The sequence below is a fragment of the Ovis aries genome, chromosome 8 (assembly GCF_016772045.2).
Source record: "Ovis aries strain OAR_USU_Benz2616 breed Rambouillet chromosome 8, ARS-UI_Ramb_v3.0, whole genome shotgun sequence".
In the NCBI taxonomy this organism is placed as follows: Eukaryota; Metazoa; Chordata; class Mammalia; order Artiodactyla; family Bovidae; genus Ovis; species Ovis aries.
Window position 1 is genome coordinate 11,019,723 of NC_056061.1, and position 144,179 is coordinate 11,163,901.

Here is a 144,179-nt window from a genome sequence, read left to right on the forward strand (position 1 = left end):
CTGTCCATGGAAAACTTTGTAATCTGGCTCATTTTATACTGTAAAATGTCAAAATTATTGTCAACACCAGCCCTACAAAGCTGGTTTCATGAGTAGTGACTGAAATGATCCTTTAAATACGTGCTGTTTTCTTACTGGTCTCATAAAATATATGAATGTGTGAATATAAATTTATTTCCTATTTTGATACTTTTTAAAAGATTACATTAAGCAAAATAAAACTTCCCTAGCCATTCTATAGAAGAAACCATCATGTGGACTAAGGATGCTATCTGCTGTGTCAGTAAGCAAAGGGTGCAGCAGCCGTTAGTGATTGCAGTCCCCCCTGATGCTGAGCCCTGAGGGAACTCAGGATGGAAACAAGAAACGTCTCCCCGCCCCCACTCCGCCTGCATCCAGCAGTCATCAGAGTGCAGCCACATCCAGCAGTGTAGCTTGAGGAAACTCAGGATGAGAAAACACAGGATACTGTCCCAGATAGCTGAGGTGCATATCAGAGGCATGATTTCAGTGAGCCCAGACTCTTGCACCTTCCCATGCATATAAAACAGTGCTAAATTCCTAAACTTGAGATATCTGGTTTTCTCTAATTAACAGGAATCTTTTGACATTCCAACTACCTGTCCTTTGTTGTGAGAACACCCATATATCCTGACTTCCTGCTTGCCTCCCCAGAACAGTTTTCTCAGCATTATCTGAGATGCTGTTTCCTAGACTTGAAGTCCTAAGAATGTCTGCCAAATAAAACATTGCTCTCAGCTTTTAGGTTATGCATTTTTTCAGTTGACAATCCCTAGGTTACCATGCATGGGTGGACTCTCAGTCACTTCAGTCGTGTCCGACTGTGCGACCCCATGGACTGTAGCCCGACAGCCTCCACTGTCCATGGGATTCTCCAGGCAAGAATTCAGGAGTGGGTTGCCATACCCTCCTCCATGGAATCTTCCTGACCCAGGGATCAAACCTTCATCTCCCATCTCCTGCACTGCAGGTGAATTCTTTACAGCTGAGCCACCAGGGAAGCCCAGAGATGGCACTGCACAACCTACTAATATATATTTTTATATATAAATACATATATATATATTTTGTGTGTGCTGTTCTCTGTTATCTACCCTCCTCACCTACCTGACAGCTTTTCTTGGTCTGTCTTTGTTTGCCTGGACAGAGTCAAAGCCTGTGTTCCTGGGGCACTAGTATTTGTGGGGTTTTCTCTTTTTATTGGGAGCTATTTTGTCTTTTTAGCACTGTCTGTCTTCAGGCTATATTGAGGGTTTGGTTTTGTGTAGACATTTCATAAATGGGTAGTTATTTCACATCATTTGGGGTAGAAGATTTTGGCAGAGTGTTTATTGCACTGCCCCTGTTAGGAAATGCTCTGTGTGTTTTTGGATTCAGTTAAAACTTAAGTCATGGTCTCGGCTCAACAAAGATGTTTTTACTGCTCCAAAAATACAGTGTATATCACTGATCTTTGAGCACAGTTATTGCAACAATTGCTAATTTTTGTGGATGCTTACTACACATTGGGAAGAGCCCTAGTCACTTTCTGTTTTTACTTACTTCTGAAGATAATTCTGCAAGTAGGTTTTATAATCTTGTTTTAACAGTATCTAAACTGAGACATGGAGGAAATTAGGAAAATTGCCCACGTTCACCCTGGAAAACAATAGAGCTGAGATTTAAACTACCTCTTTACTCCAATGCCCATATTATTCAAACCAGTTTATCAGACTTGTTTTTCCAACAGTTGGTAGGTAGATTTAGTCTACGGGTGAGTCCTGGTGATAGGGACAGAGTAAAGAAACAAAGGGGGCTTCCCAGGTGGCGCTAGTGGTAAAGAACCTGCCTGTCAATGCAGGAGACATAAGAGACACAGGTTCGATCTCTGGGTCAGGAAGGTCCCCTGGAGGAGGGCATGGCAACCCACTGTAGTATTCTTGCCGGGAGAATCCCATGGACAGAGGAGCCTGGCAGGCTACAGTCCATAGGGTGGCAAAGAGTCAGACATGACTGAAGCGAATTAGCACGCACGCATGCACAAACGAATGGAGTAAGTATTTAAATAGTTAATCACACTAGGGGATTCTAATTTACGAAAAAGTGTGGGAGACTCCTGTTAAGTTAATGATCACTCAAGACAGCAGGTTTGCTTAGACACGAAGACAAGCAGGCTTGCTTAGCAACAAAACCATTCAATGGCTTCATGAGACATGCCCCAAAACACTCAAACAATGGTGGCCTGAGACCCATATCCTGCCCAGTGAGCTCTATAAGTTAATGAGTTCTAGGACATGCTCCTTTGTATGCACTAAAAACAAAAATATACGAAAAAGGTGGCATTATACTAAAACCTGAGATGATTTACCATTTTTAGCATATGTTACTGATCTTGGTAGCTTCAGCCTGCAGGGGCTTGAAATGGGGCTTCAAGTCCCCACTGGAGATTGAGAGCCAGTGGTGGCAAGGAGAGTGCTGAATCCTAGCCACTAAACTGATGGTCAGTGACAAGACGCTGGCTCTTTGGCTTTGCAGAAAAAGAATTTTCACAAAGATGAAAAGCAGTGAAACAAATACAGTATTTATTCAGTTCAGTTCAGTTCAGTTGCTCAGTCACATCCCACTCTTTGTGATACCCTGCACTGCAGCACGCTAGGCCTCCCTGTCCATCACCAACTCCCAGAGCCTAACCAAATTCATGTCCATTGAGTCAGTGATGCCATCCAACCAACTCATCCTCTGTCGTTCCCTTCTCCTGCCTTCAATTTTCCCCAGCATCGGGGTCTTTTCCAATGAGTCAGTTCTTCTCATCAGGTGGCCAAAGTATTGGAGTTTCAGCTTCAGCATCAGTCCTTCCAAAGAACACTTAGGACTGATCTCCTTTAGGATGGACTGGTTGGATCTCCTTGCAGTCCAAGGGACTCTCAAGAGTCTTCTCCAACAGTATAGTTCAAAAGCATCAATTTGTCGGCCCTCAGCTTTCTTTATAGTCCAATTCTCATACCCATACTCGACTACTGGAAAAACCATAGTCTTGACTAGATGGACCTTTGTTGGCAAAGTAATGTCTCTGCTTTTCAATATGCTATCTAGGTTGGTCATAACTTTCCTTCCAGACAGTAAGCATCTTTTAATTTCATGGCTGAAATCACCATCTGCAGTGATTTTGGAGCCTCCAAAATAAAGGCTGCCAATGTTTCCACTATTTCCCCATCTATTTCCCATGAAGTGATGGGACCAGATGCCATGATCTTCGTTTTCTGAATGTTGAGCTTTAAGCCAACTTTTTCACTCTCCTCTTTCACTTTCATCAGGAGGCTTTTTAGTTCTTCTTCACTTTCTGCCATAAGGGTGGTGTCATCTGCATATCTGAGGTTATTGATATTTCTCCCAGCAATCTTGATTCCAGCTTGTGCTTCATCCAGCCCAGCATTCCTCATGATGTACTCAGCATATAAGTTAAATAAGTAAGGTGACAATGTACAGCCTTGATGTACTCGTTTTCCTATTTGGAACCAGTCTGTTGTTCCATGTCCAGTTCTAACTATTGCTTCCTGACCTGCATACAGATTTTTCAAGAGGCAGGTCAGGTGGTCTGGTATTCCCATCTCTTTCCGAATTTTCCACAGTTTATTGTGATCCCCACAGTCAAAGGCGTTGGCATAGTTAATAAAGCAGAAATAGATGTTTTTCTGGAACTCTCCTGCTTTTTTGATGAGCTAGTGGATGTTGGCAATTTGATCTCTGGGTTCCTCTGCCTTTTCTAAATCCAGCTTGAACATCTGGAAGTTCACAGTTCATGTATTGTTGAAGCCTGGCTTGGAGAATTTTGAGCATTACTTTACTAGCATGTGAGATGAGTGCAATTGTGCAGTAGTTTGAGCATTCTTTGGCATGGCCTTTCTTTCAGATTGGAATGAAAATTGACCTTTTCCAGTCCTGTGGCCACTGCTACACTTTCCAAATTTGCTGGCATATTGAGTGCAGCACTTTCACAGCATCATCTTTTAAGATTTGAGAGAGCTCAACTGGAATTCCATCACGTCCACTAGCTTTGTTCATAGTGATGCTTCCTAAAGCCCGCTTGACTTCACATTCCAGGATGTCTGGCTCTAGGTGAGTGATCACACCATCGTGATTATCTGGGTCATGAAGCTCTTTTTTTGTACAATTCTTCTGTGTATTCTTGCCACCTCTTCTTAGTATCTTCTGCTTCTGTTAGGTTCATACCACTTCTGTTCTTTATTGAGCCCATCTTTGCATGAAATGTTCCCTTGGTATCTCTAATTTTCTTAAACAGAGTATTCATTAGGAGGAAAAAAAGAGTACAGTACTCAGAGACAGACTCAGAGAGTAGTGCCCTTGTGGTAGTTGGAATCACCTTCATGGGGCATTTCTTCCAGGTTTCCTTTGATGAATCACCTTGCTTGTCTGATTCTAAGTCTGGTTTATCTGAGGATCCTTTGATGTGTGCGTACTCATCTCTTAGCCAAACCTATGGGTAGGTTGATATTACTTACTGTGAGATGACACCCTTTCCCTTTTTGACCTCCAAGGAAACCTTCTGCTCACGTGTATGTCGGGAAGGTCTCCTTGACTTCAAGAATGAGGAACGTGCGGTCTTTTATCTCTTATCTGTGCAAGGCCCAGCCTTCTCCATCATGCTTCTTTTATGGAGTTTCTGCTATTATGCATTTTCTGTCCACAAGGGAGAAACTCCTCAGCCTGGGCCCATCTATCTTCTGCCTCATAGCGACCTTTTGCTCATTTCCACTGGCTTGACCATATAGGGAGAAGAAAACTCCCCCACCAGGCGTGGAGGAGGGACTGCTGATGTTAACTAAAGAAGAAGGTGGTCTTCTCCTCCTCCCTACTTTTGCTTTGATTATAAAACTGTAGCCCACTAAGTTCTTGGAGAGCAGCAACCCCTTGCCCACAGGCTCGCAGGCCTCACAAGTTTCCTGTTCTAATAAACCGCTTCTTATCTATCCCTTTGCCTCTCACTGAATTCTTCCTGCACTGAGACATAAAGAACCCGAGCTCCTTGGAGCCCCCCAAAAGCAACCTACATTGTTTCTTCACTCTGTCTCTATCATTGGAAAACACTTTTTTTTAATGACGTATTTGTGATTTTTTAATGACATATTTGTGATTTTTTAATTTACTTTTTGTTGTCATTGTTGACAGGCACACACAGTTTTATTTATTTATTTACTTCATTCATGTATTTGGTTTTGGCTGTACTGGGTCTTCGTTGCTGCAAGTGGGTTTTCTCTAGTTGCAGTACATGGGCCTCTCATTGCCACAGTTTCTCTCCTTGCAGAGCACAGGCTCCAGGCACGCAGCTTCAGGAGGTGCAGCTTGCTGGTTCTGGGGTATGCGGGCTTCAGTAGCTGCAGCACAGGGACCCTAGAGAACGTGCTCAGTAGCTGTGCTGCACGGACTCAGTTGCCCCACAGCATGGGGAATCTTCCTGGACTAGGGATCAAACCTGTGTCCCGCGTACTGGCAAGTGGAATCCTATCCACTGCACCACAAGGGAAGCCCTGGAAAACTTTTAATGAAAGCTTCATGCTCTAAAAGTCACCACAGCTAGCCAGTGTCATCTGTCTCCTCAGAGAGCAATCTTGACAACTTCGATCCTAAAGGATTTATTAGCAAGTGTTGACTCATTAGAAAAGACTCTGATGCTGGGAGGGATTGGGGGCAGGAGGAGAAGGGGATGACCGAGGATGAGATGGCTGGATGGCATCACTGACTCAATGGACGTGAGTCTGAGTGAACTCCGGGAGTTGGTGATGGACAGGGAGGCCTGGCATGCTGCGATTCATGGGGACGCAGAGAGTCGGACACGACTCAGTGACTGAACTGAACTGAACTGTGGACCAAAGGAAAGGAAAATTGCCTAATTGCTGTAAACTTGTCATTCGTGAAAACACACACACAAAACCCTCACAAATTAATTCTATATTCTATTTGTCAGTTCTGTTTTATGAGTTTTAAAACTTTGTCAGTATTTTGGTTTAAAATGTTCTGGACTTTGGTTATAAATCAGTAAGACATATTGGTCTAAATTTCATGATATTGGGTTACATAGGATAACAACAGAAGAGTCATCCAAGTTTATTGTCTGTTTATTTATTTCTCGGTGATTTATGATAGCTTAATACAATCTTCTTTAGATCTTGAACATTTTAAGTATTAATAGCTTCAAAAATCAAGAATTATTAATTGAGCAAGATAATGATAGCATTAATTTGAACTTGAAGATGGGAATGCACGGACAAAGTCTTAACACATGAGCATAAGTCAAAGACACCAGAAACAAGAAAAATGTATAATTGTGACAGCGTTAGATTTTGATATTACTGTTGCTCAGCAAGTTAGAATTGTTCATTTTGATTCATTAATCATCCCAGAAATGTTGGATTAAAGATGGCAAGAACTGCTTCAAAAAACTCCAGAAGTAGCGTCTTTGCAGCCTGTGTCTTCATTAAAATTTTCCATATAGCTAAAGATAGTGAACCTGGAAAGGATATAAAATAATTACAAGTAAATTAAAATGTATACTCATTTGCTTAAATGTTTATTTTAAATAAAATTCTATGCTTTTAGATATAAGTATATGTGTACATTACATGATAGTTATATACATAAATCTTTAAATTTGAAATTAATTGACCAGATTTTCACATAAAAAATCAATAAGAAATATAAGCAATTAACCAGAAAACTGAGAAAAGAACACATATTCAAGAAATTGTAAATTCATATATGAGCGAAGTAGCACTTTCTACATTACACACACATTTTGGAAATTGCTATATGATAGTAGGTTGGAGAAAAAAGGAAACAACTCACTTATAACAAAAATGTAAACTTCTGAAAAATTTTTGAACACCATTTGGCAATATATGACCTACCAACTTGAATACATTTCCTTTATACATATTTTTTGGTAAAATAACAAATTATGGCAAGAAACGCATACATAAAGTGCCACTGTTAAAGTATTTCCTGTTATATAGCTTATAACAGAAAACAATGTCCACAGTTATGATGTATTCATTAACAGTACATATAATTTTAAACTGAATGGGTTAGATAGGTCTGTCCTGATACTGCAAAACCTCCATGTAGATTTTCCAGTAAAAAGTGTGTGCAGAGCAGTGAGTATAATTTCATTTGTACTAGCAGCATGGATCTTATTTATTCAACTATTTGCACTGTTTTAACTATATTTCAAATTCTATAAATTTATACCAAGGACTGATTTTTTGAAATTGGGTGATGAACCAAGCATTCAGTTGAGTCTATCTTCCCCTTTCCCCTTGTCTTTCGCCTCCCTTCTCCCCTTAGCTATCTGTAGTCTCCTCAGACAACCACTTTGCCTTCTTGCATTTCTTTTTCTTTAGGATGATTTTCTTGACTGCCTCCTCTACAGTGTTACAAGCCTCAGTTCATAGTTCTTCAGGCACTCTGTCTACCAGATCTAATCCCTTGAATCTATTTGTCACCTCCACTGTATAATCATAAGGGATATGATTTAGGTCATATCACCTGAATGGCCTAGTGGTTTTCCCTATTTTCTTCAATTTAACACTGAATTTTGCAATAAGGAGCTCATGATCTGAACCACAGTCAGCTCCAGGTCTTATTTTTGCTGACTGTACAGTTTCTCCATCTTTGACTGCAAAGAACATAATCAATCCGATTTTGGTACTGATCATCTGGTGATGTCCATGAGTAAAGTCATCTCTCTTGGTTTTTTGGGAAAAGGTGTTTGCTATGATCAGCATTTTCTCTTGACAAAACTCTGTTAACCTTTGTTCTGCTTCATTTTGTACTCTAAGGCCAAACTTGCCTGTTACTCCAGTATAACAGATACTCCAGTTATCTCCTGACTTTGTACTTTTGCATTTCCAGTCTCCAGTGATGAAAAGGACATCCTTTTTTGTTTGTTTGTTTGTTTTAGTCCTAGAAGGCAGGTCTTCATAAAATCAGTAAACCAGCTTCTTGGGAATCAGTGATTGGGGCATAGATTTGGATTACTCTGATGGTGCTTAGGAAATGAACTGAGAACATTGTGTCGTTTTTGAGGTTGGACCCAAGTACTGCATTTCCAGTTCTATGGTTGACCATGAGGGCTACTCCATTTCTTCTAAAGGATTCTTACCCACAGTAGTATATATAATGGTCATCTGAATTAAATTCACTCATTCACATCCAATTTAGTTCACTGATTCCTATGATATCAATGTTCAGTCTTGCCATCTCCTGTTGACCACATACAATTTACCTTAATTCATGGACCTAACATTCCAGGTTCCTACGCAATATTGTTCTTTATAGTATCGGACATTACTTTCACCACCAGACACATCCACAACTGAACGTCGTTTCTGCTTTGGCCCAACCACTTCATACTTCCTGGAGCTATTAGTAATTGCCTTCCACTCTTCTGCAGTAGCATATTGGACATCTTCCTACCTGGGGGACTCATCTTCCAGTGTCATATGTTTTTGCTTTTTCATGCTGTTCATAGGGCTCTTGCGGCAAGAATATTTGAGTGGGTTGCCATTTCCTCCTCCAGTGGACCATGTTTTATCAGAACTCTTCACTATGACCCATCTGTCTTGGGTAGCCCTGCCTGACATGGCTCTTAGCTTCACTGAGTTATAGAAGCCCCTTCACCATGGCAAGGCTGTGATCCAGGAAGGGGAAAATATGTGTAGTCAGGGATTAAAAGCTGATGCCATTGCAGAGAGACAGGTGGTTGAGAATTTCACATAATTAAAAAAATGTTTAAAACTACATGACAATTCTTAGAATTGATTACATTCTTTATCAGTGAAATGTTCACGAACTAATTGGAAGTCTGAAAAGTCTGCTGTTACTTATTTATGCAGTGAATTTAACTCAGATTCCTTGTGAAGAGCATCATAAAGTATCTCTGGAGACTAAAAGTTACTTAAATGATATTTTGAGAGGATTTTTGTGAATGGAAATATTTGCCTCTATTTAATTAATTTAAATGCTCACTTTTGAATATCACTAGTTGTATTTTACTAATGCTTTGCTTTTTAACGTATCTGCTTTCCCTATTCTCTGCTCATTTGGAGATCCCAAGGCCTTTGGTGCTGTTACTGAATTTTGACTGTCAGTGGGAATGTGAGGCACTGACAACAGTGGATAGAGAGTAGTAAACACCTTGTTACGTGCTATCTAAACAATTATGATATCAAGGTCTGTTTCTTAATCATTAGTTTTCCATATTTAATCTCCAATTTTTTTTTCTGGTGAAAGCCACTCAAAACCACATATTAAATTCAAAGCTAAATTTTGGTAAAATCAAATCTTGTCAAAATATTGCCGTATAGGCTTTCCCAGCTTTCAGGGACCTTCGATTCTTGATTCAGTTCTTTACCCTTTAATCTTAGCAAGGAAGAGCCAGTTTATATGATCCAGGCCTAGAATACAATTATGCTATGTGATAATTTGACAGAGATGGGTGGGCAGATCCTAAAACATCTGCATCTCCTTTCATGGAGTAGGTTTGTCACACAAAACTGTTCCTAGGCAGCAATTTCATTCCTTCCCCCTGCTTGCATCCAAATATGGGATAATGTGACTAGGTCATACCAGTAGAGTATGAGATGAAGTGAAGGAAGTGTCAAGACTTTCTCCAATACAGTATCATTCTGTTGGTGAGCTGTGAATCATGTAGAGGTTGAGGGTTGGAAGAGCTAGAGATGAAAGCATCTTCAGTCAGCATTGTATGAAGGAAAGCTGCCACTGACTGAGAACATTGCCCTGGAACCATTATTGGAGGATGCAAGAAGAGACTTCAGTTGCAGAAGCCCCTAAAAGGTTTGGGTTTGTTATTCTACCTAATGCAAATAAGATTTCAGAAACATATAGTTTAACGTTTACTTTGCTTTTATATCTTTTAAATCTTTCAGATTCATTTTGTTGTTGTTGTTTTAAAAATACTAATATTGGGGGACTTCTGTGGCAGTCCAGTGGTTAAGACTTTGCCTTCCAATGAACGGAGTGTGGGTTTGATCCCCAGTCAGGGAGGTAGGATCCCATATGCTTCATAGCCAAAACATAAAATAGAAACAACATTGTAACACATTCAATAAAGACTTTAAAAATGGTCTGCTCAAAAAAAAAAAAAAAGCTTTAATTTTTTTTAGTTTTTAAAAGTACTAATATCTTAATTACATTTTAAGTTTGGTACACTGCATAAGTGCATGTCTGGAAAACGGGGATGATGTAGTAATTCAAACTTGCAATTACAGATTTCTTTTTTTCACTCTGCTAAGAAACTCTGCAACTGAGGGGCTAAAGCAGAATACTTCTGCCCTGACTAGTAAGGCTGCTGGGAGGGAACTTACGTAAATCAGTTTGCTGGTTTTGTCATGGTAAGTTTTTCTTTTTTTCTAAATTTAAGAGTGACATTAAGCCTTTAAAAAAAATACTGTTTAACAACAACAGAAAGAATATATCTGGGTTTGTAGATGAAAGAAGTGCACGGGATAGTCTGGTAGCTTCATGGGTCAGTAAGGACCTGTATGGTCAGGGCCCGTAAGATGATGCTCTCTTTCTGTCTGGGCATTGCTTGCCCTGCTCCGCACTGCCTTACCCTGTTTACATGCATGATTGCCGCCCCTTCCTAAGCTGAGAGTTTCAACAGTAACTACACGCATGATCAGCCCAACCCTCAGTTAATGACTGCTGTAGGCCTCGGGCCAGAATGGTTCTGGTTTCTTTAAGAGCATGTGTTATGACAACACATCTCTCTGATCATCCTGATTTCTTCCTTGCTCTATTCAATGCGATATTGACTAAAGGTATTGTTTATAAGCCTTTACCTGTCGCGCTATCCACTTCATGAAGAAGCTTTAGACCAAGCAGGACTATGTTCTGAAGGTCAGTAAAGTCGCTGATGAAGGGAGCTCTGTCCCCATCCACAAGCACTCTTGGTGGCAGGGCCTTCTGGAACTCAGATACCGTACTAAAGATCGTGGGAAAGCTGGCTGCAGCTAGGTAGTCCAAAACCACGCACCAATCTTTCCCAAAATCTGCTTCTGGTTTAGAATAATAGTCTAACCTAAAAGACAAGCGGAAACATGGTACAGTTAGCATTTGTTACCCAGAACGGCACCCTCGTCATTTTCTTAAAAAGATCACCTTCTGTTCACAAACTAAGAATGTAATTTTTAGTTTTAGAATGTGATGGCTTGAGTGCCTGCCTTAGATGATATAGGTAACTAATTCCCAAAGATTAAATATAATATTTAATAAGAAGACTGATATTAGGAAATAAAAAGGTATAGATAAGACCAAAAATTATTGGCCATATTAAGTAGAGGTAACTTGGGATCCATGCTTACCTGTCTTCAAAAATTTTGTAACCGTCTTTCAAGCTTGAGACATGTGCCTCCCACAAGTACTTCAGTAAGTCCTCGAAGCTGCTAGAAGGTGACTGCAAATGCTAAAGCAGGGGGAAGAAATGTAGAGCTAGAACAATTCTTCTTTCTACAATTTCACTTTGTCCACGTTTCCAATTTAGCAACAGTCTACATCACAGGTGAATTTGGTTTCTATGGATTAATTTTCACAAGCCATGAGTGACAATCTGTAAAGCCTGTAATAATGATTAGGAGCAGATTAAGAGTAATATTGCATGTATCTATAAGAGATGAACTGCATTCCCCCCCCCAAAGTCAGTATCATTTTCAATTTTTTATTGAAGGATAATTATCTTACAGAATTTTGTTGTTTTCTATCAGACCCCAAGAGAACTTTATTTTTTATCAGCTGTTTTTCTGCTGCCATAGTTGAAATTACCACGAAAGTTTAAGAAAAGGTGGAAATTACAAGAATATATAACTTAATAAAATCTTTAAAAATGAACTAATAGTCTATGGAACTAGTAAAGATCTCTTTTTGCATTGATTTTGGTCCATGACTATGCTTAACCAATGTATTTTCGTTTGGTCATTGAATATGTGGTTTTGATTGTCACATAATAGTTTAGTTATACCTATTTGTGACCACTTATCGAATCATTTGAAAGAAGTTAACTAACGATTCTAAAACCAACCCCATAATCATATTTCTCCCAAGTGTTATTGCTCACTTGATCTGAAGGTTCAGTTTACCAGAATAATCTTTTCATTCAGTATATGTGCTCGCATTTATGTATGGCTTGTTCAGAGTGAGATGAGTGGATAGACTTGCTGTTAACGCTCTGTTGCTGTTAATGCTGTGTTGGTTCAAAGGATGTAAATGACATGTAATGCCTTGATGTCATGGAATGAAAATGAAAGAAAGTGAAAATGGTAGTCGCTCAGTCGTGTTCAACTCTTTGCAGCACCATGGACTGCAGCCTGCCAGGCTCCTCTGTCCATGGGATTCTCCAGGCAAGAATACTGGAGTGGGTAGCCATTCTCTTCTCCAGGGGATCTTCCTGACCCAGGGACAGAACCCATGTCTCTTGCATCGCAGGCAGATTCTTTACTGTGAGCCACAAGGGAAGCCCATAAAGTAATGATATTAATATAACTTGCATAAAAACTTCTATTTTTATACCATCTAATACACACAAAAACTTAAACAAAACATCACACATATATGTGGAATCTAGAAAAATGGCACTGATGAACCTATTTACAAGGCAGGAATAGAGGTGCAGGTGTAGAGAATGGGCTTGTAGACACAGCAGAGGATGGAGAAAGGGGGACAAATTGAGAGAACAACATTGGCATTATTCCCTATCGGGTGTGAACGTGCGTAGTTAGTGGGAAACTGCTGTACCGTGCAAGGAGCTCAGCTCAGTGGTCTGTAATGATCTGGAAGAGTGGAATCGGGGAGGGGAGGCTCAAGAGGAAGAGGATGTGTGCATAGCAAGTGCCTGTGTGTGAATGCTCACTTGTGTCCTTCTCTTTGTGATGCCAGGGACTGTAGCCCGCCAGGCTATGATAGAGGCTCCTTTGTCCATTGAATTCCCCAGGCAGTAACACTGGAGTGGGTTGCCATTTCCTCCTCCAGGGGATCTTCCCAACCCAGGGACTGAACCCATGTCTCCTGTGTCTCCTGCATTGCAGTTAGATTCTTTACTCTGAGCCACCAGGAAAGCCTGTGTATGTATATATGAATGTGTGTATGTGTGTGTGTGTGTGTGTGTGTGTGTGTGTGCATGTGCACATATGGCTGATTCACAGTGTTGTGCAGCAGAAACTAACAGAACATTGTAAAGTAATTATATTCCAATAAAAAAAGAAATTCTCTTACCACCTCCTGAGAGATTAAATAATAAAACTTGAAAAAGGCACCTTGTAAAGGGCATTCCACTTCCTCATCGTCAAAGGAAAGGAGGACTGACAGCTAGAAACACTAAGACAAAACTTTGTCTGGTCCTTGGGTGGTGGCAAAAGCAGCACTTGATCTGATGATATCCCCATTATGCCAGAATCCACCGCAGCAAGGAAGGGCAGTGCACACAGAAAGTAATTCATATCTGTCAAAGAAGACACCTATCATTACCACAAGCGCCGACAAATATGATAGAGGATATTTTTAAGTAATCTGTAAGCCTTTAAGCAAAAAGTCACAGATCCAGAAACATGAAAAAAAAAGTCACCGCAAAATATTGAAAATCTCCCTAAGGATCATATGCATAACTCTATCGCATTTCTGTTAATAACCCTACAATTAGAAATGAAGATGGGCTAAAATAGTTTAGCGCTGCTGCTGCTGCTGCCGCTCAGTGGTGTCTGACTCTGTGACCTTTTGGACTGTAGCCGGCCAGGCTCCTCTGTCTGTGGGATTTCCCAGGCAAGAATCCATTGCCTTCTTCAGAGGATCTTCCTAACCCAGGGATCAAACCCATGCCTCCTGCTGTCTCTTGCACTGCAGACACACTCTTTACCCACTGAGCCATCAGGGAAGCAAATAGTTGTCTACAACATTTTAACACACAAAAAGTAATTTTAATGAATTTGGTATCATTCATTTTTTCAAAGCATTATGTAAAAATGGAAGAAAGATATCTACTTGTGCGTAGAATGATACACTTCTGAGGGTTTACCGTGAAATGTGACTTTTTCTACATTATCTTCATATGCTTGTAGTGTGGATATTTTGTATTTTATGTTTAATGTACAACCATGACATTGTGAAGGGCTTGTCTCACATTAAGTCTTTGAAGCAAAAATGTTGGCTAAGTGTTGGCAACAAATCTTTGGATAACTAAATTAACACAATTAAGATTTTTAAATTGTTCTCTAAATAGAACTTATACCAACAAATTTAGACATACCGATATCGTTGACTGTAAAACTTGCTGTACTGATTACCACTGGTGATGCAGAACACTTTTCATCATAGGCATGCATTTTGAATGCAGTCCTCCGCCCCAGGGTAGCAGGCTGATGTTCCAAACTATTGGAGTCTATGTGAGAAAAAGGAAGCCTAAATTCTAGATGTGTGGCCATGACAATTTCTGAGTCTTTGGAAAGACTCAATTAGATCATACAAGAAAAACAAGTAAAGATGTATACGGTGCATGTCACTCTGCTGCTGCTGCTGCTGCTAAGTCGCTTCAGTCGTGTCCGACTCTGTGCGACCCCATAGACGGCGGCCCACCAGGCTCCTCCGTCCCTGGGATTCTCCAAGGCAAGAACGCTGGAGTGGGTTGCCATTTCCTTCTCCAGCATGTCACTCTAAGAAAGTGAAATTAACTGTGACTTTGTTTCTAATTAGTGGGAAATATCGCAAAGAAATTGTGTGTAAATTAATTTCACCACTAACACACAAGGTAAAATTAAAGAATTAGAAAATACCTTCTGATTATTTGACTATTAAACATCTGACAGAAGCCTTACATTACTAACTGAGAGAATGATTTGTCATGCATTAATCTCTGACATTTTTACAGGTTTTCTAGTTAAATATATTTGGTCTGAGCAAAATGAAGAAAGAAAAAAGTATTATTTTCGTGTTCTCTCCTTTTTCATCCTTCCTGGTCCTGGAGACTTCTCTGATTGGTGGGACCTCCATCTATCACCAGTGCTGGTCATTCAAAACCCATTGTCCTTTGCAGTCCCTTGTTTCAGTCCCTGGGTAAAATCTGTCCTAAGGAATCGTTATTGAAATTGTGGCCATTAAATCCTAGAATGTGACATAAAGGCCACGAGATACCTGATGAAGCGGATTCATTTTTATGGAGCAATAGTGCTGTTTTTGTTTTGTGTCCGTCCCTAAGATTTTAACTTGAATATTTTCTTTGGGGGAAGGTTATTAACCTATTTTGCTATTAAATGAACATACCAGCCCACCAACTGTCTACAGAGATGCACAAATGATCTCCAGATTCATAGCCACAGTCTGTCGTTCGGGTGGGATCAACCAATCTGCCTAGAAGAGAGAGGATGCACAGGTTATTTATTATGCACATTTTGAAACTTGTTATAATCATCCCTTGCCTAATTCATTTTGTTTGCAAAGAAGCACAAACATTTATCTTCTCATGGCTTGTGTTTCTCTTCCTATCACTCTTTACCTTCATTTCCCATCTCAGGACCGATTTCTTTTCTTTCATCGAACATCACAACAACATTCCACTTTAGAATTATCTGTTTTGAATATTATTTGCTTTTGTATTTATTCTTTTTCCTAACCTGATTGTTATTGAACAATGATCATTAAAGAACTTGCTAATGCTATTCACCTGCATGAATATGAGAAGTGTGAACTTTCCTGATTGTTCCTCAGACTGCAAGGCACACACACACAAATACACACACACACACGCACACTGCACCCAATCACATACACTTGTGCCATGCTATTGTCCTTTACCTTACTTTTCCGTACTATTGAGATAAGAGTCGAATGTGTGCTGGTGGACCTAAATTGATATTTTTGAAAATTAGGTAGCTGTTTTCAATGTGCAGCCACTCCTGAGAACCACTGTTTTGTTCATACTTTTATTCCCTAGTAGATTTCATTTCTTTTTTCCCCAATGAAATTCATTCACATTTCAAATTTCAATTCAGATCCATTTTTTTTTCTGATTACTCCATCTGACTCCACCGTGTCCCTTTGTTTTGCACTTAAACTTTTAACCAAGAGTTGTTATTTATTGCTCATTGTTTCCTTTCTGATATCTTTTCTGTTTTAATTGTGTTGTAAGCTCTTGGATGGCAAGGAAACTGTCTGAAACACTCCCACCCCACAGCTGCTTTTAGAAAACGCTGGAGACATATAAGCCCATTATTAGGTAAGTTTAGTCAGTCTTGATCATAATATGTAAGTGTAATGAAAGAATAAGAAAAACATTAATCTACCAGCCCATTCAGCCTTCATCTACTACTGCCCCTAGGCCCTTGAGACTGGCATGCCTCCCATAGTGCTAATGATTTCTCCTAGATCTCCATCTTTTTGACTCTGGGAAAAGCCTGATAAAGAACCGGTTTGAGTCTCAAGACATCACCTGACAAAGGTGGGTGAACAGCCACCTTCAGTAGCTCCACCATGTGACTCCTCCTTAGATCTCAGATAAACTATAATCTTCTCCCTATATATATATATTTTTCATCAGAACAGAACAAATTTCCTTATCGGTAGTGTTATAGTATGGAGTGAAAGAGACACCACTCTCTTTCATAAGACTTTCTGTCAGCCAAACATCTTATAATTCAGGAATCTTTGGCCCAAACAAATCTGCCTACTAAACACTAGAATGTACTTTATTTTTTGAAAAGAATTGATCTTTTGCAGAGAAACATCCTCATGAACAAGGTCCCTTTCTTGCCTCTCTCCATCTGCATGTATAGGTAATCATAGTTAGAACTTTAAGAAATTCAAAGTAATTGGACATCATCTGTTTTAATGCATATCTTCTTGACTGTTTTGTTCATCACAGGGCTTAGAATAGAATCTGGCATCTAGTAAGAGTTTAAGTAGAATGCCCATATGTTGGAAATGAAGTCTTTTTGTGTTTGGCAACTATGCTCTATGCCCCACTGCGGTTTCAAATCAAAGCAGGCAACCCAGATAGATTTATGGAGGAGAAAAAGTAGAAAACTAATGGTTATGAGGGGAAAAGAGGAAAAAGAGAGAAATTGATTTTCAAAACTTGGTTTATACAGAGTTCCATTTCCCGATTACCACATGGTTAGATAGGAAAAATCATATGAGTAAAAACAAATCATTCTTACCTGTTATAAACTGCCAGCTATGCTGCAAAGGTAATCCCCATAAAAAATTTTGTTCGTTATCTGGTGCGAATTTTTCAAAATAACTGGCTGTCTTGTTCAGGAGGATTTTGTACATGCCCATTCTCTTAGGGTATACCCAGGGATCAATAATGTACTTTCCATTCTCCATACTGTAGTCACTGAACTGACCAGGACTCTCATTCCACAGTGGGGGATACTGATCTGAGAGACTGAAAACTTCTGCTGAAGAAACAAAAATGCAACCAGCGAGCACACAGGCCCAAGGAGCAAGAAGAGACGGCATGCTGGAGCTGGGGTCTGAGATTATGGCAGGGCTTTTGTTGGAAAGTGCAGAAAGACGTCATGGTATTTCCTCGTATCAGAGCGTATCACCTTTGTTCATTTCCTTGAGATGGTAGGAAAGTCTTACCAAGGAAAATAGGCTGTTCCTCAGATACACAGAACAAACTAATGGACACTAGAAGAGAGAGGGGAGAAGAGTGGGGGGCATTAAACTTGCATGAAATAAATAATCAGCAATATTACATAGCACAATTTATAAATACACATACAAATATGGGCTTCCCCTGTGGCTCAATGGTAAAGAATCCGCCTGCAGTGCAAGAGCCCCAGGAGATGTGGGTTCAATCCCTGGGTTGGGTTAGCCCTCCTGCCTTGCATTCTTGCCCTTTTCCCATGTTTACACAGTTTCTAATCTTACCTTCTCCCAGTGTCCTAAGAACAGCAGTTTGTTGCCATGCTATTCCCATATGCAGAGATGAGGGCTTCTCATAAAGGAACAAGAAATGCTGCTTCTTAAAGGGCCAGAAGGGGCCAGAAGGAGTTTTGGCCCCCTCCTCCAGGAGCACTCCTGCCCACACCCTGCTTGCGTCATAGAAGAAATTTTCTCAGATCTACTGAGATACTGTCTCCTGGGTTCAGAGTGCTCAACATTCCCACCAAAGAAAATAACTCTCTACTTGCAGGTTGTGACCATATTTTTCAGTCGATAGCCCTCTTGCCTTGCATTCTTGCCCTTTCCCCATGTTTACACACTTTCTAATCTTACCTTGCTTCTATCACCAGTCAACCCACAGCTGGGTATTGTTTTTGCTTTGGCTCCATCCCTTCATTCTTTCTGGAGTTATTTCTCCACTGATCTCCAGTAGCATACTGGGCACCTAATGACCTGGGGAGTTCCTCTCTCAGTATACTATCATTTTGCCTTTTCATACTGTTCATGGGGTTCTCAAGGCAAGAACACTGAAGTGGTTTGCCATTCCCTTCTCCAGGGGACCATATTCTGTCAGACCTCTCCACCATGACCCGCCCGTCTTGGGTGCCCCCACAGGCATGGCTTACTTTCATTGAGTTAGATAAGGCTGTGGTCCTAGTGTGATTAGATTGACTAGTTTTCTGTGATTATGGTTTCAGTGTGTCTGCCCTCTGATGCCTCTTGCAACACCTACCATCTTACTTAGGTTTCTCTTACCTTGGACGTGGGGTATCTCTTCACTGCCACCCCTCCTGACCTTGAATGTAGAGTAGCTCCTCTAGGCCCTCCTGTGCCCACGCAGCCTAGGAACCTAGAATGTCAGGTCCATGAATCAAGGCAAATTGGAAGTGGTCAAACAGGAGATGGCAAGAGTGAATGTTGACATTCTAGGAATCAGCGAATCAAAATGGACTGGAATGGGTGAATTTAACTCAGATGACCATTATATCTACTACTGCGGGCAGGAATCCCTCAGAAGAAATGGAGTAGCCATGGTCAACAAAAGAGTCCGAAATGCAGTACTTGGATGCAATCTCAAAAATGACAGAATGATCTCTGTTCGTCTCCAAGGCAAACCACTCAATATCACAGTAAAAGTCTATGCCCCAACCAGTAACGCTGAAGAAGCTAAAGTCTAACAGTTCTATGAAGACCTCCAAGACCGTTTAGAACTAACACCCAAAAAGGATGTCCTTTTCATTATAGGGGACTGGAATGCAAAAGTAGGAAGTCAAGAAACACCTGGAGTAACAGGCAAATTTGGCCTTGGAGTACAGAATGAAGCAGGGCAAAGACTAACAGAGTTTTGCCAAGAGAATGCACTGGTCATAGCAAACACCCTCTTCCAACAACACAAGAGAAGACTCTACACATGGACATCACCAGATGGTCACCACCGAAATCAGACTGATTATATTCTTTGCAGCCAAAGATGGAGAAGCTCTATACAGTCAGCAAAAACAAGACCAGGAGCTGACTGTGGCTCAGATCATGAACTCCTTATTGCCAAATTCAGACTCAAATTGAAGAAAGTAGGGAAAACCACTAGACCATTCAGGTATGACCTAAATCAAATCCCTTATGATTATACAGTGGAAGTGAGAAATAGATTTAAGGGCCTAGATCTGATAAATAGGGTGCCTGATGAACTATGGACTGAGGTTCATGACATTGTACAGGAGACAGGGATCAAGACCATCCCCATGGGAAAGAAATGCAAAAAAGCAAAATGGCTGTCTGGGGAGGCCTTACAAATAGCTGTGAAAAGAAGAGAAGGGAAAAGCAAAGGAGAAAAGAAAAGATATAAGCATCTGAATACAGAGTTTCAAAGAATAGCAAGAAGAGATAAGAAAGCCTTCCTCAGCGATCAATGCAAAGAAATAGAGGAAAACAGCAGAATGGGAAAGACTAGAGATCTCTTCAAGAAAATTAGAGATACCAAGGGAACATTTCATGCAAAGATGGGCTCGATAAAGGACAGAAATGGTATGGACCTAACAGAAGCAGAAGATATTAAGAAGAGGTGGCAAGAATACATGGAAGAACTGTACAAAAAAGATCTTCACGACCCAGATAATCACGATGATATGATCACTAATCTAGAGCCAGACATCTTGGAATGTGAAGTCAAGTGGGCCTTAGAAAACATTACTACGAACAAAGCTATTGGAAGTGATAGAATTCCAGTGGAGCTCTTTCAAATCCTGAAAGATGATGCTGTGAAAGTGCTGCACTCAATATGCCAGCCAATTTGGAAAACTCAGCATTGGCCACAGGACTGGAAAAGGTCAGTTTTCATTTTCAAAGAAAGGCAATGGAAAAGAATGCTCAAACTACCGCACAATTGCACTCATCTCACACACTAGTAAAGTAATGCTCAAAATTCTCCAAGGCAGGCTTCAGCAATACATGAACCGTGAACTCCCAGATGTTCAAGCTGGTTTTCGAAAAGGCAGAGGAACCAGAGGTCAAATTGCCAACATCCGCTGGATCATGGAAAAAGCAAGAGAGTTCCAGAAAAACATCTATTTCTGCTTTCTTGACTATGCCAAAGCCTTTGACTGTATGGATCAGAATAAACTGTGGAAAATTCTGAAAGAGATGGGAATACCAGACCACCTGACCTGTCTCTTGAGAAACCTATATGCAGGTCGGGAAACAACAGTTAGAACTGGACATGGAACAACAGACTGGTTCCAAATAGGAAGAGGAGTGCATCAAGGCTGTATATTGTCACCCTGCTTTTCATAAAGGAACAGGAGCAAAGGGACCAGACGGAGTTTTGGCTCCCTCCTCTAGTAACATGACTGCCTACCACCTGGTTGCGTCATGGAAGAAATTTTCTCAAGACTCTTTGTGGTCTTCTCTGTAAGAAACATTAAACAATATTATTTCTTGCTGTCGTGCATGGCAGATGAATGGAAAGAGGAACCTGAAAGGTGGCTTCCAGGTATTTGACTTGGCCTGAGATACATGTGGGTACAGTCCCCAAGGTTACAGTCATGGAGGAAAGGTTTAACTCTTTGAGACTCATCCTTGGAATGGCAGCCTCCTCCCCCTTTCCCCTTGAACTTAAGTCTTTCTCCAGCTTCACTGTCTTTTGCCTTGAGATAACTACAATAACTCAGAATTCAATGCAACTCATCTTTGCATAAAGGTGGATTCATACTTTTATTGACATTATACTGTATATTGTCACACTGCTTATGATGTATGAGTACATCATACAAAATGCCAGGCTGGATGAAACATAAGCTGGAATCAATGTTGCCAGGAGACATACCAATAACCTCAGATATGCAGATGACACCACCCTTATGGCAGAAAGCGAAGAAGAACTAAAGAGTCTCTTGATGAAAGTGAAAGAGGAGAGTGAAAAAGTTGGCTTAAACCTCAACGTTCAGAAAACTAAGATCATGGCATCTGGTCCTGCCTCGGTTCTATCTCGTCACAACAAAGATTTGGAGTGATGGACATTAAAGCCCTCGGCATGTCACAGCTCTGAACTGAACTGACTGAACAAGCTGGAGTAACAGGTCTGTTTTTACCTAAGGCAAGGATAGAATTGTTGTAGTCAGGCATTCCGGGTGCAAATGGTGGAGTGCAGTTTATTACACTGGCGGCCCAAGGCAGAGTCTCCTCTTAGCCAAGGATCCTGATCAGTTTTTGTCAAAAGCTTATATACCCTAAGTGTAGGTACCCAAACCCACCTCCCCAAATTACCTGAAACTAGTCTGAACATAGGAAAAGAAAGATACAATCTAAGTTAACCCATGATTCGTATGCCTTAAGCCTAGGTAGTTAACAGTGGACAGTTATCAGTAGGCCTGTGGTCATACCCCAATAAGCATAATAGAATTTACGATTTTATTCGGTTACACAGACACTTAGGATATTCTTTTAGGTGATGGAGAGTCTTGGTACGAGCTCTGAGGCTCTTCCTTCTGGGGGGTCTGATTTTCCAGTTGGTATGTCGTTTCCATAGATACTGGGCATAGAGCTCAAAGTCCACAGTCCAGCCCAAGATGGAGCCCTGCTTTTAAGATGAAGCCTGTTCTGTCTGCTTCCTCCTTCAGAATATTTCCACCTATCATGAAATCTAGTTTCCTGAAGAGAAGAAAATATCATGTTCAGGTTGAGCTGTTTTCTCAGGATTTATTTTCTTTTCCCCTTGTGCAGCAAACACAGACACTAAAATCTTCTGAAAGGAAAGAGGGGTGTCTATTTTAACATTTAACCACCGGGGGCTATAAATTAAAAGGACTACAGAAGAGAAAAATAAAACATTTTTGGGCTAGGATTTAGTTTTCCAGCAATCTTGAATTGACAGGTAGCATATCTGCCTCATTTCCCCTCCCAGGAGCCAGTGGATCATGATAGTAAGATATGAATAGTAAGACATAAATATAAATACTTGAGATGAATGAGTTTTAAATTTTAGAACAGGAAGGAACATGAAAAAGTCATATAATCCAAAACACTGATTTTATTGGCTTAAGAAACTGAGGTCCAGTCCAGAGACATTGATTTGCCCCAAATCACATGTTGCATCAAAAATAGAAATAGGCCTTTCTGCAGGGGAGGAATGGAGATGCAGATGTGCGTCAAGTCTTCATATCAAGATCTGAATGACCTCACCAAGTAACTGGAGGGTCATAAATATTAGCCTGATTCCAGTGTTATAGAGCATGGTATGGTGAATTCTCTAAAGATATCCTGTGGTGAATTCTCTAAAGATATCCTAAAATTTCTTCTTACACATCTAGTGCTCCAGGAACAAATTTATTGATTACTTGCACCATGAAATATCATTTCTGTAATAGAAGTTTAAGTTTATATTTAAAAAAGTATCAACCGATGCTGAATTAAATATAATCTTAAAATAGTCAAGAGGTCAGTGTTTTTGTATAAGCTTTCCCTTTCCTAGAAATTGTACTGTAGTATATAGAAATAATGAATTCTAGAATCATCCTGTTGTAAGTTTCACGTTTATAAAAGAAAGCAGCATGACTGATTGTATCAAAATAGTTGGCGGCACCAGAGTGGTCGCAAAGCGTCACGATGTGGCTGTTGAACAAGACGGTATTCAATAGGTTATAAAGCGCCATCTCGTGGTCGTCTGGAGAGTTTAGCATTCAGGATCACGCTGTCCAACCAGCTCTGTTCCCTGCATGAGGCTCCCTCTTTCCTCTTCTCGAAGCAAACTGTAGAGCAGCGCCTACTCCGTCCTGTCCTTTCGGGATGAAAGGCCCCTAGGACTTGTATATACCTTTTACTTAATTCATTGTAGCAATAATTTGTTTCCCAGAAACAAGACTGTCTCCTGCAAACCTTGAAGTCTGGCTCATTTTATATTGCATTTGAGAATAAATGGCTATTTTCCGAAAGAGGATTTATTCCAGGTTTTCTTTTTTTTTTTTCAATTCAAAGTTATTGTCAACATCAGCACTAAGAAACTGGTCTAGTAAATATTAGTTGAAATGACCCTTTAGATGTGCACTGTTTTGTGATGGGCCCATAAAATACACAGATTTCTGAATGTAAATCTATGTTTCTGGCTTATGATACCTTATTTAAAATAGACAAAACTTCCTCAGTTATTAATATCACAGTGAAATGTGAATAAAATTAAATTATCTAGATGACCGCTAGATGGTGCTATATAACCTACTGAATATCTTCTTGTGACCACCCCACCCCCACCCCACCTCGCCCCCCGCCCCCCATGGACTGCAGCCCTCCAGGCCTTCCTGTCCCTCACCATCTCCCAGAGTTTGCCCAAGTTCATTTCCACTGAATTGGTGATGCCATCCAATCATCTTATCCTCTGTTGCCCTCTTCTGCCTTCAATCTTTCCCAGCTTCAGGGTCTTTTCCAATGAGTGGGCTCTTTGCATCAGGTGGCCAAATTATTGGAGCTTCGGCTTCAGCATCAGTCTTTCCAATGAATACTCAGGGTTGATGTCCTTTAGGATTGACTGGCTTGATCTCCTTGCTGTCCAAGGGACCCTCAAGAGTCTTCTCCAGCACCGCAGTTCGAATACCATCTACCATCTTGTTTTTACTGCTCTCTGTTTCAGGCTTGTTCCAGATGGCTTTTTAATGATTGCAGGTCCAATTTGAATTAATATTTATTAATGACACGTATAGATAGTGATCAAATAGTATTGCTATTAGTTGAATGATCTGGGACCAGTCAGCTAGCCTCCTTGTGCCTCAGTTTCCTCATCTATGAGATGAGCAGAAGGCTCCTTGCTCATGTAGGACCCCACGACATGGCCTCTTGGCCTTGGCAGAATACACCAAGGGTGAGCCTGTGACCTAAAAGCAGTGACTCCAAATCCTTCTCTGCGCTTTTTTTCAAAATAGAATTGGGAAAGCCAGCCAGGGCTTCCCTGAAGTGGGAGGATCACAACGTGGGATGCAAGTACCGGAGAAGAAGGGCAGGAGCTGGCCTGAAGTAGGAAAAACTGCCATTGAAAAAGCAGAGACCCAGAGATAAGAGGCCGAGAGAGTCCTGCAGGGACCACGTCCCAAGGGTCGATGAGTCCAGTTGTTTTCTCACATTTGGCAACAGGATGTCCCTCCAATAAATACTCTTTTTTCGCCCCAGCTAGTTTGACTTGAGTTATCATCACTTTAACCAAAAGAATTCTTACTAATCCAGGGATTCACTCATTCTGTTCATTCAAGAATATAGCCAAGCAATTTAAGTCTCTACCCCATAATCCCTGCAAGTCTACCTCCCTTCGTATTTAATAATACCAAAGAGGAAACAGCACAAAGACAGCAAAAGACAAAATAAGGGGAAAGAGTTTCAAGCTTGTGACTCATCAGAAGTAAGCTGAACCTTGAAAGGAAGTGCCTCCTCAGAAATGCTAAGCACTTTATAAATGGTTGTTACTTCTTACAACCATCACTTCAGTTCTAAAAATCTGGATGGCTCAGCCTTCCTAAACATTCTCCTGCTGGGCAGTTCATTATTTTTTGGATGGTAGTAAGTGGCATAACTTTATTCTGGTCCTGATTCTACTCTTTAAAACTAATGGGATAAGCATATATTTCCCAGTACTTATATTCTCAGAACCTCAAGACAAAAGGAAACAGCAGAAGATAGCACAGTTCTAGTGCAGAATCTCAAGGCAATAAACCAGCGTAGATCTTGACCTCTCTTTCTCTCTTGCTCTCCCTTTTTCTCCTGCTTTCTCTGTCTCAGTAGAAACACGTAGAATCTTGAGTTCTGTTATGCTATGTGCTGCCTATGAAAGCAGAATCCTAAGAGTTTGGGGGATAGGGACATGGAGAATCTGGCGACCCCTCTATTGTTCCATGGCTCTTTTAGGAACACGCTCTAAATTAACCTGGAGAAGTAGAGAATCAATCCTCTCCTGATTAGTATGCAGGTCAAATACAGCTGTCTGATGTGTGGAGGGGCAGTATAAAACATAAAAAATAAAAACATGCTTTATAGTCTTTTATGACTATAAAAAAGTTCATTTTCATTCATCTTCTACATCATTGCAATGAAGAGCATTATGGGAACAGAATGAATTTTTTAAAAAATCTCAATAAATCATTACTCTTCCCCCATAATAGCAGTGTCATCTCTTCCAAACCTTCCCACCTTCTTTCTTGTTGAAAGTGGCCCAACAGTTTCCAGCTCTCTAAGATCACAGTATTATTTAGAATATCTGTGAAATGTCACTTCTCTCCACCCACGGTCGTTAATTCAACCAATTCACATTTGTCCCTTTGGAATTTATTACTTTTCCTCCATTTCCGTAACTGTTTTTCCCGATTCAAAGAGCCAACTCATCTGAAAAGTCCCTGATGCTGGGAAAGATTGAAGGCAGAAGGAGAAGAGGGCATCAGAGGATGAGATGGTTGGGTGGCATCACTGATGCAATGGACATGAACTTGAGCCAACTTCAAGAGATGATAAGGGGCAGGGAGGCCTGGCATGCTGCAGTCCATGGGGTCGCAGAGAGCTGGACATGACTGGGTGACTGAACAAAAACTTAACTGTTTTCCTAAACCGGATTCCAATGATCTCAGATTGGATTAGACAAATCTGTGTTTTACTCTCTTCGTCTTCCTTGGATTTATCCTTTCTGACCATGGGCAACCTCTCTCTACTCTCTTCTGCAAGTATCCTTAGTGTGTCTCTGCTGCTTTTTCGATCAAAGCAAAACTGTTTTGACATCTGAAATCTTCGTGAATACTTTTTTACTTACAAGGTTTTTTTTTTTTTAATCTATTCAAAAAGTAAAAGCATTTTTGAGTGCTTACAAAGATCTTTTGTCCTGGGTCCTAGAGCTAGAGAAGTGAAAAAAAACGAAAGCTCTACCGTCTTGCAGATTCGAAAGTGGGGAAGCAGACAGGAAAAATTCAATTTATGTGGAGTATGTTAAGTGGAGATAAGTGCTATGAAGGTGCCAAAAAGTATGGTAAGGAGGGTGGAAATTGTTGACTGGGCGCAAGCTTGTATAAAGAAATCAGAATACTGTGACACTCAGAGTAGGTGACATTTGAAAACAGACGAGAGGAGGTGTGGAGGTGCGTGAGGCAAACGGCAATCTTAGGGCAGAGAGTTCTTAGCAGAAGGGAAACAGTGTTTCAAAACTCCCTAGTCCTGAGTGTGCAGGAAGCATTTGAGGAAAAAGCCAGACCAGGGCGTAAGGGTACAGCAAGGTGGAGACAGTAAGGGAGCCTCCTTGAACCATATGCGAACCAGGGGCTGTGCCCTGGGAGAGCTGGCAAGCTGCTTTACGGGTTGAGCAGAAGAGCAGTGTGTTCTGGCTTGAAACGATCACTCTAGTCTCCATGCGGACATTGCTACATAGGAGAGAGAGGAAGAGCAGGCGCAGGGCCATCCTCTCAGGGAAGTGGTCATTTTCCTTTGGACTGTGTGTTGGTCACTCAGTCGTGTCTGACTCTCGTCAATGCTATGGGCTGTAGCCCACCAGGCTACTCCGTCCATGGGATTCTCCTCACAAGAATACTGGAGTGGGTTGCCATTCCCTTCTCCAGGGGCTCTTCCTGACCCAGGGATGGAACCCGGGTCTCCTGCATTGCAGGTGGATTCTTTACCATCTGAGCCACCAGGAAAGCCCTTGGGCTGTGGTAGTAGCAGTGAAAGTAGTGAGAAATGAATCTATTTGGAAATTATTTTGTATTCACAGCTGATAAGACTACCTGAATGCTTAAGGAGGTGTGCAGGGAGAAAGAAAGGAGTGAAGAATTTTGAATTAACTAACCAGAAAGTTGGAGTTATTATTAACTGGTCTTGAGAGTCCCTTGGACTGCAAGGAGATCCAACCAGTCCATTCTGAAGATCAGCCCTGGGATTTCTTTGGAAGGAACGATGCTAAAGCTGAAACTCCAGGACTTTGGCCACCTCAGGCGAAGAGTTGACTCATTGGAAAAGACTCTGATGCTGGGCGGGATTGGGGGCAGGAGGAGAAGGGGGCGACAGAGGATGAGATGCCTGGATGGCATCACTGACTCGATGGACGTGAGTCTGAGTGAACTCCAGGAGTTGGTGATGGACAGGGAGGCCTGGCGTGCTGCGATTCATGGGGTCGCAAAGAGTCAGACATGACTGAGTGACTGAACTGAACTGAACTGAACTGGAAAACTACTGAAGATACCTGACTACTCGTTAACAGAAAGATTCTACATCTTTCATTTCAAACTCTTCATGACCCCATGGACTATAGTCCGCCAGGCTCCTCTGTCTAATGGATTTTCCAGGCAAGAATACTGGAGTGGACTGCCATTCCCTTCTCCAGGGGATCTCTCACCCAGGGATCCAACACAGGTCTCCTGTGTCTCCTTCATTGCAGGCAGTTCTTCACCCACTGAGCCACTGAGGAAGCCTTTCTTTGCCTTAGGCTGTAGCTTTCATTTCCTTTGCTTAAATCCCCCTTCTCTTTTGCAATATCCCCATTCAATTGAGAATATTTATGAAGTACTTATAATTTGCAAAACCCTGTTCTAAAAACTGGGAAGGATCTAAAATAAGTAAGATGTGGCCCCACATATCCCAAACAATCTATATGAGAAGAATATTACATGCATTTGTGACAATAAAGCAATATAATACAAATGTGCATATTTTTATGGCTAAATAATCATTTGTGAGCAAAGAATAGTGAATGGTACAGAAACAGTGGAAATGTAACTGTGAAAAGACATGGCCCCTGTTCTTTAAAAGTTCGATGAACATCCAATGTAAATAAAAGGAAAGAATGACACAGAATTAAGGCAGAAATAGATCACTGTCAACCAGGGGGATTCAATAAATGGGTCAAACCTGTAATTTTTTTCAAGGCCAGCTTGAATTTTATCCTTCCATGAGATTTTCCCTGACTAAATTACCCTCTGGTAAGTTTCCTTAACACCTACATAAAGTCAGCACTCGGATTTTTGCTTAGGTTTATATTTTCTCAAAAGTATCCATTAGTTATACTATGGAACATAAACATGAGAGCAGGAACTTCATCTTATTTAATTTCCTTTAAACTTTATAAACACTAAATATTGTTAAAAAATTAGAAAATATACAAATTACTCATACTATAAAAAAAATCTTATGTTACTGTAAAATGCTTTTGGAAGAGGAGTGTGGAAGGGTAGGAGAGTCTTCCCAAAAGTCCAGAAAACTTCCTTTTTTGAATGTGTATGTATGTGTGTGTGTGTGTGTGTGTATTGCATCCCAAATAGGAATACATTAAATGCTGAAAGAATTAGTCAAATGCTTGTCCCCTAATTTTAGTTCGGAGACTTTACATCAGGCGACGGTACTATTTCCACATATTCTGAACAATTGCTGTCAATCATAATGTGTGATTTTCCTTTTATCAGGCAGTGCATGTTACTTTAACTTCCTTTTTCATATTTCTGATTTAAAGCACTATCCCTTTGTGATAAAGATGAAAAGAAACAATGTATGGAAATACTATCAAGTTTGAAACATTCTGTAAAGGTAGCTTGTTTTTTAAACTTTTAATATCTGCTTTTATGCTAGTTCTGTCCATTCTTGGCAAGATGATTTTGGTCAAAATGGGGAATTTCACATAGAATGGCTGACACTAGCTTGTTGTTTTGCTAACCTTTTTTTCACATTTCACAGGTATATGTTAATGCGATGTGTGTGTGTGTTCTTTAAACAAAATACTCTTTAGGTTGTCTCAGATCCTCAGTGACACTCATAGTATGAAGTTTTCGCCATTTAAAAGTGCTGAAGTTGATAAAACACAGTGAAAGAAGTCACTGCACAATGCTATTTTCACTTTGTCACATGAAATAAAAAAGAAAAAGCAAAAAAAAAAAAAAAAACAGCCAAGGAAAAATCATTCAACTGAAGAAACTTGGTTCGCACACATAGTCTAGCTCAAAATCCATAAAATGTAGTGACTGTAATGGATAGTTTCAAGGAAGGTTTTTTCACTTGTGGAACAATTTTATATTCTTCATTTCTAAAAGAAATTCAAAAGGCTTTCATATTCTTCATTTCTATAAAAAAGAAAAATAGTGTATGAAAAACAATTGATATTTACAATATCATTCAGCTACATGGCAGAGACAAAAATCAACTAATTATAGTTTTCATACATAGCAACAAATAATTGAAAATATAGTTGAGATATACTGCTTACAACTGAAACAAATATTTTGGATTACCTGAAAATAAGGCCAAAACACAAATGCAAGATTATAACCACAACACAAAAGAAAACATTGTTAAGGAACATTTAAAATAATTCAAATCAATGGGTAGATTACATTCCCATGCAAAAATACTCTAATATTACAAAGATATGAATTTTCCCAAGTAGATGTATAAAGTTAGATAATCAGTGCAGGATTTCCAGAAAGCATGATAAAAACTAAACTTCACATGAGAAAAAAAAGGACATAAGGAAACAGAGAAGATTTAAATGAATAAAAGGGGACATGCCCTATCAGATGTCAATGTGGTCTATGAATTTTTTATAATTAAAAGTAGCATATGTCAGCACAGGAATAGATCAATGAAAAGAGTAATGCAGAAAAGACACCATTATTATTGGAATATGGAATACTATTAAAAAAACAGTATGATTATTAACAGCATGTGCTCTGAAGCTAGCATGGCTTGGTTCAAGTCTGAGTCTGACACTAAATTGTCACTTTGGGAAAATTATTTACTCTCACTGAACTTTGATAACCTAATGTATAAAATGGAGATAATAACAGTACCTACCTATTTTTAGGATTAAATTTTTAAATAATATAAATACTTGAAAAGTTGTACTGGCTTTCTAGGTGGCTGACTGGGTAAAGAATCCACCTACAATTCAGGAGACACCAGAGATGAGGGTCCGATCCCCAGGTTAGGAAGATTCCCTGGAGAAGGGAATGGCAACTCACTCTAGTATTCTTGCCTGAAGAATCCCAGGGACAGAGGAGCCTGGCGGGCTACAGTCCATGGGGTCACAAAGAGTCGGACACAACTGAAGCATCCTCATTAGCAATCAAAAGATATTATTTATAATTATAATCATCTCAGTAAGACAAAGAACAACTACTGCTATTGATTTTAAGCCAGTGGAGAAAGGATAACTGGTTACTTGCTGAAACCACACTTAAATTACTATGGCACATCGTTCATAAAAATAATTTCCAGATTTATTCAAAGCAGCTAATTTTTAAATTTCTAAAAATTATATTGAATTAAAACTATGCATGAAAACATATTATAACTTTGTAATGGGAAGACCTTTCTAAGCCCAAGTCTGCTGCTGCTGCTGCTAAGTAGCTTCAGTCGTGTCCGACTCTGTGCGACCCCATGGACAGCAGCCCACCAGGCTCCTCTGTCCCTGGGATTCTCCAGGCAAGAATACTGGAGTGGGTTGCCATTTCCTCCTCCAATGCATGAAAGTGAAAAGTGAAAGTGAAGTCGCTCAGTCATGTCCAACTCCTAGCGACCCCATGGACTGCAGCCTACCAGGCTCCTCTGTCCATGGGATTTTCCAGGCAAGAGTACTGGAGTGGGATGCCATCACCTTCTCTGAAGCCAAAGTCTAACAGCTATAATTATTGAAAAATGCATATGTGCTTTCCGTACCACCAAGGCAGAAGCTCATACAGCATTGTTCTGGATTCCCATCATAAATTAAAGGGAAACTTTCACAATGTCCGAAGTCCTTGATGTCCTGCAAATGAAGGAGAAGGATGCCCTCAAATACCTTGCCGCAGGAACCCACTTAGGTGGCCCCAACCTTGACTTCCAGATGGAATGGTGCATCTGCCAAAGGAAAGCTCATGGCATGTACATCATAAGTATGACGAGAACCTGGGAGAAGCTGCTGTTGGCAGCGCATCATTGGTGCCATTGAAAACCCAACTGATGTCAGTGTCACTTTCTCCAGGAATCCTGGCCAGTCGGCTGTGCTGGAGCCCACTGCTGCCACTGGAGCCACTCCTATTGCTGGCCGCTTTACTTCTGGGAACTCCACTAACCAGATCCAGGCAGCCTTCCGGGGACCAAGACTTCTGGTGGTTACTGATCCCAGGGCTGGCCACTGGCCTCATACAGAAGCCTCTTACATGAACTCGTTTAGCATTGCTCTGTGTAACACAGACTCTCCCCTGTGCTGTGTGGACATCACCATTCTGTGCAACAAGGGAGCTCACTCAGTGGGTCTGATGTAGGGGAAGTTCTGCACCTGCGTGGCACCATCTCCTGTGAACACCCATTGAAGGTCATATCTGATCTCTGCTTCTACAAAAATCCTGGAGAGACTGACAAAGAAAAGCAGGAGGCAACTGAGAAGCCTGTGACCAGGGAGGAATTTCCAGGTGACTGGACTGCTCTAGCTCCAAAGTTCACTGCTTCCTAAGCTAAGGTGATGGGCTGGTCTGAAGGTGTGTGGGTGCTTTCTGTGTCTATTCAGCTGTTCCCTACTCAAGCCTGTCAATGAAGACTGGTCTGCAGCTCCAACTGCTCAGACCACTGACTAGGTAGGAACAACCCTGGAGTAGTCTTAAGTTGTTCTTCCACAAACTCAAAATGGAAATAGGTTGACAGATAATAAAGTTTCTTTAAAAAAAAAAAAAAGAAAGAAAGAATAAGAAAAATATATCCACATATTAATTAAGAATTTTGTGCAAAACACCACAAAATCAGAGGGCAAAAGACAGTCTGGAGAAAATATTTACAAATAGAATATAGAAAAAGCTGTTCTAAGGTTTCACAGTGAAGTATGGGTTCAGCTCAGTTCAGTTCAGTCCCTTAGTCGTGTCCGACTCCTTGTGACCCCATGAATCACAGCACGCCAGGCCTCCCTGTCCATCACCAACTCCTGGAGTTCACCCAAACTCATGTGCATCGAGTCGGTGATGCCATCCAGCTATCTCATCCTCTGTCGTCCCCTTCTCCTCCTGCCCCCAATCCCTCCCAGCATCAGGGTCTTTTCCAATGAGTCAGCTCTTTGCATGAGGTAGCCAAAGTATTGGAGTTTCAGCCTCAGCATCAGTCCTTCCAATGAATACCCAGGACTGATCTGCTTTAGAATGGACTGGTTGGATCTCTTTGCAGTTCAAGGGCCTCTTAAGTCTTCTCCAACACCACAGTTCAAAGGCATCAATTCTTTGGCGCTCAACTTTCTTCACAGTCCAACTCTCACATCCATACATGACCACTGGAAAAACCATAGCCTCAACCAGATGGACCTTTGTTGGCAAAGTAATATCTCTGCTTTTTAATATGCTATCTAGGTTGGTCATAACTTTCCTTCCAAGGAGTAAGTGTCTTTTAATTCCATGGCTGCAATCACCATCTGCAGTGATTTTGGAGCCCCTCAAAATAAAGTCTGACACTGTTTCCACTGTTTCCCCATGTATTTCCCATGAAGTGATGGGACCAGATGCCATAATCTTAGTTTTCTGAATGTTGAGCTTTAAGTATGGGTGGCTGGAGAAGGCAATGGCACCCCACTCCAATACTCTTGCCTGGAAAACCCCTGGACAGAGGAACCTGGAAGGTTGCAGTCCATGGGGTCACTGAGGGTCAGACACGACTGAGCAACTTCACTTTCACTTTTCACTTTCATGCATTGGAGAAGGAAATGGCAACCCACTCCAGTACTCTTGCCTGGAGAGCCGTCTATGGAGTCGCACAGAGTTGGACACGACTTAGCAGCAGCTAAGTCACTTCAGTGATGTCCGACTCTGTGCGACCCCATAGACTCTATCCTAAATTACTTTAGGATGCCTACTATACCCACAATGAAGTGAAGTGAAGTGAAGTCGCTCAGTCGTGTCCAACTCTTTGTGACCCCATGGACTGTAGCCTACAAGGCTCCTCTGTCCGTGGAAATTTCCAGGCAAGAGTACTGGAGTGGGTTGCCATTTCCTTCTCCAGGGGATCTTCCCAGTCTAGGGATCAAACTTGGGTCTCCCACATTGCAGGCAGACGCTTTACCATCTGAGCCACCAGGGATGAAGGAGGATTTAGGGTAGGAAGATAAAAAAATTCTTAAAGCGCTGATATATAAAAATTGACAATTCTGAGCTATTAAACTAGTAAGATTAGGGAAAATTTAATAACTTAATTAAATTTATGTATATGGAATGTATATAGAATTTAAATGTATATAGAATTTATGTAATAATTACTAGACTTGTTAAAAATCTTCACCAAGATTATGAGTGAAAATGAAATGGTATTAAAATCAGATGCTTGATAATATTTTGGCTATAATGAGTGGCTAGACATTGAATTATCAAGAGTTGATATTCATGAACATTTACAGAAGTAGCACAACAGAAGTTTGGGATGCAATACACAGTTGCAAACTTACACAACAGCAAAAAACAAGAGTAAATAAAATACCTGTGGTAGAGTAGCAATTTCTGCAATTCACAAGTAGCAGCCTTATCCAGTATATAAATTAACCATCAGTTTTGGGTCCTCATGTTAAGTTATAACATGTGTTCACTTGGTCCAGGAGATTGTAGAACAGACCTTACTGAGATGGCTGAAATTAGGCTAAATCAAAGTATAATGTGGTTTGTAACCTGCTTAGAGATTAAAAAGATAAATCATGATGTTTACAACCCAAAGAGTCTATGATTCATAAACTATTATCTGAAATGTAATTCAGATAACATGTTTTTTTTTACAGCATACATATGTCAGTAGTGATCAAGACAATGGCACATATTCAAGCTAAATTATTCTCCAAAAACAGAGGATGGATCTGAAAACATCAGCTTTTCTCTGTCACTAGCAAATAAAATAGCAAGTCAGATAAATTTCCAATTCAAAAGTTCCTTTTATGGCACATTTACATCAGTAAAGAAGCATCTTAAATACTGCTTGCACTTAATTTTTATTATTAGCTTTAAACCCTGAATTGCATAATACTATATTATAAAATGACATGTTTAAGCACATTGGCTGTTTGATTTAAGATGCATGATAATCAATTCTTGATTTTTATTAGATGTTTTTAAAGTTACTAATTGCATTGAAATAAATAATATCGACTAAGGAAGAACTGAAATATAGATACCTAAACAGAGTACAAATTCTTAAAGAAGCAGGATGAGGTAGATTTTGTGTCCACAGACTATGTTTGTAATATCATTATTTGATTTGTAAAGATTAATCTGAAAAATGTTTTTATCCATTTTAAATCAATCTTGGTATTTCTTAAGGAAATCAAGCAAATTCCAAATAAATTGTGATTACATTTTACCTTGCTGTTTTCCCTTTATTTTTGGTATGTTAGTCAAAGTCTGAACTATTCATGGTAGATATCATAGACATCCCATTTCCACCTTCCAGAGGTATTTAAAGGATTATATGGAAATCATCCCATTTCTCATCAACATGCTTGAGCCTACCCAAACAGTAACTATTTCTTGATTTTTCTTTGCAGACCCAGCACCTTGGACAGTGCCAAGCATAAACCAGGCATTGATCTATTTTGGAGCAGATAAACAGATTTTGTGCTGATGCTATATTTGTCTTATATATTGCTGGAGATACTAATCACCAGGGCTTGAGCATCTTTATGTTTCACTGTAATGATACTGCTTGCATGCAAACCAGTCCTAAAATGTGTTATTTCGTTTTTAATGCAAGGTGTTACACTTGGAAAACAAAATGTTACACTAAAATTCATGTCAATATAAAAATTATTATTTCCAGATATCGATCCTCTTCTACATGCAAAACCAGAATATTAATGTTAGAGAAATTTAAAATAAAAATACTCTGTAAAGCAGCGCTTTTCATTCTCATCTTCAAGTTCACCAAGGAATTCCTAAGGGTAAGAAAGAGAACTTCCTACTTCCCTCCACCCACTTCACCCCACCAAAACAAACAAAAAAAGGAAGGAAAAAGAGAATTTTCCAGTCTTATTTTTAAATACTGTTATTGTGCATTGTCAAGACATATATTCAGAAGTCCCTCCCCCCGCTCCTTTAAACTCGTATCTTATAGTAAATACACTCTTGATGATTCTTGTTACCCACATGCACTACTATGAAGATTATGGACCACGGTAATTGTTCCTTGTGTTCACAGTGGACCCTGGAACTTAATAAAGGAAAGAAGAAAATGGAGCGAAGGCAAACCCGTCTGTAAGGGATCGCTGCAAACCGGTTTTTATTCGGTTTGTACTAAATGAGTCGAGGCGTAACAAGAACCCTTTGTCTGCGGGACGACGTATCTGGTGACCATTATCTCCTCGTGGAGACGACGTCTGAAGACTCCGCCCGGGCTGGGGGTGGGGAGGGTGCACCGCGTGGAGAGCTCAACCGAGACTTAAAGTGAGGGAACAAAGAGACCTCCCAGCTGCCGCCCGCCAGCGCCGCGCAGCTGCATCGAGAGATGCGGATCACACCCGGAAGGCTCTTGGAATCCGCCTCCCCGAGACCAGAGCTCAAGTAAATAATTGATGGCGATTGATCCGGCCCAGAACAAAGCTCTGCGGAAAACCAGCGCATCCGATTCCGAGTGGCTTTGGAAGCTTCTGCCAAGGAAGGGGTATGCGAGTGCAGCGGGACCTCTGAGCGCCGCTCCGGGTCTTCCATCTCGGGCGTGGCTCCGGCCCTTTTTTGTCTGCCTGCCACCCGCCCCTCCGCCTTCTCTTCCCTTTTGAAAATAGCCTCTCTTTGGTTACTTCTGCCCTGTCCTCCCTTGCAATCCCGCCTCCTCCCCTGCCCCGGCCGGTGAGGTCAGCTCATGAATATCAGTACACTTCCCGGGGAGCGTCTGGCACGGCGTGGTACCTCGCGGGTTCGCCGGCTCCGAGCCGCAGCTCCAGCACGGCCGCTGACGCCGAAGGAGTCATTCGCTCTCCCGGCCGCTGAGTCTCCGCGTTCACGCCATTGTTTGGAGAAAGCGAGTGGGTGTGGAACTGGTGCGAACCGGCCCAGAGTGAAAGTGCTCAGCCAGTCGGTCGCATATACAACACGGCGAAGTGAAACTTTCCTCGTCTCCTGAAGACACAGTAATAAATCCTGAAGTCCCCTGAAGATCAGAAGGAAAGAGCTGTCGATTGACTTCAAAAAGCATCGCCTCTGCTAAGAAGTGAGCAGTTCTGGATTTTCTAAAGGGATGGGGATGAGATATGGGGTTGGATGGGTCAGTGGGCAGATAAAGCTTGAGAGTAAAATTGTTGGTCTAGGCCGTTGCTGGGGTGCTTGCTTGGCGATTTTCGTAAGGGAAGCCTCCAAGAGAGACAGCATCTTGTCACTTTGTGAGAACCACGTGACAGCAGCCAGGTACCTTTGATTGTGGGAGTCGAGTTCCTGGAACTCGAACTTCCTAACCTGGGTTAGAACTATATGGGGGTGAATTAAGCCTTCTCTGGTGGCTTTCAGCTTCGGAGTGGTTATGCCTAATTCAAAATAAAAATAAGGTTGCTTTGGCAGTATAACTTATCTGGGTGATCCGCCTTAGTGTGACCTGCCAAATAGCTAGACCAGATATTCTGGGAGCACGTTGCTCTGGGAGAAGGTGTAGAAAATAAGTTGATGGACGACTGTTCCTTCACCCTCCCACCATCTCTTCTTTGTTCAGTGTTATTTTCCAAACCGAGTTGGAAGGAGATTCCTAAAAAAGAATGGGAAATGGAGGAGCCTTCCCAGTAATATTTCTTTATAAATTGAGGTATTACTACACATTGACTAAGTTATGGTACTTAGACAATATCAGGAATAATGCTAGTACAGTAACTAACAAATATCTTCTCTCATAATAGGAGCTTTTTAAAAAAAAAACAACAACAGAACTTTCTGCCTAGTCATGCCCTTTTCAGTGCTTTAGAGAGAAATTATATTTCTAAGGAAAAAGCACCTAATTGAATAGCTGAGCAAGCTGAATCAGTAGGGAGAAGAACCAGGAGGCAATGGGTTTTGAGTTGCTGTTTTCCAGATTTTAAAAGCCAGTAATGGATTTATCTTGAAAAAAAAAAAAAAACAAACAAACACTGTAGGAGTTAATTGTACCACAGTGAGGATGCACCAGGCTTCTTGCGTGTAGGGTCATTCTGTCTTAATTTGACTTCATGGAAAGGACTGGGCACTTTAAAAGTGTAACTTTGCCTGTTAGGTGCCATCTGAGAAGATGCTTAATAATGAAAATGCTTTCTATCTAGCAATTACCCTTAAAACTAAAACGATTCACAAAACAATGAAATTTGGATAGGTGTAGAAAAGTTACCACTTGTAATTTAAGAAATTTTGCACATTCACAATAAATTATTCAAAAAGTATTTTTAATTTATTTCTCAAAGCTAAACATAAATAAAAGAAAAAATTCCTTTATGGTTGCTAATGATGAAAACATATAGATGATTTTAATGCCATATTTTCTTGAAACTGAATTTGATTTGAAGCCATTCATTATTTCTATTTTCTTTCAGTTCTTGTCTTAAGGAAGGAAAATGGGTGCATTTCTCTAATTAAAAGCAACAATAAGGGTTAGATCAGTTTGAGAAGAGTATTTATCCATAACAAATTTTCTCTGGGAAAACCTTTTTCATCTAATTGACATTTGAGAATATTAGTTAAAACTTTCTCCACAAAACCAGGATTTGAAATGCAGATATGATAGTGAAGAAACCAAAGTTGAAAAATCAGGGTATTGACAATTCTAGCATATGGACATCTTTCCCTTCTGAAGCTTCTTCTTGACCTTATCTTCTTAAAAAGAAGAAGAAGAAGAAACAAAAAACATCCTTCCATCAATTCCTTTTGACTCCATGCTTGCCATAGCCTGCTACCGTGAGAATGTTAGGTTCAGCAGCTTTCAGATCTTCGTTTTACCGCGGTAGAGTGGGGTGGTGATAGCGCCTCCCCGGGCGAAATGAGAATTGACAATTCTGCATCCTATTTGTAAAGTCAAGGCTTCTATAAAGCGCCTTTCAAATCTCATTTTCTAGGGCTTCTCCTGTTGAGGGGAATCAGCCTTTGCTCTGTAACAACGCAGATATGCTGTGTGCTCTCCTTCTTTTGTTTCCGTCTCAGATTAGAAAGGAAGGTTGGTGGCAGTGAAGAGGGGAGCGAATGATCTGGTGATGGACTATTGTAAATCACGCCCCTTAGATTCTTCCTAGACCGCCATGAGTCAGCCACCGACTGGGGGCGCTGCCCCTGTCACAGCCGCGGCTCCTGCCGCTACCGGTGCCACTGAGGCTCGCTTGCACCCGGAGGGCAGCAGCAGAAAGCAGCAGCGTGCTCAGTCACCCGCTAGACTGAGGGACAATTCTGTCCGACAGGCAACCTCGACCACCCGGGCCCCAGCAGGGGCTGGCACTAAACTCAATTCTAGTCGACAGCAGCAGCTGCAGCAGCAGCAGGGCAACAAGACCGGGAGCCGCTCAGCGCCTCCGGCCAGCGCCCGGGGAAGCGGAGGCGGAGCGGAGAAGGCCGCGCCCCCGGCGCCCAAGGGGGCGGCCTCGGGAGCTGTCCAGCCTGTAGCTGGTGCTGAAGCAGCCCTAGTGGCGACGGTGGCCCCGGTGGGTGTCAGGAGGCCTGGCCTGTCCGAGGAGCCGCTCCGGGAGCTAGAGCCCGCGTCCTCTAAACTCGGGGAACCCCCTCCGCTAGGGGAAGGAGGAGGAGGGGGTGGGGAAGGAGGAGGAGCCGTCAGTGGCTCCGGGGAAAGGGAGGGGGGCGCTCCGCTGCCACCGCCGCCGCCCAGGGGCTGGCGAGGGAAAAGCGTCCGCGCTCAGCAGAGGGGCGGCAGCGGCGGGGAGGGGGCCTCCCCTTCGCTATCCTCCTCCTCCTCTGCGGGCAAAACCCCAGGCCCCGGCAGCAGAAATTCCGGGCTTGGCGTGGTGGCGGGTGGCGGCGGTGCTGGAGGGAGCTACTGGAAGGAAGGATGTCTGCAGTCTGAGCTCATCCAATTCCATCTGAAGAAAGAGCGGGCAGCGGCGGCGGCCGCGGCTCAGATGCACGCTAAGAACGGCGGCGGCGGCAGCAGCAGCCACCGCAGCTCTCCGGTCGCCGGCGCCCCTGCTGTTTGTGAGCCCCTGGCGGTCCCTCCCGCCTCCCCAATGGCGGCGGCGGCAGAGGGCCCCCAACAGAGCGCAGAGGGCAGCGCGAGCGGCGGGGGCATGCAGGCGGCTGCGCCCCCTTCGTCGCAGCCGCACCCGCAGCAGCTCCAGGAGCAGGAAGAAATGCAGGAGGAGATGGAGAAGCTGAGGGAGGAGAACGAGACTCTCAAGGTGAGTTGGGGCGGGAGGCGGGGGGAGGACCGGTTGGGGGAGGGGAGGCGTGGGCCTCGGAGGATTAGGGCGTGTCCTGGCAAAGTGAGAGGCGGCTAACCCTCTCTCACTTAAAGAAGAAGGGAAGGGGGACAGGAAACGAGAGGAGGGGGTTCCTAGGCCCTTTCCGGATCTCAGAGGGCTCGAGATCAGTAGCGTTAGGTTTTTATTTGGCTCCAAATCTGGGCCTTCGTTTCTCTGGTTATTATGGTTTGTCTCACTTTTTCATGGAGAGTACTCGAGTTAGGAGAGCGAGGGAAGGCCAAGGGCCCGTTTCCTTAGTTTCTTGTCGTTCGTTCAGCTCCGTGTCATCCCTGTCCCATGGAGAGGGGCCGCTAAAGCTGAGGATTTGGAGTTGGAATGGGGTGTATGTGCTGTGTGTCCGAGGGGTGGGATGGGGTGGTGGGGCGAGGCCAGTTTTGATCCGCGGCCTGTCCCCGCCTCAGAACGAGATCGATGAGCTGAGGACCGAGATGGACGAAATGAGGGACACTTTCTTCGAGGAGGACGCCTGTCAACTGCAGGAAATGCGCCACGAGTTGGAGAGAGCCAACAAAAACTGCCGGATCCTGCAGTACCGCCTCCGCAAAGCAGAGCGCAAGCGGCTCCGCTACGCGCAGACGGGCGAGATCGACGGCGAGCTGCTGCGCAGCCTGGAGCAAGACCTCAAGGTCTGCGGCGGGCGCGGGGGACGGGGCGGGGGTGGGGACGCGGATCCAGGGCTTTTTGCGTCGAAAGGCCTTCAGTTGGGAGAGGCCAAGAGCTTTAGGGAAGCGGGAGTTTTCGCAGCCCCTATGACAGCAATTCAAGGTCCGAGAAGGGGAGGAGGAGGAACGGACAGGTGGATGTGAGAGTCCTGTGTGTACGAAAGGTCTTCCGGAGGGCGAGCTCGGGGTACTCTCCTGGGAAGGAACCGTGATTCTTACCGAGGTGGGAGGAGGGCGCCTCCCTCCCCAGCGGAGCATGGGTGTGGCAGAGTGCCGGCTCGGGCCTGGATCTGGCTTCCAGAGAGCCTCCTCCGAGTGCAGGCCGAGTGGATGGATTCAGGCACCAGGAGCAGCGCGGTGAAGACTCCTCCGGGGGAGGTGAAGCCCAGAATAGGGGCAGCTCCCAGGAAGATACTAGAGTGGAGATTTCTCTCTGAAAGCCGCCACCCCTCCCCGGCATCCCCGCCTTCTTCCAGAAGTCCTTACTCTGTGTACTTAACCATTTCAACCACTCCCAGAAAGGAACACTGTCTCAAGTGTGGTTCCTTTAGCAAAAGTAATGGGAGAGTGAGCTAAATGAAAGAACCTTGTTCTTAGTGAAGTAGCTCCTTCAGAATCTCTGCCAGTGGAGAAATTTCAGCTTGGAAACGAGAGTGTGGGGCAGGTGCTGTCTGTTCATTGGGTTTGACTGTAGGCAGATTCATGGACAATGCAAATCAGATGTTATCTTGACTGTCTTGGACAACAAATGAAATGCTATTTTAATTGTATTAATTTCATCAAGATATCAAAACTGAATGTAATTATCTTTTTTTTAAGCTATGGGAAAACATTTTATGCAAGTTGTATTATTTCTTTTTCCTTTTTCTGACATTTGTGGAATGTCGGTCGTGCACCAGGCAGTATGGCAAGCCTTTTTCCGTATATTATTATTTCACTTAGTTCTCAAGGGTAAAAAAAAAAAAACAAAACTGTAAGGTAGAGATTATTAATAACGTCATTTCATAGGTGACGAGATGACCCCTTTACAGAAGTTAAGCGCCCAGCCCCTAGCCCTGGAACTTGGCTAGTAAGAGGTCAGCCTGGCTCCCTAACCTAGTCCAGGTTCACTGTCTGTGTCCTAAGTCACTGAACCAAACTACTTCACTTTTGTTCCAAACCCTAAAATTTCTGAGGTAATCTTTAAACAGGAGGCAAAAATGCACACACTAATTTTTTTTAACTTAATCTCAAAGATTAAAATGTTTCATAAAACTAAACACCTAGAATGATAGGGTCAAAATTCAAGCCCCAGACTCTACTTGGAAAAATTTTATTTTCAAGTGTTTTAAAATAAGTGATAATGGGGGCACCTGGAATGAGAGGAGATTTGTGAAATTTCTCTACAGATAGTAAAACACGATTGAACATTTATAACCATGATATCATGTAGACATTAAGGGAACAGAGTGTAGAACCAGACTACCTGGTTGCTTGTTAGCTCTGTTACCTTGAGCATATTACTTTACCTCGATAAGCCTCAGTTTTCCTCATCTATAAAATAGGAATAGTACTCAAACCTATTCTGTGGGATTGCTGTGTGGTTAAATGGTTTATATGTGTGAATGGTTCATATGCAAAGCATCTGGAAGGATGCCTGGCATATGGTGGATACTATATACGTATTGGCTCTAATACTTTTAATGTAACTAGTCCATTTATTGAATTGCGTTTAATTATATTTTACTGGTAAAAACACTTTAATTTAGGTTGCAAAGGATGTATCTGTGAGACTTCACCATGAACTGGAAAATGTGGAAGAAAAGCGAACGACGACAGAGGATGAAAATGAGAAACTGAGGCAACAGCTTATAGAAGTTGAGATAGCAAAGCAAGCATTACAGAATGAACTGGAAAAAATGAAGGAGGTTAGTAACTGATTATCTCATGGCATGTTGTGTATATTTAGCTCTCCATAGAGAGAGCCAAAGACCAATATGACTGTTGATTCCATTTTTATGATTGTAGGACAGTTTGTGGTTCTCACCCAATATAGTAACAGATACAAGCTTTCATACTAATAAATAAGTAGCAAAGAAGTAATTCTGACCTCTGCCCTGCTTCTCACTTGACATACATGAACCGTGACTGATGCTTTCTTTGTGTGTGTCATCTAAATGGATGTTAGTGAAATAAATTACACAGCTATGCCAAACACAAAGGGTATCACAAGTATGAAGGATTGAGCCTTCAGTTAGTTGAGGGCGAAGGGCTAATCCTGTGAGATTTCTACAGAGTTCGTAGAACCACAGACTTTTAGGATGAAAAAGACCATCAAGGCCATTCAATCTGATCTAATTGTTGCTTGACTCCTCCTTATAACGCAACCCCCAAATGGCCTAATACGTAGAGGACCACCAGCACCTAGCCCTTAAGATCTTCTCTGGTGGTTTAGTTGCTAAGTCGTGTCCAACCCTTGTAACCTCATGGACTGTAGCCTGCTAGGCAACTCTGTCCATGGGATTTTCCAGGCAGGAATACTGGAGTGGGTTTCCATTTCCTAATTTTGTCACAGCATAACTCTGTTTAAGATTTTCTTTCGAGTTGAAATTTATTTACTAGTAAGTTTAATACATTTATCTTAGTCCTTCTCGTTTAAGTAGAAGAATCAGAGTTCTCTTCCACATTAGCTGCTAGAATATTCCTAGCAAGTTTCCCCTGAATCTTCTCAAAGAACAAAATCATTAATAAGAAAAAAACTAGAGAGTAAAAGAAACAGAAAAGATGTATCAAGAAATAATTAGCTTTGTGGTAAGTAACAATTTGAAATAAAATAGTATTCTTCCTTGAAAGCTTCCTGAAAACATATGGTGCAACTTGTGAAAAGCATTACTGAAAATTAACAAATACATATGTGGTTCTCTGAACATGTAAATGAAAATCCTGGTCTTTCCATAGACTAATTGAGATATTGCACTTTCCATTGCTGTGCTTATCTCGAAGTGGTATAAAAATGTAACTACACCCAGGTAAGTGTGTTATTCGCTCAGCTGAGTCTGGCTCTTTGTGACCCCGTGGACGGTGACCCGTTGGGCTCCTCTGTCTGTGGAATTCTCTGAGTGGAAATGCTGAAGTGGGTGGTCATCCCCTTCTCCAGGCGATCTTCCTGACCCAGGGATCGAACCTGGGTCTCCCTCATTGCAGGCAGATTCTTTACCATCTGAGCCACCAGGGAGGCCCTGAGGGACCCAGGGTGAAGGAAAAACTGACATTCTTTTAACAATGTGCTGCTCATTCCCTAGATGTGTTCAGTGAAATTCCTTTGGAATGTACATGGTGTGTAGTATCTTCCCAATAACACTTCTCATTTAGCTTTTACTATAATTTCTTTTAGAAACAGAGGATGGATGGCAAAGATTAAATAACATAGAACCTCCTTTCCAAATAAAACCAAGACTTTAAGAAAAGCCCAAGTCTGTTTCAGGATTAAAACCCTTAAATTTTTCCTGCTCTGATATCATTCAAAGTGAGTTTTATTGGTGAGTGAATAGCTTCCATAAGGCAACCATTTTCCACACAGATCACCAACTCCCAATTTCCTTAGCAGTGACCTCCGCTTGCCTCCAAATTTAACTGTACATGTCTAACCTCAAGGGCAGCTTCTCCAGCAAAACCCAGGTTGTCCTTATTTTGCTTTCTAAAGCAATGTATGTACTGTAACTGGTTCATGATGACAGTGATTATTATATTAATAAAGCTATTGTTCCCTGGGGGAAATAAATGCAACTACAATGTAACAATGAAAATATCAGTAGTCAAGAATATGTGGCAGGAATTTGTAGGAAACTGTTTCAGTGGGATAAACTATTTTATGGTCAAAGTTTCTACTTATTTTACGTTCTCATGTAAATACTTTTAACATGATAAATTAGAGCAAAATCATTGTATTGATACGTGATTTTTAGCTAACACCTGAGGGTGGCTTTGTGCTACAGTAGAGAGACTGGGAGCCACAGGGCTGTCTTCACCAATAACTAATTGGGTGACTTAAAAGTTCTCCAACTTCTATTTGCCTCAGTGCATTCAGTTGTAAAATGTTATTTTCAGTGATTTCAGTGAGTCTCAGCACCTTCTGCGGTGATCATGCCTTTTATTGTGAAATCTGGGACATTGCCATTTAATATTTTTTTCTAAATTTGAGAGATCAAATATTAACATAGGTATAAAGATGTTTCTTCGATAATAATATACAGTTGAAGTTTGTGAAAAATGGAAAGTTTGATTGCCAGGAAAATGGAAAGCTTGATTTCCTTACTTTTTAAATTAAAGAAGTAGCTGGGTCTGTCATAACAGAATACTGCAGAGTGGCTTAAATATAGACATTTATTTTCTAAATAAATAGGTCTCAAAATCAAGGTGTTAGCAGGGCTGGTTTCTTCTGAGGGCTGTGAAGGAAGGATCTATTCCAGGCCTCTCTCCTTGGCTCATAAATTGGATCTTCACGTAGACATGGCATTCACTTTGTCTGTGATCAAATTTCCCCTTCATATAAGACACCAGTCAGAATAGATTAGGACCTATTGCAATGACTTTTTTAAGGCTTGATTGTCTCAGTAAAGACCCTCTCCAAATAAGGTCAATTTCTGAGATACTTGCTTGGGCTAGGATTTCAACATGTAAATTGGGGCAAGGGGTACAATCCAGCCCATAGAGTAGCTATTTAATATCTTCTTAGTGACAAGCAAAAAGAAAGCTCATTGTTACATATATAAGGCTTCATTCCTTATTCAGACCTCACTTGCATTCTTCTGTATTCTTTATCTAGGCAATTAAAAATTTTCAAGTCAAAACAAACTTCACTAATTACAAGGGAGGCAAAAGAAATGCCTTGTGATTTGGTATTATATGAATGTTTTTCAAGTGACTATCTGAAAAGTTGGGTTTAAGAATGGCATAAGAGCGTTGTGATTTTCATCCTGTGTCTGGGAAAGGGGAAGATTCCTGTAAACTGGCCATTAGCCAGAGAGATGGGACCTCTTCTGTCTTAAAAGTCAAAATAATCTTACTGCCAACAACAACAACAACAAAAGACAGAAACCTGGGGATATCCTCATTGTAAAAATGCATTTCATTGATTCTGTTTCCCATACTTTTTTCTTATAACCATTTCTTCCTTCAGAATTCTAACTCTGAGTTGGGAAAATACTCTTGCTGCATTAGGCAGTGTGGGTGTATGTTCATGCCAGAAAGGAAATTCTCATGCACCTGGGAGGAATAAAAGCCAAACCCAACCTGAGTTCGATCCCTGGGTTGGGAACATCTCCTGGAGAAGAGAATGGCAACCCACATCAGTATTCTTGCCTGGAGAATCCCATGGACAGAGGAGCCTGGTGGGCTATAGTCCATGAGGTTGCAAAAAGTTGTGCACAACCAAGCAAGTAACACTTTCACTTTCATCAGGACATCAGCTTTTAAAGTAACCTTTTATTTTTAAAATGGGCTCTAAAATAGCATTCAGTTTGGGAATTTGAGTGGTGGTAGGGAAAAGAAATGGAAATAAAGAGGAAGGGAGAGAAAGCAGAAAAATATCTGAAGGATTCTAAATATTGTTCTAATGAGGAAATGAAAAATACTCTGGCAGGAAAGTTTTGTAGTCATATGAAGGTTAGTTGAGGTTGACCTTCATAATGTTCTAAAGTATCTAAAATAGAAAAAGTAGTTTTAAAATATGTTTAAAAATCAGAAATGTTTCATTAAAATAAGATTTTGTAATGATGATTTTGTTCGCGTCTCAAAAGATAAATATAAAAACTGAGGTGCAGTCATAACTGGCTCACTTTGTGTGGTAGAAGTCATGATTTTGGAGCTGACTTGTCCCCCATCTGATTGCAACAACTTCAGTTAATTATCTGCTTTTTTGGGTGTAAAACAGAAACATTTTTCAAGTCCTTGGTGAGTGTTAATCACACAATTGTTATCCCTTTGTGGTGTCCTACCAGTGGAGTAAATAGAACCAGGCCAAGCTTTCCATTATGAAGAAAATATACTAGTTATGGAGTAAAATCATAAAATGTCAAACAGAGAAGCAGAGAGAAGCAGTCTTCCAACTCACAGAGTTTGGTTACTTGTATGGAGTCATATAGATGTTGAACAGCACAGCAGGGACCAATAGGCCATCTGCCAGAGTTTGCAAACCATTTACTGAGAGTTTAACTGGCTTCGAGGGTGTTGACCAATTCCTCTCGGGGTTGGTGGCTGTACAAGGTCCCATGCACCTGCTCACATCCATCTGCTTATCTTCTCCCTCTGAGAACACAGAGTAGGCACCAGGGGTTAAGAAGAGTTGAGTAGAGGCAGGATGGAGGTAATTAGCTGATTCTACTGCTACTCGTTGCCTGTATTGAAACAGCTGATGTTCTGCCAACTGCGAACAAGAGGGACCTCTCAGGATGCTGGCTTGAAATCTTAATTGCATTCTCATCGCAATTATAAAACATTGATAGCGACTGGCAATATGCTTTCTTGCAGCAGAAAAATGCCGTTACCTTTATGTAACTTACTAAAACTTTTTCTGTCTTTCAGCATCACAATCAGTGAGATAGAGGTTTTTTAAAAAGTTATTTTATGGAACCAACAATCAACTTTGGAATTCCAGGTTGGGTTACTGCACCTATAGCATGAAAGGAGAATACAGAGGGGTCAGGGACTTCCCTGGTGGTCTAGTGGTTGAGACTCTGTGTTTCTGATGCAAGGGGTGCTGGTTCCATCCCTAATCAGGGAAGTAAGATCCCACATGCCAAGCATTGTGGCAGGAAAGGGAAAAAAAAAAAAAAGAATATAGAGGAGGCTGTTTACAGTATGGAGAAGGCTCTGTGAGGGGTGAGTCTCTGCTTCAGTTAAGTGAAGGTCACTGACCTTCATGAAGGCTTACTTCTGTAGAAACCACCTTGATTTTCAAAGCTTTGAAAGCCCTGTGGTCTTCAGAATGAAGGGGTCTTCTCACGTCACCTCTAAAGTCTGGCATTTGAAGAAGCATTGGTGATAGATGTTTGAGAAATGAATGAACCAAGAGAAGTTCTTTAAAGACATTTTGTCTTTGAACATAAAAAAGGAGAAAAAGAGTAAATAAGATGATAATGATGAGAATGTTTATTAGATCTTTTTAATTTCAGAATCTGTACTCTTTGTATTGTCTCATTCCCAATCCCAACCCCAAAATCTTAAAATAAATTAATTTTCGTAACTTTTTCTGGGGAGCTCTTAACTGGCCTACTGCAATAGCACCATCTATCTTGGGACTTTTATTTTCTGTGCACTTGGTTAATATATCCTATCTGTTGCCGTGAACTTTCACTTTAGAACACAACAATAATTAGTACTATAAATTTCAACAGTAGCGTCTTTTAAAAAATTTTATAGGGTACATAGAGGTTATAGCTGTTTACTCAGACTCTCTGTACAGACAGAACACTTTAATAAACAAATGCTTTTCCTGCATGTTTACAGTTACCTACTTGTTTTCTTATATAAGATAAAGAGCTGATGGTAACCACGTTTGGTTTTGATTGGGCATGTTTAAGTTATAAGGTGCAACAAGAAATTCTGAGTGATAAATCAGCAAAGAAACAGCCCTAAAGACGTTTAAGTGGGGAATTTCCTTGGCATCCAAGTCATTTCCCCCTGGTCCTGGTAGTTAACTTATGATCTGAAAAATGGAATAGTAGTCATTGATCTTTATGGTGAAATTACCATAAATGTTTTGAAATGCATCAATTAAATACATGACGGTAGTCTCATCTTCTCAGAGGCCTTAGTTTGTTGAGTAACATAGGCAGGAATAAAAGAAACTAAAGTGAAAGCGAAGCATCATGTGGCACCTAAGCACAGGAAAGCTTGTCTTCAAGGTTACCAATCGTTGGATTTGTAAAGATGTACTAATTTATGAATTGTAAGCTTTGTTGGATTTTTTTTTTAATGAAATCACATTTGCAGTTGTCTGCACTTTGAAGTGATTCCCAAGGCTCATTTGGGTAAATGGCCCTTTTCTTTTACCCACATGCCAAGCTCTCAGTAAAAGCAAAGTGGTTCACAGATCAGAACATGCCTATTGGTGAAACATACTGATTTTTTATTATAAATTTCAAATTTATGTTTTTCTCCACGTCAGCAGTACACACCCTATATAATGGATCAGATTACAGCTCCTTTCTTGGCTGGAATTTCGAACTTTTTTTCTTGAAACAGTAAGGCACTGAACAGATGATGAATTCTTAAATAATGGACGAAGCCTCCGCCCCTTGAGTACACATGCAGTTCCCAAGGCTTCGTAGGAATTGTTCAATAAATGTATGTTGAAACATTTATTGAAATCTTCAATAAATGTATGTTCTGTTTGCTGATAAACCATATCCGTGGGAACTAAGTCTCTTCTCTGGACTCTGCCAGATTAACGGAGACTCTAGGGGCTTCCCTCATAGCTCTGTTGGTAAGGAATCCACCTGCAATGCAGGAGACCCTGGTTCGATTCCTGGGTGGGGAAGATCCACTGAAGAAGGGACAGGCTACCCACTCCAGTATTCTTGGGCTTCCCTTGTGGCTTAGCTGGTAAAGAATCTGCCTGCAATGTGGGAGACCTGGGTTCAATCCCTGGGTTGGGAGGATCCCCTGGAGAAGGAAAAGGCTATGCACTCCAATATTCTGGCCTGGAGAATCCCATGGACTATACAGTCCATGGGGTTGCGAAGTCAGACACGACTGAGTGACTTTCACTGGGGCTCTAGACTGAACTTTGAGTGGCCTGAGCAGCTGACCTGTGTTTCAGTGCATTCATGGAAGCATGTTACCTACATAGTTAGCGAAGAGTAGCTTGCTTCCCTGACTTCCATATCTAACCTACCTTAAAAAGGGATTTGAATGGTTCTCAGTCAATTGAGTGACACTGTTGTTGCTAAAGCTCAGGGCTGCTCATTGAAATAAAGAGTTTAAAATTTTGGTCACAGAAGAATTCTGGGACCATGAAGGAAAACTTAATCCATAGATGTACACTATTAATCTAAGTTCAGTGGCAATCAAGGCAGAGGGAGAAATATTGGAAGAAATTCTCACCTAGCTGTGATCAGATATAAAGGCAACCCCAGGCCTCATGTGAGGCCTCTAGAGCAACCATGAAGAAAATCAATTCTAAACAGACTTTATATGTTGATGGATGGCAGCCAATGGCTGGATGAGCCTTTGTTACAATTGTCAGTTCTCATCTATGCAATCAATAAATAAGGAATTTAAATTTTGCTGAAAATAAAGTTAAGACATTCTGTCATTAGCTGTGAATTTTAGGGTGGTTTATTAAAAAAAAAAACAAAACCTCATATGTCATGGAGTCTAGAAACTGGCTTTGCCTCATCTGTCATTCCCTATGTTGCTGGTAAGTTGCTTCAGTCATGTGTGATTCTGTGCGACCCCATAGACGGCAGCCCACCAGGCTCCCCTGTCCCTGGGATTCTCCAGGCAAAAACACTGGAGTGGGTTGCCATTTCCTTCTCTAACTCATTCCCTATCAGGTTGAACAATAATTTGAAAGGTGTAGGCCTTAGTTTCTTTACTCATAAATGTAGAAATTAAACTGAATACTTTCAAGAAAAGTCTCATTTTCTCCTTGATAAAGTTATCCATCTCTGTGTTCGCTGAAAATTCTATTTGTAGTCAGGATGCCATTTCATTTCACTACTGTTATTTTATTACTGTAATTATTTTTTCATTTATACACTCAATAATATTTACTGACTAGTAATTTAGCACCTGCTATAATGTGGCCCTGGGTCCAACCCCTGGGTTGGTAAGATCCCCTGGAGGAGGGCATGGCAACCCACTTTGGTAGTCTTGGCTGGAGAATCCCCATAGACAGAGGAGCCTGGCGGGCTACAGTCCATGGGGTCGTAAAGAGTCAGACGTGATTGAGCGATTAAACACAGCACAGCACATAATGTGGCCACATAGATGCCCCTGGAGAAGGAAATGGCAACCCACTCCAGTATTCTTGCCTGGATAACTCCATGGACAGAGGCTCCCCTGCCTACAGGCTACAGTCCGTGGGGTTGCACAGAGTTGGACACCACTGAGTGACTAACACACTACACTTTATGGATGGCACAGAGGCTACCGAGATGCAGACATCAGAATGTTGCATTAAACTGGGAGTGCGCACTCACTGAGGGCTCTGCTGAAGGGTTTTAACCACAGGGACCTACAGTGCCCTCTCTGGTTGTTGCTACTATTCAGCATCTAAGGAGCTGGTTTACTGTGGAAATCAGAACTGAAGACACGATGTGAGGGGCTAAGAACAAGTGACGCTTTCTGAATAATCTGTTGTCCAGTCACTCAGTCCTGTCCGACTCTGCGATCCCATGAGCTGCAGCACACCAGGCTTTCCTGTCCTTCGCCATCTCCCAGCGTTGGCTCAAACTCATCTCCATTGAGTCAGTGGTGCCACCCAACCTTCTCATCCTCTGTCACCCTTTTCTTCTCAGGGGTGTCCTCAGTCTTTCCCAGCATCAGGGTCTTTTCCAATGAGTTGACCCTCTGCATCAGGTGGCCAAAGTATTGGAGCTTCAGCTTCAGCATCAGTCCTTCCAGTGGACATTCAGGGTTGATTTCCTTTAGGATGGCCTGGTTTGATCTCCTTGCTGAGCCCCGCTCAGAGTATCCGGTAGTTTTAGTGCACCAGTGGGCTCAGGAGGCCACTAAGATGCCATGGTAACTAAAGAATTCACCATCTTTTCCAGTTAGTAATAAACTACAGTATTGAATGATAGCACCTAGATAGTCTGAGTTTTTAACTGTAATTCTCTGCAGCGAAATCTGCCCTGGAAGGCTGCCCGGTTCTCACCCTAAGGTGTGTGGTAGGAGTTAATGAGTGCTGGTCATTAGCTAAACATCCAAATGTTTGTTTTATGCTATTATTGAAATAATATGAGACTTCTCTGATGATTTTTGTTCTATTCATTTTTTTTATTGAAAGATAAGTTCTTTACAGAATTTTTTTGTTTTCTGTTGAACCTCAACATGAATCAGCCATAGGTGTATACATACATCCCCTCCCTTTTGAAACTCCCTCCCATCTCCCTCCCCATCCCACCCCTCTAGGTTGATACAGAGCCCCTGTTTGAGTTTCCTGAGCCATACAGCAAATTCCCATTGGCTATCCATTTTACATATGGTAATGTAAGTTTCCCTGTTACCCTCTCCATCTCACCCTCTCCTCCCTTCTCTTCCCATGTCTCTATTCTCTATCTCTTTTTCTCCATTGTTCCCCTGTAAATAAATTCTTCAGTACTATTTTTCTAGATTCCAAGTATGTGCATTAGAATATGATATTTATCTCTCTCTTTCTGATGCACTTCACTCTGTATAATAGGTTCTAGGTTCATCCACCTCATCAGAACTGACTCAAATGCATTCCTTCTTATGGCCGAGTAATGTTCCACTGTGTTCATGCACCACAACTTCTTTATCCACTCATCTGTCAATGGACGTCTAGGTTGCTTCCATGTTCTAGCTGTTGTAAATAGTGCTGCAATGAACAATGGTATACATGTGTCTTTTTTAGTTTTGGTTTCCTCGGGGTATACGCCTAGGAGTGGGATTGCTGGATCATATGGTGGTTTTATTCTTAGTTTTTTAAGGAATCTCCATACTGTCTTCCATAGTGGTTGTATTAATTTACATTCCCACCAACAGTGCAAGGGCGTTCCCTTTTCTTCGCACCCTCTCCAGCATTTATTGTTTGTAGACTTTTTGATGGGGACCATTCTGACTGATGTGAGGTGATATCTCACTGTAGTTTTGATTTGCATTTCTCTAATAATGAGTGATGTTGAGCATCTTTTCACGTGTTTGCGAGCCATCTGTGTGTCTTCTTTGGAGAAATGGCTGTTTAGGTCTTTTCTCTACTTTTTGATTGGGTTGTTTGTTTTTCTGGCATTGAGTTGTATGAGCTGCTTGTATATTTTGGGAACTAATCCTTTGTAAGTTGTTTCATTTGTGTTTATTTTTTCCTGTTCTGAGGGTTGTCTTTTCATCTTGCTTATAGTTTCCTTTGCTGTGTTCTCTGATGCTTTTTAAAGGTGAAAGTCTTTATGTTTCCAAGTGCGAAATAATTATTTTGAGATGGCTTGGCTTGTGTGTGTGTGTACGTGTGTGTTTGTGTGTGACAGACTAAAATCTCATGTAGAACCAGTCCTCATTTAACAATCTAGTCCATTCCTTATTCAGGGGTGTAGCTGTGCCTGACTTCTCCTTGTGGTGCGTTAGGCTTTGGATCTAAATTACCAACACTGTTCTCTACCACTGCCCTCTACCCATGGCCACCCTTGGCTGCCTGAGGATGGCTCGGCCGCTAGCAGCGGCATACAATGCATCTGTTCTCTGTCTCAGCCTTTTCCTTGAGCCTAGAATCCCCAAACTTTGATCTGACTTTAATTTAGCAAGTATTTTTAAACATTTACTGAGTGTGTGCATATAGTGTCTATAAGGGAATAACAGTTATTGTCACCATGAGAGTAGTCCCTGGACTCAAGTTAATTACTTTCTGATGGAAAAGATGGTCTTGTAGAGGTTTTATTTGACAGCAAAATATTTGCATTCCTGTACTGAATACGTTTGGGCTTCCCAGGTGATGCTAGCGGTAAAGAACCTGCCTTCTAACAGGAGGCATAAGAGATGTGGGTTAACCTCTGGGTGGGGAAGATCCCCTGGAAGAGGGCACAGCAACCCACTCCAGTGTTCCTGCCTGGAGAATCCTCATGGACAGAGGAGTCTGGCAGGCTACAGTCGTTAGGGTCACAAAGAGTTGGACTCGGCTAAAGCGACTCAGCATGCACACTGGTGTTCATTGTCTCAGTGGTGAGCACTGTGAAGACAGGCGCCCCCACCACCTCACCTAGTGTGATCACTGTCACACTCCGTCCAGCTCAATGCCTGGCTTGTAGTCAGTTAGACCCTGTGCTTCTGTAATATTGTAACAACTGACATTTCATATTTCACTTGCCTGGAACTTTTTCCTGCACTAGAGTGTCAATCCCCTGAGCGTAGGGACTGAGTCTGTCTTATTCACCGCTGTATCCACAACAACCGGAAGTTGTTGACCACATTTGACAAGCAATAAATAATTTTTAATGAGCGGATGAATGGAAATTAGGAGAGGTGTTTCAGGCCCTCTTTTGCAGCGAGGACAGGAAACTGACTCAGAATCAGGGCTCTTTCTATGGTTGCTGAGATTGTACAAACAAGATGAGAAGGAAGTAGATGACTAACTCCAGCACCACCCCACTTCCGGTATTAGCGCTCTCTTGAGACTTTCCTGCCTCCTAGAAATTTCCAGGCCTCTACCTTGCTTCCTGAAAACCCCAATTATTCCCCAGAAGCAGCAAGTCTTCCCTGAAACAAGATTTCATTGGCTTCTTGGAAGGGGAGATGACGCTGACATCCTGGGCATCGAATCTGCAGTTGAACTTCCATGTTCTTTGGTGAGAAAGCGTGAACTGCAGGTTTAGAGAGTGGAAGGAGACTGCAGATCCTTTCACGCTCAAAGACTGTCTAAATTTACTTTAAATGGTCAATGTTTGGGACATTCAATTCAGCAGTTAATTTGGCCTGGGAGATGTGGAAAATCACCCCAGGGCTGCAGTTGTTCAATAGCCATCAAAGTTGAGTGCTAATTATAAGCCAGTCACTTTTATGTATCATTGTGTTAATAGTTTCACTTTAAAGATGGACACTTACTGCTCAGAAAATAGGCCATGTCCACATCAGTCCATCTGCCTCCAAACCCATGTCTCCACTGGCCAGCCTGGCCTCAGCGCAGAGTCTCAGGCTGCCGCTTCCATCTTTTTCCTGACCCCGCAAATGACCTGTCCTCTATAGGGACCTCAGTACTTCTGGAATCTTCAAGGTCTGCGTCTCCAGCACACATTTAGGGAATGCTCTGGGCAAGCATGTAGAGAATATTTTCAAGATGTCTATAAGAAAAATCTCTTTCATCTCACAAAAAAGGGAATCTTTGAAGAAAAAAAAACACTAAGAACATAAAGCTAGAAAAATGTTTTCAGGTCTGTTGATCCTGCCTGTTCTTTTTACAGGCTTAATACCTGTGTTCTTTCAGATAGATTTGTTAATGGCTGACTCTTGTTTAGTCACTAAGTCATGTCTGTTTTGCAACCCCATGGTCTATAGCCCACCAAGCTCCTCTGTCCATGGTATTTCCCAGGCAAGAAGACTGGAGTGGGTTGCCGTTTCCTTTTCCAGGGGATCTTCTGAACCAGGTATCAAACCTGCGTCTCCTGAATTGGCAGGCAGATTCTTTACCACTGAGCTACCAGGAAAGCCCGACTGTCAGTTTAATCACTGAGAGTGATTTTCCTTTAATTTATTAAAGGAAATAATTTTATTTTCCTTTAATTTATTAAAGGAGATAATTAAAATAAATAATTTTAATTTATTAAAGGAAGTAATAAAAAATATTAAAGGAAATAATTTATTAAAGGAAATATAAAGTGATTTTCCTTTCTTTTCCTTTAATTTTTTAAAGGAAAATAAGTATGTTCCCTGTCCAATCTGTTCACAAGGATAACAGGAGATAACATGGAAAGTGCTTGAAAAACTGTCAGGTATGATGTAGACATCAGATTTTGTTGTTAATATAATAATAATAATATCACATAGCTCTAGATTAGCTGATTAAGACAACTCCTAGGAAGAATTAAGTCCATGTAGCTGAAATTTTAGGTCTTTCTAGGACTCCAATTCTTTTATGTAGCCCTTTGAAACTCTTTTGCTTTCTCTTTTCCCATGAATGTATGCTACTTTCTGAAGCTCCCAAGGACATCTAACTTCACCATAAAACCATTCTGTCTGTCCCGAGGCAGGAAGCAGGAGGTATGTCCTTAGGCCTTGCTGCTTTGCCATCCATTAGCTCACATTGGCAAAGGTTTAGGGGGACCCACTTACAATGAGGCTGCCCTGCCTGCCCCTGCAGCCATCAACAGGGCTGACAGCACTCATCTGTCTGGATAAATGTTTCTCTCCTACCCCTGCTGCTCAATGAACATTATTCTTAAAGAGAAACATCTTAGCAGAGAGAAGAGGGCTCTTGTATTCAAGCACAACATACTTTTGATCATTTTGTAGCTTTTATTGACTCCACAGCTAAATTCTATGCTCTCTGAATTCAAGAACCATATTTCATTTAACTCACACACGCAGACTGTTAAACATGTAAAAGCTATCAATAAATGCACAGGCAAGGGAAGACGTGTTTAAGAAGACATTGACTGCTGTCAGAGGGGCCCAGCTTTAGCTCCTAAAATTAGAATTTACTCGGTTCCTTTGTTTTCCAGTACTTGTGTTACATTTGAGTAAATATAACATGCAGTTTCACTGTATATTAGGAAATGTTTTCCAAATTGAAAATTCAGTCATATCTTGAATATTTTATACTTGATTGCATTTTAATGGAAATGCAGCCACTTATATGATGTCTGTTCTAATTCCATTTTTACACTTCAGGGTCAGTTAAACTGATCTTTATCCAGATGGTAAACGACATTTGAAGATGACATTTAAAGATGTCATTTAGCTGCTCTCCTGACATTTTCCATTTTATACTTAAATATTTCACTTAATAAGGCCATTTATATTCAGCATGATTCAACTTAGAAGTACTTAAAATTAAAAATTCAAGTGTTCTATATTCGTTGTCTGGCCAGCTCAGTTATTTCCAATTTGTCTAGCCAGTTAATCATAGTGGTAAATAAAATTAACTACATTATTTTTTCTTTCCTTCACAAAGTAAGCATTCTTCAATTGGCCAAGAGCCTTGACTAATAGTAGAAATAATTAGACAGCCCAACTGATTATTGCCTTCAAGTGCATAATGAGTGTCTAATATGTTGGTATGTGATTATATCCACTGCCTCTTTACACACGGAAGAAAGCATTTTCATAGAACTTCATGAAATGGTAGCCGTCTGCTTGTATTTAGGAGAATTTGTTATATGGAAAGCATTGTCCTTCAAGGGTAAAATGCAATGATTGAATTCATTTACTTAGAGATAAATGGCTAAATTAGAATAATTATGTTCTATAATGATTCAGAAGATAACTTTAAAAAATATACTTTAAAGATATTTTTAAAGACATTTTAAATTCTGCTAGTTTTCTTTCCTTTTATATCTGAATATATATTTTCTTTTTAATACATGTATAAGTTTCAGTTTTCACTATTACCAAAACCAAGAATGGAACACAGAATTAAGAATTCTTTTACTTATTACAGTCCCTTGGATTATTTTCTGTGCTGTGCTTAGTCACTCAGTCATGTCCAACTCTTTGTGACCCCATGGACTATAGCGCGCCAGGCTCCTCTGTCCATGGGGATTCTCTAGGCAAGAAGACTGGAGTGGGTTGCCATGCTCTCCTCCAGGGTAACTTACCAACCCAGGAACTGAACCAAGGTCTCTCCCATTGTAGGAGAATTCTTTACCATCTGAACCACCTACTGTCTCTGTTAATTTAAAATGGGATTATAGAATGAGATTACTATTAAAGTATTCATTGTTGCAGTATCAAGTTTCAATTTAAAGAATATCTTTGCTTCCTGTGTAATTATATAGTCACAGAAACAATTCTGTATATTCAATCTCAGTACTTATTGTCAATGATTTTAAACCACAACTTCTACGTTTCTGAGACCTCAATTGTGTATCATCTTAAGTTGATTAGATAATGATCTTGGCTTTTTTTTTTTCAAGGAAAGTTTGTAGATATTTTATTTTCTGAGACTTTGCACTTCTGAAAATAGCATTTGCTTGACTTCACATAGGAATGGCAGAATGAAATTTTTAAGTCAAATTTTTTTCCATGTTATGTGTGAATTTTTTTCACATTCATATTACATATTTTGTTCCATTAGCTTTTGTCATTTGTCTTGCAGTGGAGAAGTGTGAGATTGATCTTGATTTTGATTCCTTTGTGTATCTCTCTGCATGTTTCTGGGTATTTTTTCTTTACCCTTTGTATCAATCAGTGTGCTTCAGTAGGAAATAAAATTTGCCCTAGATGGCGCAAATGAATAGGATTACGCACAGTGGTGTGGGTAGGATTGAGGGAACATACTCTTAATTTGGGGCTTCCCTGATGGTTCAGTGGGTAAAGAATCCACCTGCAGTGTAGGAGATGCAAGAGACACGGGTGGGGAAGATCCCCTGGAGGAGGAAATGGCAACCCAGTCCAGTATTCTTACCTGGAGAATCCAATGGACAGAGAAGCCTGGCACGCTACAGTCCTTGGGGTTGCAAAGAGTCCAACCCAGCTGAGTGACTGAGCATGCCCACATTCTTAATTAAAGCTGGCTAGGCATTCAGAGAAGACTAGCAACACTTGGAAACCATCAACACCTCTAGAGATAGGCTCATCAATGGGGGAGGGTTCCAACTTAACACCATCCTCACCAACGTTTATTTTCTATCTTTTTTGTTATAGCTATTTTATTAAACATTGAACATGAGATTTAGGTGTCTAAATTCATCTTTTTGCACATGGAGTTCCAATTGCACCAGCCCTGTTCATGGGAAAAACTATCCTCTACCTGTTGAAATGTCTTCGTCCCATACACTGTCATCTCTTTTTCTAATTTTGATATCTTTTTAAAAAGTGTTATCACTGAATATCAAATTTTCTTCTTATATTCCATCATGGCTCAAGACGCTGTGTAACTTTTCCGTAGTCCTTCTCACTGCCAGTACTCAGATCCAAAGCTGTGGTGCAACTTGATATGCACAACTCCAACCCAATTCCTGGCAGCTAGTAGACATTTCATTATTACAGAGTAGCCAGTACCAGAGTAAAGGAAGTAAGTGGAAGTGTCAGTTGCTCGGTCATGCCTGACTCTTTGCAACCCCATGGACTGCAGTCCACCACCCTCCTCTGTCCATGCAGTTCTCCAGGAAAGAATGCTGGAGTGGGTGGGTAGACATCCCCTTCTTGAGAGGATTTTCCCTGGTGGCTCAGTGGTAAGGAATCCGCCTACAGTGCAGGAGCTGCAATAGATGTGGGTTCAATCCTTGGGTCGGAAAGATCCTCTGGAGGAGGGCATGGCAACCTACTTGAGTATTCTTGCCTGGAGAATCCCATGGACAGAGGAGCCTGGTTGGTTACAGTCTATAGGACCTCAAAGAGCTGGACACAACTGAAGTGACTTAGCATGCGCAGTAAACATTTGTCTTTTTGGCCTATTCCAAAAGAATATAAGAAATATAAATATTTTCACATTATTTCAACTGCATCTCTAGTAAATATCTATTATACTTGAATAAAAGAATATGTAGGCAGAACCCTCTTATAGCTATCAAGGAAAATACAGGTAATGAAAGAATAAAAATTGTTAATATCCTAGAGGAATAAACCCAAATTAATAATGAAACGTAATATAAATAAATGTGATCTTACCATTTGGTTTTTTAAATTTCTACAAATACAAAAAAAGAGAGAAATATATTCATAGCTATTTACACAAAGAAAAGTTTAGGGAGTTAAGCTGACCATAAACTAGACATGAAATCATGTCATATGATGAAGAACTGGGCAGTACATGGGGTTTCCCCGGTGGTTCAGGCAGTAAAGAATCTGCCTGCAGTGCAGGAGGTCTAGGTTTGATCCCTGGGTTGGGAAGATCCCCTGGAGAAGGGGATGGCAACCCACTCTGGTATTCTCGCCTGAAGAATCGCATGGCAGGCTGCAGTCCTTAGGGTCGCAGAGTCGGACATGACTGAGCAACTGACACACTTTGGGCAGTGTATGGCCTCCCAGGTGGCGCTAGTGGTAGAGAACCCACCTGCCAATGCAGGCGATATGAGACATGGCTAGATCCCAGGTCAGGAGAATTCCCTGGAAGAGGGCAAGGCAACCCACTCCAGTATTCTTGCCTGGAGAATCTCATGGACCCAGGAGCCTGACAGGCTACAGTTTGCAGGGTCTCCAAGAGTCAGACATGACTGAACTGACTTAACATGCATGCGTGAGCAGTATATTCAGCCTAGAGAAGAAAACAGTTGAGATGTAATCACTTTCTTCTAAGTGAAAGGATATAGTGTAGAAGATAAAGTGGATTTATTTTTGAATTGCTTTAAATGATTTCTACTTTAAGTAGATTTGAGATAAAAAATAAAGGTATTTTATCCATTAGAGTCCTTTGTGAAGGGATTGTATTGCCTTCTATAGAAGCAAACTACTAGAAAAGTACAGGCAGGGTCTAGGTTGAGTTTCTTGGGCTCCTTCCACATATGTGACCTTAGCGTTCCAGGGCAGACTTTGAATTTTTCTCTGTTACTAGGGATCAAACAGGTTATATGAATGAGTGAAGTTGTCTGTGGTAAGAGTGATGGGACTAATTGGATATTGTGTGTATGTCTCAATATTTGGTTCCAGCCCATGGTTGCCCCTCCATAATCAAGGCCCAACTTTACCTCGTCTTCTAATTTTTCAACTGAAACTGGAAATCTTCATTTTTAAAATGGAAACCCTAACCCTAAGCCTAACCTTTAAAATTTAGCAACTAATTCCAAAATTTTTAAAGCACAATTGTGGGCTATCGCTTTTATAATCTGATCAAGGAATTACCCTAGAACCTTGCTTCTACTCCCCTGAAGTGCATTTCAGGACTTACTGAATACTGTAACCTTTGAAGTGCTTCCCAGGTGGCTCTGGTGGTAAAGAATCTGCCTGCAATGCAGGAGACCTGGGTTCTATCCCTGGGTCAGTAAGATCCTCTGGAGGAGGGAATGGCAACCCATTTCAGTATTCTTGCCTGGAGAATTCCATGGACAGAGGAGCCTGGCTGGCTATAGTCCATCGGGTTGCAAAGAGTGGGACATGACTGAGTGACTAACCACGACACACACACTGACCTTTGAAGTTTTATCACGAAATATCTAAATGTGTGATTGTGTAAAGAACAATTTTAAAGCACCTATGCAATACCACCCTTAGCATCCTGTCATCTTAATGGTACTTCAAGCATGTTTCTTATAAGACTCTAAAGTGTATACAAAATGATGTTAAAATCAAACTACATTAAGTAGAAGCTGGTTGATACACAATATAAAAACTGAAAAAATTGTTATTTTAATTTACAAATGCTGGCTGCAATTTTTTTCTTTGCCCTATTAGAGAGAAAAGCCATAAGAAACTGCCTTCACTGCCCAGCTATAATTTTCTAAATGAATTTTAATTGCTAAATGCAGTGGTGCTTAGAACTCAGTTCATTAATGAGAGCAATTTAGAAGGGAATATAAATCTCTGCATTTGCTGATGACTTTCATAGCTTAGTAATCATACATTTACAGTGGATCAAGTATCTAAGACATAAAATAATTTTTTAATGATTATTATTTCAAAAGTCATTAACCAGGCTCTCAGGTTTGAAAAAAAGTCTTAAATGAGAAAGCTTCCAGTCCTGTATCTGTTTGATTGTGTGGGACTTTCTTAGGCCTTTTTAAGCTATACCTGTCCAAGTGTAATATGGGATATGTGTATCAGAGAATAATAATCAACACTATTATCATATTGACTTTGCTTTTTTAATGCAAGGTGATCTTGCTTTGGGATCAGTTTATTGCTGTATTAATAACTTGCAAGACCCTCTAAGAACCTATACCCTGCATCAAAAGAGGATTTTTTCAATGATGTATAAGATTTTAGTACCATAAAATCTCTCACCAGTAGCCTTGAGCCCCTTGAAATGTCCTCAAGTAGCTTAGAGAATATAGACACTAATTCCCCCTAAGGGCCTGGGAAATAGTTTGATCATATGATAGAAAGCACAATACAATGGAAGGCAGGCTATTACTGAGTCCAAACTTAACTTTTTAAAGGATGTTTTTCACAGAGGTTTTATAAGCCCCCACTATTACAGCATTATCTCGGTTCCTCCCGATTTCATTTCCTCTAGTTCTGTAGTAAGCACATCCCATTAATAAGAGAAACATTCGTTTTTCTTTTTATTCCCTTCTGATAGTCCATGTTCCTTCAGATCTTCTGAATTTTCTGGAATTGAGTTCAGTATTTTGCTTTTCAAATTTCTGCCTTACCTAAATTTCACTGTGCTAATTATGGAAAGTGGGTTTTAATCTAACAACATTTAAGAACTAATAACAAGCAATATGCTAGGAAGGGAGCAGAAGAGATCTAAAGTGCTGATTGGCAACAAAGAATGACTTTTATAAAAGGAAAGACGCTATGCAAATCTAGAGCCATTCAAAGCCATGTGGTGCTGAAGAGATAACCCCGATTCCCATATAGGCAAAGGTTCAAATGTTTTCCCTTTCATTGGTGGTCCGGTTTGATAGCATGTTCTACAAAGCTCATGCATTGATGTTCCTTGGCAATTAAGAATTTTTACTCCTCTATGGCCAATCTGACCTCTGCTGTAAATATCTACAGGAGCACAAAGGGAGAAGGATGAAGGAACCAAGGAAAAGAAAATTCACTGGATTATTTTATTAAAAAACCAAACAATAGATAGCTATTGAGAACCTACTGCATAGCACAGGGATCTCGGCTCTGTGCTCTGTGGTGACCTCAATGGGAAGGAAATCTCAAAAAGAGGGAATACATGTATGCAAGTATGGATTATGCATAACTGATTTGCTTTTCTGTACAACAAAAACTAACACAACATTGTAAAGCAGCTATACTCCAATAAAAATTTTACAAATTAAAAGGAAACCTTAAAATAGCAAAGAATATGCATGACCCCACCTTCCTAGCTATTTCAATTTGGCTTTGGTTTGAAGTAGTTACCTGGGTTCGATCCCTGGGTTGGGAAGATGCCCTGGAGAAGAAAATGGCAACCCACTCCAGTATTCTTGCCTAGAGAATCCCATGGAGGGAGGAGCCTGGTAGGCTACGGTAGTCCACGGGGTCGCAAAGAGTCAGACACGACTAAGAGACTTCACTTTCACTTTCTTTCTTGAAGTAGTTAGAGCAGAAAGCTAACATTTCCAGCTTTTAAAAGGGTTTATTTAGGCATTCACTGGAGGTAAGGAAAAAATAAGTTTGGAAGCCTAATAACTCAGAAGATAGGAATGGGGCCTGGGCTTATGGGACAGAAGAAAATAAGTAACCTTCCAACAGAAGAGGGTAGACTCATTCTTGCAGATGCGGAGCTCTGCCTCTGTGACATACACTTCCGTATCCACATACACCTCTCCACTGTGACGGGTACCTCTGATAATACTCAGATCACCATGTTCCCCAAGAATGAAAAATTCCGTTTTTTATTTATTGGTTTTTTTTTTTTCCTGGGAACAAATCTCAGCTTTAAATTGTTGATTAGCTTTCTTTCCCAAACCTTCCAAAGTTTTTTCTCAGAATATATCGATTTCTTTTTCTCTCTTCTCTCTTCTCTTCTTTCCTAAATTCTGGCCTTTGAAAATAGCAAGCAGTAGAAGTTTGGGAAAACTAGTCCTTAAAATTTGGAGAAGGAAATGGCAACCCACCCCAGTGTTCTTGCCTGGAAAATCCCAGGGACGGGGGAGCCTGGTGGGCTGCTGTCTACGGGGTCACACAGAGTCGGACATGACTGAAGTGACTTAGCAGCAGCAGCTGCAGTCCTTAAAATACAATTGAGAATTTTCTCAGTACAGCTTTCCTTGAATTTTTTTATGTTTCAACTCCGTATATTGACTTAATTAGGACGTCTTGCAAGATTTCTTTTCTTGCCTTGCCTAAGAAGATGATAGAAAGAAAAGGACAAATAAAAGGGACAGATATAAATTAGAAACCTGAATCCAGGGAAGCACTGTAAAGATATGTACATCATTTCTTTTAAAAGAAGAATAAAAACTAAGTTCAAATAGAAGAAGTATTTCAAAAATATGCTGAGCCAGACCCTGTATTAAGCTTGATTGTTAGGATGAACTTTATTAGCATTTAACTTGTATCACACCTTTGGTGCTAATTAAACACCTTCTTTTATGAAAAGAAGCATCTTAAGAGAAGTATCTGCATTTTAAAACTGGAAGGTGAGCTTTTATGATAACTTATCTAAAACTCAGTTTTATTAAAAAAATATTTTATGGAATCAAAATACTGACACAAGTAAGGGGAAGGTAAGAACAAAGAAAGTATATTGAGTTTTATTTTTTCCTATGTTTTTTGACTCTCCCTTCAACATTTTTTCCTGGCTGCTTACATATGTCTTTTGCTTTTCTGGGGTTTGAATAAAGGATTTGTTTTTTTAAACTCAACTGAATCATTTTTCAATTTCAATGGTGAAAAACATTTGGTAAATGAAATAGCTTTTTATATGTAACATACTATCACAAAACTTAGTGGCATTAAACAACCATCATTTATTTGCCCAATTATTTTGCTCTCTGTATAGATTATCCTGGTCTCAGTTGAGTCTCCGAACATATTTGTGGTCAGCTGCCAGTCAGTTGGGAGGTTCTGCTTCTAGGAGTTGGCTGGATATTGACTAGGACCATGGAAAATAACTGGGCCACGTGACTCTTTCCATCTAGCACATTATCCCAGACTGTCATATGGGACAGCATGAAACCGACAGAAAATGAGCAGAAATGAGCAAGATCTCTTGAGGGTAGAGTCAGAATTAGCTTGTCCTCTTTTCTACCACATTTTACTCCTACTATATTTTATTGGTCAAAGCAGGTCACAAGGCCAATCTGGTTTGAACAGATACAGAAAGACTCTGCCTCTTAAAGGGGACACATTGCAAATGGGCTGTCTACTGGGAAGGGAAAAATACAGTCAGCTTTGTAAACGTTTTTACTATGGAAAGCCTTTGTCACTAATAAAGTCTTAGATCTGATGTATAAGAGACACTGGTTGGAGCCCAAAGGTAGGTTCCTTTATGCCCATCATTTCCAGGTTATGTTTTGTAGAACCCTGGTGAATTATATTACATGGAAACCAACTTAGTTCGCATCAGAATTACCTCATTGCTGTTTCCCCAAAGCTAGGGCAAGTGAGAGTCAGGAGAGTCATTAACTTGGTTCCTTGCATGACTGAGGGCAAAGGTCACTTAAGAAAGCAATTTGGGGACTTCCCTGGTCATCCAGGGGTTAAGACTCCATCCTTCCACCGCAGGGGTGTGCAGATTGGATCTCTGGTCTGGAACAAAGATCCTGCAGGGCATGCCACATTGCCAAAAAAAAAAAAAAATGGAATTTGGAGAAGAGTGTCAAGACTCTGGGGACTTCCAGGGCCAGGGATAGAAGAGAAATTGTTGAAGAGGTGCTGATAAGTAGAAGCCATAAAGGCAGATAGGCCATTAAAGAGTGTTGGGACCAAATAATCTTTACAAAATGATTTTAAGACCTAGAATCTTAATTTATCACTCTGGAAAAATGAATTGGTAAAAAAAAAATTTTTTTTATAAGTATTATAACAGAACAAAGGTGTATCATATGTCCCATTTTAAATACTTTTCAGCTCATACATATTTTTGCTCTTAAGTCTTTTGTTGAAAAAGTAGAGACATTTTGTTTTTCTAAGCTTTGCTGTTTTTCCTTTTTTATTATTTATTTGTTGGCCGTGCTGGGTCTTGGGTTTTTCTCTAGCTGCAGTGTATGGCTTCTCCTGCTGTGGAGCACAGGCTCCAGGGCTTCAATATTTGGCACATGTGGGCTCAATAGTTGAGATTCCTGGGCTCTAGTGCACAGGCTCAATAGTTGTGGCACACAGGCTTAGTTGCTCCAAACATATGGGATCTTCCTGGACCAGGAATCAAACCTATGTCTCCTAGATTGACAGCTTCTTTATCACTGAGTGACTAGGGAAGCCCTGCTAAGCTTTAAATGGAATTTTTAAAGTGAACTTTTATTTATTATTTTGCTTTAACTTACCAGCTTCTTGGTAGTGTGCGTGCATGCTCAAGTGTCTAAGTTGTGTCTGACTCTTTGCGACCCCATGGACTGTAGCCCACCAGGCTCCTCTGTCCATGGGATTTCCCAGGCAAGAATACTGGAGTAGGTAGCCATTGCCTTCTCCAGGGGATCTTCCTGACCCAGGGACTGAACCCAAGTCTCCTCTGTTACAGGTGGCTTCTTTACAGCTGAGCCACCAGGGAAGCCCCAGAAAGCTTAGGACCCTGCCTCATTTGTTTAGGGGAGAGGGCAGAGGATGTGGTCTTGGGCAAGAGCTCTGAGTACTCCCACCTGCCTCTCCTCTGCCAGGTGTCAAGGATGCAATCAATGCAAGGGAGGGAGGAGGACTTCTCGTGACCCGAGCCACACCTGTTTTCCTCCAAACTGTGTTGCTGTGAAAAATACCACAGGCTGGTTAGCTTGGTTAGCTTATAAAAAGCAGAAATTTATTTCTCACAGTCTGGGATGCTGGAAGTTCAAGATCAGGGTGGCAGCATGGCTGGGTGAGAACCCTCTTCCAGGTCACAGACCAGGATACTCACATGACTGAAGAGGCTCGAGAGCTCTGTGGGGTCTCTTTTCTGTCTGCATTTGGCTTTGTGCATGCTAAGTCACGTCCAGCCCTTTTGAGACACCATGGACTGCAGCCCACCAGGCTCTTCTGTCCATGGAATTCTCCAGGCAAGAACACTGGAGCTGGTTGCCATTTTCTTCTCCAGGGAATCTTCCCAACCCAGGTATCGAACCCGGGTCTCTTGCATCTCCTGCATTAGCAGGCGGATTCTCTACCACTGAACTACCTGGGAAGCCCGAAGTCTTTTTAATAAGGGCACTCTTGAAGGCTCCACCTTCATGATCTGGGCACCTCCCAAAGGCCCCACCTCCTGTCACCACCAGCTTAGGCTTTAGGATTTCAAGACAGGAATTTCGAGGAGACAGAAACATTCAGACTGTAGAAGAGCCAGACTTCCTGCTGCTTTCAGTTTTCCTTAGATTTTAGTCAGAAATCCTCGTGCCTCACTTCCGATGTTGCCCTGAAGTCACAAGCATTTACAAGATGACTGTGAGAATGAATGGGTGTATATGTCGCTTTTGCTGACTCCTATGTTGAAAATAAATAGGAAAATACATTGCTCCTGTGTAATCGCTATAGACCAGTGCCCCAAACCCCTGGCAGCTGGAGCCGTGGTGTAATAGCACGCAGAAGGATATGCCCAGAAATAATATAACTCTGTATTTTAATTCTTTGGGAGTAGCAGTGGGATGTAATGTATCTGTTCAGAGCAAGAGTTGTGAGCTGGATAACGTACATCCTGGCTCTAACACAAGCTGAGAGATTTATCTCTTGTTTGCTTCAGATGATGGTGGCAAATTCCTAAGGTGGGTAAGATTAAATGAGTGGGAACATATCAAGTATTTGGAGAAGTATGTGGCACACATTTAGTGCTCCATAAATCCTATATTGGGTTTCCCTTGTGGCTCAGATGGTAAAGAATCTGCCTGCAATGCAAAAGACCTGGGTTTAATCCCTGAAATAGGAAGATCCCCTAGAGAAGGGAATGACAACCCACTCTGGTATTCCTGCCAGGAAAATTCCATGGACAGAGGAGCCTGGGCAGCCCTCCCGAAGGTGGGCGGCAGTCCATAGGGTTGCAAAGAGTAGGACACCACTGAGTAACTAACACACACACAAATCCTATATTAATACACTTATGGTTTCCTTAATTTAATTGCTATGCAAACGGACCTCTCTTTAATTTAATTTAACAACATGAGATTTTTGTACATGTTTATGCGTATAACATGTATAAAAATAGAAATTTAGACAAGTTCTTCTCTGTGTTTAATATCCTAAAAACACAAAGATGCCACATATTAAGAAATGACCCAGATTTTAATTGCTGAAGGAAGTCAGTCTCGAAACATTTTAGAACACAAGTCCAACTTATATAATTGCAATGCAAACAATTTTTGGTAAAACTCTCTAATTCTTGGCCTTTACATGGATAAAAAGAATTTCAGTCTTTTGGATAGCTGAGGATGGGAATGCAAAGAACTATGATGTGGAGAAGACATGATTTCAGTATATTTCTCTAGAGAGTCACCTGAAGTGCCTACTTTGAGAACCAGTATGAGATTTAGCTCTAGCTTCCCGAACTGGTCCCCTTATAGAGGTTCCTAGATTTAGTCCATGAAGATGGGAAAGGATGATGGGGGGTGGAGGAAGGTGACAAAATGTTATCCTCATAGGAAAGAGACTGTTTAGACTCAACTTATTTTTCCAGCTTTCTCTACCCAAGCGAATCTCTTGTCTTTGTTTCACTGGACTCAGGAAGTTAATAAAAAAACTTACTGGAATATGAAAAGATGGTCAAATATTTATTGAAAATTTAAATGTGCTACTTAAAGGTATGTGTGGCCCTAGATGTGCCTTAAAGGCAATGTATTTTTATTCAGGGGGAAACCTTTGCTCAGAATTCTATTTGAGTTTGACATCCCACTTGAGTGATATTTAAGTAAAAGTAAAATAGAAAATGCCTCTTAGGACAAGATGGGCTAGTTTCAGCATTTCTCCTATATTAATTCAGAGGGCTCATTTTAACATTGCCCACAGGATAAAGTGTGAATTTCTTACCTCCACATGCTGACCACAATTCCTGAAGCATTATACTTCAACTCTCCAGTGTCTCTATCTCCATCACTTCCTTTCAGAAGTCAGCAAATCTATAAAGCACACTTATTTCTCCACATCTTTGCCCTTGTTGCTTACTTGGTTTTATTTCTGTTGAAATGTCATGTAGCCTTCAAATATCAGCCCTCTTGGGTGATTTTCTATGATTTCCCCAGATCTGGAGTCATAGGGAATTCCCTGGCGGTCCAGTGGCCAAGGCTTTGTGCTTTTACTCCCAAGGGCCTAGGTTCAATCCCTGGCTGGGAACTAAGATCCTACAAGCTGAGCTATGCTTAGCTGCTCAGTTGGGTCTGACTTTTTGCGACCTCATGGACTGTAGCCTGCCAGGCTCCTCTGTCCATTGGATTCTCCAGGCAAGAATACTGGAGAGCGTTGCCATGCCTTCCTCCAGGGGATCTTCCCAACCCAGGGATCAAACCCAGTTCATTGCAGGTGGATTCTTTACCATCTGAGCCACCAGGGAAGCTGTACAAGCTGAGGGACACAGCCAAAAACAGGAAAAAAAAACGAGAGAGAGAATCATAGCTGTTTTTTCCCTCTCTCCATCTTTTTTTCTATTATTCATTAATAAATGGAGTTAATTCTGTCTACTGATTTAGTTAATCATCTGCATTCTTTTTACCATCATTTAAATAGTTAGCCCTTTGGTGGAAGAGTGAAATATTTCCCAATCCTATTTGTATAGCCGTATAGTACCATATAAGGACTTCCCTGGTGGCTCAGATGGCAAAGTGTCTGTCTACAATGCGGGAGACCCAGGCTCAATCCCTGGGTTGGGAAGATCCCCTGTATACGCTGTGCCTGCATGCACAGTCACTTAGTTGTGTCCAGCTCTTTTCGATCCCATGGACTATAGCCTGCCAGGCTCCTCTATCCATGGCATTTTCCAGGCAAGAATACTGGAGTGGGTTGCCATTTCCTTCTCCAGTATATTAGGCCAGAAGTCAACAAATATTATATCTGTGTAGTGAATAAAATACAAAGACCTCCCCACTCCCCCCACCAAAAGTTCTCAGAACTAGAGCCTGCTTTCCCTCATTTCCCTTGCATGTCATCCCTTTACTTTATGGTCATTTGGACTGCTTCCTTTGTGTCTTTGTATTTCTTCTATGACAGTCTGATTATGGACACTCCTTTAAAAGACTAATAACTTGATTTAAAATTAAATTCAATTAACCTAATAATATAATTTAATCATTAATTATTCTAATTTACTAACGAAATGTAATAAATTAATAATTAGACCTCTTAATTGTCCTAATTGACCTCAGGACAATAGTTTGACCTTCCTGAAATAAAATCAAAGCTTTATTCAATGTCCTTCAAGATCTGATAGTAAATCCCGTGTCACCCTCTCCTCACACTTTGTTACAGCCATCCCAAATATCTCTGTCCCAGCAATGGTCTTTCTACATGGAATGCTTTGTTCTTTCCTCTCCTCTCCATCTTCGGTTGTTTTGCTGCTACTGCTGCTAAGTCGCTTCAGTCATGTCTGACTCTGTGTGACCCCATAGACGGCAGCCCACCAGGCTCCCCCATCCCTGGGATTCTCCAGGCAAGAACACTGGAGTGGGTTGCCATTTCCTTCTCCAATGCATGAAAGTGAAAAGTGAAAGTGAAGTCGCTCAGTCGTGTCCAACTCCTAGCGATCCCATGGACTTCAGCCTACCAGGCTCCTCTGTCCATGGGGTTTTCCAGGCAAGAGTACTGGAGTGGGGTGCCATGCTGTATTACTCCTCATCTACCAGAGTCAAGATAAGATTCTACTTCTTTCTGGAAATCATCTCTAGCTCCCCATTCCATCTCCAGCCCTAGGCTGGATTAAGCCTTTCTTCTTTGTGATCTAGTAAATAATAATAAAGATCAGAATCAAGCTTGCTGGAATCAAGATTTCTGGGAGACACATCAACAACCTCGGATAATGCAGAGGATACTACTTTTATGGCATAAAGTGAAAAGGAACTAAAGAGCCTCTTGATGAGAGTGAAAGAGGAGAGTGAAAAAGCTGTCTTAAAACTCAACATTGAGAAAATTAAGATCATGGCATCTGGTCCCATCACTTCATGATGAACAGAAGGGGAAAAAGTGGAAGCAGTGACAGATTTTATTTTCTTGGGCTCCAAAATCACCATGGATGGTGATCACAGCCATGAAAGTAAAAGATGCTTGCTCCTTAGAAGGAAAGCTATGATAAAACCAGACAGCATATTAAAAAAGCAAAGACATCACTTTGCTGACTAAGGTCCATATAGTCAAACCTATGGTTTTTCTAGTGGTCATGTATGGAGGTGAGAGTTAGACCATAAAAAAAGGCTGAGCACCAAAGAATTGATGCTTTTGAATTATAGTACTGGAGAAGACTCTTCAGAGTCCCCTGGGCTGCAAGGAGGTCAAACCAGTCAATATCAAAGGAAATCATCCCTGAATATTCACTGGAAGGACTGATGCTGAAGCTGAAGCTCCAGTACCTTGGCCACCTGATGCAAAGAGCTGACTCATTAGAAAAGGCCCTGATGCTAGGAAAGATTGAAGCAAAAGGAGAAGGGGGCAACAGATGATGAGATGGTTAGATAGCATTACCAACTCAGTGGGCATGAGTTTGAGCAAACTCCAGGAGTTAGTGAAGGACAGGGAAGCCTGGGGTGCTGCAGTTCATGGAGTCACAAAGAGTTGGACACGACTTGGTGACTGAACAACAACAGCAACAAAAGATCAGAAAGACTCGCGTCAAGGCCTGATTTTGCTACTTATCAAGCAGTGACTTTAGACTAGTGCTTCTCAAACTTTATCATGCATCAGCATCACCTGGAGAGCTGTCTAAACCATGGCTCACTGGTCTCCATCTCTTGACTTTCTGATTCAGTAGCTCTGGGATGGGTCCTGAGAATTTACACATGTAACAAGTTTCCAAGTGACACTGATGATGTTACTGTGGGGACCATACTTGGAAAACCACTGCTTTAAATAATCTAGTTAACGTCTCTCAGCTTTATTTTTACCATCTATGTTCGTGCTAAGATGCTTCAGTCATGCAATAACTCTGGGTTGCATGACTCTGCAATCCTATGAACCATAGCCTCCCAGGCTCTTCTGTCCAGGGATTCTCCAGGCAAGAATACTGAAGTGGGCTGCTCTCCAGGGGATCTTCTCAACCCAGGGACTGAACCCATATCTCATAGTTTCATGCATTGGCAGGCAAGTTCTTTACCACTAGTGCCATCTGGGAAGCCCCTTATCATTTACAACTTAAAAAATTGTGTTTGATATGACTAGTACTCAATGCCAGTTCATATTGCTTCTGCATTATCATTGCTTTCACCACAGTATTAAATTGCAGACTGAACAGACCATTTGTCAAGTAAATCAGGAAAATCATAATGAGCAGAGACTGTGTTAGTGTTATTATTGTACCTTATAAAGTACGTTAGTAAGCACTAGATAAACATAAAATGGAATAAATTCAAACTAAGAGCATTCCATAAATATTTAATAAAATGAACTTAGGCACATCTTCATAGATAGCCCCTATACAGATGGTTCCACGAGTCCCAAGTGATGGCTCACTGTATTCCTGGTTTTCTTGAGACAATTTTTGCTGCTTCATTCCTAAATCACTTTTGGTTATGGTGAATCAGCCCCCACAGCTTCTGAGAAAATTATACAAGCAACATGGAGAATTTCTGTAAAAGAGAAATAAGTAACCACATAGACTATTCATTTGGCTCTGTAGTTACCATTTTATCCTGAATGAAAGCAGTTGCAGCCTGAACATATGCCTGTGTTTAGCACTGGAAATGGGTTAGAAATTAGCTTGTGAGGAATTTAACTTGCAGTTCTTGGCAAATTCATGAAGCCTGTTCTTTTGAGAAACCGAGCCTGCCTTTACTGTCAGCCTGTACCGCCATCCTCCTCTTTGACCTCAGAATCTCATATTTCTCATTCACTCATTAGCTCAGCAAATTTGTCGCAACATCTGCTGTGTGGCAACCATTATTCTCATGGTGGAGATGCCACACTGAGACAAAGTCCCTTCGTTACAGAACATTTGCCAACTTGTACTAAATTGTTTGCATTTGTATCTCTGTCTTCCTCGCCAGATTGTGAACTTACTGATGGTGGGTACATTATATGTTTGATCCTTGTGTGTCCAGCTCAATATTTGATACATGATAGATTTTCATACACATGGATTATTACTCATACAGAACGACTTTATTTTACTGGTGATGAGAAATGGAACCGAGCACCAGAGATCAAACACTGCTGGTCTCAGAGGATTTGGCACTCGATGTGTATTTTTTTTTTGACCTGCAAAGTGTTGTTTGTTTGAATTTCAGTTAAGTAAAACATGGAAGATTTTACATAACTATCCAAATCTCCAGCTTCTTTTGAAAAAGCCTACCTTTCTAATTCCTTCTCATCATCCTGCTCCTTTAGAAAAAGCATGATGCCTCCATTTCACTGTAACCCCTACCACTCCCAACTGTATTACACATGTGTAAGTGTGGATATGAACATGTGTATCGTGTTTGTTTACATGAGTGAGTGATTAGGAAAGAGTGAGATTCTTCAAATTCTACATAAATCCACTGAGAGTTGGTCTTGATAATCTTATAACAACCTTATGTCCAACCAGAAATAATACTTTCTTTTTTTTTTCCTTCAGTGATGTAGAATGATAACAAGGATTTGCTTTCATTTGCACTATAAGTATATTAAGTTATTGACCTAAATTCTCTCCAAGTTGCTTTCCTGCATTTTTAGTAGTAGGTTTCCTATATTTCTCAGATCAACATGATAATTGCCAGCTATTCTCCTATTGTGATATGTACTCCCATCCAAAGTAAAATATAGATGGCCTGGGTTTTTTCCCTCTCTTACGATTATTGAACTTTTTATTTGGCTTGGTTTTTTTTTTTATCATAAGAGATTAGAACTCTTAAAACTAAAATTGAATTTAAGGTGTAGTTTATCAAACTAAACCTATTCATGCTTTGTTTCAGCTATCTTTAAAGAGAAGAGGAAGCAAAGATTTGCCAAAATCTGAAAAAAAGTCTCAGCAGACTCCCACAGAGGTATGTAGAAATAAAATTTCAACTAGTACATCAAACACCTCTAAATGTACATAATGATAAGCTGCGTCTATCTGTAGACATAATAACGAGACATACTTGTGTAAAACAGAATTACATTATGTGTATCCATTATGTAGCTGTAAATGCTGGAGGCAATATAAAACATTCAGTATCTTTGCTTAAAAAACTAGCGCTAACATCCCTGTTACTATTGCTTTTGTATTGTAATCACATAGCAAAATGTCATTAGCCCTTTATGCATTGCTGCATTTAAGAACTATACCCATGGTGCTAATCTTGTTCACCCATAATTAATAAGGACATCAGAATAGCTGTTCCTATAGTATCAGGAGAGGAGAAAGAAAGGAATGTTGTAGGAAAGATGGCAGAGGGAAAAGAGAGACTCATATTGGTTTTGGAGAGCCCCAGAATGAAGTAATTCTCTCTACCATGATTGGGGGAGCCAAGAAAAGAAATGAAGGAATAAAAATAAAATTTAAAACATGTCCTCAACATGGGCATGTTAAGAACCTTAGAAACACAGCCACAGTAAAGCCTAGCTTTTATGGTGAGCAGAGGTGCTGGTGGATGTAATAAAGGAGATTTTAAAACAGAAGACGAGATACTTAGGGGCAGCTATGACATTATGGCTTGCTAAAAATACTTGGCTAAATATTTGTTTTTAAAGGTGTAAACTGGGATCTATAATACTATAGCATATGTATTTTTTTTTCATTCTTACAAGGTATCTTCTCATTTGGTAATAATTTTAACTAAAGCAATGTTTAAATATTCAAATTTGAAAAAGTTGATCTCACTCTTTTTTAAAAGCATAACATAGTAATTGTTAAGTTTCCTGTTCTCTCTCGCCCCTCTCTGTTCATTTTCCCCTTGGTACTGACATGAACATTTATAGGCCTCAGCAGTTCTAGAATGCCAAGTCTTCTACCAAAGTCATCTCCCTTTTGTAACTGTCTTGTGCATGCATGCTAAGTTGCTTAAGTCGTGTCCAGCTCTTTGCAAACCCGTGGACTATAGCCCACCAGGCTGCTCTGTCCATGGGATTTCCCTGGCAGGAATACTTGAGTAGGTAGCCATTCCCTCTTCCAGGGGATCTTTCCCACCCAGGGATCAAACCCAGGTCTCCTGCATTGCAGGTGGATTCTTTACAGTCTGTACCTGTCTCATCCTCCCTTAATAAGTTCATATATGTTCTGCAACCACAACTGTCTAACTCTGTCTTGCCATAATTTTATCTATCAATTTTCTTCCCCAACCTCATTTAGGGAGAAGGTGCTTTATACTCCCTACTTTAAAGTCTCAAGTCAGCTTTAACCTACAGTGTTTTTTTTTTTAACTTATGTTTGTCCTATTCTTATACCTCCCGTGTTAAAGTTTATTTATTCTTTTCACCCATATTCTCTAATCCAGGAATCCTTAAGTGCATGTTCCTGGCTCTGTGGACCCCTACTCCATGTGCATGTAGGCACTTTTCTCCAAAAGACACGTGCAGCTTTCATTAGCTTTTCAGTGGGACCTGGGGCCTGCCTTGCAGGCAGGTTCTTTACCCTCTGAGCCTCCAGGGAAGCCCCCATACTGAGGCCAGGGACCATCTTATTCAGCTTGTGCTCATCAGTGTGTAATGTCCGGCACTCTGGAGTAGGATCAATACACACTTTTGAATACTTCCATGTACCCCTTTTCTAGATGAGCCATATGAAATTGCCAACATGCTGTTGATTGTGACCTACACAAATGGCAGTTTCATACGGTTCCACCTGCTACTATTGGACAGTTTTATATCTCATTTTGTTCACTTTCCTTTATGTATTCCCCACATATTCCTCCAGCGGCGCAGTGACTTTATATACTGAGAAATGGTCTTGCAGAGCAGTTAAAAACAGTCACTTTAGGACTGGGTTGCCTACATGGAAATCTCTGCCACAAACCAGCTACATGACCTTAGACAAGTTATTCTTTCTTTACCTGTTTCCTCATCCTTAAAATGGGGTCATAATAGAGAGTTGTTGCACAGATTAAATGAGTTGCTGTTGTTCAATCACTCAGCTGTGTCTGACTGTTTGCGACCCCATGGACTATAGAGCACACCAGGCTTTCCTGTCCTTCGGTGTCTCCCGGAGTTTGCTCAAACTCAAGTCCATTGAGTTAGTGATGCCATCCAACCACCTCATTCTCTGTCGTCCCCTTCTCCTCATGCCCTCAGTCTTTCCCAGCATCAAGGTCTTTTCCAATGAGTTAATTTATTAGAGTGCAGTTTAGCTCTAGAAATGGCTAAGGTAAAGCTAAGCTCAGCTCTCTTCTTTGGACCCTCATCATCTTAATGTTCCCCTTCCTCTATGGTTGTATCTTCTTAAGAGTGAGTCTTTACCATACAAACAAAAAAAAAGAGAGAGAGAGAGAGAGAGAGAGAGAGATAACTTGCTTTGCATCTCAAAGCATTGTAATGTTTCTTGACTGCCATTAGTTGTGGAAAATAGAAGCAAGCATTTCTGATCAGTTACATTTCAACCGGGCACTTTCCATACAATCTCTGATTTAATGATTTCACATTTATGTAGTGGATGTCCCTGCCCAGTTCCAAATGGTTACAGGATGAGGATACAAGGCACCTTGACATACAGGATTCTGACATACAGGATGCAAGGCACATTGACACACAGTGTTATGCCCAAGGTCCCAATCCCCAGAACTGAGAGAACAAGACATCCACGGCAATGCAGATGCAAAAAGGGAATTTATTGCTAGCTCGAGCCAGGGCCCAAGTCACATCCAGCGCAGTGGAGTGGAGCAAGGGCCCCGAGCCCTGAATTGCAGCAGTGTTTATAGGGTTAAGACAAAGACAGGGAGTTGGCAGGGGCGGATTGGTTGCAAGGGTTCCTTAGCATCTAATTGGCTAGATTTTCGTGTGTGCCGGCTTTCTCAGGGGGTTTTCATCCTTGTCCTGATAAGCCTGAACCAGGCTACAGGGAATACACTGATTGGTTGAGTCCTGGCTCCGACAGAGGATGATCTCAGCTCCTCCTTGGCAATAACTCAGCCCCGCTGTAAAGGAGACTTAGGCCTACCTTGGCCCCCTGAAGCCTGTCATGGCGTCTGTTTGATCCTAACAACAGGATTCATGACGTTGCTACATGCAATACATGTCCAACTCATAACATACTTTTAATGTTTTCATTCCTTTGGACAGGAGAGTTTACATATACACAAATGGGATATCCTCCTCTTTTATATTTGCCTGTCATTCTGTTCCAATCTATGACTTATATATTAAACTTTGTTGCTGCTTTAGTTAGATTCAAACTGCAGGATTATGTGAACTTTTTTTTTTTTTAAACTAGCAACTAAAGGCCTTCCTTGCAGTCAAGGACTTTGACAGAACATGCAGCCTAGCTGGTTTCCCCATCTCACCCACTCTTATTTCCTGACAGAATCTAGTCTAGATAAAGGCATATTCGGCATGCATATTGTTGGTCACCTTTCTATTCAAGCATTATTTCTAATTCTTGGCTTTAATGACTTTGTCCTGCTCCGGGCTCCAACTTTTGATCATTTCTTTTCAGTCTCCCTTTCTTTTCTTCTCCCCTTTGATTGCCTCTGAAGCCACTGCAATAGCCTCAGCCATCACCTCTGTGCATCTCATCCTCATGTCCTCCTCTCTGGGCCCAAGCTGTCTTCAGGTCCAGGGCTGTAATCTTGCTAATCGTGGGCCTGAGATTCCTATTGATAGATGTTTCTACTGCGTATCCCTCTGCGGACACACCTCTAAGGCACCATTTTAATATACTTAAACCCATATTCTTCCCCTAAAAGCTGATCCTCTTTGTTCCTGTTATTGGCAACACAATCCATCAAGACACCTAAGCTCAGAAACATCAGGGTTATCTTTGACTCTTCTGCTGATGTGATATTAGACACTGTGATATGTCCTTAGGCTTGTGCCTCAGATGGTAAAGAGTCCACCTGCAATGCAGAAGACCCGGGTTCAACACCTGGGTTGGGAAGATCCCCTGGAGGAAGGCTTGGCAATCCATTTCAATATTCTTGCCTGGAGACTCTTGTGGACAGAGGAGCCTGGGAGTCTACAGTCCATGGGACCGCATAGAGTTGGACATGACTGAGTGACTAACACACACATGTCCTTGGTTTCATTCTCACTGAATTAGTCCAGGGGACCCCCACACATAGTCTCTTGCAAGGCAGCTTCTTTCTTTCCTGGTGAAATGGATTCTCATATCTAATCTTCCTGTGACATATATTCTTAACCCCTTTCTCTCACTGTGCTCCTGGGGTTCTCTCATCTCTCTGGGTTTCTCTCCTTTCTTGTGAACCCCTTCTAGAGGAAAGCATACAAGCCAACACATCTGATTTTGTCATTTTAACTCATCGTCCTCCTTTTTTCCTCTTGCACATCATTTCTAGAGGCATCATGTGCAGTGGAAAAACATGATTTTGAGAATCAGTCTGAATACAGATGTGCTCTGCCATGTTAACTTGGGCTCTTCCGTGAAGCTGCCCTATCTGTAAAGTAGATATTGTATATCACCTTCCTCGTGGGTCTAGTGTGAAGATGTAATGATATAAAGAATGTGACATTAAGGCTCTGCACACTCCGTAGCTCTCAGACCTTCATATTAATTCTCATTAGTGGACGGGAGCATAAGAGCCCTGTGCCCTACTCTGCCTCTCTTCCATCTGGAAAGCTCTGGCCTGTATTTACTGGGCATCCCTGGCAGAAGCTCGTTATTCTTCTCACCTTCACCTTCCGTGGTTGCTACATTTTTTACCAGAATTCATCTCAAACACAGCTGACTCAGTGCTGGAAAAGAAAGGCATTTTTATTCCCATTTTTTGAAATGAAGAAACCAGAGTCCACCAAAGTCACAAGATATGCCCAAAGTGCCTCCTTAAAAGAGAATTTTGGGAAATCATCCTTGGGAAATATGTCCGTGAACATTATAATGTGCATTTATATTAGCTTTCAGAGAAAGAGTTGATTTCCATTTTTCTGTTTGTAATTTTCCATTTAGTTAATGATTAGGGTTTGAAGAGTGCCTACGAATGTGTGAGAACTTCTATAGCAGCAGTCCCCAACCTTCTTGGCACCAGGGACCAGTTTTCATGAAAAGTGAAAGTGAAAGTCACTCGGTCATGTCTGACTCTTTGTGACCCCATGGATTATACAATCCATGAAATTCTCCAGGCCAGAATACTGCAGTGGGTAGCCTTTCCCTTCTCCAGGGGATCTTCCCAACCCAGGGGTCAAACCCAGGTCTCCCGCATTGCAGGTGGATTCTTTACCATCTGAGTCATAAGGGAAGCCCAAGAATACTGGAGTGGGTAGCCTGTCCCTTCTCCAGAGGATCTTCCTGACCCAGGAATCAAACCAGGTCTCCTGCATTGCAGGCAGATTCTTTACCAACTGAGCTATCAGAGAAACCAGTTTTCATGGAAGACAATTTTTTGCACAGACAAGGGCATAGTAGGCGAGGATGATCTCAGAATGATTCAAATGCATAACATCTATTGCACTTTATTTCTATTATTATTACATCAGCTCTACCTCAGATAATCAAGCATCAGACCCCAGAGGCTGGGGACCCCTGTTCTGTAAGATCTACTCCATCATTCTCTCATCAGGCAGAACCAGTTCGAGCCATTTCAGACTTATGGGAATACATCCCATTTTAAAAGTGATCTAGGTGGAACCAGTTTCTTCTTGGATGGACCATTCCTGTGTTAAACTTTACCTATTTTAAAGGCTTTAAAAACAATTCTCCCTTGAATAAAGATAGAGGATAGATTATTTTCTGTATGGCTCTGGGATCATGTACCTAACTGAGCCGTAGTGTCAGAACTGAATTCAAATTTCACCTTGGTCCTCTGCTACTTAATAGCAGTGTAACCTTGAACAATTTGATGAACATCTTTAAACCAGTTGTTGTAATACCTACTCCTAAATTTACTCTACACATTAAATTAGGTCATATATGTTGAGAACTTTATAGACTCTGGCTAAGAGTCAGAGCTCAGTAAATGGCAGGGAGTGCATACCAACCACATCTTCCTTCCAGGGAATGTTTTTCATATTTACTACAGTCCAGGGAATTCAAACCCCAAGAAAAACAAAACAAAGTGAACATTGTTGAAAATGACAGTCAAAACCAGCTGTATGCATTGGGAACATATAATTTTGTGAACAGTGATGACCACAGTTTTTCTCTTCTTATATTCCCTTCTCTTTTTGTTTTCAGGATATAATGTTGTCCTGATCTTTTATTTGCCAAAGAATTTAAATGATTTGAAGAAAACATACACCATCTGGGTCTCTGTCTCTCCCTCTGTCTCATTAAATCTTAAATTACAAGGAAAGGGAATGATTTCCGCAGGTGTCCCTTTCTGGTTGTTTTCTTTCTTTACATGAAAAATGAGCTCCTATCCCCTTCCTTTTCTTTTTCCCAATTGAGGAGGACAATGAAGATCTGAAATGCCAGTTGCAGTTCGTGAAGGAAGAAGCCGCTCTGATGAGAAAGAAAATGGCCAAGATTGACAAAGAAAAGGACAGATTTGAACACGAGCTCCAGAAGTACCGATCCTTTTACGGGGATCTGGACAGTCCTTTGCCCAAAGGAGAAGCCGGGGGTCCGCCCAGCACCAGAGAAGCCGAGCTCAAGCTGCGGCTGAGGCTGGTGGAGGAAGAAGCCAACATCCTGGGCAGAAAGATCGTGGAACTGGAAGTGGAGAACCGAGGCCTGAAGGCGGAACTGGACGACCTGCGGGGCGACGACTTCAACGGCTCGGCCAACCCCCTGATGAGGGAGCAGAGCGAATCCCTGTCGGAGCTGCGGCAGCACCTGCAGCTGGTGGAGGACGAGACGGAGCTGCTGCGCAGGAACGTGGCCGACCTGGAGGAGCAGAACAAGCGCATCACGGCGGAGCTCAACAAGTACAAATACAAGTCCGGGGGCCACGAGAGCGCGCGGCACCACGACAGCGCCAAGACCGAGGCCCTGCAGGAGGAGCTGAAGGCGGCGCGCCTGCAGATCAACGAGCTCAGCGGCAAGGTCATGCAGCTGCAGTACGAGAACCGCGTGCTCATGTCCAACATGCAGCGCTACGACCTGGCCTCGCACCTGGGCATCCGCGGCAGCCCGCGTGACAGCGACGCCGAGAGCGACGCGGGCAAGAAGGAGAGCGACGACGACTCGCGGCCGCCGCATCGCAAGCGAGAAGGGCCCATCGGCGGCGAGAGCGACTCGGAGGAGGTGCGCAACATCCGCTGCCTCACGCCCACCCGCTCTTTCTACCCCGCGCCGCCGCCGGGGCCCTGGCCCAAGAGCTTCTCCGACCGGCAGCAGATGAAGGACATCCGCTCGGAGGCCGAGCGCCTGGGCAAGACCATCGACCGCCTCATCGCCGACACCAGCACCATCATCACCGAGGCGCGCATCTACGTGGCCAACGGGGACCTGTTCGGACTCATGGACGAGGAGGACGACGGCAGCCGTATCCGCGAGCACGAGCTGCTCTACCGCATCAACGCGCAGATGAAGGCCTTCCGCAAGGAGCTGCAGACCTTCATCGACCGCCTCGAGGTGCCCAAGTCCGCCGACGACGCCGGCGCCGAGGAGCCCATATCCGTGAGTCAGGTACAGTTCTGCCTATTGCGAGCCACGGCGCTGGCGAGGCTGGTCCGCGGAGCCGCGGCCCCCGGAGGGGCGACTCCGCGCACCCACCTCCACGCCCCGCTTTAGGGAAACCCCAGCTCAGAGCCTCTCTGGGCTTGGAAGCTCCACGGCGCAATTGTTCTTTCACCCTGTCCTTCCTCAGGCCTGAGGTTTTCGTCATCCAATCGCTTACTAAGTTAATTGTTCCCTCTCTGATCTGTTTCAGAGAGAGAGATACCCACCTCTCCCTTCCCCCAGTTTTTGCATAAAGATGGAAGGATTTCTAAGATACATTATTATTGAAGGTCGACATTTTCAGTATTAACTCTACTGATTCTAATAGATTTTGCCACAGGAAGATCCCAAATAGAAATCTTCAATTGCTGGTTTGTGGTGTTTGAGCCGAGATTCGAATTAAGCTTAATGTATTTTTAAATCACCAAATGATCAGTATTGATGCATAACTACTGGTGGTGGTGGTGGTTGTTTTGTTGCTCAGTCATGTCCGACTCTATGTGACCCCATGGACTGTAGCCCGCCTGGCTCCTCTGTCCATGGGATTTCCCAGGCAAGAATCCTGGAGTGGGGTGCCACTTCCTTCTCCAGGGGATCTTCCCAGTCCAGGGATCAAACCTGTGTCTCTTGCATTGGCAGGCGGATTCTTTACCGCTGAGCCACCAGGGAACCAGCGGTAAAGAGAGATGCTTTTGTGTCTGGAGCCCTCCCTACAAGAGGAGCGAATAAAAGCCACTGTTGTACCTACCACCAGTCAAAGTAACATGATATTTATTTCTAGAGAAAATCACTGTCTGTTCTATAGAAGACCCTCAGGCTGGGGAAGGAGTGTTACACTTTAGCCTCAAGGCAACACTAATTCAGAGAAATAGTAATAACTATTCCCGAACAGGGAAAACCAGCATTTTTCCTTCATCCTAATTGTAGAAGCACATCTGATGAATTGGACTGATCTCCTCTAGCCAGGTATGGTGGCCAAAAACCAATGCATTTTGTCAGAGGTGACCACATAAAAGAGAGTTTACAAAGCAAACAGGCAGTACTACCCTTCTGGCAAGCCTGGTATCTTGTATCCATTGGAGAACCCACAGAAGAGCAACAGCTTGCATGGCTTTTAAGGCACGCAAGAGGTTTAAATCTAAAAATCAGTTTATACACAGAAGCATGATATTAGATTAACTGCCTGTTAGTCACAACTAGAAAAATCCCAACCCTATCGCTTATTTATCTTGCATGCTGCTTTGCTTTGCTATTTAAAAATATAAAAAGTTTTATGATAAAACTTGTTGGATTTTGAAATGTTAATGATTTTTTCTCTGTGTATTATATCAAATAGTTGGTTTTTAATTTCCTTGTTGCAGATTTTGAATACTTTGTGCATGTGTTTTTTCAATTATACTCTCAGAAAGAAATAGCAATCAGAGTAAGCGAACGTATGTATATAACAGTAGGCTTTCAGACTTTGTAAGTATATATGAGGGAGGGGTCTTTATTTTAAGTTGAATGGATATGTAGATTAGTTGATATAAACTTAAGTTTTAAAAATTATTATTAATTAATTCTTCTTTTTGTCTTTGCATTTACCTTCCCAGATGTTCCAGCCTATCATTTTACTTATTCTCATTCTTGTATTATTTTCATCACTTTCTTACACAACAATATTTAAACTTGTCTTCCTTTTTACACTGTTTTTTGTACTGTAAACCTTTCATCATTTACCATTCATTGTAGTATTTCAGTTTATTTGTTTTGTTCACGCTTCAAGACAAGAAGTAAAAGAAGTATAATTTCTGTAGTAACCAATGCTATAAAAACACTGAAGACTGCTTATTTCTTTAAAAAGACGCATCTTCCCACTACCAAATTCAGTAAGAAGCCTGAGCATTAAATATTTCAGGTAAGGGTGTAAGTATGACTTCTCTTTTTATAAATCATTTTCATTTTTACTACTTTCTTTTACATTTTGATTTGTACTCTTCTTAAATCACTGTAAGAATGACTGTGAACATTTCCCAAGTCTCTCAATTATTTCTCAGTATTTGACTATTATGATCATTCAAAATCTGGACATTCACAAGTTGGTCACATCTTAGAAAATGTATAGATTTATAAAATGCTTTTGCTAAATTTTATTAGATTAACAAAATAGCTTTGATAACCAATAAGTATCAGCAAGAATTATCATGAAGAAATAAAATGTGACCATCACGGAAACTAAACAAGTCATTGTGATGCTGATGGTGTCTTGTCTACGAGTTTGGAAGCATGAGAGTGGGTTATGCCTTAGTTCATTGAGAAAGGAATTATCTTTGTCCTCTGCATTTGACCAGTTTCAACCATTCCGACCAAACCAACCATATCTGTGTTTACTTATTACGTGCGTGCGTGTTCATTCACTTCCGTCGTGTCCAACTCTTTGCGACTCCTGGAACTGTAGCCTGCCAGGCTCCTCTGTCCATGGGATTCTCCAGGCAAGCACACTGGAGTGGGTTGCCATGCTCTCCTCCAGGGTATCTTCCCAACCCAGGGATCGAACCCACATGTCCTGCATCTCCTGCGTCGAAGGCGGATTCATTATTGCTGAGCCCCCAGGGAAACCTTTTTACCTGTTATACTTGAGCCGTATGTTGCTAATCAAGTTTGTTGCCTGGCTTCCTGTCCTCTGTAATAGGTTACCATGTAGAACTGCTTCTGGAGCACGAAATACACTACAAATGCAGTATATAGAGTATTCTGAGTAGGGAAAAAATAGCCATTCTGTAGAATCTCATGAAGTCACAGTCCAAAGCCAGTAGCATAGTTCCAGTGGGAGTTTCTCTGTAGACAAATTTACTTTGGTGAATCTCTGCACTGCCCTTTCTCCTCCTACCTAAAGTGGTCTGGATAGGTTTCCTGTAGCCAAAAGGTCCTATGCCGTCCGCCTCACTGGCAATTTACAGAGTAGAAAACTGGACTCAGTCATGCTGAGTCATGCTGATTGAGTGATTGACAGCATTTACTGAAGTCACCTACTTAGAAATACTGGTGAGTTGGTGGATAGATATGAAAATCTGTAACAAAATGAAGTATCTTGCCCCCAACATAAAGAATGATATATGGAAAATCTTTGCTCCAAATACAGAAGTTGAGTCCTCGTCCCTCAGCACATAAATTTCCCTTTCAGTGTTAATTTAGTAAAAAGAAAAACTACATAATAATTAAAAATTGAGTTTATAATGTGCTTAGTTGCTCAGTTGTGTCCGACTCTTTGGGACCCGGTGGACTGTAGCCCCCAGGCTTCTCTGTCCATGGGATTTTCCAGGCAAGAATACTGGAATGGGTTGCCATGTCCTCCTGCAGGGGATCTTCCCAACCCAGGGATTGAACCCAGGTCTCCCACATTGCAGGTGGCTTCTTTACCGTCTGAGCCATCAGGGATACCCTACTCTTAATGTACCTGATTTTTAATTTAATTAGTTTTTGCTTTGTTTTGGGGAAAAAAAGAAACTGGGAGTGAGGAGTGGTTAGCCAACAGTTAGAATCTGTCAGTACATACTTCCCAGCTTTTCATCTTAAGATTTCAAGTGGTTAGATAGAGCTTCATGACAAGAACAAATGAAATAGCATAAATGCTATAGTTAATCAATTATACAAATGTTTCTTTAAAAAATATTTCATCTCAAGGAAAGCAACCACTTTAAAAATCAAAAATTAATTAAAAATCAGAATTTGACTGTTAGAACCTTGATTAACCCCCAGATTGCCATCTTGGGGGCTTCCCAGGTGGTTTAGATGGTAAAGAATCTGCCTGCAATGCAGGAGACCCGGGTTTAATCCCCAGATTGGGAAGATCCCCTGGAGAAGGGAATGGCTACCCACTTGAGTATTCTTGCCTGGAGAATTCCATGGACACCGGAGTCTGCTGGGTTACAATCCATGGGGTCGTACTACTGAGCAACTTTCACTTTTGCTATCTCAGAGGAATCATTTTGGCATTGAAAGTGGAACTGAAAGTAAATGTTTGAGGTGGAAATTTATATGAAATGCTTATTGCCTTTGGACTGGAATACAGTCAGCTAAGCAATGACTCTCTCATCTACCTATGACACATTTGGTAGTTATTGGAGGTGTTTCAGGTTCCAGTCACAGTGACTGAAAGCTTTACTGGCATTTAGAGGAAAAGGGCCAGAACCTCAAATACGTGTCATTCCCAGATTCCTAGCTTTGTTCCTATGAGGAAGCATGGTGTGCGGTGTACTTGTTCACTTCAGAAATGTCATAGATATTCAGTATCCTGTGTGGCTTTAAGAAACTGGCTTTGGAATTGAAATTATCTTTACCATGAGGAGAACCAAAAACTAAATATTTACATTACTGGTTTTCAATCCTAGCTGCACATCAGAATTCCTGGCTTGTTTTTAGAATTGAGATGCTACTTCACATTAATTGAAATCCAATACATGAACCCAAGCAGATATATATAATATATATATATATGTTTTAACTCCCAAGAACCACTTCTTTAGATGTTTGAATTATTAAAATATGTATATAATGTATATACAACATATATACCAATGTCACAGCAAACTGTGTGATACTAACTATATAGAATCATCAGTTGTCTGGATTTTAGTAGACCTTAAAATTCCACGCATTCAGTGAACATCTGTATCCTCTTTATAGAGCATGCCTACCTTTGTCATATGGCCTTTGCCAGAAGACCCGTAATGACAAAGCAACTCTGTTTCCATACTGGTAATAGTGTTAGAAAATTCCCCGATTCATTCAAACAGGTTTTTGAAAAAAACAAAGCTAGAGAAGACAAATCAGAATAATATGTGTCAGAAAGGAGAACCACGATGAATATTGTGTGTGTCAGGGTCACACACACACCTGGAGATAATGCTGCACGTGAATGCTGAATTAAAACCTCAAGATAATCCCCCCCAACACAGCATAACAAACCACCACTTTGTCGTTACACAATCATCTCTGCCACAAAGCTTCCCCATGTGATCCATAGAGAGGATATGGTGTCCCACAAATCCACCAGGGATAACGGATGCCAACTGACTCTACCCTCCAAACCCAAAAGAGAAAGCATGCATAAGAGAGCAAAAGATAGAGCATGGATCCTTTGTTTATTTAACACACATTTTGAAGTCTTGGCTGTGTTAGGTATAGAAGAAGTTGAGGTTCAGTTTCTACATTCTCACAGCTTTCAACTGGCTGATTGACAAGGACAGAGATGTAGATAGCTAACTCTGACTTGTTTTCTTACCGAAGTGCAAAAAACAGATTTATGGTTGCAATTTATTCTTTATTGCATACCTGATAGCATGTTAGATTCCCCTAAGAGAACACAGCAAAAGCCCGAGGCATTCTTGGATGGAAGAATACAGAAATCTATGCAGGGTAGGCTTCGCACGTGGCGCTCGTGGTAAAGAACCCGCCTGCCAATGCAGGAGACTCAAGGGATGTGGGTTTGATCCCCGGGTTGGGAAGATTCCACTAGAGGAGGGCATGGCAACCCACTCCAGTATTCTTGCCTGGAGAATCCCATGGACAGTGGAGCCTGGTGGGCTACAGTCCATAAGAGTCGACTGAAGAGACTTAGCATGCGTGCAGGACATATATCAATATCCTGTGATCTGAACAAGAAAGGAGAGGCTAACCAGGGGAGGTCCAGGCTATCCAAAACATCAGCCTTGTCCTCAGATCTCTTGTGAAGCATTAAATTCTTCCTGGCAACAGTGTTATTAACCTTACCTGTGGATCCCTAAGCCATTGACTTTATAGAAGAATTTCATGAGAAATTTGAACTCCATCCAGGCTCTTTGTGTATGAACCCCAGTAAGAAAAAGATGGGGGGAAATAGGACTGACTTGGAGGCTCTTTCTGACTCTGCCCCCACCCACTGAAGAACTGATTACCCAGTTTGTGCCTGTGTGTGCACACATCTTTATACATTGTGATGTACAATAGGAAATGCATCCAGTGTCAGGGAATTCAGGCCTGACTCTATCTCAGGGCATTGCTGGGGGCCAGTGATTGGAAGGTGGTTTCAGCAAATTGCCAACAGACGGAAGTTAACCTTGTCCCTTGCCTTCTTCTCCTTGGAACATGAGGCTGTTCTGTGAGCACCCAGGATCTAGGGTGGATGTCTTCCTTTCACTGCAGGATATAGTCATGGGAGGAAAAGTTAACAGAGATGACTCCCAAGACCTCAGAAAGGAAGTCTACTATCTTGCTTCCCCTCCCCTTTGATTCTGTTCTTTGCATGGTCTTTGTTGTATAAAGCTAGTTCTAAGAGAGGAACATCCAGGCTCCTTTGTTCATGAAGAAAACACAGTCCTCCAATTATTGAAACAGAGACTCTTCTCCTATTTGCACCTTTGAAGACTGTGCTATTTAAACATCACCCTGAAAATAAATTCAAATAAACAAAAATTCCATTGCTTGCACATTCTTGGGCGTAGGAAGGAGTGTCTTTGGTAATTTGGCTGAGATTTAAGAAAAAAAAGAATTCAGTTGGCTATTTTTAAGCAGAACAGGCTCAAACTCAAAACAAGGGAAAATTCAGTGCTGAGCCTGGAATGTGTATTGGCCTGCATTCCCTAGCCTTCATTTCATTCTGTGTGGTAGAGTGGGATACGATTGTTTCCTTGGCTGCCAGTGAACTGTGGAATGTCAGTCTGGTCGCTAAGCCTTAACTCCAAATATTCATGTGGCGTTGGTAGCTATATTCTCATAGCTCATTTTCATCTGGCAGTCATGCTTCAGGTCAGATGCGCCGATGTAAAGTCAAGATTGAAAGTGAGAAAAGTTGACACTTTTAGGGACCATTTTCAAGTAGAGCACTGTTACAGCCTCGCTTGATCAGAGAATAGGACCAGCAAAGGCAACACTCAACTCTTAAAAACAGGGAAGAATCTCCACCTTTCACTTCCCGCTGTCAAACCAGGTGGTGTTGTCTCAAAGGACTTATTCTTATGTTATACCTCAGATGCTTCCATTTAATAAACTTAAATATGTTGACATTTCCTGATTATTTTATTTCATTGTTACAATTATAAAAGGTTTTTTAGTTCACACTTGTATGGGTTTCTCTATAGCTAAATAGGGTACCATCCACATCCAGCATCTGAAAATAAAATTGTAAGATTTTACGAATTCACAACATTTCCTATGCGTGTGTGCTAAGTCACTTCAGTTGTGTCTGACTTTGTGGGATGCTGTGGATGGTAGCGTGCCAGGCTCCTCTGTCCATGAGATGCTCCATGCAAGAATACTGGAGTGGGTTGCTGTGCCCTCTGTGAGGGGATCTTCCCGGCCCAGGGATCAAACCCACGTCTCTTGTATCTCCTCTATTGGCAGCCAGGTTCTTTATCACTAGCGCCACCTGAGAAGCCCTAAAATTTACTATACACAGGCTTCCCTGATAGCTCAGAGGTTAAAGCGTCTGCCTGCAATGCAGGAGACCTGGGTTTGATTCCACGGTTGGGAAGATCCCCTGGAGAAGGAAATGGCAACCCACTCCAGTATTCTTGCCTGGAGAATCCCATGGACGGAGGAGCCTGGTGGGCTACAGTCCACGGGGTCACAAAGAGTCGGACACGACTGAGTGACTTCAATTTCATATAATCAATGGTGTTTAGCAGTTTTTGATCCTTTCAGAAAATATTCATGTAACACTTTTGACTTGAGGATGAGACTATTTCTTTGAATGTTGTTGAAACCAAATTTCATGTTGAGGGTTTTTCAAGTTCAGTTCATAATATTTTACTTGTTTTGATTGTTTTCCTTTTAAATTATTGATGCATTATTAGATATATTAAATAAATAATCTTAAGTTTTATCTTGTACCGAGATAAATGTCTTATACCACAGTAGAGGATCTGAAGTATGACTGGGGGCCTCCCTTTCTGAACCTTCATCTCCAGACCCTTTAGTGTGGCCTCCTCAAGTCATGATGCCACATTTTCTTTGCACCTGGGTATCAAGACCTCTCGCATTAGCCCCTCAATATCTAGCACCGCTCATTCAGTTCTTCTTTCTGATCTTCTGTCTGTCTCTCTTTCTGCTCTATAGCTGTTTCCCAGGCTCTTATCAAAGCTTTGACTGTTCCTTCCAGCCCTTTTTGTGTGTTAGCTGTTCTCCTTTTCTTTTAGATGGGTTTGTAATCATGGCAGCTGAGTCATCTATTTTCCATTGGTGCCTCTTTATAGTTTCTAGTTCCTTGTTACAGTGCTCTGTGCTTCTATTAATCATCTTTCTTATATCCTTTAGCATTTTTGTTACCTCCTTTTTGAACTAGGAGTCAAGTAGACTAGAGAGATGGCTTGTTCTCTTGGAGGATTTCTCGTGTTCTTTTAATTGGTTCTCCTTTTCTGAACAAAGTTGTGACTAGCCAATAATCGCTTCTTCTGTCAATGGCATTTTATCAGACACTTAAAATGTAATGCTCTCACTTAATGGTGATAAATCTAACATTTCTGGTAGAAGATAAAGGTGGGGTGGAAATATCCTGGGGTGGGGCAGGGTGGGGAGAATACAAATTAATTCCTGCGTCCTTCAAGTTATTACACCCTCTCAATGGCCTCTTAGCCCTGCTCTGTCGCTGGAACTGCCTAACAGAAGTGTCTCAGGGTGGCCCTCTTGTGGTGGACAGGCATTCCCAAGGCCCTTTTCTGGAATGAAATGAGAGGTAGCCCCAGAAGAGTCCCCGTGTCACTTAGCTTTTATTGTCATCACTATCAACATTATCATTATCTTCAGTATCAACATTTCCCAAGTCAAGAATCTGGAAATAAAATAGTGATATAAAAACAAATAATAATATAATAACAAAAAAATTTAATATAGTGAGATGCCAGAAACAAATTGGAAAATCGTCAGCAAGATCTGTCTCTAGTCCTAAATAACTAAACATGTTTTTAAAAGTGTTTTGTTTCTTCAAAATATAGACCAGTACTTAAAAAATAAAGCAGATAGTTTGAAACTCTTTCCTTTGAATATTTCTGTCATCTGGAAATGCCTGTACATAAACCCCATGACAGATTTGCTTGGCTAACATATTTGACATGTCGCCATCCCTCAGAGTAGAGGAGACAGCCAGCATCCCATGATTTTAAGGGGAAAACATTCAGCACCGGGAAAACAGCACATTAGCTGGAACATGACAATCTAAACATGTAACTCCATGGAAAATAAATCACCCCAAACAGATTCTAGTAAGTATCGACATCATATTTCTTTTACTAACACAAGAGTCTAGACTCTGTCATTCTATGACTCATGTAACACAGGACCAAACTTGACAGAATCAGCTGTAGAACATTATAAAAATTAAGAAACCTGGGCCTCATCACTGGATGGTCTGGTACAAAAAGTCTCTGGAGGAGAGTTTTTGAAGTAATTCTTTGAGTGATTGCAGTGTACAGCAAGGTCTGAGAGTAATACTGAATGGTGCTCCCGGTGGCAGAATGCTGTGGGGACTACCAAGAGAGGTGCTCCATATTTGTTCATTTGTTTCAAGGAATACTCAGAAAGTGGGTAGTCATGCTGCAGTTGCTATTGCAGGGATCTTCAGAGGTGATGGAGCTGGTGGAGGACAAAGATTTGCTTTATTCTCGCAGTCCTCAGAATCCAGCCCTACACCTGACCCAGAGTTGGTGCTCACAAATGTTCATTAAGTGGAATGTTAAGAGTACCCAAGACCTCTCCTTAAGAATGGAAGATTAAGATTCAAGAGAGTTCTACTAAACAACTGAGATGTTTCATGAAGCATTTTATTTTTATTAAATAGATATAATTTGCTAAAATTTATAATTTTCAAATTAGCAGACTTTTTAAGCAGTTTTGGTTTCAGAAAAATGCAGAAAGTCCTAAGAGTTCCCATATAAAGCATTTTAAAAATTGCAAAGGGCAGATACTATACTGTAAGGAAGGATTATTTAAGATTTGGCACGTGTAATAGCTTCTAAATTTTAATATGCTATGAGTTCAGGTTTTCAAAGTCATCCCTTCCAGTTTTTTCCATCTCTTTATAATAAAAATAGAAAAATAGTACCCTTTTAGCTGGCAAATATGTTTAAAGAGTAAAGGAAGAAGGGCCTGAAAAACTATACAAGCAAGAAATCAGAAGCCACCCAATCTAATATACGGCCATAGCTGTTATAGCATAAAGAGATGAAATAAATAACCACTTTGTGGTGCTTCAAAATCATTCTTCAGTTAGAAAACTGTAAATGAAATGTGAAATTTATGCTAAAGACAAAGTCGGTGCTTTAATCCCCAGGTTTTTTACAATCACTCAGTTAAAATTCTTTTGTCTTCATATTCTGACCAAGGACTTATATTATTGAACGATACAAACTTTTCAAGATAAATAGTTATAAAGATAAATACTGTCATATATGACTCCTGCATCGTACTTGGAAGATGAAATATTAGTATTGACCCCCTCATTTGGACTTAGAAGAAATGAATTTAAGATTTGGTAAGGCTAGAAGTCAGTGTCTCATGCCCAAAACTCTTATCCCTAGGTGCTATTCCTTACCTTGAGCTCACTGGAATTTTAAACTTTGAGGCACTCCCCCAGGAATTAGCAGACCTGGATTCTGTTCCTGACATTGCTAGTAAATGGCTTTGTGACCCTGAGTAAATAACATCGAGGCCTCTTCCCTCAGCTGTAAAATGAGAAGCTTGACTGGACAGTTTCAATTCTTTCTGGCTATAAAATTCTATAAGTCTGGAAACACTTCCTAGTGACACTTCAGTATTCCTCTTTCCCTCTTTCCAAAATGTTTTAGTTTGTGGCTTAATATCATCATTTATACAGATCATTTCAAACCCTTTCCAGGATTTTCTGTTTTTCTTTCTTGACAGCAGCTTGTGTTTCTGCATTTACTTTAAGTATTATTATATGCATTTCTTTACATATTTGTTATATGTTGAAATAGGATTAGTATGACATCAGATACAAATGATTCTTCCAAATTCTCTCCAATGTATAGAGCAATAAGTTGAGTCAATTTCACATTTGAAGGTTTAAATATTTACATGGATTCAAAGTAACCTGTATTATGCAACAAACTGCACTTTTTCTATAAGGTTTTCAGCCATTATGACTCCTGCTTGAAAATGTCAGGAACTTCTAAATGTCTGAGTATTAGTCTATGGCTGGGCATGCTGGCATCAGTCTTTAAAATCCATTTGTTTTGTGTATAAAAGAGCAGGAGCTTTGCTTAAAACAAACTTCCTTAAAATCTGTAGTGGGAAGGTTCAGAAATACCTGTGCTGAATATTTATTGCCTTTGTATGCTGTCATCTAATTGTATTACTTCATTTCTTTAAGGTATGAAATATAGCTTGGAAACATTAGCTAAGACACATAAAATTATACAACAGAGAAGGTTGGTAAATACTAGAATAAATGGTAGACTTGGGTGAAATTCCATCAGTTTTTCATCCCTCATTTTTTATTCTATGTATAATTTAAGGTCAACTTTACCATGACAAGATGCAGATGAAACAACTGCAAAAAAATAATTACTGGAACATCCATCAAAAATGACATTGAAATAAGTACTATTGAGTGAAGTACCAGAGGAGAGAGCAATATAATTCTTTCTGTAATTAGCTACATATTATCTGAAGTTCTGATAGGGTGTGGAAAACTGTCTGAATTTGATTTACAAAAGACACATTGAAATTAAGAGGTCTGGAGTGACAGAGAGGGTAGGAGAAACAATTTCATTAGAGAATTGTGTAGAGATGCCTTGGGGATATTCCTTTCCCCACAGCTCCCGCCTCCACCCCCATGCCAAGATCTTCCTTCTGTCCTGATAAGGATGGAGGCAGAATGAGCTAACATTTCCTTGTACCTGGTACTGTAAGTCCTCCCCCCAACCCCCCCATACTCTTAAAACATCCTTACCAAGTAAATTATCCCTTTACAGAATTAACAAACTTGAAGTTCGCACAGATAAGTGGTAGCAGTAATTTGAAACCAATATCTCTGTGACAAAATTCCAGGGTCCTCAATTAGAGAATCCAGTTCTAAGACCTACTCCTCTGACGTAGTCAAGCTTCTGTGAATTTCAGCAAGATACTTGGCCTCTCTGAGCCCTGATTTTATCAGTAAAATTGGATTAATATCTACAGACACATTTTCTGCAAGAGTGAACTAAAATGAACATACATTAACTCTTAGAAGTACTTAGCACAGAGCTGTGCAGAGTTGTCTCTCCATGAGTCATCACTATTATTACTATAACTACTATTGTTGTTAATTGCTTTTGAGATTATGATGCTGGGCTTTTAAAACATAGAGTATGATTTCATTTAATTGTCCTGCTGCTGCTGCTGCTGCTAAGTCGCTTCAGTCGTGTCCGACTCTGTGCGACCCCAGAGAAGGCAGCCCACCAGGCTCCCCCGTCCTTGGGATTCTCCAGGCAAGAATACTGGAGTGGGTTGCCATTTCCCTCTCCAATGCATGAAAGTGAAAAGTGCAAGTGAAGTTGCTCAGTCATATCTGACTCTTAGCTACATATACTAAAGTCCTACTATGAGCAGGTTATACTTAGTAAACATTTTAGCTCCCCATGAACCATATATCTGGAAGCAGACAAAATACTGTGACAGTGAATATGTAGTGCCTTAAGGACCACACAGACTTTAGACTTGAGGATAAGCCCTTATTATTTAAAGTTTTATCTAGCATATTTGCTGAATTAGGCTGCAGCACGCCTTAATTGAAAACAAGTATCTCATTGTTTTTTTTCCCTTCCCACAGTAAATATCGTCCTTTCCCATGGTATCTAATTTCCTCTAGCAGAAAGACATCACCATCCCTATAGATATAGGCAGCAAGCTACCAATGAATCACAAAGAACAAGGAGGCTGGTCTTTATATGCCATTTCTACCTTATTTCAAGACAGAAGTTTGATACATCTTCACAAATCTTTTGAGATTACATATATGAAATTTCTGCCACATAAAACACCAGCTTCCAAAGGCACCAAAAAGTGCAGTTCTGAAAGAGGGGAAGAGAGAGGTAGGCAAGATGATTCTTGCCTGTAAACAAGGAGTTAACTTGTCCAAATAAGTGAAATCTAAAATTGGCCATTGTCATCGTGTGATATTAACACCAGCTCTTTTGGCAAGTTTAGAAATACTGGGCTCCCTTATAAAAGTTAAAAATGTCCTGGACCTGGAGTTGTTTACCCAGAGTAGGAGCTGCTCTAAAGTTACAGAGCTCTGGTTGGAAGAGGTGACTCGAAGGCCGCCTCCAAGAAACTGACGTCACAGTAGTCTCAGCTGCTGCTGTGACACTGGGCTGAGCAGCTTTTTGATTTGTGAAAGTGGTAGAGGTTTCAAAGGGATTTGTCAGTACTTCTCTGTTGAATGGTGGGACTGATTTTACATTCCCATTTCATGCAAAGAAGCAAGATTCCCTGCTCCAAGACGTCAAAGACTTTTCACTCTAAAACAACCAGCTGTCCTCCCATTGCTAGTTTGACCGGTAGTTGGACCTCCATAGGATTTCTCCCCAGTGCAAAAAGGTATGTTTGTTTTCTGACAGTTTGAAAGCAAGTGAGTAATTGTGGCAAAATATAGAGAGGGGTTGCCGCTGACATGTTTAAAGCTGTGGATACCGTTTAAGTGGAGGGTGATTTCAACATCTGCTTGATTCAGCATCCGTGCCTGGGTTTCAAAGCAGTGGGGCGGGGTGCGTAACGGATTTTACTGACTCCCAGGGAAGAAAGGGTTCAGCTGCCGTGAGTGGATTTCCTGACTCTGGACTGATGGTGCCATCCGCTCTGTGAGACGGTTTTTCAAACACTGCTTCTCAGAACTTTGAAGACCGCTTTTGCTGCTGTAGGATTTCACTAAATTTATTTATTTGAAAATTAGTTTCATTAGGACGAAGACTTTTTAACATTTACCGAGTGAAGTTCACAGTCTTTGAAATTGTTGGCATTTGAAAATGGCAGGGAAAAATAAATCAGCGTGGTTTCATCCAAGATGATGGTTTACTCACTGCATGAGGAGTGTTTCTGTAATTTGAGCTGAAGTGCATAACATTCATAATGGTTCATCTGCAGTTAGGAGGGGACCTTAATCTATGGCTTCTACTGTTTAAGCTGGTTAAGTTTAGGCATCTGTTTATCCAAGCCAAATGTATTTTTCAAAGCTTTTATCAGTTAAGTAAAATCAGTGTGCCTGTAGGTTGGATATTTTCTAGGTTGAATATATAACTGAAGAGAGAACAAGAAGATAATGGAAAGGCAAAATTGATTTTTCAGAATTGTGGGTGGTAATATTCCTTTGACCCTATTGGAAGATAAAGAACATGTTGAAATAGCCAGTTTTAAAAATTCCTTTTTGCCTTGTAACAGAATCAAGTCATGGTTTTCTTTGGAAAGATGCCTTTGCCAGTGAACACTATGGGAGGAATAAGGTCTGTTAATCAGCTGAAATGTGGCAAGTGATTCCTGATAGCCTGGAGACAGGGCTGGAGAATCCTGGAAGCAAATGGTGTGTAACTTTGATGGGTTTAGACAAGGGAATTCCTGATTCCTCAAAGTTAAGGGGAAGCAAAGCATCTCCAAGGCAAGCGGTTGTTCTAGGAATTGTACAATTGACAGTACCTACTGTGTGCGGCATTCCTCTTGGAATGTGTAACTTCCTCCGAGTGAAAATGTTTCCATGATATGAAAAGTAGCATGTTTAGGGGAAGGGAATCAGAGAATAGGAAGCAAACTGTGAACACAACTTTCCAAAGGGAGAAGTTGCCCTGGAGTCTGTTCTCCTAACGTTGTTTCATTTGTTTGGCTAAAATCCAGTTTTTAGTGGGAAGGTGAAGGTTGAAGGGGTAATGATGACGGTGTAGTTAACAGTGGGGCATCCCTCAGGTGAAGAAGTGTGACCATGGCCTAGGTGAGCCTAACATGGGAAAGGGAACTGATTTATTGTGAAATTCCTGTGTTGCTCCTAAATTTTGCTTCCTAGTAGGGCCGGAAGGTTAGCAGAACTTATTTTCCTCTCATCATCAAACTTATGCAACCCACTCACAACTCTTCTACAAATCTGGCTTCCGGCCTTGGGGAGGGAGAAGTGGGTTAAAATGGATTATGTAATGCTCACTTAGAGCTGTTGGGGGAAGAATGTGTGCCTGACTGAGTAATGCAGCTCCCTCTGATACTTGACATGTGTGCTTACACATTTTATTCTGAATGAAATTCTGGAGAGCGTGAAGTGAAATGGAGAGTCAAGGAGGCCTGGGGAGGGGTGTAGATAGCAGAAATTCTTCTTTCTCTCCCACGGAGATACCGGTATCTGTGGGCGAAAAAGAGTGACAGCTAGGAACAAAGAGAACTTTTATATTGGCCTCCGCAGAAAGCACTGAAATTGAGTTTTTGAATCGGTTGAGCCATTTTACCCCATAACTTTTCATTTCAGAACATTATGTCCCTACAGAATTGCCCTATTTAGTTGGATTTTTTTTTTTTAACATTTAGGGAGAATTATAACAAGAACAGTTTTATGTAAGATTCATCTACTCAGATTTTGACTAACAATAAAAAAAGTTCCTAAATCTTTAACTTGGCTTCTGTTCTTAAAATACTTGAAAAACACTGAAGGCAAAGGAAAACCATTAAAAATATGAGTCCACACTATTACACTTGCTTCTATGAATTTTCTAATTAAATCAAAATCATAGTTTTATCTAGAGGAAGATAGATTAAAGAAAGAAGGGAGCAGGGGAAGACCAACAAACGAGAGGGAGAAACGAGAGAGGAAGAAAGCAGCCCTTTACTGAGCACCCAGTAGGATCCGAAATAGTGTTAGGTGCTTAGATTAAGCGTTCTCTTTCTTGCATATTTAATCCTCACAAAATGCTTTGGACCCCACTTTATTTTTGGAGGAGAAAGCAATATATTCAGCTCTATTATATTTGACATTTATGACAAGACAAAGACAGTGAAAAGTACAATAAACCCACAGAAATTGACACAGACATTGCTCTATAGGAATTTTCTCTCAAAGGCTTGTTTTTGATCCATAACCATTGGGTTTTGTGGCACTAGATATGGCTCTAGTCTTGGAAAGGAGAAGCTCTGTAGATTGGTCCTTCTCCGTATTAAGTGATGAGTTTGGCTTTTTGCAATTAAGGGCAGGGTTCTGTCTGCTTCAGGAACATTACCTGGATTCATGTGTAGTCCTGTTACCAGGAGCAAGCCTGACTGAAGGTTTTCCTGGATGATGTTCTTCAAGTAGGTAAAAAAGAAAAGGGTCTGTTGCCCTTTAACCCTGATTTGAAAGTGGTTCAAGAAGAATTTGAAATGAAAAGAAAAATTGAAGCCACTTGCTACATAATTGTAGGAGACGCTTTATGATGATTTCTATACATTCAGTGTTTAAAGACGGAATGAAACAGGGACCTTCATAGCACCTCTTTCCTAGTAGCTTGAAATTAGTCTGCTCTCTTTCTATAACTTGATTGGTTAACTTTGTGACTTTCTCTTCATATCTTAAACCATACCACTCTTCCTAAGAAGTTTTAATGTTAAATGCCTGCTAGTCTGCAAGATAGTTTTAGCTCACAATTAATTACATATAGTAAAGCAGTCTGTATTCTCTGAAAATTAGCACTGTCTTCATTTCCTGTGAATGAGATGAACCTACAAGATTAGTAGGTAATCAAAATCAGTAACAGATTCACTAAGACAAAATTCCGTGTATTCTTTACTCTCTTCATTATGTTGTGTCTTCATCAACACATTATTTTGGGGCAGCTTCCATTTGCTGTGGCACGCACCTCTGATCACTGTCTCATAGGGCTGGACGGTAGCAAAAGGAGGGAAGGGAGACAGAGAGGATGGAAAATGAGATTAGAAAAACTGGATAAAATGAGACACGGTAGTGTTTTTAACGGCTAAATCTGAAATTACTTCTTTTTCTTCGCTGAATTAGTCACAGTAGAGTGCCAAAGAAGTAGGTAAGAATGATCAAAGTATCTGTAACAGATTTATTGAGAGAAGAATAACCATATAGGTCCTAACATTATTGGGGTGTTTTTTGAGGGTGGAGCCCTGCATATAGCAGATATCCTTTGACCCTTATTAGTCTATTATAATTCATTAATAGATTGCAGCTGAAAAGTGTATGTTGGCACCGTTTAGCACATGATATGCACATTCAGGACAGCCTGACCCAAAAAAAAAAAAAAAATCAAATGTCTTCAATGTTTATATTTGGGATATGAAATATGCGGCCTTCTTCTATGACTGCAGACTGAGGCTTGCTGCCTGGTTTTGTGGACTTCATTTGACAATGCCAGCACCCAGGCAGCTATGACTCTTGAGAATTAGCTCAAAAGTAGCATCATCTGCCACCTGGTAAGTTAAGGCACTTTGGTCGTGGCCTAAAAAGTCGAAGAGTTAAAGACTTCTTTAGGCGTGATTATCTTAGATGGAGATTTGAACATTTTAAGCATGCTTTTCTACCCATTAAAAATGTATCTGGCTTTACTAACAAAAATACTTTCAGTGGAAATTTTTTTTAAACAACAAACAGGAAATTTTATCTTTCTCAAATCTCTTTTTATTCATGTCATTTAATCTTTATAATAACCCTGTGGATATCCCCCATTCTAATGTAAATAAATAAATCTCAGAAATTTTAGGTGAGTTATAAAAGAGTTACCAATCAGGTATTTTAAAGTGCATCTTAAAATCCTGAGTACACATGCCCTAAATGCTAGAATTCTAATTATTTCAGTCAGTGCTTAGTATGATCAAAGATTTCCCTGCAAAGTGATCAAAACATTTTCATCAATACTCTAAATTCAGTATCAGAACCTACATTCTGATATCTAGTCTATTCAGTTCAGTTCAGTTCAGTCTCTCAGTCGTGTCTGACTCTTTGCGACCCCATGAATCGCAGCATGCCAGGCCTCCCTGTCCATCACCAACTCCTGGAGTTCACCCAAACTCAAGTGCATCGAGTCAGTGATGCCATCCAGCCATCTCATCCTCTGTTGTCCCCTTCTCCTCCTGCCCCCAATCCCTCCCAGCATCAGAGTCTTTTCCAATGAGTCAACTCTTTGCATGAGATGGCCAAAGTACTGGAATTTCAGCTTTAGCATCAGTACTTCCAAAGAAATCCCAGGGCTGATCTCCTTTAGAATGGAGTGGTTGGATCTTCTTTCTGTCTAAGGGACTCTCAAGAGTCTTCTCCAACACCACAGTTCAAAGGCATCAATTCTTTGGCGCTCAGCTTTCTTCACAGTCCAACTCTCACATCCATACATGACCACTGGAAAAACCATGGACTTGACTAGACGGACCTTTGGTCTCTGCTTTTGAATATGCTATCTAGGTTGGTCATAACTTTTCTTCCAAGGAGTAAGCGTCTTAATTTCATGGCTGCAATAAACATCTGCAGTGATTTGGGAGCCAAAAAGAATAAAGTCTGACATTGTTTCCACTGTTTCCCCATCTATTTGCCATGAAGTGATGGGACCAGATGCCATGATCTTACTTTTCTGAATGTTGAGCTTTAAGCCAACTTTTTCACTCTCCTCTTTCACTTTCATCAAGAGGCTTCTTAGTTCCTCTTCACTTTCTGCCATAAGGGTAGTGTCATCTGCATATCTGAGGTGATTGATATTTCTCCAGGCAATCTTGATTCCAGCTTGTGTTTCTTCCAGCCCAGCGTTTCTCATGATATACTCTGCATATAAGTTAAATAAGCAGGGTGACAATATACAGCCTTGACGTACTCCTTTTCCTGTTTGGAACCAGTCTGTTGTTCCATGTCCAGTTCTAACTGTTGCTTCCTGACCTGCATACAGCTTTGTCAAGAGGCAGGTCAGGTGGTCTGGTATTCCCATCTCTTTCAGAATTTTCCACAGTTTCTTGTGATCCACACAGTCAAAGGCTTTGGCATAGTCAATAAAGCAGAAATAGATGTTTTTCTGGAACTCTCTTGCTTTTTCCATGATTCAGCGGATGTTGGCAATTTGATCTCTGGTTCCTCTGCCTTTTCTAAAACCAGCTTGAACATTGGGAAGTTCACGGTTCATGTATTGCTGAAGTCTGGCTTGGAGAATTTTGAGCATTACTTTACTGGCGTGTGAGAGGAGTGCAATTGTGCAGTAGTTTGAGCATTCTTTGGCATTGCCTTTTTTTGGGATTGGAATGAAAACTGACCTTTTCCAGTCCTGTGGCCACTGCTGGCTTTCCAAATTTGCTATTAGAAGGGAAAAAGAGCATGGATAAGTTCTAACATGGTTTTCAGAATAATTTTGCTGCTTTAGTATTTTACTTGATGAAATAAAATAATGACAATATTTTTCCATGCTTTAGTTTGGTTTCTTGCTGATACTATCAGTCCCAGATTGACTACCAACACTGGGGTCTTATTGATATGGTAACTACATTTGCCATAAGATTGAACTCTTCAGTATAAAATGAAGACTGTAGCACAGCACCATCTCAGGACTTTAAAGATCATAAAATCATATAATCTGGTTGCATCAGAACAGAAGGAGTAATTCTACTGCAGAATCCACCGCAGTTATATAGCTGTGGCTATCCAGTTGAATTTCATACTTCCACTCTTAAATTCATGAAAAATTCTATCTTTAGATTAGGCGGTTAGTTTAAGGAATACTTATATCTCACACATGCATTTAACCATCCTGTCCACTGTAATTTTGCTGTCTGGTTTCAGAAAGAGGAAGGAAAAAAACCTGGATGATACTTTTTGTTTGTTTGTTTTTGATTGTGCTAGTCTCTTCTTAAGCAGATATTTTTGTCATCTCGTCTTTTGAGTCCAATTTTCCTATGGTTTGTTTATGTCAGTGGCTCTTGCCAATCTGATAAAATGTTTCCAGAAAGCACATGGATTTGGAACTCTCTCTTGTTATGTTTATATTAGGCTTTGTTTTAAAGGCAAGTGAGACTGCTTCAAATAAAACAGCTCCAAGCTTCCAAGAAACAGTTAAGAGAAGGCAGAGACGAACAGAAATACCCCTTCACTAACACTCACACGGTTGCCATGGACCTGCACAAGCAGTGCGAGAACACAGAGAGTAGCTGGCACAAGGAAAAACTGGAATTGCTGGACCAGTTTGACAATGAAAGAAAGGAATGGGAAAGTCAGTGGAAGATAATGCAGAAGAAGATAGAAGAGGTACGTGTTGATTTGTTTGAATACTTTGGAAACTTAAAACTCAGAATGAAAATCCTTTTGGTTTGTTTTGTATTGGAAACTGCTTTTACTTTCCAATTCTACCTGAAAGATACATGTCTCAGTGGTACTTACTAGACCAAAAATAGCATAACCTAACCCACTGGTAGTGTAGGGACTGTACTTATTTTATAACTTTGCATGACAACTCTAAAATATGTCAATTTACTCTTTTCTCACTAAAATGCTGATGGTATCAAAAGTGAGGTATGTATTTTGCATGAGTTTTCAAATGCCGAGCTCAGTGTGAAAATAAAAGAAAAGCATAATTAGTGGAACATACCTTTAGAATATCACAATTGGGCATTAAAATAGATCTTTTCTGAGGTAATTTATGAATGACATCTACTAAAGGGAATTATGTACTCGATAATTCAGTATAACCAAAAGGAGTGTCGTATATCAAAAAGAAAATGACGGTGGACATGATATTCATCCTGGCAAGGAGCACCACGTTTGCTGCTGCTGCTGCTAAGTTGCTTCAGTCATGTCCGATTCTGTGCGACCCCATAGACGGCAGCCCACCAGGCTCCCCTGTCCCTGGGATTCTCCAGGCAAGAACACTGGAGTGGGTTGCCATTTCCTTCTCCAATGCAAGAAAGCGAAAAGTGAAAGTGAAGTCGCTCAGTCGTATCCGACTCTTAGCGACCCCATGGATCACGTTCATTGGCACATTTATTAGAAAAGAGTTTATGAAAAATGACATGCCCAGAATCTGATACAAATAGTAGTTTTATCCTATCAGCCTGTTGGACCTTGAATATTTCCTTTATTATCTGCATTGATGTATATTCAGCTTGTTCCAACTGAAAATTATTTATACTTATCTTGCTTTCTTGTAACATCCCTGCTGTTGACTTACATGGTTTGTGCACATTGTCAAGACAGTTATTTTAACAGACTCCTTGGCCTTCATTCACAGGCAATCAAAGCTAATGCTTTGTTTATAGTGCAGATAATTTTCTTATTAACAGCCATGTAATTGGTTATGAATAAAAAATACAAATTGGTATGCTAAAAGGAAAAATAAAAAAAGAATAGCCATTACTCTATTAGAGAATTCCATGGACAGGCCATGGGGTCACAAAGAGTCAGACATGACTGAGTGACTAACACAAAGCCGTTAGACTATTCTTGGAAAATCCAGCTGAGAAGTCAGGCATGTAGTAAATGATTGCAAATTGAAAGGAGAATTTACTTCATGTCCTTCTATAGTTTGGAAAATGCATGTTGCTTCCTCTGTTAACTCCTCCACCCAGAGTTCAATTGGATCAAAAAGGAGACGGCTAAATCAGAGTTTACAACGCCAGTGTGAAACCTGAACTCATAGGTCACTGGCTTCTCAAGGTTTGGAAAATCCATTAAATAATAGTCTCAGATAATTCTAGCATCTGAGCAAACTAATTAAGGGAGTCAGGGTTAGTCTAGCCAATTGTTTAAGCCACGTAGCTTAAGATGGTAGCTAAGATAGTCTGCTGTCTGGTTAAATTTGTTATTGTCAAATAATTATTCTGACAGCTCTGCAGATTCCATCTGTAGAAGATATGAGCCTTATCAATTAGCAGGCATCAAACATACTTGGAACTTAGGTGATAGTCCATAAAAATACTGACGGAAGGAATGGAATATTTTTTCTTTATCTTGGATAGTAGCTGTGGTGCTATTTATGTCATGATGCCTGCATTGTACAGCACCATACCTGAGAATATGTTTGTATAATGTGCTTACCCAGACTACCCGGCCAGAGAGGATGCTCTACAATACCTGAAGACTAGCGTTGTGTCCCCCTTGTCATAACAATATAGTTGTCCCTCAGTAGACACAGGAAATGGCTCCAGGAGACCCCATGGATACCAGAATTCATGGATACTCTCAAGTTCCTTATGTAAAATGGCAGAGTGTATATGTATTCTTTTCCAGTCCCAGTATTTGTACCTGTAATAATGTACCTTTAATATCTTCCTGCTTAGAAGCTACAAAGCTGGGTTAGAAAAGATTGGGCAAAACAGGAAATTGTCCTCACATGTCATAGAAAGTCAAGACAGTATTGTTAACTAAAATTAAGTCTACTCTTGGAAAAATGTAAGATACCACAAGCCTGTGCATGTGTGCATGCTAGTCACTTCAGTCATGTCCGACTCTCGCGACCCTGTGGACTGTAGCTCACCAGGCTCCTCTGTCCATAAGATTCTCCAGGCAAGAATATGGAGTACATTGCCGTGTCCTCCTCCAGGGGATCTTCCGGACCCAGGGATCGAACTTGTGTCTGTTATGTCTCCTGCATTGGCAGGCAGGTTCTTTACTAGTAGCACCACCCTAAGAGACTGTATTTCTTTCTTATTTATCACGAATTCTGTGTTTTAAATCAGACACAACTTATTAAGTCATGTGCTAGAAAATTTGACATTTTTAGGTGCATGCTTATAATTTCTGTGATTCCAAATAAATGTATCATTAGTGAGAGGATCAGTATTGGTATTAAGATGCTAATGATTCTTTATGCAGCCACTATCTACAATCATTGCATTTGCTGTTACAAAGTGAAGATGTAGATACTTGGATCTTTGAAACCTAGACTGATCCAGATAGTTACTCTTAACAGAGTTAATAGACAGCTGGGGATTTTTCTTTTTTTCTTTTCTTTTTTTTGTCACTTTGCCATCTTTCCTGCCTGTGTCCTTTGTTTGAATGATCAGATACCCATTGAAAACAGCTGAGTACCAAGTAATAGATTTCCTTACGCAAAATAAATGGTTTCCCATCAATAATATAACGTTTTTTGTTTTTTCATACATCACCTAAGCCCCCAAGAGAATTTAAGATGTCAAATAGAATTCTGTGTAAATTAAAGTATTTCAGAACGAGACGAGAAGAGCAAGGTGAAATGAAGACAAGAGGAAGGATCCCTTGCAAAATGCATGCAGCAGGTCCGTCTTTCTAGCAAGTAACAAAAAATTATCAGATGCATATTTCTCAATATTCAGGAAACAAAAGCAGACTAATTTTCCAGAAATAGTACTTTGGTCCCTAATTTTACATTGAAGCAAATTTGTTTTCACCCATGACTCCTCTAAAAGAGGACAGTGCCACCAAGAACATCCTTAGATTTAGCCTGGTGCTTTTGAGGGTTGCTTCTTATTATGCCCCTCAAGGTCGGCCAAAATTATAATGCCCACAGCAGTTCAGTACAGATAATTTTACAGGAGCCAAAATGGTTGATTCATGATGGCAATTTGATGCTATCCTGACTTCATCCAATGACAAATTTATGACTAGGGCAATAAATGCACTGCATATCCTTCAGGCATTAACGATATTCTAGTGCTTCTCTCTGAGATTTGCGTAAACACTGAGCAGAAATTAATCTGTTATTATATTCTTTGATTAATAGATCTCATGCAGATATAGGATGTGACTGTAAAATGTAGAGTCATTTGTTTTAAGTCTTTGGAATTTGACAAGCTTTCCCAGAACTCAAGCCTGAAGAGAAAGTCACTAATTGCCTGCAGGTTAAACTAAATCCTCAAGAACTAATTTGGGGCAATTAATAAACTAATAGATGATCAAAGCCTTAGAGTTCAATTGTATTACATAGGACAGGCTCACACTTGTTTTAATTAGGACAAAGGAAGAAACTTTTTTTGAATGTATATAGCCTTCGAAGTTAAAAAAAAAAAAAAAACAAGTCTGATAATTACCTACCCCTCACCCACGTAACCTCCTAAGGAAACATCTTTTGATGATGAAATAACTACTTAAGGGACAGAATGAGCTGAGTTACTATGTGAGATTGTCAGTCATTTAGACAGTTCAATGTTGACTTACAAGTAGGATCATGTATTTTTTAAATATGGCCTTAATGTTGGTTAAATTAGAGCACCTTGCCAGTAATTGGGAGGAGGCAATGGCAACCCATTCCAGTACTCTTGCCTGGAAGATCCCATGGATGGAGGAGCCTGGTAGGCATCAGTCCATGGGGTCGCCAGGAGTTGGACATGACTGAACGACTTCACTTTCACTTTTCACTTTCATGCACTGGAGAAGGAAATGGCAACCCACTCCAGTATTCTTGCCTGGAGAATCCCAGGATCGGGGGAGCCTGGCGGGCTGCCGTCTATGGGGTCGCACAGAGTCGGACACAACTGAAGCAACTTAGCAGCAGCAGCAGCAGCCAGTAATTGATCGAGGTCCTTCCAATTTTGTTAACAGTGCTTCTGTATCATTATGACATCTATATATAAACGCAGGTTTCTGTCATTTTTGAATGAATTGATTTGTACTCAGAAAAATAGAAATTACCTTCTTTGCCCTACTACATGTAGTCTTTATGGTTCATCAAAAGTTTGCTCCAGCTAATCCAGATTTTAGAAGCATGATTTGGAAGCATTAGCATTAGTGCCCTGGAGCAGTCTATGTATGCATGCGTGCTAAGTAGCTTAAGTCATGTCTGACCCTAGGGACTATAGTTCTCCAGGCTCCCCATCCATGGGATTCTTTAGGCAAGAATACTGGAGTGGGTTGCCATTTCCTTCTCCAAGGAATCTTCCTGACTTAGGGATCAAACCCAAGTCTCTTATATTTCTGCAATGGCAAGTGGGTTCTTTACCATGAGTGCCACCTGGGAAGACCCACTATATAGTAATATGGCCAAGAAAACTCAGAACACTGTGTTTAGGATCAAAACTATTGAGAAAGTAGGTTAGGGGGAAATTTTTATCTTTGTTTTCCTTATAGCTCTGCCATGAAGTAAAGCGTCGGAGGAAAATCAACATGAGTGAACGTGCTAAGGTCATTGATTTTGATTGTGAGAAGGCCGTTGGAGATAAAATGGAATCTTCTGCAGATTACCCCAATTCAGGACAATGTAAAATTACAGGGATACATCCCAGGGACATTCTGGGGAAAAAAGATAAAACAGAGCAGAGTTTACTCAGGGAAAGAAATCAAGTGTGCAAGGAACAAAAAACAATCAAAAAATCAAAAGTAGGGTATATGGATTCTGAAGCCAGAGACAACCATAAAGAACCTGGGGCCCGGCCTGACTGGAGGACTTCTGAGGCAGAGAACAAGAGCTGCTCTGGAGCCCTCAACACAGTAAGTAAGACGGGATTTGCCTTGGACTGTTTCTAAAGAAATATTTACATTTCAAAGGGCTAACATGCTATTGCTTATATGTATAAAGGCTCTTGAAGAACTTGCCAAAGTTAGTGAAGAGTTATGCAACTTTCAAGAGGAAATTCGAAAGCGGTCTAACCACAGAAGGTAGGCTGGTACATCTATGATGATTTTTATGTTGAAAAATCAAGACGGATATTGTTTTAAGTTAATGAGTCCAAATTACCTTTCACATTTAACACTTTGTTAGCAAAAATTAGTAATGTTACTAAAATCTGCTATTTTAGGAGATAAAAGTTTAAATTGTACATTTCTTTGATCATTAATTCTTAAAGTAAATCTCCTGGTTTTCTGTATAATTTGACTGTTAGGTGTACTTCACTTTTTATTGATGTTTAGCTTAGTTATGCTTGCCATTGTGCTCAGTCACTCAGTCGTGTCTGATTCTTTGCGGCCCTAGGAACTGTATAGCCCACCAGGCTCCTCTGTCCATGGGATTCTCCAGGCAAGAATACTGGAGTGGGTTCCCACACCCTCCTCCAGGGGATCTTCCCGACCCAGGGATCAAACCCGTGTCTCCTGTGCCTTCTGCATTGGCAGGTGGATTCCTTCCCACTGAGCCACCTGGAAAACCCCAACACTCACCATAATAAACAGTAAATTAACAAGTGTATACAATGGCATTCTTTTTGTTTTGAGTATTTGGCCAGTGGAACAGTATGCTGGGTTAACCTAGTTGAATACATCTTTCAGTTCAGTTCAGTTCAGTCGCTCAGTCATCTCTGACTCTTTGTGACCCCATGAATTGCAGCACGCCAGGCCTCCCTGTCCATCACCAGCTCCTGGAGTTCACTCAAACTCATGTTCATCGAGTCCGTGATGCCATCCAGCCATCTCATCCTCTGTCGTCCCCTTTTCCTCCTGCCCCCAATCTCTCCCAGCATCAGGGTCTTTTCCAATGAGTCAACTCTTTGCATGAGATGGCCAAAGTACTGGAGTTTCAGCTTTAGCGTCATTCCTTCCAAAGAACACCCAGGGCTGATCTCCTTTAGAATGGACTGGTTGGATCTCCTTGTAGTCCAAGGGACTCTCAAGAGTCTTCTCCAACACCACAGTTCAAAAACATCAATTCTTGGTCGCTCAGCTTTCTTCACAGTCCAACTCTCATATCCATACATGGCTACTGGAAAAACCATAGCCTTGACTAGACTGACCTTTGTTGGCAAAATAATGTCTCTACTTATCAATATGCTATCTAAGTTGGTCATAACTTTCCTTCCAAGGAGTAAGCGTCTTTTAATTTCATGGCTGCAGTCACCATCTGCAGTGATTTTGGAGCCCCCCAAAATAAAGTCTGACACTGTTTCCACTGTTTCCCCATCTATTTCCCATGAGGTTATGGGACCGGATGCCATGATCTTACTTTTCTGAATGTTGAGCTTTAAGCCAACTTTTTCACTCTCCTCTTTCACTTTCATCAAGAGGCTTATTAGCTCCTCTTCACTTTCTGCCATAAGGGTGGTGTCATCTGCATATCTGAGGTTATTGATATTTCTCCCAGCAATCTTGATTCCAGCTTGTGCTTCTTCCAACCCTGTGTCAAATTTAACAATGTGGTGTTTTAATTTTATAATGATGTTCTGCTGAAATATTCTGAATTATTTATTTCTCTACATTTATTATGTATATAATGAAAGCATTCATAATTTTCAGACAACATACTGTAAATACATACACACATATGTATTTACACAATGCAGTAAAAATGCTGTTTCCGTTCAGAAACACCTATATAATTCTAAGGGTAAGTTTTAGCCAAATTGAAAAATAAATTGGATCCTCTGCAAATTGCAATTGCTGTACAATCACCATTTATCTCCTTGTGGGACAGCATACTTCTCTTAGAAGCTATAGCAATGTGAACCTTTATTTTTCTTTATTTCCTTAGAAGCTCAGAGAATTTTTGTACTGACTTACAACAGATTTTACTTACCCAACCATGCTTTATACATAATTTTGCCTTCCACTTTTCTCACTTAGCTTTTGCCTAGTAGGTATTCATCTGTGCTTTATTATAAGCTATCTCATAATGGAAGTTAAATACATATAAATGTGGCTTCTATTTATCAATATGATTAGTTAATGTTAATTTGTGAACCCACATTATTGCTACATTTAGGTTTTTATTTTGCTAATTCAGAAAATTCTTACTTTCCAATTTGCTTTTACAACCCCATCCCTGGTATAAAGTTCTCACTGTGACTTCATGGCCTTTAGAAAAAAAAGCTCAAAATTCTTCATATGTAATTCAAAGTTATTGCAATTTGACCTAGCGTTTCTCTCTTATTTGTCAACATTCTTTCCCACTCTGTTTTGTATTCCATCTCTGCCAGATTACTCACTGTAGCTTGAGCAGCCACATGATTTTTACTGCAGCTTAAGAAAGAAAAAAAAATGTCCTTTACTCATCAGAAAAAAAAAAAAAAGCTCACTTTTCTTTCTTGTCTAAATAACACCTCCCATTTGGTATTGCTCATGTCTCTGTGCTTTGATTCCGATTTCTGGAATGAAATAGAATGTTATTTCATTAATTTCTTAGAATGTTATTTCAGATTCGAGAGGAGGAGATTGAGCTCAGACGACATTATGAATAGGAATTCAGTAGGCCAAGCTGACATGAGGAAATGGCAAGACAAAACCTATGGAAATGGAAACACCAGTAGGAGACACCCAAGAGACTACACAAAGTAGAGTCTGAGTGTAGGTGAAGTTTAAGGTAATAGAAGAAAATGAGAGACAGTTTAAAAGACAGTTTGGGTCAGACTATGTATATAGTCTTGAATACAACACTGAGTGGTGGTCTTTATCCTGTAGCAAAAGTGACTTGAAGTTTTGTACTAGGAAATTTATATACAAATATTGTTTAAGGAAGTTGTGACTCCTTTTCCTATAACAGAATCCATTGTTTTAGGCCCAATATCTTTTAAGAGCTTATCATTAACAAAGACATCACTAATATAGCGTGTTTTATAATTTTTAGGATGAAGTCAGATTCTTTTCTCCAGGAAACACCAAATGTAACAAATGCTCCTCATGGAGGTCACATGATCAACAACAGCCAGTGCATTCCTTCAACCAGTTTAGAAAACGAGAAGTGGGAAAACAGAAAAAATCTGAGCTGTACCAATGTTTTCCAGAACAATTCCAAGAAAAAAGAGGGACTTGATACAACCGATCTGAAAAGAAGTGAAACCCCACCAATTCCTCCTCCAAGAAGCACATCTAGAAATTTTCCCAGCTCATATTCTGCACAAGCCCATGAAAGTTGGAAGGAATGTTTAGACCACAGCAGCTGGGTGGCCCAAGAGGGTCAAGGTGAAAAAAACAGCCACCCTCATTTCCTTTGGAAGCATGATGAGATGTCTCTGCTGGGTCTAAATGAAGGGAGGACTCTGAATAATGGTATCACGTGTCCTTCTTTGGCACCAGAAGCCAAAGTAGATAACAAGCCTTCGTGTAATGAAAATGTTGGACTTAGCATGTGGTTGTGCAACACTGGGGTTTGTGCAAAAAATAGCCCCTCTACACTGTGGTTTCAGAAAGCCTGCTCTACTCCAGATAAGCCAAAATATGAAAAGGTAATTCCAGATCACTCTGCTAAATCTCCTGCTGATCTTCCTATAAGCAATGACTGTAGCTCCTTAGTGTCACAGAGCAGCGGCCCACTGAGAAGTTTCAGTTATGGCTTTGAAAAGACTACTGGGAATGAAAAGCTGGCAAAAAAGACTGATGAATTTAACAGAATTGTATTTAGAACAGATAGAAATTGTCATGCTGTACAACAAAGTCAAAGCTGCTCAGAACGATCCGAAGATCTTCAGCGCTGTGAGACCTTAGCTGCGTGCACAGGCAATGTCTCAGTCAGTGAGGGTGTTTCTGACGTTCTGAAAGCCAGTGCCCCCATGCCTGTGCCCAGGGAAAATGTGCCTGATAATTCCACCAAAAACCCCACACCAGGCCAGTTCACACAAACACGGGAGCCCATAAGCCCTAGCAGTTACCGGAATATGCTTCACGAGCATGACTGGAGACCAAGTAGTTTGTCTGGCCGGCCAAGGTCCGCGGACCCCAGGTCAAATTATGGTGTGGTGGAAAAACTGCTGAAAACCTATGAGACGTCTGCGGGGTCTGCATTGCAGAATTCTAGATGCTTCCAGGCCAACTGGACGAAATGTAGTTCTGATGTCAGTGGTGGAGCCACATTAGGTCAGCATTTAGAAAAGCTCCACATAGAACAAGAGCTTGAGCACAAGACAGCAATGCATGGAGCACAGCACGTGAAGCAAGGGGTAGATCGGAAAAAGGCAACTGAGGTGAGAAAGCAATCTAACATATTTGGTGGAACTGCATCCATGTTTAACAATGGCTCAGTGTTCAGTCGTTTGCCCATTCATATAAATAGAACATAGGCAAATGTTTTGACACCTTTTTAGTTCTTTGACCCTTCATTTGTGAATAAATATAAACCTTAGGATTGTAACTCAGCACGAACATTTAAAAGTTTAGTTTTTAAGTCTGGGTTTGGTACATTACAGCTTTTATTTAAATTCTGAAATAGCAGAAAATATAATGTAATAAGTGGGCTCAAGAAAAAAATGATCAAATATTTGTTGTGTTTCTTTCTTGAATATTCTGAATGTGAATTTGTTCATTTATAGAATTTTATCCTATTAAAGTGTTTATATATTTTAAAGTATATGGAAAGTATTTTAAAAATAACTTGTATTCTTCTGTTATTAGCTATGATTGGTTCGGTCATTTCTAGAATTTGATTTGTGTTCTTCCTCATGGGATTAGTCACATGAATATGAGTTTGGTTAAAAAAAACATCATTTAAAATAGTGCCTCATAAAGTTCTCTTATTGTGGAACTAAAAGGCAGTATATGAAAAAAAAATGATAGTATAGCATAAAAACTTTAAAGTCATTATTATAGGTATAATAATGCCTGGAAAATCCCATGGATGGAGGAGCCTGGTAGGCTGCAGTCCATGGGGTCTCTAAGAGTGGGACACGACTGAGCGACTTCACTTTCACTTTTCACGTTCATGCGTTGGAGAAGGAAGTGGCAACCCACTCCAGTGTTCTTGCCTGGAGAATCCCAGGGACGGGGGAGCCTGGTGGGCTGCCTTCTATGGGGTCGCACAGAGTCAGACACGACTGAAGCAACATAGCAGCAGCGGCAGCAGCAATGTGTGGAAATTGTCCCCCCAAAATGGATATTTAAATAAACTTACCTTTTTTATTACAGTGTGCTTGCAAAAGAGTGTCATCTTAGAGGGGAGAAAAGAGGTTGAAGAGATCTGTATTTACAATGAAGAGCTATCCATCAGTACCTTATACAGATAATTTATTAAAAGTTACAAGGTGGCATATTGTTATAATTAGGCAATACTTTGAAAATCCTAGTTTTAGAAACCACAGTGTGTATGCAGCATAGTTTTAAAGGACGCTAGTTGCCTCCTTCTGGTGTGAGAAATTTTTATGTGGTTTTCAAGTCCTACAAAAATATCAGTTTACATCCAGTTGATCAGAAACTTTGTCTGTTTGCCCAAAGTGCAAATACCTATCCTGCTTTTGTATGAGTGTTGTTTAGTTGAGCCCATAAATACCTGTAAAGCTTCAGATGGAAGGGCATGGACGTGGAAGCATGTATACAATAATCAGCCAAAAATTCTCATTAACAAATATTATTAAATATTTCCCATTTTTGCAATGATTGGAGATTTGAGAAGAGTCCTCTACTGTAGATCCTTAAGAGCAGTCCTTATATTTGGGACACCCCTGGTGGTGTGGTTAAGAGTCCACCTTCCAATACAGGGGACATGGGTCTGATATCTGGTCAGAGAACTAAGATCTCACATGCCCAAGGGGCTACTAACCCTAAGCACCACATCTAGAGAGATGCCTCACACATGGTAACTGAGAGCCCACTCGGCAACAAAAGATCCCACATGCCCCAATTAAGACCCAGCACAGCCAAAAGTAAATATTTTAAAAAAGAATGAAGTTCTATTTTAAAGTCTTTTAAAGATAATTTTGAAGCTTTTAAAAGATTGATAGTAAGAGTGGTTCTTAGTGAACAAAAAAAAAAGATAGCAGTCAGACAAATCATTTGGTGATTTGTGTTCTGTTTATGATCTCTAAAAGTGTCAATAACTTGACATAAAATAACCAGATGCAAATTAATTCTTCTTTAAATTATTATCTTTAAAACACTGAAATATCCTAACACTCCACTAAGGAAAATCTTTAGTTCCATCATGTCAGTGTTACCTGACATAAACTTTGAGTTCTAACATAAGATTAACTTACATAGTTCTAAAAAGAAATTAGTTGTATTAAAACTTAGTACAATGAGATCCACAAGATTAGCAAATGCCATATTCATATTCAAAGTGAGCTGTTTTGATTAAAACATCCCAGACCACAAATATTAGACAAAGAGTTTCTTTAATTTTTCTTGCTTGTAAACTTGGTAACACATTAATCCTACAGTTGGGATCCATAATATATTAAGCTCTTTGTTGGTTCCTGAATGGTGAGGTGAGAGTCTTCTTTTGTGTCTTAGGAATCCATGGCAGTGAAATCCTCACCTGGAAAAGGATTTTCCCGACCTGCTAGACCAGCAAATCGCCGTCTCCCATCCAGATGGGCATCTAGATCTCCTTCAGCACCTCCTGCCTTGCGGAGAACCGCCCACAACTTCCCCATTCCTCTGCGATCAGAAGCATCGATGGTTTAAGTCTCTGGCCTGGATTGCTAGACTGCGAGAGTCCCGATTGCCAAACAGAGTGTTCCGAGTGTTTACAACCAATTCTGTCTCTTCTGTACCTTTCAAGATTACTGGGACAATTTAAACCTTAACTTCCCATCAGTCTTCAGTGTTTTTAATCTATGGAGTAATTATCTTCCTCTATTTTGATTTCCTAGATCAGAATTTTTTAATGCCATCCTCATTAATTTGCCAATATGATTTAAGTCGAAACAGTGTACTATATTGTATATTCTGACTTTCTTGCAAGTGGCAGAAAGCAAGGTTATGTGCATGGCTATGTGTTTTGTAGGTGCATGTGTTGATACAGGAAATGTCAGTATGTATTTAGAGAAGTAAAACTTATGTGCTAGTGTTGACTTTGAAATTATAACATATATACCTATATATTCTTTGTGTTTATTTAAAATTTTTTAAAACACACAGTATTATTTATATTTTTTGTACCTTTTAATAGGTATCCACTTAAGGCGTTTGAGGTACATATATTAACTAACCACTTCCTTGGCCCCAACTACATAGAAAACTAACTATACATATACCTAAGGTTAGTAGGTTTCTACAGCCAACTCAGTTCCTTAACCCATATAAGGGTAGACTCATACCATTGATCTCCTCGTTTATTCTTTTAAATATTAATAAATAAAAAGTTTAAATAGGTTGAAACAGATCAGCCTTCTAAAACAAACGCAAAATGTCCACAAAAATTTTTATATATCATTCAGCAGTTTATTATGGCTTTTGCTGTATACTTGATCCTCAGAGCCAGCATAAGACTGCTTTATAAACAACATAACTAAACAATTAATTTATTTTGACGACTTCAGTAACAAACATACCTTAAATATGGTTTAAAAAGAAATTCAGTTAGGCTGAATCCTAATTTTGGCTAAATTTTAGTAAGCTTTTTTTCAGCATTTGGAGCAATACATATTGTGAGAGGTAAGTTATTCACTTTTTCCTTTTTTAACCTTTTCCCTGAAATTAGTAGATAAGAGACTATTTCAAATTTTTATTAACAAAGAAAATCAGGAATGATATTTCATTGAGAGCTGAATTGTATTTCTTGTAGTGTGCTACATTCAAAAAGCCTTAAACTAACCTTTGGCATCCATGGATAGCATAAGGGACAGAAACTTTTTTGGTGGTCACAATTTGCCAACAGTGAATATCCATATACTCAGAGCTGACAGAAATATGAACGTTGAGGTGCCCGAAATTCTACATGAATGATCTTAGAAGCAATTTTGCTGTCCACTGTCTCTGTATAAAGCCAACTACATTATTAGATAGTAATTCTATTTAAGCTTTAAAGCTTAACAAATTCTTATTATAAAGATATTCAAAGAGCCATCTCCTTGTGATACATTCTAACGATTTAGAAAAATTCACTTCACGCCATGATTTGAGGTACAGTAATTAAGTTTTGAATCCCAGACTGCCTTAAAGGCTCAAGACTGTTGCATGGTGATGGCCAGATCCATATTTTCCGATAAGAAGAGTTTCCAGGAGTTGAGCAGAATTAAACTTCTAGAACATGAGGTTGAAGCAGATGGTAAGAAAGGGCTACAGATCCAGTCTTTTAATTCTTGTTTGTTTCAGGAATATCCTTTTCCATAGGAAGACGGTAAGAGAAAAGGACCCTAGATATCAAGTGATGTCACTCATATAATATGCTTTTCATCTAAAAGGGAGAAGACACTGGGGAGGCGGGAGACTATGGCATAAGGTGTTGAACCTGGTAGGAAGATCCTGCTGTGTAACAGAGGAGCACAAGCCTGCCCAAGGGCTGTGCGACATAGCTCCTCCTCTCCTTCACTGTATCCCAGGTAGTCTGATGTGGGTCTGTGGTCCTAACTTGAATTACAAGTCAAATATTGAGGGTTGTTTTTTAATTCTTGTCCTCACCCCATAATTACTAAAAGAGAATTTCCAGGGGTGGGGAGGGAATTTTGAGTCCTTAATAACGCAGAACAAAATATTTGCTAATTACGGAGATTTGGAAGCAGTGGCATTCATTGATACCCTAATGATGTGCATCATTGGATATTCATGTCACTTCTCTGGGACTTCCTTATCTGTAAATTAAAAGGGTGGCATTGTCACACATCACAATTTTGTGCCACTTGTTCTAACCATCTGAATGAAATAGTGGGATACCTTTTAACATCCTATGTTGACAAAAATCACAGAATATTAGAGCTGGAAAAAAACTTAGCATCCACTCCAACTCCTTGATTGTAAAGTTGGAAAAACTAAAACAAGTATTATTTGAATATTCTGTCTTCTCTTTTAAATATTTTATAATTTTTTATGGAAAAACCTATCCATTAAATGGAAATTATCCTTGAAAATACATTTTTGATGTATTGTGACATTTAGCCAGTAGTTTTTCTACTTTGGATGGGCATTTTCTTCCCCCCAAACTTACCTTTATTATGCCATCATTACTGGATTTTAGGGGGTTATAAAAATTTCAGAGGTACTTGATTAGAAGTTTGCCCTGGCAGACTTTTGAAGGGAAAAAAATCTTATATTATTTCAATAGAGTTACTGACGTTGTAGATTGATCTCAGAAAGGAAGAAGAATGAGGCAGAGAAGAGTGTTTGAGTTTCTGTGCATGTGTGCCTGTATGTGTGTGTGCGTATGTGTATACGTGCACAACCCTTGCCCATGCTCCCTATGTTGCTTTATGATCAAAGCCAAATACAGATGATGTTGTACAATTCACTTTATTAAAAATTATTCATAACTTTTATTTATTTTTACATAGACAATGACCAAATATTATCATGCACAAAACGCAATTACTTCTACACAAAGGATTTAGCCAGTCTCCACGTCATCCTAAGAAAACATTTGGACCTGAAAACGAGAATCTGCTTTCCCGTGCAGACTTTTTAAAATGACTTTTAGTCACACTTGCTGACAAACAGCTATTCAATAATGAAATCTCTTTCAATCATTGGAAACTATCAAGCAAAATACGTGTGGAAACACTTGGGGTGGCATGTGTATACATGAGGAAGAACATTTATATTTTCCTCTTTTACTGGTGAAATTCCAGCTGAGAGCTAAACTCAAATATGCACACAGTTCAACCTAGCTTCTCCTACAGTATCTCAGGATGGTCGCCTGCTTGAACTCCTGCGCCCAGTCATATGCAAACACATCTAGTTTCTCTTGTACTGACACTATTTTGTGTCTATTTATCTGCTTATAAAGTCTGATTAAGTTTGTTTTAAAAAGAAATACTCCTCTGAAATTTGCTCTTACCTTATGAAATCAGTTAAATTATTTTTAGACATACACAGATTTCTTGTTATTGTTGTTTTAGTTGCTAAGTTGTGCCTGACTCTTTTTCAACCCCATGGACTGTAGCCCGCCACTCTCTGTCCATGGGATTTCCCAGGCAAGAATGTTGGAGTGGGTTGTCATGTCCTTCTGCAGGGAATCTTCCCAACCCGGGGATTGAAACTGCACCTCCTGCTTAGCAAGTGGGTTCTTTACCACTGAGCCACCTGGAAAGCCCCACAGATTTCTAGTAGAGTGCTATTTTGCTTCAAATTCTGCACATCTCTTAAGTAGCAAGTACTTAATCAGAGGGACTTCTCTGCCAGCTCAGCAGTAAAGAACCCATGTGCAATCCACATGCAGAAGCTGCAGGAGATGTGAGTTTGATCCCTGGGTTGGGAAAATCCCCTGGAGGAGGGCATGCAACCCACTCCAGTATTCTTGCCTGGAGAATCCCATGGACAGAGGAGCCTGGCAGGCTACAGTCCATAGAGTCGCAAAGAGTTGGACATGACTGAAGTGACTTAGTATGCATGCACCTTTATCAGAATCTAGACCCATGGCCTTCATTTTATTACAGCTCAGAAAATAAGTCTCTCCAGAAATGAGCTTCATAAAGTAAAAGAAAGCAAAGAAAAAAATTGCAGGAGGAGTTTTAAGGCAAGTGCCTAGCCAACATTTTTTATTGGGGGAATTCTTATCATAGAAAATAATCTTTGTCTCAGTGGGAAAAAAATCATAAGGCTTAAAATCTGATACACATTATAATGATCTCATGAATCCAAAAGGTAAGATTGGCAACTTCTGGGAAGAAAAATGATTCTGTTTTTATGAATCTATGATGGAGTCTAGAAATGAGAGAAGAAGCTAGAGTAGGAAGGACCTTAGAAATCACACAGAGCCATCTCATGTGACTTTAAAAGACAGGCAAGGGTGGTGCGTGTAGACTGATAGTCTCTTCTTTCCACCTTCCTTTTATTGTCATCCAAAATTTTATCTACATAAACCCGTAGATAAAATCAACCATCTATATCTTCATATAATAGACCATAAGAGCAAAATGAGACACCCCAGAAACTGAATGTGACATTTTTCTTCAATAAAAAACAGAAATAGGCACAACATCAAAGAGTGAGATCATGTCTAGAAGAACTTAGAAAATGACTGTATATATGAAGTGGAAAAGCATAGGGAACACCCATATTGCATCTGGAAACAAAATATAGTCTCAGGGAAAAAGAAGTGCAGTGATATTATAACTAAAGAAGGTGAAGCTTATCCGCTGGATCATGGAAAAAGCAAGAGAGTTCCAGACAAACATCTATTTCTGCTTTATTGACTATGCCAAAGCCTTTGACTGTGTGGATCTCAAGAAACTGTGGAAAATTCTGAAAGAGACGGGAATACCAGACCACCTAACCTGCCTCTTGAGAAATCTGTATGCAGGTCAAGAAGCAACAGTTAGAACTGGACATGGAACAACAGACTTTTCTCCAAATAGGAAAAGGTGTACATCAAGGCTGTATATTGTCACCCTGCTTATTTAACTTCTATGCAGAGTACATCATGAGAAACGCCGGACAGGAAGAAACACAAGCTGGAATCAAGATTGCAGGGAGAAATATCAATCACCTCAGATATGCAGATGACACCACCCTTATGGCAGAAAGTGAAGAGGAGCTAAAAGCCTCTTGATGAAAGTGAAAGAGAAGAGTGAAAAAGTTGGCTTAAAGCTCAACATTCAGAAAACAAAGATCATGGCATCTGGTCCCATCGCTTCATGGGAAATAGATGGGGAAACAGTGGAAACAGTGTCAGACTTTATTTTTGGGCTCCCAAATCACTGCAGATGGTGACTGCAGCCATGAAGTTAAAAGACACTTACTCCTTGGAAGAAAAGTTATGACCAACCTAGATAGTATATTCCAAAGCAGAGACATTACTTTGCTGACTAAGGTCCATCTAGTCAAGGCTATGGTTTTTCGTTTGGCATGTATGGATGTGAGAGTTGGACTGTGAAGAAGGCTGAGCACCGAAGAATTGATGCTTTTGAACTGTGGTGTTGGAGAAGCCTCTTGAGGGTCCCTTGGACTGCAAGGAGATCCAACCAATCCATTCTGAAGGAGATCAGCCCTGGGATTTCTTTGGAAGGAATGATGCTAAAGCTGAAGCTCCAGTACTTTGGCCATCTCATGCGAAGTGTTGACTCATTGGAAAAGACTCTGATGCTGGGAGGGATTGGGGGCACCAGGATGAGATGGCTGGATGGCATCACGGACTCGAGGGACTTGAGTCTGAGTGAACTCCGGGAGATGGTGATGGACAGGGAGGCTTGGCATGCTGCGATTCATGGGGTCACAAAGAGTCAGACATGACTGAGCGACTGAACTGAACTGAACTGAACTGAATCAGCTTCTCTGAGCTCTGTCCTGAATGGAAAGGAGGTGGGATACATGGAGCAGAAGAAAAGATACTTGACAGCAAGAGTATCCATTGTTGATCCACTGCCATCCAGTTAAACAAACAAATAGGCCAGGGCCTGAGAACATGGAATTTCTGGCCATAGTACTACTCCATTCTGTCTCTGGGGGAGGAGGTTCCCGCAGACTGTCTGTGCCCCACAGGTCTGTACCAAAGGGTCACCCAGTTCCATCAGCTCACTTTTCCCACACTCACTCAAGTACCATTCTGATTCTCAAATTAACAACTTGTTTAGAGAAATAAGAGTATCAAGACCAGTGTTTTTCTTTTTTTTTAAAATATTTCCAGGAAGTTTTCTCTAATAGTAAAAAAAAATAACTACCCAAAGTCTCTGTCTATAGAGAGATTTCTCCATCCTTGGCTGCAAAGAACATAATCTGATTTCAGTATTTACCATCTAGTGATGTCCATGTGTAGAGTCATCTCTTGTGTTGTCGGAATAGGTTGTTTGCTATGACCAGCATGTTCTCTTTACAAAACTAATCTGTTAGCCTTTGCCCTGCTTCATTTTGTAATCCAAGCCCAAACTTGCCTATTATTCTTACTTTTTTGCATTCCAGTCCTCTAGGATGAAAAGGACAATCTGTTTTTGATGTTAGTTCTAGGTGTTGTAGGTCTTCATAGAACTGGTCAGAGTTAGCTTCTTCAGCATCAGTGGTTGGGGCAGGGACTTGAATTATTGTGATGTTGAATGGTTTGCCTTGGAAATGAACAGAGATCATTCTGTCATGTTTGAGATTGCGCTCAAGTACTGCATTTTGGACTCTTTTGTTGACTATGAGGACTACTCCATTTCTTCTAAGGGATTCTTACCTACAGTAGTAGATAAAACGGTCATCTCAATTAAATACACCCATTCTCATCCATTTTAGTTTGCTGATTCCTAAAGATGTTGATGTTCAATCTTGCCATCTCTTGTTGACCAGGTCCAATTTACCTTGATTCATAGACCTAACATTCCAGGTTCCTTTGCAGTATTGTTCTTTATAGCATCAGACTTGACTCTCACCACCAGACACACCCACAACAGCATCAATTCCACTTTGGCCCATCCACTTCATTCTTTCTGGAGCTACTAGTAATTGCCCTCCGCTCTTCCCTGGTAGCATGCTGGACACCTTCTGACCTGGGAGACTCATCTTTCAGTGTCCTCTCTTTTTGCCTTTTCATATTGTTCATGGGGTTCTCAGGGCAAGAATACTGGAGTGGTTTGCCATTCCTTCCTCCAGTGGACCATGTTTTGTCAGAACTCTTCACTATGACCCATCCGTCTTGGTGACCCTGCATAGCATGGCTTATAGCTTCATTGACTTATACAAGCCCCTTCGCTACAACAAGGCTTTGATCCATGAAGGGTGGTGTCTAAAATCATTTCATTTAGGGTAGCCATAACTTGAAAATTTTTACAGTCCTTAAACAAGCCAGAATTTTGTTTGCTTTGTTCAGTTACTGTGCTAAGTGCTTAGGAAAGTGCAAGCAGAGAATAAGTTCAATAAATATTTGTTGAATAAATTTTTAAAAAATTGTTGTTAACAGTTTAACAACAACAAAATGTTTTAATCATTTGTTATCAGGAAAATCAAAATAGGTTTTCCTCTCTGCTTTCTTATTTAATTACCACAGGCTGAAATTATTTCCCAAAATTGAGCCAGCTGAATTTACTTTGTATAGTAATTTCTCTTCTTGATGGTGTCACCACATTTTCAGCACTTAAAATGTACTTACAAATAGAGATCATTTGTTTTCACTGTTTTGTAAACTTTATAAGGATAATCACTGGCATAAAATGACAAGAATACTACCAACGAGGTAGTATTCTTGAATGTTTGAATTGACTGCTGGTAGAAATTTAAGTATCTTTTAGCTGAAAAGTCAGTGTGCTATGTGAAATATTGTAAGGCTCTCTTTTTTAGTGTCTGAGGAGAAACGTAGTTGAAGGGCTTTTGTGAAGACAAAAAAATAACAGTATAGGAGTAACTTTTACCACATGTCACTGAGTTAAAATTTCCAAAATTTCATGGTTGATATCAGCTCTTCACAGCTCTCACATTTTATTTTTTTTTATTTTTTTTTTAGGATTATTTATTTTATTTTATTTTATTTTTAGTTTTTTATTTTTTAAATTTTAAAATCTTTAATTCTTACATGCTTTCCCAAACATGAACCCCCCTCCCACCTCCCTCCCCATAACATCTTTCTGAGTCATCCCCATGCACCAGCCCCAAGCATGCTGCATCCTGCGTCAGACATAGACTGGCGATTCATTTCACATGATAGTATACATGTTAGAATGTCATTCTCCCAAATCATCCCACCCTCTCCCTCTCCCTCTGAGTCCAAAAGTCCATTATACACATCTGTGTCTCTTTCCCTGTCTTGCATACAGGGTCGTCATTGCCATCTTCCTAAATTCCATATATATGTGTTAGTATACTGTATTGGTGTTTTTCTTTCTGGCTTACTTCACTCTGTATAATCGGCTTCAGTTTCATCCATCTCATCAGAACTGATTCAAATGAATTCTTTTTAACGGCTGAGTAATACTCCATTGTGTATATGTACCACAGCTTTCTTATCCATTCATCTGCTGATGGACATCTAGGTTGTTTCCATGTCCTGGCTATTATAAACAGTGCTGCGATGAACATTGGGGTACATGTGTCTCTTTCAATTCTGGTATCCTCGGTGTGTATGCCCAGAAGTGGGATTGCTGGGTCATAAGGTATTTCTATTTACAATTTTTTAAGGAAACTCCACACTGTTCTCCATAGTGGCTGTACTAGTTTGCATTCCCACCAACAGTGTAGGAGGGTTCCCTTTTCTCCACACCCTCTCCAGCATTTATTGCTTGCAGATTTTTGGATCGCAGCCATTCTGACTGGTGTGAAGTGGTACCTCATTGTGGTTTTGATTTGCATTTCTCTAATAATGAGTGATGTTGAGCTCTCACATTTTAACTGCTGTCTTATGACACCCAGTGAAAGCTTTCACAGATAACTCAGTCTCAAAATGTTTTTGCTAAATAAGTCAACTTTGAGAACTACTGTTTGCCATTAGATAAAGCAGTGATTCATCATGTTAACCCATATTTTAGCCATTTTTACAAGTTTTTAATTTTCCTCTTAAGTAGTTTTACTAAATTGAAAATCTTTTTTAAATTGTTATTTATTTATTTTTGGCTATGCTTGGTCTTGGTTGCTGTGCGGGGACTTTCTCTAGTTGCAGAGAGTGGGGCTACTCTCTTGTTACGGAGCACAGGCTCTGGAGTTCGTGGGCTTCAGTAGTTGCAGTAAGCGTATGCAGCATGTGAAATCTTCCTGGACTAGGATCAAACCCATGTTCCCTGCATTGGCAGGGGGATTCTTTAACCACTGGACCACCAGGAAGGGCCCTAATTTCATCAGCAGTTTTCTCTGCCTAAACCAGCACATATACGTGTCAAAGAGCAGATTTTCAAACTCATTTCCCATTTCTTTATAAATTTATCTAAAAGATAAGCATCTAAATAATTATTTCTGTTAATTTTCAACAAAATTCAGCATTTATGTCCAGCCCACTAATCCACAAAGAAAAGCAAAAAGCAAATTCTTTGAGAGGGGGTATTATTGATGCACCACCCCAGGGCCGCTGATTCATGCAGAATATAAAAGGGTGACCCCTTGTTGACATCAATGTCAACATCATAGATTCATTTCTCTGCACTCATCAATGGGCATTTTCATTAATTAAAAAGAAATCTCATATATAGTTTAAAAATCATTTTTTGTAATTTCAATCTGTATAAATTAGGATAAAGATTTTTAAATTACCAAATTATCAGTGTCCATGCTTTCCTATTTAAAATAAAGAGCAAGGTTAGGGTTCATCTTTCAATCGGTCATTCTAGAATATACTTCTTGTGTGTTAGAATTATCAAACATCATTTAATAATTGTATCTTTTTCATCCTGTTGGTTTTTTTTTAATCTCCAAACAGATGTAATCATAACTATAGCATGGAGCTTCACCAAGATTGGGGTTATTTAAACAGATTTTAATAATCAGGCAATTCTGTCTTTTCAATTGTGCTTTTCACTCCTAGCTAATATTTTTTTCTTCTGTTGGTGCAACATTTTCTGCTCCTTTGAACAGTTTATTTTAATGTTAACCACAAGAACAGTGATGGTTTATGCAGTTATTCTCAGAGTTTTATCCACTGAAAGATATAAACAACTAGACCTTTGGCAGTTCCACCATATTATAGCTCATATTTCAAATATGCCTCTAAGTTCATCCTACTATTTTTAGATGGCAGCTACCTAGTACCAGTTCAGTAGTAAAGAGAATGGTCTATGACCTTTCCATCATCATTTCATTGGTAAAACTCATCTCTCTAACTTTTGCTGATTTCTAGAAGTACTAAGAAGTTTAAATTATCTGTTTTATTTTACTCAATATTCAGCTTGGGACCCAAACTTCCTTTTTAAATGACATAATATATTTCCTGAGGAAATACAATTTTAAAACTGTTGTTGTTCAGTTGCTTCAGTTCAGTTCAGTTCAGTTCAGTCGCTCAGTCGTGTCCGACTCTTTGCGACCCCATGAATCACAGCACGTCAGGCCTCCCTGTCCATCACCAACTCCTGGAGTTCACTCAGATTCACGTCCATCGAGTCAGTGATGCCATCCAGCCATCTCATCCTCTCTCGTCCCCTTCTCCTCCTGCCCCCAATCCCTCCCAGCATCAAAGTCTTTCCCAATGAGTCAACTCTTCGCATGAGGTGGCCAAAGTACTGGAGTTTCAGCGTTAGCATCATTCCTTCCAAAGAAATCCCAGGGCTGATCTCCTTCAGAATGGACTGGTTGGATCTCCTTGCAGTCCAAGGGACCCTCAAGAGTCTTCTCCAACACCACAGTTCAAAAGCATCAATTCTTCGGTGCTCAGCCTTCTTGCTTAGTCGTGTCCAACTGTTTGTGACCCCAAGGACTGCAGCACGCCTGGCTTCCCTGTCCTTCACCATCTCCCAGTTTGCTTAAATTCATGTCCATTGAGTCAGTGATGCCAACCATCCATTTCATCCTCTGTCACCCCCTTCTTTTCCTGCCTTCAATCTTTCCCAGCATCAGGGGCTTTTCAGAAAATGATAACACAACATGCAATGCAGCTTATTTTAAAATACTTATTCGCTATTGGCAGGAAGTATAACTTAGAAGGAATCAAGCACTTGTAAACAAAATACATAATCACATTAACTGTTAGAAACTCTTAAATTCCATTTTGCAATCAATGACTTTCTGTGGCATGCAATCTAAAGGTTAAAAACACTGATTCTTTGTTTTTCAATAGCGAAAGATGTGTATCAGTTTTCACAATCAATAGCCAGACAAAAAATAAAAGATGATCATAATTGCAAGCCATATTGGGAACATGATTAACTTAGCAATATAAAATAATTACATAGAATTTGGGGTGGGGGTCAAGCAGAGTGATGTGGTAAGTGAAAGTGCATCCATGGACATGTTTTCATCCACCCAGCCAGTTTATGTCTTTTGGTTGGTGCATTTAATCCATTTACATTTAAGGTAATTATCAATATAAATGATCCTATTACTGTTTTCTTAATTGTTTTGGGTTTATTTTCTATAGGTCTTTTCCTTCTCTCATGTTTCCTGCCTACAGAAGTTCCTTTATTTATTGTAAACCTGCTTTGGTGGTAACTTTTGCTTGTCTGTAAAGCTCTTGATTTCTCCATCAAATCTGAATGAGAGTCTTGCTGGGTAGAGCATCCTTGGTTGTATGTTTTCCCCTCTCATCACTTTAGAGATATGATGCCATTCCCTTCCGGCTTGTAGAGTTTCTGTTGAGAAATCAGCTGATAGCTTAATGGGAGTTCCCTTGTATGTTATTTGTCATTTTCCCCTTGTTGATTTTAATATTTTATTTTTGTCTTTAATTTTTGTCAGTTTGATTACTATGTGTCTTGGCTAAAAACACTGATTCTTGCAGCAACTGAATAATTACTCTAAAGACTGGCTGTACAGGTCTCTGAGGACACATGGGGAAATCCCATTTTTCAGCTTTTCCCATTTTTCAGCTGCTCTAGCAGCCAGTGCCATGAGCAATCTTAGCACACTGTTCTTCCTCTAGTAGCATGCTCACATTTATTTTGTGGGACTGCACTGTGGTTGACAGCACTTTATTCCCCAGAGCACAAGAGTACTAAACTTTCCATTGTATCTAAAAAGGTTATGCTTTCTTGGCTGACATGAAAGCCACAAAACATTCACCAACAAAGAAAATCAGGTTATCTAATTTTCATTGGGTTGGCTTGTACCCAACACAGTTTTATACACTTTTTATTTTGACGTAATAGTTGACTCATAGGAAGGTGAGAAAATACAGCTTCCCCTGATGATGACATCTTATAGAGGCTCTAGTGTAAAATCAAAACTAGAAACTGACATTAGGACCTGCATTTTAAAACCTGTATTCATTTGTGTGTGTGTGTAGTTTTATTTACCTTTTTTCATGTACAAATTTGTATAATCACCACCGCAATCAAAATACATGTTTGTTGCACCATCACAAGACAATTCCTTTGTGCTGCCTCCTTAAATCTGTGTCTCCCTCCTCACTAAACCCATCCTTGTGCCCTGACAGCCACTAACCTGTTCTCTACCCATCTAGTTTTATTGTTTCAAGGAGGTTATATGAATGGAATCATACACTATTAATATTGTGGGGGTGAAAATCTAACTTTTTTCACTAAACATAATGTCCTTGGGGTCCATTTGGTTTGCTGCACATATCACTGTGTGTGCGTGTGTGTGTGTGCGTGTGTGTGTGTGCGCACGCGCGTGCATGCACTTGTGTCCAATTCTTTACAGCCCCATGGACCGAAACCCAAGAGGCTCCTCTGCCGTGTAGCTTTCCATGCAAGAATACTGGATGCGGTGCCATTTCCTTCTCTAGAGGATCTTCCTGACCCAAGGATCAAAACTGTGTCTCTTGCATCTCCTGCATCGTAGGTGGATTCTTTACCACTAGTGCCACCTGGGAAACGGTTGAAAGTTCCAAAGCTACTAGTGTAGTCTAGGATATCTAGTGGCTTCATATCAGTACTTTGCCCATCAGGGACCAGTCAGGGGGACAGAAACAATAAGAATCTAAACACGTAAGAACGGGAAATTGATAACAAAGGGACAGACTATCTAGAGAAACAAACTGATGATGAGGGCTAGAGGAGCAAGGAAGAAGATTTAACACCTAGAGATTAGGAGCTGCTCATGTTCCCTAATGTTCCTAGCCTAGAACACCCACACTCGAAGCTGCACTGTTGGAAACTCCATCAGGGCTTTTTCTAGGATGCTACATAAGCACCATTTCCGATAGAAAAATGCAGCTTCCATTTGGTCTGTCAAGTTTAAAATCACCTCACCATCACTATCATTACAACAACACTGGCAGTTATCACTGGGTGGGAGCTGGAAGCCAGAAGCTTCCCTTCCTTTATCATCCAGATCTGCTTCCAGTACCAAAGGGGCCTAGAAGATACAGTGTAGTCTCACAGCCCTCGTCATACACAGCAGAGTCTAAAAGGGAAGTGGGAAAGTCCAAAATATTTCTGCAGAACTTTATCTAAACTGAAACACTTGACTTAACATTAATGCCTTAAACAAAGGATCAAAGATGGAACCTGTTGGCCAACTTTTTGTTTTCTCCAGTATTTTAGAGCAAAATGAAATTATCACTAGTATGCAGCAGGATCGTTTACTTATGGATCCCAGTAAGATCAGCAAAGAGACTTTAGAGGCTCAAATTGGTAGAGAGTACTACATGGAAATTTCAAACTTCTAGTAAGAGAATAAAGGAATTTATCGAATTTTTTTCCCCAAAATTGTACTTCAGATATTAACTTATTTTTGTGAAGAAGAACATGGAATAAGTCTTTCACATAAAAATATTCAATCTGTTTTTAAAGGAAAGAAGATTAACAAATCACTGAGGATCATTCTTTAAACTACATTTTACATTTGTGCTCCAAGCAAGCGCCTCTTACCCAGATCATCTTAAATCAATTTACAAAACCTGAAAATATATTAATTCACCTGGTATCTCTTCTCTAACTCTGAAATTTGCGCTCTAGAATTGTTAGGGGAAGCACACTAACTGAAACCGCCCACCTTGGCCAGGCCCTTTAGTAACCATTCGGATGAGCTGTTTTATGACAGGAGATCCTGGTAAGGAATACGGAACTAATAAGCCATCACCAACTGGAAGAGTTCAGGAAAGGTCAAAAGGAGACATCGTGTGTCCATCCACTTCCCAGAATCCCTCTCGCTAGCATCCATCTTGGCTGGGCGATGCGTGCACCACCAGGAAAGACTCTGAATTAGAATGATTGGCCAAAGACCACCTGAAAACTAATCCCATCACCATAAAACCCAAGACTGCTAGCCACGTGGCAGAGCAGTTCTGGGTTCCCTTACCCTGCTGCTCTCCACCCGGGTGCCCTTTCCCAATAAAATCTCTTGCTTTGTCAGCACATTTGTCTCCTCGGACAACTCATTTCCGAGTGTTAGACGAGCCCAGTTTTGGGCCCTGGAAGGGGGTCCCCTTTCCTGCAACAGAATGTTCAGGATTATTCAACAAAACTTCTGAAATTATTTAAATCTTAAGTCCATTTCAAGAGAAGAAAAAATATGATACTGGAAAAACCTAATTGAAAATCTTGACCTTTTCAAATATTTCTTTTCCTTAACAGTTCTAATTTCTGAAATTTTATAAAGCACAAAGGGAAATTTTCAGAATGGAATGAAGAATGACTTTGATTTTCTGTTTTCTACTCTGGGGTCGGGGTCTACGCCCTTTAGGTTTCATAAACCACAATGAAAAGACAGATCTGATTCTAAATTACCTGACTGTTATGGTCCCCAGAGATCCAATCAGTCCATTCTGAAGGAGATCAGCCCTGGGATTTCTTTGGAAGGAATGATGCTGAAGCTGAAACTCCAGTACTTTGGCCACCTCATGCGAAGAGTTGACTCACTGGAAAAGACTCTGATGCTGGGAGGGATTGGGGGCAGGAGGAGAAGGGGATGACCCAGGATAAGATGGCTGGATGGCATCACGGACTCAATGAACATGAGTCTGAGTGAACTCCGGGAGTTGGTGATGGACAGGGAGGCCTGGCGTGCTGCGATTCATGGGGTCGCAAAGAGTCGGACACGACTGAGCGACTGAACTGAACTGAACTGAACTGATGGTCCCCCAATTCAGAAAGTACACATGCAATGAGGGCAAAGAAACACACATTAGCAACCAGAAGTAAAGTGAATGCTTTGGGAAAACATACAGTCAGGGAAAACGGCAAGGCAAAGCCATCCCGTTGCCCTGCATATCCGGTGTAGCTCTTTGCAGGGCTGTGGGGGCGTGTAGGGGGCAAGCTGAGGAGGGAGAACAGGGAATGTCAGAGGAAGACCTCACCAGATACTACTGTTCTACATATTGATAGAGAAAGAGGGGTAGGAAATGGCCACTTGATTTTGACAATGTAACAAAGGGAGCTTCTTTTCACAATGTCATGGGACATTAAAAACAGGCTTGTTGGAAAAGGGGAGCCCCAAATTCAGGCACCACCATCAACTTGTTCTTTCATCAGCCTCAGATGGGAGTCTAGCTAGCTACCAAAAGGGGGAGCAAATGAGCTACCGACACCAGCCATCTCAAGGTGTCTCTCATATTCGTGAACTATAACAGTCAGGGGAAGGAGAAAGAAGAATTTAGAGAAGTTTAGAGGACTTAATAGCAAATAGGCAGTTACTTACTCTTTTGACTGCAAGGAAAAGATTTTGCTGTATTGTAGAAGGCAATGGCAGCCCAACCCAGTACTCTTGCCTGGAAAATCCCATGGATGGAGGAGCCTGGTGGGCTGCAGTCCATGGGGTCGCTAAGAGTCGCACATGACTGAGCGACTTCACTTTCACTTTTCACTTTCATGCATTGGAGAAGGAAATGGCAACCCACTCCAGTGTTCTTGCCTGGAGAATCCCAGGGACTGGGGAGCCTGGTGGGCTGCCGTCTATGGGGTCGCACAGAGTCAAACACAACTGAAGTGACTTAGCAGCAGCAGAGTGGGAAAAAATAGTGGGATTTCATTTGTGCATAGCAAAATACTTTTTATTTTCTACTTAAAATTTTACAGAAACATATTTGTAAAGAGGAAACAAATTTTAAAATCTATAAACAAAATATGATTTCCTTGATTTACTCTCTCAAATGATGCTTATCTTCCAGTATCCTAATTGGAAAATTAATTTCCCTTAAAGAATAGGAGAAATCTTTTTATCTGATAAATAAGTCACTTTCTACTCATTTAAATTGTGTGTTTTCTGTTAGCTTCATTGTGTCTAATCTATCAACTTATTTTAAATAATAGACTATAAAATTACCCTGACCTAGGTAAAGAAATTATCATCTGGAGGAAAATGGTTCCAATAAGCATATTTATGATGATCATACATGTGAGGTTTCTATATTTAAAATTATAAATACATGATGCCCAGTTAAATTTGTACTTCAGATAAACAATAATCAGTTTATAATAACACTATTGGTTTATTCTACTCTGAATCGATTGTTAACACAAAGATAGATGATGATAAGTAGACAGAAGACAGAAAGATAGAATACAATATTTGGGACATCCTTACAGTAAAATATTTTTTGTTGTTTTCTGATTTTCAATAGAGGAAAGAAAGAAAAAAAGAAATATTTTGAAGGCAGAGCCCAGAGGAAGGCTAACCAGACTAACAATACATTGGTTGCTTTGAAAAGCAGAGGAGGTTTTAAGCCGATCTCCATGATAGATAATGGAGCTCCTAGCTGCAACAATATATTAAATAGGTATTTCCCAGGCTTAACACCCTACAACATGCAGCTCAGAAGAAAATGGAACAAACAGTCAAAAGAATTCTTTTGACCTGGAAAAGTCAATCTGGAGTTAAGAACAGTTTATAGCTTAGAGCAGGATAAACAAATAAAGTGGTTATTAACTGATGGTTAACAAAAAAGATTAAGAAATCAATTACAAAAATAGAAGCTAATTATAAAAGAAAATATTTTCCCATTGTATTCATAATAATACTCATTATATAAAATTTGAAATCATTAGAGAAATATAATTAAAAACACAATGCTTTCCCAACCCAAAAAAGATAATAGAGAAAGACAGTATTTTTATTTTTGAATAAGCACTAAACCAGACTATAATGCACATCACAGGTAATCTGCTAGGAGACTGTAAAGATAGAAAGGAGTTTTATCCTCTTATATAACAAAGCTGATAGAGTCCATTGCATGCTAAGTCGCTTCAGTCATGTCCGACTCTTTGTGACCCTATGGACGGTAGCCCACCAGGCTCCTCTGCCCATGGGATTCTCCAGGCAAGAAAACTGAAGTGGGTTGCCATGCTCTTCTCCAGGGAATTTTCCCTACCCAAGGATAGAACCCACATCTCATCTACCTTCTGCATTGGCAGGCAGGTTCTTTACTGCTAGCTCCATCTGGGAAGCCCAATACATACCTATTTTCAAGATAATAATAACTAATCCTCAAGTGGGAGGATTGGACAGCATCATCAGTCATACAGAATTCATCCTAAATTCAGCTGGTAATTCAGTGACCATCTATGCTAGGTAACTGAACTAGCCAGAGGGAAAACACCCTTTTCTTATTTTTATGACAGAAAGTAGTTTTATACATTGGAGTGAGGTGCCCATTCAAGTTAAGGCTCCTGTCCTCCCACAGAGACTGGGAGACTGTCTCCTTTAATGTTTGCATTGCCTTTTATGTGTGGTGGGGCCAGGGCCGGAGTAGGGATGGGGCAGAGGGGCTCAAACAAACATATCCTTCTCACAGCTCCGAAGGCTGTCCTGTGCTGTGCTTAGTCGCTTAGTCATGTCCAACTTTTTGTGACCCCCTGGACTGCAGCCCGCCAGACTCCTTTGTCCATGGGGATTCTCCAAGTAGGAATACTGGAGTGGGTTGCCATGCCCTCCTCCAGGGGATCTTTCCCACCCAGGGGTCGAACCCCGGTCTTACGCATTGCAGGTGGATTCTTTACCGCCTGAGCCACCAAGGAAGCCTGCTGCTGCTGCTGCTAAGTCGCTTCAGTCGTGTCCGACTCTGTGCGACCCCATAGACGGCAGCCCACCAGGCTCCCCGTCCCTGGATTCTCCAGGCAAGAACACTGGAGTGGGTTGCCATTTCCTTCTCCAATGCATGAAAGTGAAAAGTGAAAGTGAAGTCGCTCAGTCGTATCTGACTCTCAGCGACCCCATGGACTGCAGCCTTCCGGGCTCCTCTGTCCATGGGGTTTTCCAAGCAAGAGTACTGGAGTGAGGTGCCATTGCCTTCTGCTGCTGCTGCTGCTAAGTCGGAAGTCCAAAATCAAGGCAAAGTGAACAGATTAGATGTCTTGTGAGGTGTTTCCTAGGTGGCACTAGTGGTAAAGAAAACGCCTGCCACTGTATGAGACTAAGCGACACGGGTTTGATCCCTGGGTCGCAAAGATCCCATGAAGAGCATGATAACCCACTCCAGTATTCTTGCCCGGAGAATCCCATGGACAGAGGAGCCTGGGCTCGCAAAGAGTTGGACAGAACTGAGCGACTTCACTTTCACCTTTAGGAGCCTAATGAGAGGAAGATATCTTCCTATATTTTCAACAGGAAAAAAAGTAGCCTCTTATTTTAAAATTGCATTTGCCCTTAAATGTTATGAGAAAAGTTAAGGCATTATCTACCTACACCTAGATATAATCCTATTAGCATTTTGTTATATTTTATACATTACTTTGTTTTTTATAATTGTAATCAAATAATATAAACCTAATTTTGTGTCTAAACTTTTTCTTTTAACGTTATCCCATATTACAAATATCACTTTTAATAGTAATCTTTTCATTGTTGTGTTATGGTTCATTTCATACAGCAGTTGAAGCTTTTATTCCTTCATATTTACCATTAGTTCATTTTGAAAGATTGTCAGAAATAGAATTCCAAAGTAAATACAAATGAGCCTTTTAAAGTTTTTGTTAGATGTCTCTGAGCTGCTAACAGTTGCTTTTCTAAGTAGCACAATTATGTCTTATTCAATAATTTTTCTCTCCCTAGTTTTTCAAGTAATTGCACAGTTTCTATGATTTTTAAAAAGTGACTTGAACAATTCCCTTCTTCTTAATTCAATTAAATACTCATTTAGAATTTAGAATTATTTAGAAGCATTTAGAATTATTGGGAATCATGAAAAATAATATTCCTATTAGTTTTGTATTTCTAGGGAGAGCCCACGCTTTTTGCCCTCATTGGAAGCCATCACTTGACGGTGAACCATCACGGACCAATCAGCAGCAGTTGCCAGAGAAGAAGGAATACTGGGTGAATCTCATGTTGCCTTTGACCAAGCTTTGAAGCTCTAACGAACACTTGTGATCATTGCATCCTCATATAGAAAAACAGATTGCTCAACTTCAAATTAATAACCAAAGCGTGTTTTTAAAAATAATCTATTTGGCTGCATTACATACTTTCCTTGCTCTGCTGCAGGCTGTCCTGTTTACCCTAGAGACAAACTAATGTAAACACTGGAGACTCCACTGATTTGAGTCTCTGAAGCAGCCACTGAGGTCCTTTGATCAATGGATAAAAAGAAAAAAAAAAATAGGTCCCTAAAACGAAGCATCTTTTCTCTCTCTCCACCCCACCCTCAACTTTTCTTCTTTTGTCAGCTGTTTGAAAGATCTAATTAAAGCCACTGTGTTTTGATACATAGTCAGACCCCAACAGATTGAATTACAAGTCACCCTGAAGTCAGAGACTCAAGGCAGGGTCCTAGATTTTAAAGCTAAAATGATGAATAACAGGTGACATTTGATCAAATTCAGCATTGGTTTTCTGGCAGAGAGATGAAAAGGAGGGATATATAATTTTTAAATTAATATACAGAACTTAGATCCTCTTTGTCACAATTCCATTTTAAATTACCCTATGTCCCTTGTAATTAACAACAGCAAAAAATTAAGCACTATCCTTACATATTACTAACCAACTAATAAGATACTTAACATTAGATATTCCAGAAGCATTTTATCACTGTATTAAATTCATCCCATAAATTGAGAAATATCTTTGTTTATACAGAATGGAAAAAGACTTAGCCAGGCATATACAGCATATACTATACAGCACTCTCAAGAATTTCAGGATGTAGATGGAAAAATAGGATATTTATATATAAATGGTAACCACTATAACCATACATGGTATTGAACAGAAATTATGATATATCTAATATTTCTACGATTTATTAGAGTGTGCTAAGTTTGGCCTTCACTACAACTCTGAATTTGATATTTTTACCACCATTCAATGGATGAAGAAATTGGGATTTAGAGAGACAAGAACTTGCCCAAGATTTCACTTCTAGTAAGAGATAAAATCTGACATCAAATTCACGATCTGGAGTACGCCAGGCAATTAAATGCCTAGAAAATCAAAATTGGAGCATAGCTTTATCAAAAGAGCAGTTATGACAGATGCTGGATTTAACGATGTAGGTACAGAGGTCATGTTAAGTGAAAGAGAAGTTTGTTGGCAAAGGCGCACCAAACAGGAATCCTTGAGGCCTTTCCACTGGAATCTGGAGAACAGTGACTGAGCCAGCTTGTCTGAGGGGAGATTACAGGAGAGACCGAAATGATAAGGCTAAAATGTTTACACTTTATTAAGTAAACCAATGGGTACTAGAGAAAATTTTGAAACAAGACTGTGACATTTTATCTTTGAAGAAAATGGCAGTTTTGGCTTCCATAACATACGTGAGTCAAAAATGTTTTTAATTTTTTAAAGAATTGACTCAAGCCTACCATATTAAGCCAGAACACATTGTTCAGACCACTAAACTTGGTGGTCTGAAGAACACGCCTGCCAATGCAGGAGTCATAAGAGATGCAGGTTTGATCCCTGGATCGGGAAGATCCCCTGGATTACCACACAGCATCCCATTCCAGTATTCTTGCCTGGAGAATTCCATGGATGGAGGAGCTTGGTGGGCTATGGCTTATAGGGTCACAAAGAGCTGGACAGGACTGAAGTGACTGAGCAGGCACGCAAACTTGGCAGAAATGTTACAGGCGTCAACAATGTTAAAATCCTTTCACAGATATCCCTACTGTGCTTGATAGTAGCTAAAGGATAACAACGCATGTCAACTTTTTCTCTGTTGCAGTGCTCCAAAATTCTGAGGACCATTTTTTGAATTACAAACTTAGGTCATTTTATTTCCAATCAGTCAGTTCAGTTCAGTCGCTCAGTTGCGTCTGACTCTTTGCAACCCTATGAATCGCAGCACGCCAGGCCTCCCTGTCCATCACCAACTCCTGGAGTTCATTCAGACTAATGACCATCGAGTCCATGATGCCATCCAGCCATCTCATCCTCTGTCATCCCCTTCTCATCCTGCCCCCAATCCCTCCCAGCATCAGAGTCTTTTCCAATGAGTCAACTCTACGCATGAGGTGGCCAAAGTATTGAGTTTCAGCTTTAGCATCATTTCTTCCAAAGATCCTAGGGTTGATCTCTTTCAGAATGGACTGGTTGGATCTCCTTGCAGTCCAAGGGACTCTCAAGAGTCTTCTCCAACACCACAGTTCAAAAGCATCAATTCTTCGGCGCTCTGCCTTCTTCACAGTCCAACTCTCACATCCATACATGACCACTGGAAAAACCATAGCCTTGGCTAGACGGACCTTAGTCAACAAAGTAATGTCTCTGCTTTTGAATATGCTATCTAGGTTGGTCATAACTTTTCTTCCAAGGAGTAAGCGTCTTTTAATTTCATGGCTGCAGTCACCATCTGCAGTGATTTTGGAGCCCAAAAAATAAAGTCTGACACTGTTTCCACTGTTTCCCTATCTATTTCCCATGAAATGATAAATAGACTTTATTCTCAGGGACTTTGGAAATATCCTGAGGCAAAGTGTTGTTTCTCTAAAGTCTTGAGATACCAGGAAACTGGGAGGAAGCATGCCAGAGAAGAAGTGAAGGGCACAGTCATAACATGGGTTTGGGTTAGACTTGAAGAGAGCCAAGAGATTCTGATCTAGAATTAGGGGACATTTGTTTGTGCTTCTTTTCCAGGTCAGAGCTGACTCGCTTCCATCTTGCAATGGAATAAAGGTGTACACCACTAGTACTCTCTCCACCACAACTCTGCCACTCTTCTAAAACTCCTTGTCAGTGAAGCATCAGTTCAGTTCAGTTCAGTTCAGTTCAGTTGCTCAGTCGTGTCCGACTCTTTGCAACCCCATGAATCGCAGCACGCCAGGCCTCCCTGTCCATCATCATCTCCCAGAGTTCACTCAGACTCACATCCATCGAGTCCATGATGCCATCCAGCCATCTCATCCTGGATCGTCCCCTTCTCCTCCTGCCCCCAATCTCTCCCAGCATCAGAGTCTTTTCCAATGAGTCAACTCTTCGCATGAGGTGGCCAAAGTACTGGAGCTTCAGCTTTAGCATCATTCCTTCCAAAGAAATCGAGTTGATCTTCAGAATGGATTGGTTGGATCTCCTTGCAGTCCAAGGGATCCTCAAGAGTCTTCTCCAACACCACAGTTCAAAAGCATCAATTCTTCGGTGCTCAGCCTTCTTCACAGTCCAACTCTCATAGGGAAAACCTGAGTCTGAAAAATTCACTAAAATTTTTCTTATGAATACTATACAATTAATTTTATAACACTATATGGAAGCAAGACACATCCAGATGAATAAGATTAATTAGCATTCTGAAAATGTTCTCAATGCATAAATAAACTGGAGATAAAATGTGAAGGGTATAATAGAAAGTTATTCTTTCACTTACTCCTTTTCTCCTACTCTCTGATTCCACATATCTTGATATTTTAAAAACATGCAAGATTTATTTGTTCATATGTAGCTCTTGAATAGCTTGGTATAATTGATACCCACAGATTATGATTATAATTTATGGCATTAGAATTAAAGGACAGTTATCACTGCACCATAAATATGAGTCAACCTGTACTTTATTGAGCCTTTGCACACACCACCATTTTAGATATCATAGTCACTTGGATCTTTGATCTCAAGTGTTAAAACGTGGTTATAGAGAAAATATACATGCTTTGAAGCATTTCCTAAATTAACAGTCAGTAAGCATAAAATAATACTGTAACAGCACAAATTAAATGCACACATGTAACATAGAATCAGGGTGGAAATGACAGAATAGGCAGATAGAGTAATAATTTTTCTGACCATAGATGGTGCCCATATCCCATCCAGCAGATGGAAATTTTTTTTCCAGCTTTTCATGATTTGCTAAACCCCATTCTATGACCTACAAAAAATAGGCCATCGTTGTTTAGTCCAATCAAAACCCTGATGACATGGCTTGTCCTCCTGAATAAAAAAAACATAAAGGAGGCTTCTAACAGTGTAATCCAAAATGCTCAGTGGGATGAAGAAATTCCTCTAGATTCATAGAAATCCATAAGGTTAACAGTTACTTTAACTAGACAAAAGACCTAAAGCAATGTAATGCACAATCTTCCAAGAATAAAAGATCCCACTTATTTCATTCAACAAATGTTAATTGATCATCTTCACATATTAGGCTTTGTTGTAGGTCTGGGTGAAAAGAAGTTGACCAAATCCCTTCCTTTGGTGCTTACGGCCTATTGAAAGATGAAAGACCAAGAAAAAGCTTACAAAGGTAAGATTTTGAATGCCAGGTGGGGAGTAGGGTGTTGGAAAATGCACTAGAAAGAAGAGAGAATATGCTGGAATGGGCATTCAATTTAAATAGAGTGATTAGTGAGGGCTCATTGAGAAGAGGATGTTTGAGCCAGGATGATAAGAAGGTGGGCTTCTGAGGTGGTGTTAGTGGTAAAGAACTTGACTGCCCATCCAGGAGAAACAAAAGACTTGATTCAGTCTCTGGGTGGGGAAGATCCCTAGAGGAGGGCATGGCAACCCACTCCAGTATTCTTGCTTGGAGAATCCTGTGGACAGAGGAGCCTGATGAGCTATGGTCCATAAGGTTGCAAAGAGTCAGATACAACTGAAATGAGTTTGTTCTTGTTGTTTACTCCCTCAGTTGTGTCTGACTCTTGCAAGCCCATGGACGATAGCACACCTAGCTCCTCTGCTCATGGGATTTCTCAAGCAAGAATACCGGAATGGGTTGCCATTTCCTCATCCAGGGGAATCTTTCTGACCCAGGGATCAAACTTGCAACTCCTGCATTGCAGACAGAGTCTTTACCCGCTGAGCCAAGGTGAGGGACTGAACTCTGTAGGTATCTGGGGGAAATACGCTCAGGTACTAGGATTAACAAGACCAAACATCCTGAGGCAGTGGGATATCTGGTGAGTGAAAGGTCCAGCCAGGAGGCCAGTGTGGCTGGAGAACGGGGAACAAGAGAGAGATAAATAGAAGAGACTGGAAAGGTCATGAGGAACTAGATTGTGTAAGGCTGGCAAAGATGTTTCAAGGGCTTAGAGTTCCACTCCAAGGAGAACAAAATTCCTTGCAGGACTTTAAGCAAAGGAATAAGATATTATACATGTTTTAAAGGCATGGATCTGATGCCTTGTTGAGAATTTAAAAGAAAAATCCAAACAAATAGTTCTCCTTTACCTTAAAAACAGAGTCTGTAAAGTAGTATTTATCAATTGAAAAAAGAAATGCCTTGTCCTTTGTACAAAAATGTGGCTCCTTTTTTCTGGCATTTGGCAGAAAAATGGTCAATTTGGAACTAATGTATCCACCCTCTCTAACCTGGGTTCTCCTGCCCAGTGGTACTCTCAGAGCAGCCAGCAGGCTGGGATTAGAGGCTTCCTGCCCACCCCGGGGGAATGAAGGAAGTCCGTGGGCCTTGGGGGCTATCATTGGCAAGTTTAACTTGAGCGACTTCTCTCCCTGCTCCTGCTCCTACTAAGACGAAGACCAGCTTCATCTCAAGAGGAAATAAACAGTATTTTTATGGATAAAAATAAAGTTTCTTTACTTCAATTACTTTCTCCCTGAAAAAAAATATACAGCATGCAAACTGTCAGAGTAATACATAAGATCTCAAAGCTGACATCGGAGGCTTCATCCCCAAAGCCCTGCTCTTTCTCAGGTTCTATTTTTTTTCTGAACGCAATGAGCTTTAGCCAACCCGAAGAGCTATTTTCTGTTTCTTTTCTCATGCTATTTCTGTTTCTTTGCTCATGTTATGTGTTCTGCCTGAAACACTTCCCTGACACCCATTTCTCCAGGTCCAAAATGAAGCTACAAAGTGGAAGGAGTGAGGACCCCTGGGTGAAATTGTTAAACTTTGACCCCAGGAACTTAAACTTCCTCAGTCTATTTCCTTATTTGCCTCACAGAGGATGTTATGTACCAATTAGATAACAGAAGTGAAAGTCTTTATAGATTATAAAATAAAAACATCACATTTATTTAGTCAATAAATACTGATATCTATTTCACTGAAGGAGACAGATTGAGGGGAATAGAGGGAAGGTGGGAAGATATTTAGGAATAAGAAAGCTCAGTGATAAGTGCTGCTCAAGGAGGCTCTCCTCCACTGCCCCTGGTCATACAGTGGAGGGAAAGTAGTCAGTCCCGCCTCTAACATTCACCGGGTTTGGGACAAGAGCACAAAATGAGACCCATGTCACATACCTCATAACAAAAAAATTGCAAAATACCAGTAAAACTATGGTTTTCACACAACTTGAAAGTCTGAAAAACATCAGAGTTAGCTGAACTTAATTGCTGTTACACAGATTCACTGTTCTATTTATAGACTGGTATTGTAACAAGTAATAAAGACAAACCTAGTTCATAAATAATCATGCATTCTATTAAATTTATTTTCATTGTCTTCATTTTGACAAAGCCACTAAATGGAGTTGCTATAAGCATAAAATGGGCTTCCCTGGTGGCTCGTCAGTTACGAATCTGCCTGCAATGCGGGAGACCTGGGTTGCATCCCTGGGTTGGGAAGATCACCTGGAGGAGGACATAGTAACCCACTCCAGTACTTTTGCCTGGAAAATCCCCATGGACAGAGGAGCCTGGTAGGCTGCAGTCCATGGGGTCACAAAGAGTTGGACATGACTGAGTGACTAAGCACAGCACATAAGTATAAAATACACACAGAACTGAAAGACTTGCTACCCCTCAAAAGAAGGTAAAATAGCTCATGAAGTTTTGTGTTGATTAAATATTGACATGATAATATTTTATAAGGATTGTATTAAGCAAAACATCATTGAACTTTAAAAAACCATATATAGCACATGTTGACTTTTATGTATTTTAGATAAAGCTAGGCACTGAGCAGTCTCATGCTAATTTGGGATAAACCTTTCTTTTTATTTCTAAACCAGGGAAGATGATGAAACATTTTTGTGATCTCTGTTCTTTCAACTCTTTCCTTGAACAGACATAAGAAGAACACATCAAGAGTAAGGGCTGCAGCTCCAGAGGCTGACTTAGTCTAAGTCCAACTTTGGCCATGCTGTGCCCCAGGTCTCCCTACCTAGAGAGCAATTATGAGCCCGAGTATTACAAGGAGGGAAGGTGGCGGAGGACTCTGAAAAACACTGGCCTTGTGAACAGGAAGAATCTGCACACCTGCAGGGCTGCATGATCTCACAACTCCCAGAAAAACCCCCTTCCTCACAGAAACTTGAAATCTTTCTAAAGTCACAGGAGGAAAGGGACAGCATCCAAACTGTGTGTGTGTGTGTTAGTCGCTCAGTCATGACTGACTCTTTGTGAGCCCTGGACTGCAGCCTGACAGGCTCCTCTGTCCATGGAATTTTCCAGGCAAGAATACTGGAGTGTGTTGCCATTCCCTTCTCCAGGGGATCTTCCCAACCCAGGGATCAAACCTAAATCTTCCACAGTGCGGGAAGATTCTTTGTTGTCTGAGCCACCAGGGAAGCGCAGCATCCAAACTACCTCCCATAAAACTGTATTTCATGTTTTATGTCAGTCAAATTGTATCTGTGAAATCAAGGACTTCAGAGCTCCCAGAAATAACCTTGAAAAGTACTTGTAAGTGACTTACAGTCTGACAGATGCATTCTGTACCTTTAAGCATGGCATTGGTTATTGGTAATGAGTTATTACCCAGATAATTTAAATAAAAGCAGATTCAGGTAACTATAGCTAGACATTTGTAAATATTTCCCATTTAATCTGGACTCTTTAGGCGTGGCGGTAACCCAGGGATTTAGAACATTCAAGATGTGTGTGCATAGGATAGGGTTTGGAGTTTGCTCACAGGGGCAGGGAATTGAATTTCTTTCCACCAGAAATGGAGAGTTGGAGAAAAGATGTGAGGTTGGCACATCCCATTGGACAGTCCAGGAAGAATGAAGAAAAAGATTCAACATGAACTTCTTAACATGACTTGGAGCAGAACAACAGGCCAGGAAGCCAAGCAGGCGAAGATGTGCCAGATAGAGGAAGACAGAGAGGAAAAAGAGCCTGTTGATGTTGGGTAGCTAACCAGCTACTGTCAGAGAATGCTGTTCATCCCAGTGGGATACAAAGAAACAATGTAACTGGTCTTCTAGCAGGTGGGGTACAGGTCTCCTCTTCCTGAGCTGTTTACTTCCATGTGTAGTTGGCTTTAGACAGGTAGAAAGGTAAGTGAGAGAAAAAGGATCAGCTCAGGAAGGACTGAAGTATCTCATTTAAACTGAGGTTAAATGTAATTAACCTTATTAACTAATTACATTATTAATTACATAAGTATACTAATTATATGTGATTAATAATGATATCAGGGCTCAGATGGATATTAACTTAGAGAAAGGCAGGGCGAACTTCCTCCTTGAAATTCTTTTATGTTTTTGGATGTACATTTTACTGCCTGTAACCATCAGAGGCAGCCTGTTTGTGACTCTTCTTTCTGGAGGGCAGATATGCAGATGTACATTGATGTTTACTTTTTTTCATTCTTTAGTCAACAAATATTCACTGGCCTTTTTCTTCTGGCTACAGCACAATGAAAAATGAAAACAGGAAACTTTCTAATCTTTTGACTCATATCTTTTTATGATATAATTTAAAAATAATTTTTCTAATTAAACATTTCTCAAGAGGTGATGTTTGAATGAGCACTTTATAGACTTTGAACATGGAGAATAGTTACTTTAGTTTTTCTTCTAGTCCAACAATTTCTTCCAGTCCAGAACTGCTTTTCCAGCAATTTTGAAAACTGCAAAAACTTTTACTTACAAGATCATATCTGGGCAAAAGATACTTGATAATGATTAAACTGACTACAAGAGAAGATTGAGATTAAAAAGATAGGCCATTCTGCATATTATTAAAAGGAGGGCAGGGGACAAGGGCACCTGCCAGTCATTTTCAGTAAAGTATTTTGAATCTAAATTTCCCACATGCCTGAGACATAATTTTATCATTATAAAAGGTTATTTTTAATGAAAAAAATATATATCTTTTTTTATAGATTCATTGGTTTTCATTACATAAACAATAAAATCATACATTCAAAAATGTAAATAATTATACTAAAGTGCTACTGGTATGTGTGTTCATGTGATGAGATGTGTTCTTCCCTCATTCTCCTGCTTTCTAACTTTTAGACTTTCTTCTATGATTTAAGTAACATATTAGGAGCCCCAAGGGAGGAGCTTCCCTGGCCACTCAGCGGTAAAGAATCCACCTGCCATGCAGGAGCCACAGGAGACACAGGTTCAATCCCTGGATCAGGAAGATCCCCTGGAGGAGGGCACGGCAACCCACTCCAGTATTCCTGCCTGGAGAATCCCATGGTCAGAGGAGCCTGGAGGGCTACCGCCCATAGGATTGCAAAGAGTCCTACAAGACTGAGCATGCACAGGAGGAGGCGGAGGTACTTGCACCTAGTCATGATATTCTCCTGGGAAAATCTCAGATCTATATCAATCTGTTGGCTTCTTCTCTCATCTACTGATCAAGCTGGAGGAAATTCTAAGCCTCTAAAGGTTAGGGTGTCTCCCCAAGGGGCTGCTGCTGCTGCTAAGTCACTTCAGTCGTGTCCTACTCTGTGCAACCCCGTAGACGGCAGCCAACCAGGCTCCCCAGTCCCTGGGATTCTCCAGGCAAGAACACTGGAGTGGGTTGCCATTTCCTTCTCCAATGCATGAAAGTGAAAAGTGAAAGTGAAGTCGCCCAGTCGTGTCTGACTCTTAGCGACCTCATGGACTGCAGCCTACCAGGCTCCTCCATCCATGGGGTTTTCCAGGCAAGAGTACTGGACTGGGGTGCCATTGCCTTCTCCGCCCCAAGGGGCTACTGTCAAGCTTATCAGGACCTCAATGCCAACCACTTTTTTACTTCTCCCAAGCCTCTCTCTCCTTCTGCCTGAGGGTCATTTCAGTCCTACACTATCACAAAACCCTCTGTTTCATATGCCCTCCTTGTTTTGAACAGTTTACCTTGTCTTATTTTTAACTGAAAGGAAAGAAAAATAGAGATCTGTCTGCACGAACTGTGTCAGCGTTCTTCACATACTCACATGACACCATCACTCCCTCCTCCTCTCAAAGAGTGGCTCTTTCTCCTCCTGGGGTAACAACCTCTTTCAGTCTCTGCCCTGTTCTAGACAACGGAGACGGTAGAGCTTATGCTCTGCTAGGAAGGTCGTTGTTGGCAATTCCAACCCTGAGGAAAAATCTGTTCCCAGACATGAGGAGTACCTTCAGTAAACAGTCACTGGAGCAGAAAAGGGCCTCAATGGTTATAACAGTTTCATGTTACTCCTTTATTGATTTAACAAATATGTCCACCAAACTGTTTACCATCAAGAGGGAGGACACATATTAAACCAGTAATTGCACGGATCATTAGTTAATTATATTCTATGAAATGCTCTGAAGGAAAGATACAGGAGATTGACAGCATATAATTAGGGGACCTTGCATAAACTAGCACATTAAAAAAAGCCTTCCCTGAGAAAATGTCAGGGAATGGAGAGGTGGAGAATGAGTAGGAGTTTGTTAAGCAAACCAACAGAGAAAAGGCCTTCTAGGCAAAGTGATCATAAAGCCTCTCACGAAATTGGAAAGGTATAAAGATTGAAAGTAGGTCAGGGTGGCTACAGTTTATTGACCAAGGACAAGAGAAGGTAAAAAAGAAGTTTCATAGGTGTGCTGGGACCAGATCTTTGAGGAGCCTGGTCTTTCCTATGATCTTATCCTATGACTTGGGCTTCCATGGTGGCTCAGAGGGTGAAGAATCTGCCTGCAATGCAGGAGACCCAGATTCAATCCCTGGGTTGGGAAGATCGTCTGGAGAAGGAAACAGCTACCCACTCCAGGACTTTTTCCTGGAGAATTCCATGGACAGAAGAGCCTGGCAGGCTAGAGTACATGGGGTTGCAAAGAGTTGGACACAACTGAGTGACTAACACTTTGACTTTCACTTTATCCTATGAGCAGTGGAAATGCACTGAAGGATTTAAATCAAGACTGACCTCATTTGCTTTGTTTTTAAAAGTTAATTTCAGATTTTTTGTTACCAACACCAACTGAAACACTGATTTAATTCACAAAAAACTCTAACAAATTACAAGAATGCGTTCCTCTTGGCTTTCCTTTCTGGATATCTAAATCCCACTTCATTGAACACTCAGTTCACCATTACTTCCACAAAGTCTTCTTTGAGCATTTCAGGGCTGAGCTGTTTGCAATTTTGTGAATTCTTAGAGCCATTGCAGCCTTGTTGTCCCCCTACCAGAATGTTAACTTCTGGAGGACAGGAATTACTATCTACTGTCTTCACCGATCTATCCCTATCACGTAAAACAGGACCTGGCCATGGCTGGTGTTCCACTCAGTTCAGTTCAGTTTAGTTCAGTTCAGTCACTCAGTCGTGTCTGACTCTTTGTGACCCCATGGACTGCAGCATGCCAGGCTTTCCTGTCCATCCCCAAATCCCAGAGTTTACTCAAAATCATGTTCATTTAGTTGGTGATGCCATCCAACCATCTCACCCTCTGTCATCCGCTTCTCCTCCCGCCTTCAACCTTTCCCAGCATCAGGGTCTTTTGCAGTGAGTCAGTTCTTCACATCAGGTGGCCAAAGTATTGGAGTTTCAGTTTCAACATCAGTCCTTCCAATGAATATTCAGGACTGATTTCCTTTAGGATGGACTGGTTGGATTTCCTTGCAGTCCAAGGGACTTTCAAGAGTCTTCTCCAACACCACAGTTCAAAAGTTTCAATTCTTTGGTGCTCAACTTTCTTTATAGTCCAACTCTCACATCCAT

General features: G+C 40.7%; 3 protein-coding genes and 1 pseudogene across 5 annotated transcripts; 3 read left to right on the forward strand and 1 right to left on the reverse strand.

Annotated features, from left to right (window-relative positions):
- Positions 1 to 6,116: 6,116 nt before the first annotated feature.
- Positions 6,117 to 17,544, reverse strand: C8H6orf58 (chromosome 8 C6orf58 homolog). Its single transcript, XM_027972321.2, has 7 exons — positions 17,232 to 17,544; positions 15,340 to 15,426; positions 14,330 to 14,461; positions 13,344 to 13,528; positions 11,400 to 11,500; positions 10,878 to 11,116; positions 6,117 to 6,526 (listed from the first exon to the last, which is right to left on the reverse strand). Exons 1-7 carry the CDS (start codon positions 17,533 to 17,535, stop codon positions 6,411 to 6,413), a joined length of 1,164 nt encoding a protein of 387 aa, XP_027828122.1. The 5' UTR covers positions 17,536 to 17,544; the 3' UTR covers positions 6,117 to 6,410.
- A 13,639-nt stretch (positions 17,545 to 31,183) lies between these two features.
- On the forward strand, positions 31,184 to 32,033 carry LOC101121863 (small ribosomal subunit protein uS2-like; annotated as a pseudogene).
- A 4,222-nt stretch (positions 32,034 to 36,255) lies between these two features.
- MTCL3 (MTCL family member 3) lies at positions 36,256 to 82,566 on the forward strand. Of its 3 annotated transcripts, none has more exons than XM_042253193.2 (7): positions 36,256 to 36,594; positions 37,931 to 39,733; positions 40,219 to 40,443; positions 42,228 to 42,386; positions 73,092 to 73,163; positions 79,649 to 80,830; positions 82,456 to 82,566. In XM_042253193.2, exons 2-7 carry the CDS (start codon positions 38,630 to 38,632, stop codon positions 82,564 to 82,566), a joined length of 2,853 nt encoding a protein of 950 aa, XP_042109127.1. In that variant the 5' UTR covers positions 36,256 to 36,594; positions 37,931 to 38,629. The 3 variants fall into 3 exon arrangements, with proteins under 3 accessions (XP_042109127.1, XP_042109129.1, XP_042109128.1); XM_042253195.2 differs by having other exon boundaries at positions 38,099 to 39,733; XM_042253194.2 differs by having other exon boundaries at positions 38,535 to 39,733.
- An 11,628-nt stretch (positions 82,567 to 94,194) lies between these two features.
- Positions 94,195 to 115,819, forward strand: KIAA0408 (KIAA0408 ortholog). Its single transcript, XM_027972324.3, has 6 exons — positions 94,195 to 94,414; positions 100,800 to 101,054; positions 105,846 to 106,205; positions 106,294 to 106,373; positions 109,267 to 110,599; positions 112,857 to 115,819. The coding sequence occupies exons 2-6, from the start codon at positions 100,920 to 100,922 to the stop codon at positions 113,028 to 113,030; spliced, it is 2,082 nt and encodes a 693-aa protein (XP_027828125.2). The 5' UTR covers positions 94,195 to 94,414; positions 100,800 to 100,919; the 3' UTR covers positions 113,031 to 115,819.
- Positions 115,820 to 144,179: the final 28,360 nt, after the last annotated feature.

What these genes read in the sequence shown, in the direction of transcription:
- MTCL3 (XM_042253193.2), top strand. Translation starts at nt 38,630, where the DNA reads ATGAGTCAGCCACCGACTGGGGGCGCTGCCCCTGTCACAGCCGCGGCT. An exon ending in GCCTGGAGCAAGACCTCAAG is followed by an intron (nt 40,444 to 42,227) that starts GTCTGCGGCGGG and finishes ACTTTAATTTAG; the next exon opens with GTTGCAAAGGATGTATCTGT. An exon ending in CTCAGCAGACTCCCACAGAG is followed by an intron (nt 73,164 to 79,648) that starts GTATGTAGAAAT and finishes TTCCCAATTGAG; the next exon opens with GAGGACAATGAAGATCTGAA.
- KIAA0408 (XM_027972324.3), top strand. Translation starts at nt 100,920, where the DNA reads ATGGACCTGCACAAGCAGTGCGAGAACACAGAGAGTAGCTGGCACAAG. An exon ending in GCTCTGGAGCCCTCAACACA is followed by an intron (nt 106,206 to 106,293) that starts GTAAGTAAGACG and finishes ATATGTATAAAG; the next exon opens with GCTCTTGAAGAACTTGCCAA. An exon ending in AAGCGGTCTAACCACAGAAG is followed by an intron (nt 106,374 to 109,266) that starts GTAGGCTGGTAC and finishes TATAATTTTTAG; the next exon opens with GATGAAGTCAGATTCTTTTC.
- C8H6orf58 (XM_027972321.2), bottom strand. Translation starts at nt 17,535, where the DNA reads ATGCCGTCTCTTCTTGCTCCTTGGGCCTGTGTGCTCGCTGGTTGCATT. An exon ending in TAGCTGGCAGTTTATAACAG is followed by an intron (nt 15,427 to 17,231) that starts GTAAGAATGATT and finishes TCTCTCTTCTAG; the next exon opens with GCAGATTGGTTGATCCCACC. An exon ending in TGAAGTGGATAGCGCGACAG is followed by an intron (nt 6,527 to 10,877) that starts GTAAAGGCTTAT and finishes TATCCTTTCCAG; the next exon opens with GTTCACTATCTTTAGCTATA.